We start from the raw sequence: 112,275 nt of genomic DNA, 5'->3' as shown, positions 1-112,275 counted from the left end.
CATGGGCGTGAGGCCCATCCAAGAGCACCATGGCCTCCTCTTCTCTCTTGTCAAGCAGACTGTATTAAATATATTGCTTGTAAACTTTAGAATTAATAATTTTTAAAATAATGAATAAGAAAGATATATGATATCCCAGGTACTTTTACTATTTATTAGGCATCCATGACAGGGCCATGGAACATGACCTCTGGCCTCAAGAGCTCTGGGTTAGAGATGGTAGGGATCTGAGAAACATACTACTGCTTCCAGGAAACCCTCCTACCTATTCCAGCCCTGGTTGGGTGGGGAGGAAATCCTACCTCTGGATTCCTACAGCACCTCTGGCCTGACTTGTGTGTGGAAGGCCAGACCATGCTTTGTCCAAGGCTTTGCTCTGACCGTTCCTCTGTGCTTTCCAGTTTTTCCAACCAGATGAGTGGTTTCAAGGTTTCCTAAGCCTGGGGTTGAGGGTTCCATTGGATTGAATTGAATGACATCTTTTTGTGGTTGATGGATCTCAGGAAAAAAATCACCTATTTTGGGGCAGCCTTCCCAAGCATCTGACTCTCTTTGCACATATGAGGTCAAGGGAGCCCAGAGAAGTTATTTCCTTGCCCTGAGAAGTTACTTCCTTGCCCCGAGTCACACAGCCTATCCACAGGGATTAGCTGATGAGCCATGATTGGGGCGGGAGGGAAGTGAAACAGCATTTGTCGAGGTGGCAAGCTCAGCTCCGGAGGCCCTGCCCTCTCAGGAGAGGAGGGATCCCTCAGAATCTGAGAAGTGAACTAGAGAAATGAATGGCTTCTCTGGGTGTTGGCAAGTAAGTTTGTAAAATGTGATTTTTATGTTTGCTCACTTTGTTAAAAATGGTGCTGCCCACGTGAATGGCGCTGCCAGGTGAAACTGCTAATTACCTTCCTGCTTGGGAAGGGACACTGTTATGCTAATGTGTGCTGGAGGAGGGGTCTTTGTGGGCCCAGGTAGTTTTTTAGAAGGAGGAAGGAGAAGAAGGAAGAAGCCAAGATGGAAGGGAAGGAGAGCAAAGCCAGTTTTGCAGAGTAAGAAGCCATGTTGGCAGATGGAGAACCAGAGGTGACTTAGACAGGTGGGGGGCCTTTGATTCTAGGAAAACCTGGATGTGTCAGTAGCTTTGTGAGCTCTGAATGAGTGGGTTTTGGAGCCCTGTGTGTTTTTACTCACCTGCCGTGTGCGAGGCTAGAATAAAGGAAGGGCCCATCATTTTTTGGCTCCACTGTTTCTTTACTGTCTGTCCAAATCTAATGGGAACTTGCACCTGCCTGGCCACGACGGCGGCCCTGGCCTTACAGTGGGTATTTATTTTTATTTATTATTTTTTTTATAGTGGGTATTTATAATGAGGAGTTTCCATGAAGCCTGAGTCCAGCAAGAGCCCACCAGCCAGCCTAGCATCCCCCCTACCCCCCTCATGCCTGCTCTGACAAATCTCTTCTCTTTTCACAATGGGAAGTGGGCCTGGGACTTGTTCTGCACTTCCACAAGAGAGAATCAATCTTACTACCCGGCTCAGAAGACAGAATTGAGTCATCTGGGCAGAGATCCAGGCCCAGAGAGCCCTTTAACCCCCACAAGTGAACCTAGCACCCCTCCTCCATGTCCCTCAGCCAGGACTGTCTTCCCACTGGGACTGGAAAGCTGTGAAGGAGCCCAGGCTGGCTTGGCCTTGAAATGAACCATTTATATCTGCCATTTTCACAAATGAGGAAGCCGAGCCCCCAGAGAGAGAGATGATTGCAGGAGTGGAGAGTTGCCAGCATAGATGTACCCAGGACTCATTTTGGTATCCAGGTTATAGCACCTCGCAGTAGTTAAACAACTGCAGGTACAGCCCTTCTCACAGGACCACTAACACAAGATTTCCCTATTTCACAGGGACAACCAGGCGTTCTGACAGCCCTGATTTTCTAAGCTTTCAACACTTTTGCACTGACTTAAAAGTAGTCCCCTGCCCACTGCCCTCTTGCCCTAGCAAGGTAGCTCAGTTAGTAGAGCGTCATCCCCATATGCCAAGGTTACAGGTTTGATTTCTGGTCAGGGCACATACAAGAATCAATGAATGCATAAATAAGTGGAAAACAAATCAATGTTTCTTTCTCTCCTCTCTTTCTCCCTTGCTTTCTCTCTAAAATCAATAAATTTAAAAAGAAAATTAGTCCCCTCCCCTCTAGAGCAGTGGTAGTCAACCTGGTCCCTACTGCCCACTAGTGGGCATTCCAGCTTTCATGGTGGGCAGTAGCAGTATAAATAAAAAGATAGATTTAACTATAGTAAGTTGTTTTATAAAGATTTATTCTGCCAAACTTAGCGAAAATCGACATAAAGTATTTGGTAAGTAATTATTATTCTATGCTTTAACTTGCTGTAACTCTGCTTTATAAATTTTATAAAGTAAAGTTACTTCCCTACTTTATAAATCACCATTACTGTGGAACCGGTGGGCGGTTAGAAAATTTTACTACTAACAGAGATACAAGAGTGGGCGGTAGGTATAAAAAGGTTGACTACCGCTGCTCTAGAGAAACAACCCACCTACTCAATACACAGGGACTCATTCATTCATCGTCTCACTCATCCTGTAAATCTTTATTGATCTCAAATCCTTGGGAAGATTTTATTAAAAGTTTTCTGCAGTTGGATCAACGGCCCCATTTCACTGTGGGTGGGGTCAGGATGTGAACACTGCTGCACAGGACACTGGGCTGGACCGCAGAGAGAAGGCTGCTGCCCCGGCCTGGTGCCTGGGCTCAGTCCTGGAGCTTGCTGGCGTACACCTCGGCCCTGTCCAGGGCCAGCCCCCGGTTCACGGACGTGTATGACATCTCCGAGGTCCCCAGGGACTTAGGGACAGCCTCCTGTGTGATCTGGGAGTCATGGGTGGTTTCCCCATCAGAACTGCCCATATCCCTGAACGAGAACGAGAGGATGAAGGGAAGCCAGGGTTAGGGGTACAGAGCAAGCCTCAAACCCCGTTAGCTGTCAAAGACCTTCCTACTTACTGTGTGCCGAGTTCTGGGATAAGGAAAGTGTCACCCGTTTGGAACAAGTTCCTGAGATCCCATCAACCACAAAAGGATGTCATTCAATTCAATTCAATGGAACCCTGAACCCAGGCTTGGGAAACTTTGGCTTACTTTGACCTTACTGTGAGCTTAACACTTGGAGGCCATTGCCTCATGTCCCTCAAGAGTTAAGACTGTATGTGGAGACAGACTATAGCAAAGACCAGACAGAAGGAACAACTCTAGGTGGGAGCCACAGGAGGGCTTCCTGGAAGAGGGGGCAGTTAATCTGGCCCTGGAGGAGAAGAATGGAGGCATAGCAAGACATTCCAGGCATTTGACAGGAGCACCTGGGGCACCAGTGAGAAGTGTGGTGCAGCTACAGCCAGAGCTGATAGGAGACAAGTGGAAGAACCAGGCTAAAGTCAGGTAATAGGACCTCCTGCAACAGGTAAGACTCTTACCCCAACAAACAGAGCCATGCCCTGACTGCTCCCAGGCTAATCTAATCTAATCTGTTATTCATTTTTATTAATTTAAGTATCAGAAGGCATCTTGATTTCCAAGTTCACTGCCCCTCTCCCCATCCTCGATCCACCCATGTCTTTTCCTGCCTGGCCTGTTTCTACCTGTCCACTTAATTTCACCTATTCCAAGAAGGCTTTCCACTTGCTTCCTGCCCCTCCTGGGGGCGGGGGGCATCCTCTGATCTTCAAAGCACCCTGGGACTCCCTCTCTCACTGAGCAGCACACTGTCAAATGACTTTTCCATCCATCTCTGTCTTGAGTTTGCTCCTGCTGTGCCTTCCTTCAGGAAGCCCACCCTGATGCTCCAGGAAGGATCTGCCCTGTCCTCCTCTGGAATCCCACGGCACCTGCGAGTGCTTTGATCCACCCCCTGCTCAATTACCCCAGGAATAATGGATTGTGTGCATTCCTGTCTTCCCACCAGGCAGCCCTGTTGGCTGTTCCATGGAGACCTCGTGTCCTAACCCAAAGAGACACATAATCAAAGCTGTTACTGAATTCAGAAGGCTGGGGCTCTGGTCCCACCTGCTTTAACTGGCTGTGTGACCTTGTGCCACCCTTCTCCCTCAGGCCTCAGTTTCCCCATCTGTACTGTAGTTGGCTGAATTGCAATGACAACAAACGCTAATGCTTGTTTAGTGCCTGGGCACTGCCTTGAGGACACTATGGGGATTATTTCACTTAACCTTCCCAACTCCATGGAGTGATTAGTATCTCCATTTTCCAGGAGTGAAACCTGAGGCATAGGAGAATAAGACACTTGCTGAAGGTTATACAACTGTGTCAGACCTGTGATCTGCCCACAAACCCCTCCCTACCCAACTGACCTTGACCTTGGATGCTCCAGGATTCAGCTGGACCCCCCCAACCCCACCCTACCTAGGATGGAAGGCGGCTCCCTCACCTGCTTGGCTCTCCCCTGCTTCAGAAGACCCTCCCAGTAGGCGTTCCAGTGTGTCCCCTCCCCCCAGTCCCACCCTCCAGCTGATGGGCACTCACACAAGGCTCAGGATGATGGCGCCAGCAAAGCCCAGGAGCAGGAAGAAGGGCAGGGAGCCCAGAATGGACGTGATGACGATCATGCCGCCACTCCTCCGGCCAGGCCACGTGTCAATCGCCAAGTGTGGGCTGACTGGCAGGACACAGGCCCATTACTCCCCATGCATGCACCCTCAGCCTTCTCCCAGGGATGCATGAGGTCTTCCCCTGGCCGTGGTGGCTGCAAGTCCCAGGGATAAAGCGGGGACCCAGTTCTGTGACTGTCTCCCCCCAGTCTTGAGATGCTTGTCCCCACTTTCCAATTCCCCGCTTTCTCTTGTTTGTGTCTAGTCTCTTCTGTTTTTTGCTTGTTTGTTTTGGGTTGTTTTTGTTTGTTGCAGAATTTCAAATTATGAACTGACTCCTGTCTTCTGGTGACATGGGTGGTATAAAGATTACAAACTATTAGAGGTGAGGCAAAGGGCCCTGGTCTAAGGGATCCAGGTGAGCTGGGGCTCTCCCTCTGCTCTAACCAGGGTCACACTTATGGAACTAAGTGAACTGTGTACAGGTCCTACTGTGAGCTGGCCATGTTCCAGCCACTGTCTCATGTAGATCCCATGAGACCCCAGTTCGCTCACTGCAGCTTAGGGAGACCCAGTTCCTGTTCAAGGGCACTCGAACTCTAGATTCAAGCCTATAAGTCTGTCTGGTCCTGAAGGGCATGCTCTCCCGCAGACTGACCTCAGGCTTAGTGCTTTTGTCTGGATTACCCAAAGGAGCCCTGCTGGGGAGGCAGAGCAAGGATCTTTCTTCCCACTTCTCAGATGTGCAAACTGAGGTCCTACAGGGCTCCTGCAGCCATGAGGCTCAGGGGCTGGGCTTGCACTCAGAATTCTGGGTCGCAGGGCGGTGTTGTCTCAGTGGGACCACAATTCAAGGGCAAGCCATGGGGCGTTAGGCAGGGAGCAAGAATAGGCAGGAGCTGCTCTGATCACAGATAGGCCTGTTTATCTCCTTCACCAGCTGTGCGACCACTGGCCACCTTTCAGAGCTGCTAAGTGGCTCATAAAGTTACTTTGGGGTGGCAGAAAGCTCCACAGGAAAATGCCTTGTTCCATACTGGGCCCATCTTGGGGACCAAACAGTCTCATCTTGGGGTCCAAGATATTGCAGGAGGGGAGTTATAATATTAGGGTCATGTGCCAGTAAAATTACCCTCAGAAATCTCTATTTGCCCGTAAGCTTCAGCAGACACGATTCCATGTGTAGAAACCTCAGATCTGTGTTGAGAACACAGATGGAAGCTTCAGGAGGGACAGCGCGAGGTCATAGGCAAAGGCCTGGGCCTCAGAGCCCCCGGCCCACTCCACGGTTCAGGCTCCGAGGCTAAGTGAGCCCCTGGACATGCTAGTGCTGTTTGTTGCTATGAGGGTCCAACAAAGGGGTTGGTTGGGCTTTAAATGCAGGACAAACCGCATGTGCCATAGAAGTGAATGATGCTGAGGGCCAGGAAAGTGGCTGACCAGGAAAGTGGCTGACCAACTCCAGTGACACAACCCCCTATGTCCCCCTTCCTCTGTCACAGCACCTGGCCCTCAAGGAAGGAAGGGGGTGAAGTGGGGGAAGGATGATGTTTCTGATTAAATTCATTTAAAATGCATATTCCTCATAACCCAATGGCCTGGCTATGTGTGGGGACAGCCTGAGTCTGCTTCCCCAAATTCCCTTCAGGACCACCCCCAGCCCATTGCAGCCCACCGCAGCCCACCGCCACCACTCACGTTGGTTGGTCCAGATGGGGTCTGACCACAGGGTGTGGGCCTGTACCAAGCCTGTGGACATATTGACAAGGACGTACTTGAACCTGGAAGGAGAAGGAATGAGGATGACGTCCATCCGTCTTATGAGCTCTGGCCACAAAGAGGTGGAAAAGGGTGAGGGACAGAGTGGGGAACTCTAGATGGAAATCTAGGTGGCCACTGGTGGACTCTGGGTGACAGGGTGGCACTGGCACCTTTGCCACATATTATTGCCAAGACCCTTTCCTGAGTTCAGATGCCACCTCCTCCAGGAAGCTTTCTGTATCAATGATGCTCCTCCAGGCTCTCCCTCCAGGAGCCTCTATTTCTCTTTTATATACATGACAAGTGTAGCATATCTGCTGAGTGTTGACCCATTCATCCTCTTTCTATTTTTGCCTTCCACTATTGCCAGCCTGGTCCTTAATCCCACAAAAGGGACTTAAAAAATAATAATATCCATTTCCACCCTCACTGCTCTGGGACAGAGGCTTTTTTTTTTTTTTTTTTTTTACAGAGACAGAGAGAGAGTCAGACAGGGACAGACAGACAGAAACAGAGAGATGAGAAGCATCAATCATTAGTTTTTCGTTGCGCATCGCAACACCTTAGTTGTTCATTGATTGCCTTCTCATACGTGCCTTGACCACGGGCCTTCAGCAGACCAAATAACCCCTTGCTCGAGCCAGCAACCTTGGGTCCAAGCTGGTGAGCTTTCGCTCAAACCAGATGAGCCCGCGCTCAAGCTGGTGACCTCAGGGTCTCGAACCTGGGTCCTTGGCATCCCAGTCCGACTCTCTATCCACTGTGCCACCGCCTGGTCAGGCCAGAGGCTATGTTTTATCTGCAGAAAACCCCAATCAGGCTTTACAAACCATAAAGGAAGATCGGGAGACACAGGACAAAATACCCATTGGTGATTTTGGGTCACTTTCAAATGATGGACGTTCTGAGAACTAAGAAATTGACATGTTAAAAAAAAAAGACCCTTAACATCTCTAACCCCTCACTGCTCTAGCTTTCTCTACTTCATGCTGGGCCCCGGCTTCTTGCCAAGTGATCCCTTCCCTCTCAGGACCACAATTTCCTTCCTTGTCACATGAAGGGGGGTTCAGTAGGTGACTGCCACCTAGGTAACAGGCGAGGACCAGGTGCATAACATGTGGAGCCCAGTGCAAAATGAAAATGTAGTCCCCTTGTTAAGAAATTAAGAATTTCAATCCAAATGGGAGGTCCTTCTGAGTGTGGGGCCCTGTGCACAGCTGCACACTCCAAAAGCCCTTCATGGGACCTGAGATGGTCTTGGCACACAGTAGGCTCTTGAGACTTGCAGTCTCTCACACTTAACCAGCTCTGGGTCTTCCAGAGTCAGGACTAGGGCAGACTGCCTCACTCATGTAAGTGTGCATACCCACCTGTATGCCGTGGCCGGTGACAGGGGTGGGTTGCAGAGGCCCTGGAAGTTAGGGTCGGACAGACAGGTCCCATTGGTGCCCACCCTGATCAGGTATGCATTCAGGATCTCCGAGGCCTGGGACACATCCCCCACAGCATCCAAATTGGGCAGGTCACTGCATGGGGTCAGGTCAAAGACAGCAGCCTTGTAGGGGCCTGTCCGCCCTCCTTCCGTTTGCTGGAATGTCGACCTCAGGGGGGTATTGGTGGTGTCCTGCACAGAGGCATTCCTGGACCTGGCTGTAGGGGCAGTGCCAGGAATGAGGTTCCTGGCCACACCAGCTCAGTCACTCACTCAGTCATTCATCAAACGCCCCTGAATGTCCTCTGAGCCAGTGCTGTGCTGGACCCTGGGGTCGTAGACATGGGGCAGGCTCAGTCCCTGTCCTCAAGGGCTCCCTGTGCAGTGGAGGTGATGGCCCTGTGTGCAGCTCTTACCCCCTTGTCTCGTTACAGGCCTACAGCCCTCCCACGCCAACAGGCTGTTGTAACTCCTGGCTGAGAGCTCTGGAGTCTCTCCCCTGTGAGATGGGAAAGGAGAGTCACATGGTACAGGGGAAACAGCATGGAGGCAGGCAGACCTATGATGGGGCCCTAGGTCTCTTCCTTACAAGCTGGGAGATCTTGAACAACTCAATTCACCTCTGCAGACACTGGCCTGTAAGATGGGAGAAAAGTCCGCTGCCTGCCCACAGACTGGGGACAGGCAGATGGTCAATAAGTGTTTGCTAAAAAAAATAAAATGAGGACCCTAAGTGAGCTGCTGTAAGTGGCTGGTTGCTGCAAATATAAGAGGTTGTCCCTGAGTTTCTTCTCTCGGAAGCCCAGGACTGCTGCCTTTGACCCAGGGAGGGCTGCACCGGAGCCAGCAGGTTCCCTTGAAAACACCCATCTTGAGGCACTTGGGAAGAACTTGTCCTTGAGGACCAGAGAGTCTGGATTCGCCACTTTGCTCCAGGAGCTCCAGGGAGTCATTCTGCTTCTCTGAGCCCTGATTCTTTGCTCTGTAGTAGGCATCATAATACAGCTGACCCTTGAACAATGTGGGGGTTAGGGCACAGTTGAAAATCTGCATATACCTTTTGACTCCGCCCAAATTTAACTACTAACATCCTACTGTTAACTGGAAGCCTTATCAGTAACATAAACAGTCAATTAACACATATTTGTGTGTTATGTGAATTATATACTGTATTCTTACAATTAAGTAAGCCAGAGAAAGAAAACGTTATAAGAAAAAATACATTTATAGTATTTATTGGGAAAAAAATCCACATATAAGTGGACCCATCCAGTTGAACCTGTGTTGTCCAAGGAAACTGTAGCTACCTTGCAGGCTGGTTGTAAATATCAGCTCTCAGGTGTGCAGAACACCGGCATGAGGTAGGTGCTTGGTGACTACTAGTGCTATTATGATTTCTCCCACTAGACTGGATGTCCCTTCAGGGCGAGGAGATGACTGACTGTAGCACTCAGCCCAAGGCTGGCACTGAGCAGACACAGGTACAACTTGATTAGGGACATGGGGGTGGCTTACTTACAGGAAGGGAGCACCCCTCTACCTGCCTCCTTCCCGCCTCTCTGTGGGCCGGTCAGACCCCTTTCGGTGTAACCAGATGGAAGCAGGGCCCTCACCTGAGTCGACCAGGACGTAGAGGTAAATCTCATAGGTGCCATTGAGGGCTGCTGTGCTGTCAAACATGCAGAAAGGCTTTTCCAAGGCCACGGTGGTGAGAGTAGGATTGTTGGTGGCAAAGGTCACACTGGCCAGTTGAGGCTGGAGGTTCACAGCTGGAGGAAGCAATGAGGACAGGAGTTGACCCCACAGCTGTCCACATCCATGGGCACCCTCTGCCCTCCTCCTGGCGCATGCATGCGTGCGCCGTGAGTGCGCACATACACACACACACATACACACACACATACGTCTGCAAGCAGGCACCAGGTTGTACCCTTCCCGCTGGCCATCTCAGGAACCTGCCTGCCTTAGACAAAGAGCACCCTTGCCCTGCCCAGCCACCCTGGCCAGGAACCCAGCAGTCCAGCTGAACTGCTGCCCTCTCTCTCCCTCCGCAGATGTTCAGTTGCCAAGAACCCCATTGCCTCTCCTAAGCATCTCTCCACCCTGTCAGCCCAGCCTTGGAGTCCCACCCTCTTCACCTGAATTCTAGTAACAAGCCCTCCCTCATCCTCTGCTCTCTAACATGCAAACCTGACCATGGCTCTTTCCTGCTAGGCCCCTACCCTGGCTCCCCACTGCACTTCAGTGAAGTCCAGTCTCTCTGGAGGGGCAGTGAGGTCCTGACACCTGGGCTTTGCTTCATTGGGTCCCAAGCCTCACCTCTGTGCACACCCCCTTCACTCCAGGCTCCAGCCACTTGGATGGGACAATGGAGAGAGGGTTTCCAGGGTAGACCACGCCACTTCCCTCCTTCCTGAACCTGCCCTTGCTGCTCCTTCACCTGGAATTTCCCTACAGCTCCCCTGAGCCCAGGTGGCACCATGAATCTAGCCAGCACTTTCTCTGCTCTTCCACAGCCCCTCTTGTGTCTGCGCTCTCCAGCACCCATCACAGAGCTCTGCCAGCCATGAGCCCTGGTATCCCCACCCGGGGAAGCTTATTCATCAATGTTGGCTATTATTACTCTCTGTGCCCCCGGAGACTGCACAGGGCCTGCCACAGAATAGGCGTCCCTGCCTATTCTTGCTTTGAAGGAATGAAGTTCCCATTTCAACGCCCCTTCTCAGGCAGACTCCTCTCTGGACTCCTCCGGAGGACCAGGGCACAGGACACACCCCAGGACACAGCTTCCCGCCCTCCTTGAGCTCGGCCCCCTCCTCTCATCAACCGCTTACCCGAGCACAGCCGCAGGCAACCAAGGGCTAACAGGACCCAGAGAGAAGGCATCGCCTGGGATGAGATGCGACAGCGCGGGGCGGGCGGTCCAGGGCACGAGCGCGCACAGCGCCTCTTCCGGGCCACACACTTGCTCGCCCCTGGATCTCCGCGCGCCCCGCCCCTGCCCGCTCCGGCCAATCGGAGACCTCCCAAGGGATATTTACATAAGCCCAGCCCCAGCACCCTAGCCCACAAGGTGCCCCAGGGAGAGCAAGCATCCTGGTGGGCGCGCAAGCCATTACCAAAACGCGTACTGAGTGTAGAGACCTGGGCGGTGCTTTCACGGCATATACCATCTAGTGATACTGGGGCAAGCCACCCTTCTTTGAGCCTCAGTTTCCAGACGGTAAAATGAGTGTTCTAGTTCAATCGTCCCCAACCTTTTTTGGGCCACGGACCGGGTTAATGTCAGAAAACATTTTCACGCACCAGCCTTTAGGGTGGGACGGATAAATGTATCACCTGACCGAGACAAGCGTCAAGAGTGAGTCTTGGATGTAACAGAGGGAATCTGGTCATTTTTAAAAAATAAAACATCGTTCAGACTTAAATATAAATAAAACGGAAATAATGTAAATTATTTATTCTTTCTCTGCAGACCGGTACCAAATGGCCCATGGACTGGTACCAGTCCGCAGCCCCGGGGTTGGGGACCACTAGGAACCTATGATGGTTTATAGAGACCCTACTAAATACCAGACCCTCCCTGGCTTTTGGGTGAACTGGGTGAACCAGAGACAGTGCTGTCATGGAAGCCTTGAAGTCCTGGGCTCTGAGCTGTCCAGAGACCTGTGGTGTGACCCTTTCAGCTGCACCTGGACTAGATGGTTCCTTTCAGCATCAGAAATTGAGCACATCTCAGAGCACACCTTAAATCTTAGATTTGACTGACCAGGCAGTGGTGTGGTGGATAGAGTGTTGAACTGGGATGCAGAGGACCCAGGTTCAAAACCCCGAGGTCTCTGGCTTGAGCACGGGCTCACCAGCTTGCGTGCAGGGTCGCTGGCTTGAACGTGGGATCATAAACATGACCGCATGGTCACTGGCTTGAGCTCAAAGGTCGCTGGCTTGAGCCCAAGGTCTCTGCCTGGAACAAGGGGTCACTCACTCTGCTGTAGTCCCCCCCTTTAAGGAACATATGAGAAAGCAAACAATGAACAACTAAGGTGCTGCAACAAAGAATTGATGCTTGATGCTTCTCGTCTCTCTCCTTTCCTGTCTGTCCCTCTCTCTGTCTCTGTCTCTGTCACAAAAAACAAAAAAACCTTAGATTTTACATTTAAGAAATAAAAACCAACAAGGAGGCCCTGTTCGGTTGGCTCAGCAGTAGAGCATCAGCCCAGTGTGTGGAAGTCCCGGGTTTGATTCCAGTCAGGGCACTCAGGAGAAGCGACCATCTGCTTTTCCACCCCTCCCCATCCTCTTCTTTTTCTCTCTTTTCCCCTCCGGCAGTCATGGTTCTAATGGTTCAAGCAAGTTGGCCCTGGGCACTGAAGATGGCTCCATGGCCTCATCTCATGAGGCACTAAAATACTTGGTTGCTGAGCAACAAAGCAGCAGCCCCAGATGAGCAGAACATCACCCAGTAGGGGGCTTGCTGGGTAGATCCGTCAGGACACATGTGGGAATCTGTCTCTCTGCCTTCCTGCAACTTGCTTAATAAAAAATAGGGGGGGGGGAGCCAACAAGGATGGGGGAAGGTACAAAAATCAGAGCTATAAGCAATAAGACAAGCGAGTCCCTTTACAGTGGAGCCAGAGCTGCCATCCCAGAGGAACTAACTGCCTTGCACATCTTAGGGCTTGCATCTTAGAATATTAAAATAGGGCAAAACAACCTTTGTACTGGGCCTAAGCGGACTTCTTTTCCACTGAAGAACCATTTACAAAGATAACAAGAAAGCAGTTATGACTAAGCCCTGGACTTATAGCTACCAGACTGAAAATTTAGAACACTGTTTAGAATGAACATCACTATGTTATGTTATCTGCACCGAGAGCAGTGCTCTCTTCTATTGGTGTAACTGTTCCCCTTCCCTTTCTCAAAAAGACCCCTTGCCTTTGTCTCCTAATAGGAACATGATTTGGGCTTCTGCCTGAATTAATGACTCCTGAATCTCTATTTTGATTGATCTCAGTAGATGCCTGTTGCATCTCAGTTTGAAAGGCCCTTTTATTTTTAGGTTAACTGAACCCAACAGAAACTAATGAATTTGTGTACGACATTGAGGACAATCACGCGCAGAAAAGGAAAACTGTGTTTGACAAACCTTGGACCAAGCTTGCCAAACTGCCCGGGATGCTTTAAAAATGTCAGTGTTGCCTGACTAGTGGTGTCGCAGTGGATGAAACATCAGCCTAGAATGCTGAGGCTGCCAGTTTCAATCCCTGTGTTTGCTCAGTCAAGGCACATACAGGAAGCAACTACTATGAGTTCAAGTCTCCTGCTTCCCCCCTAAAAATCAATAAATAAAACCTAAAAAATAATGAATAAACAGATAAGTAAGTAAATAAATAAATGTCAGTGTTGTCCAGGCCAGGTAGTTCAGTTGTTTAGAATGTCATTCCCATATACAAAGGTTTTGGGTTCAATCCCTGGACAGAGCACATAGAAGAATCAACCAATGAATGCATAAATAAAGTGGCGATGTCTTTCTCTCTCTCTCTTCTATTCTTTCTCTAATATAAAAAAATAGATAAAAAGAAATAAAAAAAAAAAGATAAAGAGCCTGACCTGTGGTGGTGCAGTGGATAAAATGTCAATCTGGACCGCTGAGCTTGCTGATTTGAAATCCTAGGCTTGCCCGGTGATATGAGAAACAGTCAATGAACAACTAAAGTGAAGCAACTATGAGTTGATGCTCCTCACTCTCTGTGCTTTTTCTCCCTCTCACTCTGAAAATCACAAATAAAAATTTTAAAAGAGAGAGAGAAAGAAAGATGCCCTGGCTGGGTAGCTCAGTTGGTTGGAGCATCATTTCTGTATGCAGAGGTTGCAGGTTCAATCCCTAGTCAGGGCATATACAGGAACAGATTGATGTTTCTTCCTGTCTGTGTGTCTATCTCTCTTCCTCTCTCCCTAAAAACCAAATAATATCTAAAAATAAGTTTGAAAGAAAGAAAGAAAGGAAGGAAGGAAGAAAGAAAATGTCAATGTCATGAAAGACAAAGGCAAAAACAAAAGAAAACAAAGGCTGAAAATCCTTGTAGACTGAAGGGGACTGGGAGACAAAGCTAACCGCACCTCATTGACCCTTAAATAATTCTCAGATAAAAACAAACAACCTGTCATGAACACTATTACAGTTAGTACAGCAATGAGAGAAATTTGAATAATGGAATGTGCATTGGATAACAATATTGATTAGATGTTAAGTTTAAATTTCCCAAGTGTTACCACTGTATTGTGGTTATGAAAGAGATGCATGCTGGCATCTTGTGGGTGAAGTGTCATGGTATCTGACACACACGCAGACGCATGCACATACATGGAGTCAGGGATAACGCAGATGTGGCACAATGCTAACAATGGGTGAATGTGAGCATTCACTGTGCTGTTCGGTAAATGTTTCTATAGATTTGAAATTGTTTAAAGTAAAAATGTTGGGAGAAAGAGAGTTCTGTGCTCAGCCAAAAACACCCGTTCCTCTGTCTGGGCCTCAGTTTCCCTTCTGTAAAGTAGGAGGTGCCTAGAGTGGAAAATCAGATCTTTCTCTCCAGGGGGACAGAAAATGCCCTGGAAGTAAGAAATTCTTGAGCAAAGCATGGTGTGGGGCGGTTCCTCCAAGAATTTTTATGGACTGATATTTCCTGTCCAACCATACATAGTGGGTAAACCTGAAGTTTATCGGCCGCTGGCAGAACTGATCTTGCAGGCTGAGCCCCGAATCACCATGAGAGGGAGAAGGCCACCGGAAGCTGGCATCTTCTCCAAAACTCAGCAGTTCGTATGAAAAAACAAACAAAACGTCCTCTGCTCTCTTGTCTTGCCCAAATATGGAAAGAACATTTAAAGGGGACAATTAAAATAATAATCTGCTAAGGCCCAAAAATGTTCTGCAAAAAATAAATAAATAAAAAGGTCTTGGATTCAGAAACAAGTCCCGCCTTCACAGATGCTGGCTTTAGTTTAGAGAGTATCCTGAAGGGGTGACAGTGCAGGAAAAACGCATACAGTAGCAGATTTGTTTGGGAGACACTCATGCTGATCTGCAGGGATGGGGACGGGTGAAAAGAGGCCTTGACACCTGCCAGTGTCCCCCCTACTGTGGTCCAATTTCCTATGTGAACATTCCAACATTTTTGAAAAAATAAATTTTTCCCCCGTTTTGATCAAGTTAATTTCAGGGCACTGAACTTCAGTGTGACTTCGGTCTGCTTCTGTATCAGGTCGTCTTTCTGAACCCTGGCCCAGATGTGCTTGTGTCGGGAGGCCACAAAGCAGGAAGTTTTGTGCTATGAAAGGTTATGCAAACCCCAACCCTGCCCAGGCCTCCTGTGAATGTGAAACCTGGGAAATTTATAGGTTGGAAATTCTTGGCCCAGAAATGTTTCTTCAAGGGTCAGAGAGGCCTGAGCCAGTTTCCACAACTCTTTTATTCAGAAGTCAGGGAAGTCATGGGTACCTGCTCACCACCCCCATCCCCTAGCAAGCACTTGCTCTTAGTGTCTGCCACATCCCCGTCTGAGAGGCCCTAGCAACCAAGCTTTTCTGTCCACTGAGATTCAGTCACTTTAAAATAAAACAAAACGCAAGTGACCAAACCCAAGCTTCTGGCCCTCAGGAGCTCACTCACCTACCTCCAGTTCCAAGGGGCTCTCACAGGCTCCCCCTTTTTCCCAAGCTCCAGCCAGCTGCCCTGCGCAACATCATACCCTGGTGTTCCTGAACGGCGCTGGGTCTGGTTCTTTCTGGGGCAGTCTCTGCTCCTTTGCAAAGCCTTAGCTTCTTTTTCAGTAAAGTAAGGGTTTGGGGGATGCCCCATTGCAGAATGGAGGCATGAAGCATGGTCATGGGGTGAATGTGTTTCTTGGCTGGGATGCTGGGCAGTGTCGGGGTTAGAGATGTCTCTCCCATATCCTCTAGGCCAGTGGTCCCCAACCTTTTTTGGGCCACGGACCGGGTTAATGTCAGAAAATATTTTCACAGACCGGCCTTTAGGGTGGGATGGATAAATGTATCACGTGACTGAGACAAGCTTCAAGAGTGAGTCTTAGACGGATGTAACAGAGGGAATCTGGTCATTTTTTTAAAAATAAAACATCGTTCAGACTTAAATATAAATAAAACGGAAATAATGTAAGTTATTTATTCTTTCTCTGCGGACCAGTACCAAATGGCCCACGGACCGGTACCGGTCCGCAGCCTGGGGGTTGGGGACCACTGCTCTAGGCCACCTCCCTCTGCCTGGCCTTACCTCGCTTGTCCTGTCTTCTCCTGTGGGCACAGTCCTCCCTCCCAGTCTCCTCTAGGGTAGACTCCAACCATAAATGTCAACAGATGACTCAAATCCATCTCTTCCTTATTGGGTGTGCTACTGCTGCCGGGCGCAGTGTCTCCCTGTCTGTCCCTTTCCAGCTGTATCAGTCAGCTCGAGCTGCTGTAACAAACACCACCGACTGGGGCTGGAACAATGAAAACTGGTTTCTGCCCAGTCCTGGAGGAGAAAGGCGCCCACCAGAGTGCTGCCAGGGTTGGTTTCTCTGAGGCCTCTCTCCTTGGCTTGTAGACAGCTGTCCTCTCCCTGTGTCCTCACACGGTCATCCCTCTATGTGTGTCTGTGTCCTAATTGCCTCTTCTTATAAGGACATCAAGTCAGATTGGATTAAGGTGACGTATGTGACTTCATTTTTACCTTCATCACCTCTTTAAAGACCCATCCCCAAATACAGTCACATTCTGAGGTCCTGGGAGTGAGGATTTCAACATATAGGTTTTGGTGGGGGGAAGACATGATTCTGCCATCACACACGTACTTGGCTCTCTCCACAGCTTCTGCCTGGAGTGTCAGGGACTATGCTAAGCCTCTAACATATATCATTAGCTCACTTATCACACCCAGTCTGGGAGGCAGGTATGATTATTACCTCCATGTCAAAGATGAGGAAACTGAGGCTTTAACAGGTCAAATAATTGCCGGCTAGGATGTAGGCTCTGTCCCGGCAGGGACAGTCTCTAACCCCAGCACCCAGCACAGTGCTGGACACTGTTATGCTGGATGAATAGACGTGTCCAGTGCCCTCCAGGCCAGAAGTAGGAAGGTGGGTTTTAACCCAGGTCACAGGACTCCAGCGTCCACGCCCTAACCATTTCTTGGTCTCTTTGTCCTTTGGTTGCCCTCCCGGGGCATCTCCACCCAAAAGCCAGAGTGCAATTTCTTTTTTTTATTTTATTTTTTATTTTTCTGAAGCTGGAAACAGGGAGGCAGTCAGACTCCCGCATGCGCCTAACCGGGATCCACCCAGCACGCCCACCAGGGGGCGATGCTCTGCTCTGTTGCAACCAGAGCCATTCTAGCGCCTGAGGCAGAGCCATGGAGCCATCCCCAGCGCCTGGGCCATCTTTGCTCCAATGGAGCCTTGGCTGCGGGAGGGGAAGAGAGAGACAGAGAGGAAGGAGAGGGGGAGGGGTGGGGAAGCAGATGGGCGCTTCTCCTGTGTGCCCTGGCCGGGAATCGAACCCGGGACTTCCGCACGCCAGGCCGATGCTCTACCACTGAGCCAACCGGCCAGGGCCCAGAGTGCAATTTCTAAAGTACAAATCTGGTTGTCACCTCCCTCGTGTAAAACCTTTCAGGGGGCCCTGACTGTGTTCAGAATGAAGCCCATGCTTCTCAGCCCCACGTCCAAAGGCACTGCAGGTTTGGTCAGCTCCTGCCAACTTCTCCGCCTCTCCTACCTTCCCTCACCCCGGCACTGGTCCCATTGAACGCCGGCATGTCCCAAGTTCACCACTCTCTTGATCTTCAGGGCTCCAAGAACAAGGACTTCCACCATGCTCACTTTGATAACAACAAGGAATGCTTTCTCAAGCCCCCCCCCCCACTGCTGCCATGAAGTCCTTTGTGCACATGCTGTGCCACTGTCTGTGGCATCCCTGCTCCATGCTTCTCCTCCAAAGCCCACCCCAAATCCCTCCTCCTCCAGGAAGTCTTCCTTCCGTGCCTTGCCAGCACAGGACCTGTGTGGCTATGATGACATCATGCCAGTGGTGTGTCTTGCCTGGGCTGTAACTGGATCCTTTTTATGACAAGGACTTCCATGCCCTGCTCAGGGAAGGTGCTCATCAGTGTTTCAGGAGTGAGTTTTTAAATTACTGTAAGTAGGAGAGAGAATGCTCTTCGAAGGTGCCAAGTTCATCCTGGTTTACACCAGATGGTCTTCAGGAAGAAGCTAGAGATAGCGTGGGGCAGGCTGGCATCCATAGGGGCAGGAGGAATGTTCTCATTGTGGGTATATTTTGAAGGCTGAGCCCCTAGGACTTTGCTGATGGGCTGGATGTGGGGTGTGGGTGTGGGATGTGGGTACGGGGAGAGTCAGGGTGATCCTATTACCCTGAACTGAGATGGAGAAGGCTGCAGAAGAACAGGATTGGAGGGCCAAGAAAGTGAGAACGTTAGCCCTCCTAGCTCCCTCTTTACAGTGGGGGCTCTTTAGCCTGGCCACCTAGCGGCTCAGAGCAGCAGTCAGACTCCGTGTGCTCCCATTCACAGTGGCATCCAAGGGGACTGGCCCGTCCCTGGGCTTCTGTGAGTCTATAGAGCAAGAGGCAGTGTCTCCCACCCCAGTGACACTTGAGCAATGGCAGCAGGTATGGGGACCGATTTACAACCTGACTTTATCGAATGTCCCCTAGTGCTGCCAGCTGTCCAGTCCCAGGGCTGGGCACAGACCTGCAGGGTCCTGGAGAAGCAGTTGGAGCTCCAAGTCAAGGCCAAAGGGCAGAGGAGGGCCAGGCGGTCAGGCCCTACCCCGGTGCCTCTTTGGTTGAGTGGCGGCAAACAGGTTTGTCCATCTCTGGAATGAAGCCCAGATTAGATATTAATGTCCCCTTATCTGTGTGATCAAGGAGCTGTTGGGCACAGGATGGGAGAGGGGCTTTTCCTGCCCAGCCCCGAAAAGCCTGTGTTAGCTCAGAATTGCTCCCCTCCACCACACGTGCCACAGGTGGCCCAGCTGCCCCCAGTGCTGGGTCAGAGTCGGAGATGAGAGCAGCCCCCAAGCACCTCTATTTATTATGTCCCTTCATTCCTGCAGCAGCCTAGAAAGCCACTTGGCCTCACTCCCACTTTATCGAGGAGACAACGGGGGTTATGAACTACAGTGACTTTCTCCATCGACTGCCAGAGCTGGAGCCCATGCCTGGCTGCTGGTTCTGGGCATTCTGTGCTCCACTGACTGTGTGTCTCAGGGATTCTGGGCAGGGCTGGGGCGGTGGGCACTGAAAACAGAGTGGATGGGTGGGACACCGCCAGGCCATGGGTAGCGGCTGGACATTTGGAGCCTGGACTCCAGGCTTCAGTGGAAAAACACAAGTGTTGGTGAGGATGCAGAGAAAAGGGAACCCTCCTGCACTGCTGATGGGAATGCAGACTGGTGCAGCCACTGTGGAAAACAGTATAGAGGTTCCTCAAAAAATTAAAAACAGAACTGCCTTATGATCCAGTGATTCTACTTCTGGGAATATATCTGACGAAAATGAAAACAATTTGAAAAGACATCTGCAACCCCATGTTCACTGCAGCGTTATTTACAATAGCAAAGACACATAAACAAACTAAATGTCCATTGACAGTGAATGAATAAGAAGACATGACACATATATACAATGAACTATCACTCAGCAATAAAAATAATGAAATCTTACCTGGCTTGTGGTGGTGCAATGGGTGGCGCATCAACCTGGGACACTGAAGACCCAGGTTTGAGAACTCAAGGTTGCCAGCTTGAACATGGGGTCGCCAGCTTGAGTGCAGGCTCACCAGCGTGAGCATGGGGTAGCCAGCATGAGTGTGGGGTCATGATCCCAAGGTTGCTGGCTTGAGTAAGGAGTCACTGGCTCAGCTGGAGCCCCCAGGACAAGGCACATATGAGAAGCAATCAATGAACAACTAAAGTGATGCAACTATGAGGTGATGCTTCTCATCTCTCTCCCTTCCAGTCTGTCTGTCTCTCTCTCACGTGTGCACTAAAACAAACAAACAAATGAACAAACAAACAAAAACACTTACTATTTGCAACAACAGGAATGGAATGAGAGGATATTATCTAAGTGAAATAAGTCAGACAGAGAAATACAAATATCATATGATCTCACTTGTATGTGAAACCTAAAACAAAATTTAAACACACACACACACACACACACACGAACCTAGCTAATAGATACAGAGAACAGATTGGAGGTTGGGGATGAGGGATGAGTGAAATGGGTGAAGGAGGTCAACATGTACAAATTCTGGTTATAGAATAAATTAGTGATGGGGCTGCAGTGTGCAGCATGGTGACAGCAGTTAATGAGGCTGTTCTGCACACATGGAAGTAGCTAGGAGGATGGATCCTGAAAACTCTCACCACGAGAAAAGAAACATGTCATTGTGTATGGTGACAATGTTAACTAGACTTATTGCAGAAATCACTAGATGCAATACATGTATTTATGCAATATGTGTATTTTTGCATCAATGTGTTGTGTGCCTGAAACTAATATCATGTTGTGTCAATTACATCTCAATAATAAAAATAATAAATAAATGACCAACCTAATGTATATCACAAGGACTCTATGGTGAGGACAAATGAGTTTTGTTTGTTGTTATTTTTTTACAGAGACAGAGAGAGTCAGAGACAGGGACAGACAGGAGCGGAGAGGTGAGAAGCATCAATCATTAGTTTTTCGTTGTGCGTTGCAACACCTTAATTGTTCATTGATTGCTTTCTCATACGTGCCTTGACTGCGGGCCTTCAGCAGACCAAGTAACCAGCGACCTTGGGTCTAAGCTGGTGAGCTTTTGCTCAAACCAGATGAACCCTCGCTCCAGCTGGCGACTTTGGGGTCTGGAACCTGGGTCTTCCGCATCCCAGTCCGACGCTCTATCCACTGCGCCACCTCCTGGTCAGGTGACAAGTGAGTTCTTAAATGAATACATGAATCCTGGGCATTTGCTGGTTTAGCAGAATCTCACTCCATACCGATAACCCCACTGTGGGATTTCGAACACCTAAGGGTGGGGAAGGGTCTTCTGGGAAGAAGCTGGTCTTTCCCTGCTCCTGAAATCAATCCATATGGTTGCAACTCTAATTTCATTAGACCTATACTGTCCAATACTATGGCCTTTAGACACATGGCTACTTAAAGTTCATTCAAATGAAATACAACTAAGACTTCAGCTCCTGCAGTGCACCGCCACATTTCAGGTGCTTGGTAGCCACATGTGGCTGGCTGCTGCCATCCTGGATGGTGCAGGTCTAGAACGTTCCTGTCTCTATAGAAGGTTCTAGACTAGAGATCAAGGTGACTATCTGTGGGGGACCACTTGGGGATCCTACTTGCTGGTTAGAACTGGGGCTGGGATAAGAGGTGGCACAAACTGGAACAGACTACGAGAATGGCTGCTTGTGGGATAGAACTTCTCATTCATTCCTCCCTTCAAATGACTATGCATCTGACACGTGTGTGTGGCCACTGCTTACCACTGTGTGGGAGAAAACATTATGGGAGAAAACATACCTTCCCATCAGGATGCCTTAGATTAGGAAAAGGAGAGACACTGCCCAATAACCACATAAAACCCCGCTAAATGAAACCACAACAGGATAAGAGGTTCTGGGAGTGCAGAGCTGGGCTTGGACTCCTGCCATGCCGGCAAGACAGGGGCCCCAGGGATGCGGTGGCCCAGCAGGGGTTCCCAAGCCAGCGTCTTCCTACCCCTGGCCAGCAGGGCTGAAACTTTTACCCCAGGCTTTGTGCCTATGGCAAAAAGAGAATCTACTAGAAGCAGGAGACCCAGCTCCTGCCTGGCCTCCAGAGGAGCCTGACGCACTCAGCAAAGCAGCAGGGAAGCTCGCTCTCCACCCACCGTCCAAGCTCCAGCAAGGCCCCAATGGCCAACCCCTGGGGAAAAAGGCAGCTGAGGAAGCCCAGAAACACCAAACTTCAGAGCCACAGGCGCTTCAGAGAAAGGACCACACAGGGCATCTTGGCAGGACAACCTGTGTGGCAGGTTCGGCTAGAGCTTTTCAGGACTGACATGTTGGGGATTATCTGAGGCTTATCTGTTTGATATCTGTGTCCCCATCTACAATGCAACCTCCCTGAGGGCACTCTTACTGTTCCAGGAACTGGTCCTGGCACACAGGTTTCTGGAGAGCGTTGGTGTGACTGACACTTGGGAAAGTAGAACCCACTGTCCTGTTTTTATAGGTGAGGACTCTTCCCTCCAGAAAGCTGAGGGGCCAGCAAGAGTGGAAACCCTGGCTTCAAGTCTGGAAGGGGTGGAGATAGCATGGGCCTCCCTCCCAGTTCCCAGCCCACGGCACCTCCTCTGTGCTAGACTGGGGTCATCTTGTTAATCTTTCTGAGAACGAGGGGAAGGGAATAGTTCTGAATTTCATTTTACAGATGAAGAAACTGAGACACAGAGAAGTTTGGTAGCTTTCCTAAGGTCACACAGCTAGCCTGAGTTGGAGCAGGGATTTGAACCCTGCCAGAAACTCTCCAGTCTGTGCCATGAGCTGCATACATAGTGCATGTGTGAGCTGGACAACAGCAGAGGACCCTGGGGAGCAGGAGGCTGAGTGTTCAAACCCAGCCTTCCCCAAATCACATTGCTGGCCAGACACACCACCTCTGCAGGGCCAGCCCAACCCCTCCCACAAAGTCCAAACTCACCAGTGAAACCGATGACTACAGGGATGGCAGGAATCCTAATTTACTGATTGTAAGAAAATACATTAATGTTGCTCACGAATTGACAATGAGTCTCACCTGCAGGCTGTACAGGCATGGTCCTGCACCTCTGGAAGAAATCTGATCCGTACTCAGAATTACAGAGACATGAGGAGGGGAGGGAAGCCAGGGAGCAGGGTTACTGAGCGTTTTTTGGCCATTCAGGCCCTAAGCAAGGGTCGAGGCAGGAGTTACACAACCAGTGACTCAGGAAAGCCGCATGGGGCTCCCAGATATCAGATTCATTCACCTGAAAAAACTTTCCAGTGGCTATTCTGGGGTCATGGGTGACCCCGGCCCATCCCAGCCCAAGACTCACTGTCCATTGTCCTCAGGGAAGGAAAACAGTGACTGACAGTTTGTGCAGGGCCCCCAGGAGGCTATGGGAGCCCAGGGAAGACACCTGGCCCAGCCTGAAGCCCAGGAAGACCTCTTGGAAGCCATGGTACCTCAATTGGGTTTTGTAGAAGGAAGAGGGGCCACGAGGGAGGTGCACGGAGTAGGTTTTTGGTGCTGTGGGGACAGCAGAGGGGTGGGCCGGCACCCTCAGAGTAGGGGCCAGGCTTGCGGATACTCGGACCCTCCCCTGTGTCCCTTCCAACTGCCCAGCGGCTCGGCGCGCTGGTGTCTGGCGCCCCCTGGCGGCGCCCAGGTGGGCTGTTCAAACAGGGCGGGTGGGGGTAGTGCTAGCAATTTGGGAACCACCCCTAGGCACTTACTCATTCTTTTTTTTTTTTCTCCTTAATTTGTAATTATTGATTTTACCAGGAAAGGAAGAATCAGAAAAAAAGAATCCCTTTCCCGGTATCCCAGTTGGTTAGAGCAGTGGTCCCCAACCTTTTTTGGGCCATGGACCGGTTTAATGTCAGAAAATATTTTCACTGACCGGCCTTTAGGGTGGGATGGATAAATGTATCACGTGACCGAGAGGAGCGTCAAGAGCAGGGGTCCCCAAACTACGGCCCCACAGGCCACATGCGGCCCCCTGAGGCCATTTATCCGGCCCCGCTGCACTTCCGGAAGGGGCACCTCTTTCATTGGTGGTCAATGAAAGGAGCACATTGACCATCTCATTAGCCAAAAGCAGGCCCATAGTTCCCATTGAAATACTGGTCAGTTTCTTGATTTAAATTTACTTGATTTTTTTTTTTTGTATTTTTCTGAAGCTGGAAACGGGGAGAGACAGTCAGACAGACACCCGCATGCGCCCGACCGGGATCCACCCGGCATGCCCACCAGGGGGCGATGCTCTGCCTCTCCGGGCGTCGCTCTGCCGCGACCAGAGCCACTCTAGCGCCTGGGGCAGAGGCCAAGGAGCCATCCCCAGCGCCTGGGCCATCTTTGCTCCAATGGAGCCTCGGCTGCGGGAGGGGAAGAGAGAGACAGAGAGGAAGGAGGGGGGGGGGGTGGAGAAGCAAATGGGCGCCTCTCCTATGTGCCCTGGCCGGGAATCGAACCTGGGTCCCCCGCACGCCAGGCCGACGCTCTACCGCTGAGCCAACCAGCCAGGGCAATTTACTTGTTTTTTATTTTAAATATTGTATTTGTTCCCGTTTTGTTTTTTTACTTTGACATATGTGCAGTGTGCATAGGGATTTGTTCATAGTTTTTTTATAGTCCGGCCCTCCAACGGTCTGAGGGACAGTGAACTGGCCCCCTGTGTAAAAAGTTTGGGGACCCCTGGTCAAGAGTGAGTCTTAGATGGATGTAACAGAGGGAATCAGGTCTTTTTTTTTTTTTTTTTTTTTTTACAGAGTCAGAGAGAGGGATAGATAGGGACAGACAGACAGGAATGGAGAGAGATGAGAAGCACCAATCATTAGTTTTTTGCTGCGACACCTTGGTTGTTCATTGATTGCTTTCTCATATGTGCCTTGACCATGGGGCTACAGCAGACCAATTATCCCCTTGCTTGGGCAACCTTGGGTCCAAGCTGGTGAGCTTTTGCTCAAACCAGATGAGCTCACGCTCAAGCTGGTGACTTCGGGGTCTCGAACCTGGGTCTTCCGCATCCCAGTCCGACGCTCTATCCACTGCGCCACCGCCTGGTCAGGCGGAATCTGGTCATTTTTTAAAAATAAAACATCGTTCAGACTTAAATATAAATAAAACGGAAATAATGTAAGTTATTTATTCTTTCTCTGCAGACCAGTACCAAATGGCCCATGGACTGGTACCAGTCCACAGCCCGGGGGTTAGGGATCACTGAGTTAGAGCATCTCCCCACATGCCAAGGTTGCTGGTTAGCTTTCACGATGAGTAGGTAGTAGTTGATGTTTCTCTCTCCCTTCCTCCCTCTCTCTAAGAAACAATAAATTTTAAAAATAAATAAATAAAAGAGAATGGACTTTTACGAAGAAAATATCTACCACATAAATCTGATATGTTTGCATTTATATCAAAGAAGTCATAAAATAGTTTTAATCTAATTCTTTATTATTAATAATAATAATAAGGAGGAAAGGGTCCCACAAAAGCAAAACTGCCCAGTGCCTAGGAAAATCATACTGGGGTCTCCTCTAGTCCCACCCGCTCTGACCCAGGCTCTCCAAGGTCAAATGGTGTGAAGACTGGGAGACTGGGGGAGAGGGGACCGCAAGACCATCAAAGGCATGGCTGCTGGAGGCTGCCCTGTGCCCAGGTGCTCAGCACCATCCTCCCGTCCCCACTGGCCCTCCTGTCTCAGAGATGAGATGGCCATGTGACCACAGAGGCAGAGACTGGAGGGATACAGCCCCAAGCCAAGGGATGCCTGGACCCATCAGAAGCTGGATGAGGCAGGAAAGACCCTCCCCTAGAGCCTCTGGAGGGAGCTCTGCCCTGCGGACACCATGATTTCTGACTTCTGGCCTCTGTAAGCATGAGAGAACACATTTTGTGTGTGTGTGTGTATTTTTCTGAAGCTGGAAACGGGGAGAGACAGTCAGACAAACTCCCGCATGCATCCGACCGGGATCCACCCGGCACGCCCACCAGGGGGCGACGCTCTTCCCACCAGGGGGCGATGCTCTGCCCCTCCGGGGCATCGCTCTGCTGCGACCAGAGCCACTCCAGCGCCTGGGGCAGAGGCCAAGGAGCCATCCCCAGCGCCCGGGCCATCTTTGCTCCAATGGAGCCTTGGCTGCGGGAGGGGAAGAGAGAGACAGAGAGGAAGGAGAGGGGGAGGGGTGGAGAAGCAGATGGGCGCTTTTCCTGTGTGCCTTGGCCAGGAATCAAACCCGGGACTCTGCACACCAGGCCGACACTCTACCGCTGAGCCAACCGGCCAGGGCCGAGAGAACACATTTTTGTTGTAAGCCCCCAAGTTTGTGGCTGTTAGTTACCACAGGCACAGGAAACTCACACACCCATCCAGTCTCATTTACAAAGCACCATGAGCAGCATGGTTGTGACTCCCAAGGGGTGAGGGTCCATGTGAGGGGTGGGCCTCAAAGCATGCCCAACGTTCTAGATAAGCCCCTTACTTGATACTCCTAGGATGTACCACTGCTCCCAAAACCTTCATCAGAAAAGGACAGCAGTGGGTGTAAACAGCTGTTAGGTTTTAAACTTTCATCAATGAGCCTTCATGAGGTAGGTGTTAGATCCATACATCACTATGCCTGAACTGAGACCAAAACATAGACATAAACACTGCCTCTTCTCAAGGATCGTGGGCACCTACCCCGCATTGCTGCATCCTAGCTGTGTGCCCTGGAGTAAGCCACTTGGTATCTCTGAATCCCAGTTTTTTTACCTGCAAAATGGGGGTGATAATGGTACAAACCTGCAGTCCACGTGAGGGGTAAGTGAATTGAGGGTACAATGGACTCAGCACTAGGTGGGTGTTTAAAAATTGCCATCTTTGTACCTCACCCCTGCCCTCAAATTGACACGGAGTGCTTAATTTTCTTTCTTTCTCTCTCTCTTTCTTTCTTTCTTTCTTTCTTTCTTTCTTTCTTTCTTTCTTTCTTTCTTTCTTTCTTCTTTCTTTCATTCAACATTGACCTCCCACACGCAGGCCCACGATGCGGCTCAGAAGACAGGGCCCTCTTCAAGCATTTGTTGGCTCAAGTCACTCTTTTTTTTTTTTTTTTTACGTTTTTCTGAAGCTGGAAACAGGGAGAGACAGTCAGACAGACTCCCGCATGCGCCGGACCGGGATCCACCCAGCACGCCCACCATGGGGCGACGCTCTGCCCACCAGGGGGCGATGCTCTGCCCATCCTGGGCGTCGCCATGTTGCGACCAGAGCCACTCTAGCGCCTGGGGCAGAGGCCACAGAGCCATCCCCAGCGCCCGGGCCATCTTTGCTCCAATGGAGCCTTGGCTGCAGGAGGGGAAGAGAGAGACAGAGAAGAAAGCGCGGCGGAGGGGTGGAGAAGCAAATGGGCGCTTCTCCTATGTGCCCTGGCCGGGAATCGAACCCGGGTCCTCCGCACGCTAGGCCGACGCTCTACCGCTGAGCCAACCGGCCAGGGCTCAAGTCACTCTTGCTTTTGGAGTCTGTGCCCACACCATCTCCAACATGAATGTATCCTTATCAAAAGTCATTGTTTAAAAAAAAACTGAAAGAATTTACAATTTATAATTTTGTTCTTGAATCACTTGGCTACCTGACTTTGCCTTTAATGACCTGGGAGAAGGTACCTGACCCTCTCCATGCCTCTGGCTTAGCTTTAAAAGAGGGCTAATGATGTCCATAAGTCACAGAAATCAATGTCAGCATTTATGAAGTCATAAAGCAGTACCCGGGCATGACCAGTGGATAGAACATTGGACTGGGACGCAGAGAACCCAGGTTCAAAACCCCAAGGTAGCCGCTGGCTTGAGCACGGGCTCATCTGGTTTGAGCAAGGCTCACCAGCTTGAACCCAAGGTCGCTGGCTCAAGCAAGGGGTTACTCGGTCTGCTGTAGCCCCCCGGGTCAAGACACATTTAAGAAAGCAATCAATGAACAACTACAGTGCCACAATGAAGAATTGATGTTTCTCATCTCTCTCCTTTCCTGACTGTCTGTCTCTATCTGTCCCTCTCTGTGTCTCTCTCTCTGTCTCTGTCAATAAATAAATAAAACAGTGCCTGGCCCATGGTAAGTCTTGCATGTATGTTGACCAACTAAGATAAAATATTGGTGACCTGTAATTTCTGATTCCTTGTCAACTCTCTGGCTCTGCCCAGCTCACCCTGCCTGATCTCCCATGGTGCTAGGGTTGAAGAGGCCCAAGGGGACATTGAGTTCTGAGACAGGATAGTAAGAAGGTAGAAAAATTCTGTGGCAAATAGAATGGGGAAGCTGAGACAGAGAGCTGAACAAACTGGCCAGCAATTCACAGCCAGATGCAGTGTTACCTCCCTAGAAAAAGTACCTAGGTCTCAATTGTATTTTGGCTCTAGGCCCAGGTACACTGACTAGCCCCCTCCTCTGATGACTGTTGAGCCCTTCCCTGGGGCTGGCTGTTGCCCTGGTGGTAGTGGAGGTCACACCTAGAAAAGCTGATGAATATTCTATTGGAGTCCTCCCCTAAACTCCCAGTCTTTAAAAAACTCTCAAAACAAAAGACCCGCCCTGCTCTCCCGCTCAAAGCACTCCCAGAGCACTCCCATGCCTTTCCCTCCCTTCTTCCTTCCCTTCCTTTTTACACCCCCCCCCCCCAGGTGTGCATCTCCAAAATCCTAAGGGTCCTCAACCAAAGGAACAGTGGGACAGCTCATCCTGGGCACACCCCTGATACTGTTTCTAAGGCCCCCTTTTCTTGGCTCATTTCTTTCCCACAATGTTTTTGTAGAGCCAAGGCAGACTTGCCTAGGCTCTCCTGTTGCTTCTTCCATTCTAGGCCCTTTCTTGTTTCACTCTCCCCAGCTTTTATAACCTTTCTCTTAACATCACCTGGACTCGGACTGGTGTTGTGAAATTATTCCTGTATGAAGTTAAGAACCCATGCATTATCGGCTGGCCCTGGGCAGACCCGAAGGGCCCAGTCATGCACAGGTGCCCAGGGCTCTGGAGCATAAAGGACCTGCCCAACTTCAAGGTGTGTTGGTCCCAGGTCTCCTGGACTTCCTGGCACCGACCCACAGCCTTACAAGTCCATGGATTGGGCCTTCTCCTTATCACCCCGTCCGTGTACACTCCTGAAACTGGAAAAGAGACACGTTAGTGCCAGATGGCACGGGCATTGGCATCTCCTCCCGGCTGCACAAGGGCTCTGGTTCTGGCTCTGGGTCTGACTTGCTGTGTGATTTTGAGCATTACACAACCCCTCTGGGTTGTTTTACCTAACACATGAAGACTACCGTATTTGTCTCCCAGAGCTCAGGATTATACTTACTCACCTTCGTGAAGCTTCTGGCATAAAGCAGTTTCTCAGGATATCTATCCCCCCAGCCCCAGCCCCCAGCCCACCGCTCACTTCTCTTTCAGAATCTCCTCCAAATCCTTTATTTTCACACCAAGGTGTCAGTGCCTAAGAATAATCAGTTGGAAGTGATCCCCTCCAGGGGAATTTTAGCTGGGATCTATTTTAAAAAGTGGAGAGCTAGAGGTGGAATTTCTGACAAAATCTGCAGATGAGAAAATATTTTAGGGTGGGGTGGTGGGAAAGGGGCTGAAGGCTGGGAGAAGGGAGGCAGTTGGACCTTTTCAGGTGGTACCCTACCTTGGTAGCAGGTGAGAAAAAAACCAGTGTTGGAGGAGCTGTGGCAGCCTAGATTAGGGGGTGGTTGGATTTCACTTTCCAGATGAAGAAAAGGCTAAGGAACAGGAATTCTGAGCAAAGGAGAACCATGAGTCATAAGAAGGCAGAAGTCAGGAGGGAAGCTGCTCACAGCACGTATGATCAGGGGTGAATGGAAGAGCCTTTGAACTTGCTCCTTGGAAAGGTGCTTGTGGACCTAAGATGGGGCTGTTTCTACCTACCCAGGGAGAATTAACTATCTTTTCTTCTTGGGGAAAAAGGAGAAAAGCTAAACAATTGGAGTCTAACTACAGACTTGCAGAACATAAGACCAGGAGGGTCCTCAGCAATCACCTAGTCCCCCACCCCCGGCCCCCACCATTATGCAACACTAAACTGAGTCCCGGAGAAGAGAAGGTTGGTAGCCAGAGGCTCTCAGCTGAACTGGCATCTTCTCTAACAAGTCCCTGGACCTTTCAGCCACTTAAAAAATTGGATCAGAGTTCTCTGGGAGACAAAGGATGTCGAGAAAGGGAAACTATGAGCAAAGGGATGGAAGTGGGAACAGGCAGGGCTTGAGAATTTTCAGAAACTAGTGGGATGCGCCAGCCTCTGAGCCCTCGTGCAGCCATTTCTATTTCCAATTCCCCCCAGCTATGATGTGGCTGTTCAGACTTGGAACTGGAGGCTTTACTCTGGCCGGGTAGCTCAATTGGTTAAAGTGTTGTTCTGATACGCCAAGGTTGTATGTTTCATTTCTGGTCAGGGCACATACAAGAATCAACCAATGAATGCATAAATGGGTGGAACAACAAATACACAATTCTTTCTCTCTCTCTTTAAAAAAGAAATCAATAAAAATAATTTTTGAAAATTCTCAAACCCTTTCTGCCAGTTCCCAGAGTCTTACAAACTCTTTCAACTTAAAAGAAGAAAGAGGAGGAGGAGGAGGAGGAGGAGGAGAAAGAAGAGGAGGAGAAGAAGGAGAAGAAGAAGAACTGGAGGCCTTAATTCTCAGGCCAGTGTCCTCACTTTACAAATGGGACACAGGCCTAGAGGAAAAAGATATACCCACGGCCAATTGTGCACCTCACTAATCGTCCCCTCACTTCACACTTCTCTAAAGAGCCTCTCATCCCCCAGTGCCAAGCTTGGTGCTGGGGACCTAGACAGAGGCACAAAATTAGAGGTGAGGCCTGAAGCAGGCAGGATCTAGACCACCCATTTCCTTCTCCAGGGCTGTTCCCATGCCCCACAGTCTTTGGCCTCTTACTGCCTCTTCCAAGAAGACTTCCTTGCTTCTCCATCAGGCTTCTCATTCATTCTTCATTCATCTCATTTATTTATGGGGCATCCACCATGGGTGCAAGGCAACCTTCTAGGCAGTGGGGCTACAGCTATACAGGAGATAGACCCCTTCCTTAGTGAGGAAGTTAGACAACAAACCACACAGCTATATAATGTGGTATTAGTGGAGATGAATGCAGTGGTAGGAAGAGAAAGAAAACAGGGTAGCTGGAGTAGGAGGGATGGTGGTGGTCAGGGAAGGCTCTTTGAGGAGTTGACACAGGGATCTAAAAATAAAATAAAATATAAAATAATAAAATAAAATACCAGCCTGACCCGTGGTGGCACAATGGACAGAGCACCCATCTAGAACGCTGAGGTCGCTGGTTTGAAACCATGGAATTGCCCTGTCAATGCACATGTGATGAGCAGCCAATGAACAGCTTGAGTGAAGCAACTGCTTCTCCTTCCTGCTCCCCTCCTTCTGTAAAATCAAGAAATAAAATCTCAAACACAAACAAGCAAACAAAAAAACCAAAGGGGAGAAGGGACAAGGGTGGGGCCTGGAAGCAGGACCTTCCTCAGTGGGTCTGAGGAATGGAGGCAAATGTGACTGCAAGGGAATTTCTTCAGAGATTTAGCTAGTTGGAACCCCAGCCCTGTCTCTCCATCTCCATCTCACCCTGTCTTTGAAAGGGGCCACTGGGCTGAGGTCTAGGGAAGGCTTCTGGCAGCTTCACCCAGGGCTTCCTCTGTGAGCAGATGCCAGCACACAGATGGATGCCAGGCGAGACCTTAGCCTTCGTCAGGAGCATATGCCCAGCTGAACTACCTACCCACCTCTCACACCCCTCAAACCCACCTGGGCACACCCCCACGGTACAACTGAGGCAACAAGCTCAGAGGCCTTCACAATGCCTGCCCTACGGCCAGGAGAAGGAGCCAGTGGGGGCGGGAAGGGCTTTGCCATCGTGCCCCCATGAGATTTCTTTATGGGGTTGGGGGTGACACATATTTCTGGGTTCTTTGGAGGAAGTTCTCAGCGAAACTAGCCTTTGCAAGTTGATGGAGAGATGGAGGGTGACAAACTCAATCTCCCCCGGGGCATCGGTAGGAGGTAGGAGGGTCCGAGGCGCGGAGACTGGGGGGGGGTTCAGGAGCAGAGGTCGGTCTCGGGAAGGGCCGTGGGGCTAGGGCCTGGGGACGGTGATCACAGGGGTGGAAGGACCAGGGAGGGTCAGGAGACGGTGGGCTGATGGTCGAGAAGGGATCAACGAGAACCATTTGAGGAAGAAGACCGTTGACATCAGAGGTCGGCAAAGGCGAGCCTTTTGGAAGTGGGCGGAGCCAGAGCAGGCCGGAGGTAGGGTGGATGTAGGGAGGGGAGGGGAAGGGTAGGAGAGGGGCGGAGGAAGTAAGGTAGGGGCGTGGCCTGGCGGGCAGGGGGCGGGGACTGGAGTGCAAGGGGGCGGGTCAGGAAAGCCCGAGGTGAGTCAAGAGTGGCCGGAAAGCGTTGTGGGGCGGGGCCTAGAGGGCAGAGTGGGGCGGGGCCTAGAGGGCGGAGTGAGGCGGGCCTAGAGGGCGGAGTGGGGCGGGGCTGGGCGTCACCGGCCCGCAGGGGCGCGGACAGAGGAGACTAGGAGGTGCGCTCACCTCACTGGGCTCGGCGGGTGGCAGCGGCAGCGGCGGCGGCGACGCGCACTACGACAGATTGGATTGTGGCTTCACTGGTGCTTGCGGCGGGCGGCGCCGGGGCGGGGCCGGGGGCGGCAGGGCAAGCCAGGGGCCCCCGCGGGTGCGGCGCGGGCAATGAGCCGGGGCCCGGCATGGCCTCTGCGCGGCCGCCGGGCCGGGCCTGCGCCTCGGTGCCCGCGCCCGCGGGGCTCCGGGTCGGGCCGCCCGCCCTCCCCGGAGCCGCTGCCGCTTCCCCCGAGCCTGCGGGCGGTGCCGAGGCGGAGGAGCGCTCGCTGCAGCACATGCTGCGCGCCATAGCGGAGGAACGCGGCCGCCTCAGCCTGCGCCGCGAGGTCTGCGGCCTCGGTGAGTGCGGCCGGTCGGGGGTGAGGCTGGGCGGCGGGGCCGGAGCGGCACTGGGGTGTGCGCGCCTCCAGCTGTTTCTGCGCGTCTCCGTTTCTATGCGTCTCTCTCAGGGTGTCTCTGTCTCTTCGTGTGTCTCTGTCTCTGCGCGTGTCTGTCTCCGGGGCTCCCTGCGTGTCGCGTTTTCCTGCATGCGCCTCCAAGCCGCCACGTCTGCGCCCCTGCGTCTCTGATTTTGGTCCCAAGGCCCCCATGCTCAGGTTCCTGTGTCTCTCTCCGTTTCCCGGTCACTCAGTGTCTCCCTCCGTTTTACTCCTTCCTTCTTGTGGCTCTGCCGGGCTCCTTCCTTCTCCAGGAAGTCCTCTCCGGGGCCTTGGGGCCTCGGGGCCGCTGCAGAGTGTGGGCGCTGGACTGGGGAGACCCTCCGCGCACCATTGCAGCACCAGGGCCCCGCCGGCGCTGGGCAGTCCTTCCTGCAGATGTGCCCTGGTCACTGTCCCCAGCTGACGAGGAGGGAGGGCCATGTCTTCGGCTTCCTGAAGCCTTTGTCTTCCTGCGCCTGACTGCACCCGCCGGTTCTCCTTGACCCCTAGCTAGGATTTGGGACCTGTTGGGCTGTGGCCCCCGGAATCCACCCGTTGGGCAGAGGGAGCAGGACCTTCCGCCCCTCTGGGTGTGATTCTGTTCTAAGGAAGTCCTAAGTCCTAGATGTGCCAGTGGTGTGGGGTGCGGGTGCCTTGTATTGTTGGAAAGAGCCGGGGACTGCAGGTGTGGGTGGGGTCTCCTGGCTGGGCTGGGTATGAGGTCATCGCTACTGATAGTTGGTGCCCAACTGGCTCCAGAGGAGCCCCCTCCTCTGTAATGTCATGGTTTACCATTTTCTCCATGAAAAGACCCCTCCCTTCATGCCAGAATGACTTCATAGCACGTTGTCTGCTGCCCCTACCCCACCCTCATCCCCATTCTGGGCTGGGGATTTCTGAAAAGGCAACAGCATTGTGGAGAAGGAAATGTCAGCCATGGAGATTCTAGCAGTTCCCCCTTCATTCACCACTGGGGATACTGAGTCCCAGAGAGCCAGCGTGTCCCCATTAAAGTTAGAGGCAGCAGGGACAGGCAGCCCCTCAACAGGCCACACCCTGCAGGATGATGAGGAAAGGAGATAGATTCCAGTGCTCCTTTGTGTGGGAGGCTAGGCCTGGCAAAAGACACTTCCCCTCAGGGAGCAGGTCCCAGCCCAGCCTGCCCTGGAGTGAAGCTCTCCTCTTGTGTCGGTGAGAGCAGGGGTGAGGGTGGGGGTAGTTACACAGTGGTGATGCACAGGAACATAGGTTCCTCTGGTTTCTTAAAAGTGTCACGACTGAGTTTTGAGCAGTAGTGGAAGGATCATGAATTCATTCAGCAGACATTCATTGAGCACCTACTGTGTGCCAGCCTACATGCCAGCTTGGCAGGTATGCTTGTCACCTGGCTCAGAATATCAGAAATGGAAGAGGTCTGAGGGACCATCCAAGCCCTTCAGTCCTTAGCTCAGCTGCTCCGGGCGGCCCCTCCCCACTCCTCTGTCTACATGCTCCTACTATCCTGACTTCTGAGCATCTTTCCCAGTTTAGTCCCTGCCCCAAGGAGCCTGCAGGGCCATCCCCTAAGAGCAGTAATGATTTGTTCTGGCAGCTGGCATTTATTGAGCCCTTACTATGTGCCAGGTGCCTTATGTGTGCTGTCAATTTGTGTGTGTGTGTGTGTGACAGAGACAGAGAGGGACAGATAGGGACAGAAAGACAGGAAGGGAGAGAGATGAGAAGCATCAATTCTTTGTTGCGGCACCCTAGTTATTCATTGATTGCTTTCTTAAATGTGCATGGGGCTACAGCAGACCGAGTAACCTCCTGCTCAAGCCAGCGACCTTGGGCTCAAGCTGGTGAGTCTTGCTCAAACCAGATGAGCCGGCGCTCAAGCTGGCGACCTTGGGGTTTCGAACCTGGGTCCTCCATGTCCCAGTCCGGTGCTCTATCCACTGCGCCACCATCTGGTCAGGCTGTGTGCTGTCAATTTGATACTGGAATATTATCTCCATTTCACCAATGAAGTGTCCAAGGTTCAGAGAGGCAAGAGACTTGCCCAGGGACAACCAGTGAGGCTATGGCACAGCTGGAATTGACTCTCAGTCAGTCTGACCGCAGAGCCTGTCCCATCCCTCTCCTTCCCCCCTCTCCCTTCCCCAACCTCCTTGGAATGTGCCCAGCCAGGCCTTGCTGCACTTACTACACTGCATCTGGGGAGAACTGTGCCCTGTTAGTAGGCTGAGGGCAGAGCCTGCTGGTCAGGCTATTACTGTTTCTTCTCCTGGCCTCCAGTTCTCCCTCACTCATAGGTCTCCCCATCTTACTCCTCACCCTGCCCCACACCCCCCAGAACTCAATCCCTGCCTGCTCTGATGTTCTGCACTTTTATGCCTGCTGTTTTCTCTGTCTGGAAGGCCATCCCCTACTCACCTGCTCTGCAAACACCTATAGGTTTCCCCTCAAGCCTCAGCTCCAATGCTGCCCCTAGGAACCCTTCTTCCACTCCCCTACTCACCTGCCTGTGCCCTGTGTACTGGACAATCAAGATGATTGTGACATTGTAATGATCTGTGTGGCTGTCTCCTCAGTTAGCAAGGGACCCCTTCAGGGCACTGCCCAGTCTGAATCTCCTCCGTACCCAGCATAGGCACATTCAGAGCAAGGGCCCAGTAAACATTTAGCAAACAAATGAGAGAATTAATTTCTGGACTGGGAAATGAAGGGTGTAGATGGCCACAGAGAATGGAATTGTAACCTCCTAGAAGGGCTCGTTTTGCCCATCTCATTTTTTCAGATGAGAATGGGATGTTCAGAAAGGGGCAAGCTTCACAGTGACTTCATGCCCAGAGTAGAGTAAGGACCCAAGGTTGGCCCTAGCACCCAGACATGAACCTGCAATGCCGACTCCAAAACACGTTTACATCCAGTGGTTTAGGAAGCCCTCTCATCTCCTCTTTACAGCTGTGACAACCTGTTACATTTAGGAATTGAAATCTTGTAAATTTTTGTTGTTGTTTAACTAAAGCTTAGGTTTTTCATAACTGTGCCATGTTCTCTGATGTTGTTTTAAATGTGTAAGGGAGGCCATGGTAGAGAGGCTTAATCCTGGACAAACTGTTGTCATTCCTGAGTCAGTGTGTGTCTATGCGTTGGGAGAAAGTGACTGCCCCCTCCCCCGGGGTGGGAATAGTCAGTTGGCTGCACCTACTACACTGCATCTGGGGAGAACTGTGCCCAGATGCAGTTGGCTGTCATGATGAAAGGCACCTTGTAGATCCAAACCTGACTTGAATCTTGTCTACTGTGGCCTCTGCAGTAGGAGCATTTTTGAGCATTTGCTCTGTGCCAGTGTGTATGTGTGGGTGGGTGGGGGATTAGCCCTCATCGCTGCCTGGTGGGAGGGCAGTTGAGCCTGGGAGAGAAGCAGGTGCACAGGTGACTTAGCTAGAGTAAAAACCCTGCTGGAAGCAGCCAGGGCCATGGCCACCCCTGGCAGGATCTTGGTGTTTTGTCCACAGGAAACTGCTTGTGATTCCAGGTGGCAGATGAGCCCAGCTGGCTGGCTAAGGTACCTTCTGTGGGCTTCTAGAATCTGAGCTGGGAAAGCCTGAGGGGGTCCAACTCTCCAGATGTGTGATGCAGAGACTTGGACCAAAGGTGGATATAACCTAACACTTCTTCTGGGGTTTGGGCCTTCTCATGGGCCCTGGACATCACCCAAAGCATTCTGTGTGTGACTGGCTCCCTTTTAACAGGGGCAGCACAACACTGATGTTTGGTCAGGCCACATGGACATGACCTGGCCCCAGGACCTGGTGTGAGTTGTGGAGAGATGCTGTGAGGGGAGGGGCCTGCATCATGCTGGTTGTCTTGGGGCCCTGCCTAGGGTGAGCATTTCTGGGGTGTCACCTCCTGTTAGGTAGCGTAGGGAATTCTCTGTCATGCTGTGGGCAAAAGGTATGTTTTATGTTCACTATTTCCTTTTATTCTCAAAATAATACTATTATACTCTTCTCTTTGTCCTGATGAGGAAATGCAGGTGTAGAGATGAAGTAACATGCCTCCATGGTTTATAAGTGCTAGAATCTGTCTGAGCCCAAGTCCTTTGGGGCACAGAGGAGGGAGCCACTGAGGTTGATAGGGGTTGGGGTGGGTAGGGTTGTGCAATGCGTGACCTTTGAGAGGGGCCGAGTCAGGACAGCATGTCCTGGATTGAGGAGGAGAGGCTAATGCGGCTTGCAGGGTGGTTTGGGACCCTGAATGCCCACCTGAGAATTCACACTTCCTTGGCTGGACCTTCAGGAGCTGGAAGGTGGCAGAATAGGGGGCTGTGGGATTCCAGCTGAGGCCTATCAGATTTGAATGTTCATTTTGTAGAGAGTTCATGGAATGAGCCAGAAGGAATGAAGGGGGGAAACTGCCTTTCCATTAACCTCTCCTCTGTGCTGAACACCTACCTGTGCCGGGCACCTGCTCCTACTCCGTGAATTGGGGAAAGGATTGCACACCCTCAGCCTGGACCTTGTTTTGCTAGGTGCAGCATGGCAGGGTATAAGTGGTGAGAGCAGGGATTTTAGCGGGATATGTGGCTGGAGGGGAAGACTGTGGGGCCCAAACATGCCACCCTTCAGACACAATGAGGTCTATAGGGTCATGAGATTGTATGAGAAGTGATAGGCTCAGCATCAGGCAGCATGAGGAGGAAATGAGACGCGGCAGGTACAGGGTTGGACTCTGTATGCTGTTGTTATAAGGGATAAAAAACATGGGGCCCCATGCCCGCATATGGAGTTAGGTTGGGTTTGCACTCTGGAGCTCAGACAGGTCTGCAGACGGCTCTAGGGACAGTTTCCCTGGACTCCCTGGGGCCCCGGACCCTCCAACCCTAAGGCAGGCAGAACTGGTTCTGGGCCAGTAGCATGGGAAGGAAGTGGGATTGTTTGGATGAGTAGCTGTGCCTCTTTCGGTTCCTGGGCCTATTTTTAAGGCCTGTGGGTTCCGGCCTCTATCTGCCAGTGTGGTTCTCTCCGGAGGCGTCCTTTCAAAGAAACCTGAGGATGTTGTACCTCACACCTCAAAGAAACTGAGGGTCACAGTTGCAGGAACATCTCTGCGAGGCGAAAGGGTAAGCAGTGGGATTGGCAGCACCCCCGCCCCACTCCCCCAGGCTGGCGGGGAGGCCTGCTCTGTGGTCTCCGATGCGATGCGTCATGCTCCCCGGCTTACAGCGCCTGCCTCCTTGTGCCTGTGTGCCGCCCTCACTGAGTGGGGTGGCTTTTCGGTTCCAGCTAAGCCATGAGCTACTTGTTGAAAAATGGCCTCAAAATCCCCAAACAAATTTTTTCCAATTAAAAATGTTACATGCACATAATAGAAACTGGAAAATGTAAGAAATGGAAAAAAAATTACTTGTTCCAATCACCCAGAAATAGACTGTTAACTTTGCAAAATGTTGCTTTCCAGTTTTCTTTAAAAAGCTTTTTAAAGAATACTTGATGTTCTATACATAGTTTTTTAATCATGCTTTTTTACTTAAAATCTCTAAAACATTTTCCATGTCCAAACTCTTAACATTATTTAAATGACTACAAGGTAGTTGAGTGGACATGCCGTAATTTCCTGAATTGACCTCACCCATGGGAAACTTAGCTTGGATGCAATTTTTTACTATTATAAGTAGCTTGCAACAAACCTCTTAATTTGTGCAAAGGTTTCTGCATTTGGACGATTTCTTCAGCAACCTGGGAGGCCATTTCTTAGAGGCTGCTGTCTGACCCAGTGGCAGTGCTGGGACCATAGGTGGGCATGGCAGGTGGTGGACAGATGTGTGTCTCACTCAGGAAGAACTATTTAAGCATTGGGTACAGAACAGGAAGACAGGCGAGCCTCAGACGGTGACAGTAAGCAGGGCCTTTTTGTTCCACAGCTTGGGACAGGGAGGCCTGAAGCTGACTGAGCACAGGCTGGGCCAGCTCCCTACCTGAACCTACATTCCCACCCTCGGCCAGCAGCTGCTGCTGCCCCTTGCAGTCCTTGTCGCCCCTTTCACTTTTCACTCTGGGGATGCCTGGCCTACCTGGGCCTCAGAGACAACAGATACTGGGCTCTGGGTCCAATGTGCCAGGCTGCCTGTGATGAGGCCCCCTGGGGGCAGTGGAAGCCTGGTCCTGGCTCTTCCTACTCCGTGCTTATGTGGCTGGGGAGCAAGTACTGGGTGTCTTTAGGCATTCTGGGAGCAGACCTGATTCTGAGAAGCTTCTGCCTGATTCTGAGAAGCTTCTCCGGAAGCTTGCCTCTCCCAGAGTCTGGGGTGACCCAGCAGTTTGCTCCCAATCTCTTGGCTTTGGCTGAGGCAGCAGAATGTCCTAGGTCAGACTGTCCTGGGGGAGCTGGGGTGGACAGGAAGGATCAAGAATTCAGCCAGCCTAACCTGTTGCTGTATGTATTGTCAGGAATGTGAGGCTCAGGGAAGACCCTGACAGAGACAGATCCCAAGAGCCAGAATGCTGATCGGGCCCTCCCACCTGCAGCCCACCTGTACAGACGGATAAGGAGATGGAGGCTCTTTCGTGGCAGAGCTGGGTTCCCATATTTTCTGTGTGCAGGACCAGGGCAGGATGTGTGGGAGGGAGAGGAGCTCTCAACATCCCTGCCAGGGCCCAGCTGACTGCAGAGGGGAGCTGGGATGTGGCTGGTGGGCCTGTAGGTGAGGGATCAGAGCTCCCAAGCATGGAGGCTGCCCAGCTCAGGGAGGACCCATTGCATCCTTGGCCAGGCAAGGGAAGCATCAGCTCAGTTTGGGAGGGACCCCCGCTTCATTTTTTAGAAAGGGACTCTGGTGTCTGACAGCATATAAGACAAACACCTAGCCAGCTTCAGTTTTTAAAGAATATATATTTTTGAATAAGCATTGATTACTTGAGAAATGTCTGCTGGCAAAGTGAGAAGGGGATTTAATTTTTTTTTCTTTTTGAGAGGCAGGAAGAAAGAAAAGGTGAGAAGCATCAACTTGTAGTTACGTTCACTTTAATTGTGCATTGATTGCTTCTTGTACGTGCCTTGCCCTGGGACTTAGCCGGTGTCCCCTTGCCTTTTCATGCTAGTGACCTTTGGGATCGTGTGTGAATGATACCCCGCTCAAGCCAGCGACCCTGTGCTCAGAGCCATCGACCTAAGAGTTTCGAACCTGAGGCCTCAGTGTTCCCCGTTGAGGCTTTATTCATGCACCACCACCGGTCAATTTTAATTTTTTTTTTTTCTTTTACAGGGACAGAGAGAGAGAGTCAGAGAGAGGGATAGACAGGGACAGACAGACAGGAACGGAGAGAGATGAGAAGCATCAATCATCAGTTTTTCGTTGTGCGTTGTGACACCTTAGTTGTTCATTGATTGCTTTCTCATATGTGCCTTGACTGTGGGCCTTCAGCAGACCGAGTAACCCCTTGTTCGAGCCAGCGACCTTGGGTCCAAGCTGGTGAGCTTTTGCTCAAACCAGATGAGCCCACGCTCAAGCTGGCGACCTCGGGGTCTCGAACTTGGGTCCTTCCGCATCCCAGTCTGATGCTCTATCCACTGCGCCACCGCCTGGTCAGGTTCAATTTTAATTTTAAATGTTTTTGTCTTGTAGATGGAGGTGCTGTTGCTGTTTATCTTTAATGTAAACATCCTTTGCTTTGGATGTTCACTGAGCCTTGAAAAACACTATATTTAGGACATTTCTTATGGCAGAAAAAATGAGGAATGCAGCATCCAGACTACCCTTTATGAAAAGTCTGTGTATTACCTAGATAATTAGGAGAAGATGACTTTTACAAAGCGTTGCATTGCCACTTGTGTGCTTCACTTCAGGGACAACGGAAATGAAACAGGAAGAAGCAGAACCAGGAAGAACCTCAGCCCCCTCCCCAAAGATGGAAATAACAGCAGTGTCATCCTGCCGCCCAGAGCTACTGTGTTACATTGGGAGCTGTAGGTTTCACATCCACCAACCCCCAGCTCTGTCTGCAGGTCCACCCTACCGATCCGCAGTTGGATTGTGATGGCTGGTGCCACCTCAGGTGGTCCACAGACTGCCACCTGTTAGGATGGTGGCCCAGGATTACAGATTCTCCTGACCCGGGGAGGAGGGCACCTGCTCTGCCACCTCCAACAGGCTCATTAGCTGTTGCTCAGCCCCTGGGATCCTCCCTCTTGCAGCAAAGCCCAAAGAGCCAGCCTGTGCAAGCTGCGTGCTGCCACGGGTACAGGGTGAAGTCATCCTCAGCCAGGGGCTCTGTGACCAACACCTTCCCTGAAGTCCAGCAGGGCTGCTTCTCTCCCATGGAGGGCTGGAGCCAGAGCAGCCTGCACCTCCTGTTTATTGTGTGCCTGGAATTGTGTCCTTCTTGTGGCCACCCTGGGCTGTATCCCCGGTGGCAGGTGAAGACTCAGAAAGGTTGAGGCTTTTTAGTTCAGGGTTCCAGAGCAGGTGTGGGACCCAGGTGTTTTGCACGTGTGGCTCTGGCCTGTCTATTCTCACACTCCCCTGTTCATTTCTCCCAGGAGAGTCATTCTGTGTAGCCTCCCCTGCCCCATGCTTTCACAGTGAAGGTCTTAGAAGAAGCAAGAATAAAAGGGAACATGTCAGGAGGCTGCTGGGACTGGGCATTTCTGAGGACCACGTAGCAGAGGGCAGGAACTGAGCAAGGGAACCGAGGTCCCCAGTTCCCTCATCTGGGAAAAATGAGAGAACAGCCTCTGGGGGTGGGGTGGGTGGGCTATGTTTGAGTTTGTCTAGTTTCCAGAGGGAGGAAGCTACGTGACCTTGGAGACAGAACAGCTGAAGCACTGGTTGTCCATCAGTATCTGACCAGCTGCCCTGGAATCCTTGTTTCGTGCAGCATGTTTTCAGCTTTGCATCTGGGTATCAGAGGTGCTTAGTAAACATCAGCCTGAACCCAGAGAGCCTGCGGGAGCTAGGTGCCTGGGCACAGCAATGAGCAAGACAGGCCCTTTTGCCGGGCTCACAGTTGGGAGGTTGTTGGTCCAGTGGGGTCCAAGCCTGGCTCAAGGAGTGAGGTGTGAGAAAATGAGTGGACGGATGCACTCATGTGGCCCAAGTCCCTCTGACCAGGTTTCAGTGTCTCATGACGCAGTGAGCTGGCTGGAGCAGCTGGTCTGTGGACATCCTTGCAGCGCTGGCCTAGGCTTCTAGGATCCTGCAGCATGCTTCATGCCATGTAGCATGTTGGGGTGGAGGTGGGAGGAGGTGGGATGTTGGTGACCCCAGGCAGTTGGGAGGGTAGAGGAGGTGGAAGTTGAGGTGGTTGGGCCACAGCTCCTATCTGGGATGGGACACCTGTATGGGTGTCCAAGGAAACCTGAGAGATTACTCAGGAGAGTAGCAGTTTGTCTTGAGGCCTTTGTATGTGTCCGAGCAAAGCAGTGAGTCAGGAGCTTGAATAGGGCCACAGCAACGAGGAGCTTATAAGAGAGGGAACTGGATGGCGGAGCTGCTGTTTGTCCTGATAACTGCTCAGGCAGGATCGAAGCCGTCGGAATAGTTGGTGGGGAGCCGGGTGTCATATCCTGTGATGAGGGAAGCAGGGCTACAGGGGTTACAGGCAATGCAGTTTTTGGAGATTCTGGGGGATTGCTTTGGGAACTGTGGGCCTAGGTCTGCTCTGGCAGAAGCCCTACCCTAAGAAACCTTGAGGTCATGGTCAGTATTTCTTCCTCACTGAACCCCAGGACCTTATGCAGTGCCTGGCACAGAGCAGGCTCTCAGAGTGGGTGTGGGTGCTGACTGAACCCAACCTGTATTCCAGTCCCAACTCCCATTCTCATCTTGCTGAATCACCTAGATGAAGGGCCTCAGTTTCCTTAACTGTGAAATGGGTTATTAAGGAGATCCCAGATGTGACCTGAGGATTGTGAAATCACTTTGAGAGTTTTACAATGTTGTACGTATGTAATAAAGGATGCTGAATAAAGTTATTGCTGGTGGTGGCTTTGGGATGAGTTTCAAAACGGCTTTGTTATTTCCTGAGCAAGCTGAAAACTGGAGGTTTGTCAGTCATGTGTTCAACATCCGCTGACTCCCTGTTGTGGGCCCTGCCCTGTGCTTGAGTCCACAGTCACCTGCCAGCAAGGTGCTTTGTCATGGTAGGGGAGGACACTCAGGTTTAGGAGCCAGTGTGACAAGGCTACGTGTAACACGGTTCAGAGCATGGCTTTGAGTCAGATCTGGGCTGTAGTCTGGCTGTGTTGTGTACTAGCAGTGTGACATCAGATGAGTGACTCAAGCCTTGAGCCTCAGTTTCCTTATCAGTTAAATGATGATAGTAATTTTATCTCATGGGATCTTGGTGAAGATCAAAGAAGGTCAAGTAGCTTAGGTGGGTGCCCAGAGCTGGAAGCAATCAGGTCCTTGGTTACAGGTAGTACAGAGGTCAGGGGAGTCCTGGTGTGGGGGCAAGTCAGTGGGGGATGGATTCCAGGGAGGTGACACTGGAGCTGCTCTCACAGACATGTTGGTCAGGGGAGAAGGCCACGGACTGGGGTAAGGGTTCACACTGCAGACTTCAGGAGGCTGTCTAGAGAGGCTGGCTCATCTGGCGAAGGACCTTTATTTTACCCCCCCCCTTTTAATTTATTGACTGATTTTAGAGAGAGAGAGAGAGAAATATCAATCTGTTTCTGTTGAACTGGCAATCTCTGCATATTGGGACCATGCTCTAACCTAAGTTATCCAGCAGGGCTGGAGCCAGGATTTTAACCGCAGAAGGCAGGAAACTGGTTGGGGGTGTTGGGCTTGTCCTGGTCTGTCCACCTTGCATCATTAAAACCCCACGCTTCCCTTAGGCAAGCAAGAGGAGTGGCCAGACCTGTGGGATTGCTCACATGGGGACCCGTCTGACTAGTACTTCTCCATCCAAGTGCCTCATCAGGACAGCCCTGGGCCTCCCTGGGCCGCTTCTTTGTCTTTTGTGCCCCGAGGAAGGGTCACTGAGAGGCACGGGTTGCTGAAAGGCCTATTGAGTGGCCACAGAGGCTTATTCACTGGGTCCTGGATGCCCGGGTGGGGAAGCAGCCAAGGGCTGCCTTGGACGCTCCCCAAAGACGGCACTTGACTTCCCCCCACCTTTGAGGGGCAGCCTAGCAGAGGCTGCTGCTGAGCAAGGCGACCTCTCAGGAGGCCCCTCGTCAGGCCCTTGTTCCAGAGGCCTGGGCATTGGGTATCTGCTTTCTGTGGGTCATGGCTCCACCCATCCATTCTCCTCCCTCCAGAGAGACTTTCCTCTTAGCCCCCTGCTTGCCAAACCTTTCAGGGGTTCCCAGCCCTCTGAGGTTACACACAAAACCTCCAACCCAGTGCAGAGGTCTGTGAGGTCGGGTTGTCCCCAGCTCTAGCTCCCCCTCAGATCCTGGGCCTTTTTCCTATCCTTGCCTCACTGGACATTCCCCTACCGTGAGGCTTGGAGTGCTGTGCCCCCCTTTGCCCATTTAACTCATAGTTATGAGCCCTCCCAGGGGAGCCACCCTGACACCCCTGACCAAGCTCAGCATCCGTTGTGCAGACTCAGGGTACTCACCTGCCTTCCTGGCCCTTACCAAGGCGACTGTCCGGCTCATCAGCTACTTGCACTCGGGAAATGTTTGCCAGGGTTGAATGAGGTGTGTGCGAGTGAGTTCAAGGACCAGCCCCAGCCAGCTGTGTGACCCAGGGCGACTGTTGTCCTCTTTGGTAAACGAACCTGCTTTACAGAATGGTGATCAAGAAAGTGTTTAGCCCAGTGCTTGGCACACAACACAGGAAACCCTTGATGTTACTTAAAAGCATAAGGTATGCTCTGACCTGTGGTGGTGCGTTGGATAAAGCATCAACCTGGAATGCTGAGGTTGCCGGTTCAAAGCCCCGGGTTTGCCCGGTCTAGGCACATACAGGAGGTAACTTTGAGTTGATGCTTCCTGCTTCTCATTCTCCCACCTTTCTCTCTCTCTCTCCTCTCTCTAAAATCAATAAATAGAATCTTTTTAAAAAGCATAATGTATGTATAAATTCACTACAAAATATTTGAAAATCAGGGAAAAGTTGTAATTCTACCACTCTGAACATGAACCACTGTGGGCATTTCAGATTCCTTCCTAAGCATTCTTTCTTCCTAAGCATTCTTTTAAAAAAGCAATTTCCTCCATTCGAGTATTTATGTATAATTTTATGTCCTTTTTCTTTTAACTTTCTGTTGTAAGCATTTTCCCAAGTAACTGCAGTGTTATTAAAAATACTTTTGTTACTTTTTGGATAAGTAAACCATGGTCAGGGCACCACATTCCAATGGGATGAGAAGATTCATAGAGAAAAAGCTAAGTGCCCTTTCTGTCCCACAGCCTCTCTGCAGAGGCTGTGAGGACGTACTGACGCCTGCTAACGCCAGGTGCCTGTCTGGTATCCGTGCCTTTGAAGGGCTTCGTGTGCATCCACTCATGAAAACTCTATAGCCCCGAGAGGTAGAGCCCACGGTCACCACCGGTTTGCAAGACAGTTCACGATCACCAAGAGCTTTGGGACTTGTTCGTTGTGCAGCCAGCCCTGCTGGGCCGGGGTGGACCTGAGCAGCTCAGCTTAGTGTGCTCTGCAGCCCCCACCCCACAGGCATCCCGTCATTCTTAACAATTCGCTTTAGTCTGGAGAAATCTCTACTGTTCTCCTCACTGTTCCCCGACTCCGTTTATCCTGGTCATCTCTGCCCGTTGGTGCAGAGAAGCCACTTCCATTCTTGCAAATGACTTCACAGTAATGCATCCTGTGAATGGTTTCTCATCTTTTCAGCTCCTTCCTGACTGACAGAACCATTCCTGTGCTTTGCAGACATGCTGTAATAATTACATAATTTTACACGTGTGGGAGTGAGATTGCAGAAAAACCTCCAAGTGGAATGGCTGGATCAAAGGTATAAGCATTGTGGGTTGTATTGCCTGGTGTCCCCCCATGGGGATTTTTTTTTTTTTTTTTTTACAGAGACAGAAAGAGAGTCAGAGAGAGGGATAGACAGGGACAGACAGACAGGAACGAAGAGATGAGAAGCATCAATCATTAGTTTTTCTTTTTTTTTTTTTTTAACGGGGACAGAGATAGAGCCAAAGAGAGGAATAGACAGAGACAGACAGACAGGAACGAAGAGAGATGAGAAGCATCAATCATCAGCCCTTCATTGTGACACCTTAGTTGTTCATTGATTGCCCTCTCACATGTGCCTTGACTGGGGGCCCCCAGTAGACCGAGCAACTCCTTGCTGGAGCCAACGACCTTGGGTCCAAGCTGATGAGCTTTTTGCTCAAGCCAGATGAGCCCATGCTCAAGCTGGCGACCTTGGGGCCTCGAACCTGGGTCCTTCCACATCCCAATCCGACGCTCTATCCACTGTGCCACCGCCCAGTCAGGCCATTAGTTTTTCGTTGCACATTGCACAGGCCCCCCATGGGGATTTTTTTTTTCAAACTTTTTTTTTCTTTTTTTTTTTTAACAGAGAGAGAGAGAGAGAGAGTCAGAGAGAGGGATAGACAGGGACAGACAGACAGGAACGGAGAACGGAGAGATGAGAGGCATCAATCATTAGTTTTTCGTTGTGCACTGCAACACCTTAGTTGTTCATTGATTGCTTTCTCATATGTGCCTTGACCGCGGGCCTTTAGCAGACCGAGTGACTCCTTGCTTGAGCCAGCGACCTTGGGCTTAAGGTGGTGAGCTTTTGCTCAAATCAGATGAGCCCTCGCTCAAGCTGGTAACCTCGGTGTCTCGAACCTGGGTCTTCCGTATTCCAGTCCGACGCTCTATCCACTGCACCACTGCCCAGTCAGGCCTCCCATGGGGATTTTATCAATTCACCTTCCGGTGTCAGATGTGAAGTCCACATATATGCACAACCTTTTCAACCTGGAGAGTTGTCAGGTGTTTTGATAGGTGAAAAATAGGATTTCCTGTTTTTGTTTTTGTTTCATGTCTCTGATTTTGTGAAATTAAGTGTATTTTCCTATTTTAAAAGCCATTTATATCACCCTTTGCTTTCGTTCAGTTCGGTTTTCTTAGGCATTGTGTGAAACTTATAACTTGTTAAGGTGATCAGCCCTCCTGTAAGAGTTACAATATTTTTCCAGTGTGTTGTTTCTTCCCTCTGTTTATGGCTTTTTCCTGTTTCGCTATAGAAGTTTTTTCATGTGATTTATTATTCCTTTGTTTTATAGCTTTAGTGTTTTATTTAGAAAGGCTTTTCTTGCTGAGAGAATAAAAAATATTCTATGATTTTAGTTATAACATTTAAAAGTTTTTACCTTTTTGGCATTTATTTTGGCCTGAGCAGAGGCTCAACCTTCTCTTTTTCCTTAGCTAGCTAGTTGTCCCAAGGCCAATTGGCAAAGAATCATCAAATCATCTTACTGATTTGATTTGAAGTACCATCTTCATATGAACTAAATTACCATGTGCTTTAGTTCTGTCTCTCTACTTTCTCTTCTGTCCCATTGATCTGCCTAATGATGGACCAGTACTACCTTACTTTCCCTAATCACTTAATTCATTTATTTCATTTATTCATTCAGTTAGCCAATTAATGTCTATTGTTTCCTGTAGGTCAAACACTATTGTAGAAATTAAGTATACAGCAGTGAACAAAACGATCAAAAAGGAAATATAGACCTTCACAGAATTCATGGAGCTTACATTCTCTCTGTTAAAATTACTCAGTACTCGCCCTGGCCATGTGGCTCAGTTGGTAAGAGCATTGTCCTGATATGCCAAGGTTGTGGGTTCGATCCCTGGTCAGGGCACTTTGTAAGAATAAACCAATGAGCCTGACCAGGCAGTGGTGCAGTGGATAGAGCATCAGACTGGGATTCAGAGAACCCAGGTTTGAAACCCCGAGGTTGCTGGCTTGAGCATGGGTTCATCCAGCTTGAGCAAGGGGTTGCTGGCTCAAGCCCAAAGGTTGCTGGCTTGAAGCCCAAGGTTGCTGGCTTGAGCCCAGTGTTGCTGGCTTGAGCAAGGGGTCACTCGCTCTGCTGTATAGCCCTGGTCAAGGCACGTATGAGAAAGCAATCACTGAACAAGTAAGGAGCTGCAATGAAGAATGGATGCTTCTTATCTCTCTCCTTTTCTGTCTGTCTGTCCCTATCTGTTCCTCTCTGACTCTCTCTCTGTCTCTATCAAAAAAAAGAAAAAAAAAATCAGCCAATAAATGCATAAATGGATGGAACAACAAATCAGTGTTTCTCTCTCTTTTCCCCCTCTCTTCCTTTTCCTTCCCCTCTAAAATCAATAAAGTTAAAAAAAATTTAAGAGTAAATAGAAACACATAAATTAATTAAAAAAAATAGTTCAGTTCTGCCTGACCAGGTGATGGTGCCGTGGATAGAGGTTTGAAACCCTGAGGTCACTGGCTTGAACATGGGCTAACCAACTTGAGTGCAGAGTTGCTGGCTTGAGCATGGGATCATAGACAGGACCCCATGGTCACTAGCTTGAGCCCAAAGGTCACTGGTTTAAGCAAGGGGTCACTGGTTTGGCTGGAGCCCCACCCCAGTCAAGGCACATATGAAAAAGCAATCTGACCCTGGCCAGTTGGCTCAGTGGTAGAGAATTGGCCCGGCGTGTGGAAGTCCTGGGTTTGATTCCCGGCCAGGGCACACAGGAGAAACGCCCATCTGCTTCTCCACCCTTCCCCCTCTTTCTCTCTATCTCTCTCTTCCCCTCCCACAGCCAAGGCTCCATTGGAGCAAAGTTGGCCCAGGTGCTGAGGATGACTCCATGGTGCCTCAGGTGCTAGAATGGCTTCAGTTGCAATGGAGCAATGCTCCAGATAGGCAGAGCATCACCCCCTAGTGCAGGGATCGGGAACCTTTTTGGCTGAGAGAGCCATGAATGCCACATATTTTAAAATTAATTCTGTGAGAGCCATACAATGACCCGTGTACATTATGCATTATCCAATAAAAATTTGTTGTTGTCCCGGAGGACAGCTGTGATTGGCTCCAGCCACCTGCAACCATGAACATGAGCGGTAGGAAATGAATGGATTGTAATACATGAGAATGTTTTATATTTTTAACATATTTTTATTAAAAATTTGTCTGCGAGCCAGATGCAGCCATCAAAAGAGCTACATCTGGCTTGTGAGCCATAGGTTCCCGACCCCTGCCCTAGTGGGCTTGCTGGGTGGATCCTGGTCAGGCACATGTCTCTATGCCTCCCTGCTTTTCTCACTTCAGAAAAAATACATACATACATACATACATACATACATAAATAAATAGAAAAATAATCAACGAACAACTAAGATACTGCAACTATGAATTGATACTTCTCATCTCTCTTCCTGTCTGTCCCTGTTTGTACCCTCTCGTGCCCCCCCATCTTCACACACACAAAAAAAACCCCCAAAAAACCCAACCTCAATCTAGAAGGGCAGGTGTTGGCAGACTGTAGCCCTAGTCCAAGCCCCACCTGCTGTCTGTGTTTGTAAATAAGCCTTTACTGTAGTGCAGTCATGCCCAATTCTTCAGTACCACTATGGCTGGTTTTGTAGTTGAGACAGGATCATATGGTATGTGGAGCCTAAAGTATTTTCCATTTGGTACTTTGCAGAAAAGTTTTGCTGGCTCCTGTGCCAGGAAAAGGCAGAAAGCAAACAATAAACAGTGAAGTGTATTATACCACGGTATAGACTGACCAGTACTGTGGAGAAAAGTAAAGCAGGGCTGGGACAGGGGGTGTTGGGGTGGAGTTTTCAGTTTTCAGTAGCATAGTTTGGGAATGCTTTCCCTGAGACTGAGCCTGAGGGAGGTAAGGAAGTAAGCCTCCTGGAGGATTTTGAGCAGGGAAGTGACAAGAACTGATTTCATCGAGGGGTCCAGTAGGAAGCTGGGACAGTAAAATAGGCAGGACAGGGCAGCAGCTTGGCTCAGGTGCAAGAGTCATTTGTGAAAAGTGGTTGGATTCTAGGGATTTTGTTTTGTTTTTTTTGGGGGGAGATAGAATGAATTAAATGGTACAGAAGTAGAGAGTTCTGCAGGAAAAAAAAAAGAGCAGGGGTAGAAATGGACAAATTTGCCCAAGAAAATGAGGACTAACAAGTTTCTGTTAGAATTTCTGTTAGAATCAGCTCTGATGAGATGGCAGTTAGAAGGTGACATGGGGTCAAGGAAGGCCTTTTTTTTTTAAGGTTGGGTTAGTCTTGGGTATTGCATTTTTTAGGATTCTGTTGGTTACAAGTGAAGAAATTGGTCAATAGTAGCATAGACAAAACAAGAGTTATTGAATGGTTGGAACCTCAAACCTCCAGAAGAATAGCAACACCCAGTACTAAGGACAGAGTGTCCCGCCTTCTCTTCACAGCTTCCTTCACTACTTCCCTCTGGCTTTTCTCTCTGCAGGTAGACCTCCTCCACAGGCAGAACAGAACATCAACAGTCCTTGGGTCTTTTTATTTTTTGTATTTTTCTGAAGTTGGAAACAGGGAGGCAGTCAGACAGACTCCCGCATGCGCCCGACCGGGATCCACCCGGCATCCACCAGGGGGGTGATGCTCTGCCCATCTGGGGCATTGCTCTGTTGCAACCAGAGTCATTCTAGCGTCTGAGGCAGAGGCCATAGAGCCATCCTCAGCGCCCGGGTCAACTTTGCTCCAATGGAGCCTTGGCTGAGGGAGGGGAAGAGAGAGACAGAGAAGAAGGAGAGGGAGAGGGGTGGAAAAGCAGATGGACACTTCTCCTGTGTGCCCTGGCCGGGAATCGAACCCGGTACTCCTGCACACCAGGCCGATGCTCTACCACTGAGCCAACTGGCCAGGGCCCACAGCCCTTGGGTCTTATGTCTGCAACACTGAAGAATAATGGACAGTGTGATTTGATGGTGACGTGAGAATTTAGGTTCCGAGTCTGTTTTAATACCTGATAGGATCCGTGTCCCCACATCACTCTTGTTCTGTTTTCCTGGCTGTTCCATATTCCTTCTCTTGTCATTTTCCTTTGGGTCATGTTACATGGATGCATCAAAATAGGTAGAATTGCTCTATGATTTGAATGTTCTTAGCTAAGAACCTGGTAAACTTTTTTAATTGTTCCAGTCTTTTTTTCTTTTTAATTTTAAAAACAATACAATCCCCCCTCCCCATTATAGCTTCTAACTGGGAGTGTTGGTTTTTATCAGCTGTGCTGGTTTCCCATATTTACTGATTTTGTACTTAGATACCTTATGGTTTCTATTTTGAAGTTTGAATAATTTTTTAATACTTTTTTCTTTTTTGCATTTTCCAGGTCAGGTATATCATCTGTAAGTAATTTCAATTTTGTCTTATATTCATTGTTTCTATTATTCTTAATATCTTCCCTGTATAATTACAATGTCTAGTACCTTTATTTATTTATTTATTTATTTATTTATTTATTTTTTATTTGAAGCTGGAAACGGGGAGAGACAGTCAGACAGACTCCCGCATGCGCCCGACCAGGATCCACCCGGCACGCCCACCAGGGGCGATGCTCTGCCCACCCGGGGGCGATGCTCTGCCCCTCCGGGGCGTCGCTTCACCGCGACCAGAGCCACTCTAGCGCCTGGGGCAGAGGCCAAGGAGCCATCCCCAGCGCCCGGGCCATCTTTGCTCCAATGGAGCCTTGGCTGCAGGAGGGGAAGAGAGAGACAGAGAGGAAGGGGGGGGGGGGTGGAGAAGCAAATGGGCACTTCTCCTATGTGCCCTGGCCGGGAATCGAACCTGGGTCCCCCGCACGCCAGGCCGACGCTCTACTGCTGAGCCAACCGGCCAGGGCCTCTAGTACCTTTATTTTATTTTTTGTTTTTCAATTAGAGTTGACAGTCAATATTATATTAGTTCAATGTCTAGTACCTTTAGGACAATGTTAATAATAGCAGATTGTGGTAATACTTTTTCTAGTTGATCTATACGCACACACTTACATACACATGTGTGTGTGTATACATATATATATACTTTATGGATTTATCCATTTATTTGCATTTCATGGAGGATTATTTTTTAGGTTAAGAGTGGGAATTGAATTTGATTGCATGTTCTCCTAGCATCTTTAGTGATGACCATGTTTTATTTCTCACTTGAACTATAAATATATAGTGAATATATGCATAGATTTCATAATAGAATACTATTCTTGTATTCCTAAATTAAATACTGCTTGATCATGGCATGTCCTTTCAATGGGCTGATGGATTCTTTTTAATATTGTATTTAAGGTTTTTAAGTTCATATCCAGGAGTGAGATTAGCCTGTAATTTTTTGTGAGTGTATGTGTGTGAGAGAGAGACAGAGAGAAAGAAATGCATACTGTTTTGGAATCAATGTTATGCCTCCTTGTTAAAAGGAATTTGCAAGTTTCTTAGCTTTAACAATTGGTAACACTGGAGCTCTGTTTCTTGAAGAGCTGGTAGAACTGCCCTCTCTGAAACATTTCAGCCCACTCCTCCAATGTACTTTTCCGGGAGTAGCTTTGGACAATTTTTTCTATTGTAATACATGACCATCATTTTTAATGGCTGTCAACTTTTTAAATTAAAGTGTTACTGTGGCTTGCTTAACCAATGTGGTTTAATAGTCTAGAAAAAGATGGAGGTGGGTTTCAAGGAATGCCTTCTAAAATCCAATTCAGGATTTTACTCCAAAGGTCTGGTTAATGGAATAGGATTCGAAGTTATTAATAGCAACAGTAGCAGTCTTCATTCAATGAGTGTTACAAATGCCAGGTGCTATACTGAACACCATGTAGGATTTTATTTGGTCTCCATAGCAACCGCAGAAAGGAGCTGCTATTCAATTTTATTGATAAGGAAACAAAGTCTGTCAGGTTCAGTGACTTTAACCCAAGTAGGCAATGATCAAGAATGTGAATCAAGTCTACTTTTAAATTCTAGCCTAACAAAGGCTTCCCTTAACTGTGTATTGTGATTGCATTAATGTGGGAAACCTTGTTAGATATAAAAGTTCCCTTCTTTTCCAGTATACATTTAAAGAATCACCTCCGTAGAAAGTAATTTAATTATATTAAATTGCCACTTGCTGGGAACTGGAGCCCACACTGCATACTCATCCGGACATCCTTCCTGGTATCACAGTATGTCAGAGCTCAGAAGGCCACTGTCACCGCCCCCCCATCAGGGTGTAGGGTCAGGGCAAGGGCAGGGCTGTTCCTGGGGCTTGGACATGTAGCGGGAAGATTTGGAAGAAGCCTGAGTTGATTTTCTGGCTTCCCACCAGGTGATCTGAAGGTCCCCTCAGTTTCCTCATATATAAAGTGGCCAGAAAACTCCTGCCCTACATATGTCTGTGTGTGGGGCCTTGGAAAGAACCAGGGGGGGCGGGGAGAGGGGCTGGGTTTGAGTCCCAAATGCCAGTGAGCCACTGGATTCCAAGGCGGCTTTACTTATTTGCCTTATCTTTAAACTGAAGGCTGAAGTTTTAAATTTAACTGAGGTTATTTCCAGGTTATCCCCACCTTACCAAGTTGCCCTGAGAATCTGAAGAGGTCACAACTGGAAGGGCTTTGTAAACTGTGGAGTGCAGAACAAACGAGGTTCAGTGACTTACCTAAGTAGGCAATGATCAAGAATGTGAATCAAGTCTACTCTTAAACTCTAGCTCACTGCTCTGCATGCCTTAGCCAGTGCAGGCAGACCACATCTTACTGCATCTTGCTCACTGGACTTCATAGGTACTGCATTTTTTTACAAATTGAAGGCAAGACCTTCCCACTAGTAAGTGTTGATGACTCGCTTTACTGCAGTGCGTGCTTTATTGCGGTTATCTGCAACCAAACCGTAATCTCTGAGGTCTGCCTGTACTGTTGAGCTGTTAACACTGTTGACACCCATTCAGTGTCATTCAGGAGTTTATAGAACCTGAGGCAGCATAGTCCCAGAGCCTTGGACGGGGCGAGGGAGGTGCAGGTTCTAGTCCTCATGTAACTGTGCCATCTCTTCATCCCTGATACTGCCCCTTTACAAAAGTTCTTCCAGTTCTGAAGTTTGAAGGTGGTGCCACTCACTGGGGCGGCAGCTGGATCCCAGTTTACCTGGTGCCATCCGTCCTCATTATTCCTGTGTTTGCAAACTTGTTCATTTGCCAAAATTTACCCCTAAGACCAAATCAGTACTTAGGGTACTTTTGAGGTTCATTGCAGACATACAGAATGGTGAAACATTTTAGTCCCCTGATATAGATATGTGTCCCAGCTAAGGTGGAATGGGGGGGGGGGATCTTCCTTTTGTTTCAGTTCCTGCTGTAAACAAGGGTTCTTCCCACTGTCTACTTAATGCGGTGTGTTTTGCACCAAATTGCTTCATATTGGTGACATGCTGATTGAATCGGCATAGTGCTTGAAGTGCTGCCTAATTGCAAGCCAGGGAGGCTGTGATGGGAGCTAGGGAGAAAGTCCGTGTTAGTGAACTTTGTCCAGGCACGAGTTATATAGTGCTGTGGCCTAGAGTTCATTGTTAATGAATCAACCATATATTAAACAAGGGGTCTTTAAACAGAAACACACATACAACCAGGTTATGTGTTGATTGGCAGACAAAAATATTGTGACCATAGGCTTGAAGGAACCTAGCCGTTTATTTCTCCTAGGAGCTGGCGTTCTGATATTGGCTAATTGTGTGTCCGTGGCTACTTTATAGAAGATAAGTACCAGGAATGAGAGGAGATTATAATCCTGGCTGCTGCCTAGGACCCCAGCCCAGCCAGTAAAGCCGGCCTGCGGTATGGAGCTGTCCTTGGTGCTGCCCAAGTGAGTGGCTCACCGTCAGGGAACTGACAGCATGTCTCCTATAAGTGCTTCCACTGGATTCCAGGCCCAGGAAAACCCTGCTGCCTAGGAGGCCAGATGGCAGGAAGACAAGGCAGAGCAAGTCTAGAGGTTAGAGAGCTCTCTGCTGGAGTGGCAACTCATACAGGCCTCCAGGAGGGGTTCACCTGTGGGAGAAAGCGCTGATTTCTCAGTTCACATGGGGGTCATTATCCCTCATGTGTTTATTCACACACAGTTACTGTGCCACGTGACATTGTGATATTGGAAGGTTTGGGATCCAGGGACCTCATCCGAACAGGCCACCCTGCAGACAAGGATGTGAGAAGGAGCAGTGCAGGGTCCCGTGAACCACTGTGCTGTGCGGGCATTGATAATGTAGAAACATCTTTGTGCAGAAGGCTTCATTTTTGTAGTCTTTATTTCTCCTCTCTAAGGCAGAGTCATGGAAACAGGAATATACTCATTTGATTTCCACAAAGAATATAATGATTTGGGTCCTCTAGCATATACTAGAGCAGGGGTCCCCAAACTTTTTACACAGGGGGCCAGTTCACTGTCCCTCAGACCATTGGAGGGCCGGACTATAAAAAAACAACTATGAACAAATCCCTATGCACACAAAAAACGGGAACAAATACAATATTTAAAATAAAGAACAAGTAAATTTAAATCAACAAACTGACCAGTATTTAAATGGGAACTATGCTCCTCTCACTGACCACCAATGAAAGAGGTGCCCCTTCCAGAAGTGTGGCAGGGGCCGGATAAATGGCCTCAGGGGGCCGCATGTGGCCCGCGGGCCGTAGTTTGGGGACCCCTGTACTAGAGTTTCCAGCTAAATACATCACGGATAGCTTCAGCTATTATAACATTTTTATCAACTGTACTGGAGTATAATTTATGTAAAATAAGTTGTATTCAGGTAAAGCGAACATTTTGATAGCTCTATGAACCTGTGCACTCACCACCACAATCAAGAAACAGAACATTTGAGGGTAACCTCCAATCTGTTTTGTATTTTTTTTTTTGTATTTTTTTTTTCCCTGAAGCTGGAAACAGGGAGAGACAGACAGACTCCCGTATGCGCCCAACAGGGATCCACCCGGCACGCCCACCAGGGGCGATGCTCTGCCCACCAGGGGGCGATGCTCTGCCCCTCCAGGGCATCGCTCTGCTGCGACCAGAGCCACTCTAGCGCCTGGGGCAGAGGCCAAGGAGCCATCCCCAGCGCCCGGGCTATCTTTGCTCCAATGGAGCCCTGGTTGCGGGAGGGGAAGAGAGAGACAGAGAAGAAGGGGGAGGGTGGAGAAGCAAATGGGCGCTTCTCCTGTGTGCCCTGGCCGGGAATTGAACCCGGGTCCCCCGCACGCCAGGCCGACGCTCCACCGCTGAGCCAACCGGCCAGGGCCCAATCTGTTTTGATTACTGTAGTTTGCCTTTTCTGAAACATCATGTGACTCTGATCATGTAGTATGTAGCCTTTTGTCCCTGGCTTCTCTCACTCAGCATGATGATTTTGAGATTTATCTATTGTATAGTGTGGCACAGTGGTTTGCTTTATAGCCAGTAATCATCCATTGAGTGGCTATGCCATGTTCCGTTTGTCCATTCTCTTGGTTTCAAATTCAGGGCTATTATGAATAAAGCTTCCAGGAATGTTTGTATAGACACATGCTTCATTTTTCGTAGGTAAGTACCTAGCAGTGGCCGAATTGTTGGTAGATATATGTTTAATTTATAAGAATCAGCCAGTTTTCCTAAGTGGTATTTTTAAAATATCCAGTTTGCCCTCTTAAAATGTCAACTTTTTTTTTTAATATGAAATTTTAATTACTAGGAAAATCAATATTTTTCCACATTTTGTTACGCGGTTGTGTTTCCCTTTGGTCAGTGACCTGTTTTGGTATTTTAGCAATTTTCTAGCAGGGTCTTGTGCACTTTTGTTCATAATTTGCTATGATGTGAACTTTTTATATGTTAGTCTGCACTCATTTATTGGGATTTCTCTTCCTGGGCTTTTATGTTCCTTTGATTTCTTGGGCACAAAGGGCATTTTGAATGTTTAGGAGGGCAGCTCTTGACCTTTGTGACCTCTCTTCTTGCTTTTAAACTTTGAGTGCCCTGGGTGTGGAGGTGGTTCCATCGTTTGTTCCATCCATGCTTCTTGGTGTGGCAGAGCGGCCCCTTCTGGCAGCTGTCGTCGTGAATGTCTGTACCCACTTTGCGGGAAGGATTGCGCCTTCTGTTAGAGCACGTGTGTGCCCGCGTGTTTCCCTGACACAGTTTGAGTTTCTTCCTGCTGAGTTTGTCATTTGGGACTAACACATCACATTAATGACCGTACTTGCACAGTATTCCACAGCCTGCAGCAAAGTTTTAAGTCTGTTGTTCCTTTTGGAGCTCATTGGCATGGGCCTTCTAATGCAGGTGCTAGGCATGCAGGGGCAGCAGGGGATTTGGACGGCTGGTGGACAGTCCCTCTTTCTGGGTGTCCTCCTTTCCTCTCTAGTTGCAGCTTCTCAGCCCACAATGACAGTTGGGATAACCCATTTCTCCAGCCAGCATTTATTGAGCGCCTGCTGTGTACCTGGCACTGTTGTAGGTGCCAAGATCTGATAGCAAGCAAGACAACTCCCTATCCTGGGTGGTTTCACACAGTGGAGGACAGACAGGAACACAGAAGGAAACACACCAGGTGGTAATGATAAGGTTATGATGGCAGTCAAACAAGGTGTTATGACAGGAAGGATGAGGGTCAGGAAGGCTCTCTGAAGAAGTGACACTAAAACTGAGACTGAGTGACAGGAGGAGCTGCCAGGGTGAGGCTCCAGGGCAGAGACTGGAGGGGGGAGGGGAACAGGGTTGGTGCCCTGTGGCTGGCATGTGCTCACACGGTCAGCCTCCAGGGGAGGCCAGAGTGGCTGGGGAGGAACGAGGAGTGGGTGCTGTGTAAGAATTCTTTAGATTCTGTTCTGAATTCAGTGGGAACGTTCTTAGGGGACAGGAAAAGATCTTTGAAGGTCCTACAGCTGGGTGTGGAGGATAAACATCAGGCAGGAGTGGAAGTGACGGCTGGAGTGTCCCAGCGGAGGCGGCACCGGCTCGGGTCGGTGCTCACAGTCAGGGTGCGGGGGACTTTGGTGTGTGTGGCAGCCAGGGCTTTCTTTTTCTTTATTTTTTTAATTAAAAAATTTTTTTTAAATATTTTATTTATTCATTTTTAGAGAGGAGAGAGAGAGAGACAGAGAGGGAGAGAGAGGAGAGAGAGAGGAGGGGGAGGAGCTGGAAGCATCAACTCCCATATGTGCCTTGACCAGGCAAGCCCAGGGTTTTGAACCAGCGACCTCAGCATTTCCAGGTCGACGCTTTATCCACTGCGCCACCACAGGTCAGGCTAAAAAAATTTTTTTGTTGATTGATTTTAGTGATAGAGGCAGGAAGAGAGAGAGAGAGAGATAGGAACATTCATCTGTTCCTGTATGTGCCTTAACCAGGGATGGAACCAACAACCTCTGTGCTTTGAAATTACTCTCTAACAACCAAGCTATCCAGCCAGGGCTTTTTGATGACCACGTGGCTGCTGGGAGTTTTGGCAAGGAGCATATGTGTGATGAGACCAGCATTGGACCTCTCATCATCCCACTGAGATGAGTGTGGCCCATGGACCAACAACCATCAGGCTCTGGGCCCCAGGATTCCTGTGTGAACTGAACCTTCGCTTTAGGAGTAAATACTGGTGGGCAATCTGGTTCAGACTCTTGGGGCCTGCCGACTTTACTCATTAATGGTGGTGGGGGTGGGGGGAATTGTGAAGTGGTTTTTCTCAGCACTATAAGGCAGGGAAGTGGTACCCCCTGCGTGGACCCCACTGTGACAGGCCCTTGCTGGGTATGTGGGACACTAGAGAGCAAGTTGAGCATACATTTGTCAACTCTAGCACTGCATTCCTGAAACCAGACTCCTCATCCTCCCCTACCCAAGAACCCCTTCAGTTTCTTGCCCTGGGGTACGCCAGCCCCGCTGAATAGTTTGTATCAGTTGTCTGGTTCCATCAGTTGAACAGGTTGTGAGCATAGCTCATTGCCTTTTCCAAGATTCCAAGTGCAGGGTGTGACAGGTCTAAGGACCTACCAGCTTCTATCTCTGTGAACTTGGGCATATTCATTAACCTTGAGAGTCATTTCTTCTATGAAATGGGGCAGTAACAATAGGGGGCTAGTGAGATTTAATGAGAGGACCTCCATTGGGATAAAGGAAGTGGAACAACAGATCAATGTTTCTCTCTCCTTCCCTCTGTCTCTCTCAAATTAATCAATAAAAATAAAACTAAGGCCTGACCTGTGGTGGCGCAGCAGCTAAAACATCAACCTGGAACACTGAGGTTACTGGTTCTAAACCCTGGCTTTGCCTGGTCAGGGCACATATGGGAATTGATCTTCCTGCCCCTCTCCTTGCCCTTCTCTCTCTCTCTCTATCTCTTTCCCCCCCACCTCTCTAAAATATTCTGAATAAATAAAATTTTAAATAAAAATTAAATTAAAAAAGAGATCTCCTAAGGAAGGGCAGTGCTTAGACCTGAGGAATGATGTAGATGCTGAACTTTGTCCTCTCTGTGGCCAGTGGTGGGATTTTGAGTCACCAATCCCTGCTCATCATGGCCAAAGTTGCTTCCAGGCCTCTGTGGGACTAGGAAGCAGTCTTTGAGTGTTTAGTATATAAGGCCTTCTGCTGGGCTCTGGGTTCAGAGAGAGCTAAAAGTTAAAATTATGGGGTCAGTTCAACTTTTATCCAGGAATAAACATAGCACCTTTGCTTAATTTTGCTGGGGATCTGTAAAGGCGTGAACTGGGCGTTGCCTATTGTAAAAGTGTGGCAGGAATTTTCAAAGTGAAGATGCCTGCTCTGTTCCATCTGGCCCCTGGGAGTCTGGGAGATGGCTGTGGTTCCTGCAGGCTCCCTGCCTTTGCCCTCTGAGGCTGACACGCTGCATTTAGGTTAATCAGGCTGACCTAGCTGTGGCTGAGAAGACCCCTTCTGTTTCCTCCCTCAGGAGCCAGCCAAGATGTGGGAGTGGTTGGGGTCCAGGATACCCAGCAGCCTAGCAGAGGGCAGAGGTCAGGGGCTGGTTTGGAGCCTGGGTTCTTTGGCAGTGGTATGGGAAAAATTAATTAAGGCTGGGGTTTTCTGAATGGACTCAGTCTTCCAGAACCTAATGGCTGACCTCCAGGAAGAAGGGGCTTGAGCCAGTCCTAGTTGGGCCACTGAACTGCCTGTGAGGGCAAGAGTGGGTCTTGGCAGCTCCTGGCCCTTGGTTCCTGTCTCTAAGTGTAGGGATTAGGTCAGGTCCTTCCTGCACCGAAGTATGAGCACTAGGTCACAATGGTAAAGTATCTTCTGAGACAGAGAGGAAAACCAGCAACAATTGAATATTTTAGGACAATAAGGAATAGCTCTGAAGTGTGTTTTGAAATATCCTTGGATCTGTCTGGAAAGGAAGGAAACCCAGCTTTGCTGATCCCCATCTGTGCCAGGCAAGGGCTCTTCGTGCCCATGGTCACTGTCTGTCCACATTCACCACAAGGGACCTGGGGATCAGAGAGGCCAAGCTGCTTGCCTACTGTCACAGAGCAAGTGGCAGAGCTAGAATAGAAACCTGGTCTTTCCTACTAGAGCCTGGAGGCTTTTTCTCCTTGTGCAGGAAGCATTATGATAAAGATTTGTTTATCATAAAGACATACTATTTGTCAAAAAGCAGAGTCCCCGTGAAGACCAAGCAAGAATAAACCTGGCATGCAGAAAGGCCCTGTTGTGCAGGGGTGAGGGGGTTGTGCATGCCTTTCCTGCTTTCGGCCTGTGGCTGAGATTGGTTGGTAAAGGGGTGGCTGTTCCTTTAAGTTGGATTCTCCATGGGGATTGCTGCAGCCTGAGGTGGGGGCAGGGAATGCTGGCAGAGGGTGGTGCTTGTCTGATGACGATTGCCCCTCCACAGCTCATCCTGCTGCAGCCCAGACAGCCCGGTGACGTTCCTTCTCATTAGGTCTTTCCACTGGAGCTGCTGATTCATCCTCATGCTGGAGTCCACTCAGCCATGGGGCTGGAAGTTGGGGCTTTGGGCCACCACTGGATGGAGAGTTGGGCCCCCTGGAAGGTGTCCCTGAGCCTCTCTGGCTGCCCCATGGTGGGGGTGGTGAGGGAGAAAGGGGCTCTGGACAGCACAGAACCCCGGCAGATTTCTGTCCAGAAATGCAGGTTGGAGGTGGGGTGGGGATGGAGGGGGACAGGGCTTGGCCAAGGTCACACGGTGAGGGCCCGGTTGACACATCCTTTCTCACTGCTCTCTGGCCTCTCTCTGCAGGGTGCTTTAAGGATGACCGCATTGTCTTCTGGACCTGGATGTTCTCCACCTACTTCATGGAGAAGTGGGCGCCACGGCAGGATGACATGCTCTTCTATGTGCGCCGGAAACTGGCGTTCTCAGGCAGCGAGAGCAGTGTTGATGGGAGGAAGGTGAGTGAACCCCTGTGGCCCCAGCCAAACATCTCTATGAATCTGCTCTTGGCGAGTGAGGTGGCCTCCTTGCAGTCCTTGTGCATGTCAAAATGGGGGGAAATGAGGTTCATCAAGCACCTACTGTGTGGCAGGAACCGTGTGGAGACAGTCACACGTGCTTGCTGATGGTGGGATGTGCTGAGCGTGGTGTACATCATTATTAACCTTCACCGTGACCCTAAAAGGCAGCAATATTATCATTATTGTCCCTTTGAGGAAACTGAGGTTCAGAGGCTGGATGATTTGATGAGAATCTCATAATTAGTAAATAAATGGTAGAGCAAGCCTTGACTCCAGTGTACAGGGTCCTCCTTGGCCATGGACAGGATGACCTGGCTTTGTGAGGATGAGGATGATGATGATGGTGATGTCGACCACTCCGTGGCCCAGACCATAGACATGCACAGTCCTGAGTTCGCCACTTCTTGATCTCACTGTGTCCTCCCAGCAACTCAACAGGCAGATGTTATCATCCCCGTCTTACAGATGAGGAAACCGAGAACTCAGAGATGGCCTGACTCGCCTGAGGTTTTTTACCTACTAAATTTAAGTGTGTAGAGGAGTTAATGAAACAAACTTTTCATATTTCCTCCTGTTTTTCAGAAGCTTCAGTAGTTTGTAAAATGTTCAAGCAAATATGCCAAACTGGGAAATGCATGGTTTTCCTTTAAACACAAATGATGGGAGGCTGTGGAGGCAGCCCTGGAATTCCCGGCCTGCCCAGGTCCGGGTCCAGTGGCCTGACCCTTGCAGGGGCTGTGGCTTGTTAACTGTGGTTTGTATGTCGAGCCACCTGGAGCCCTGGTCGTGTGTTTGCTCTTTGAGCCCGACACATGCAGAATAGGCTTTCTGCAAATGGACAGATGTGGTGTCTGCTGCACAGGAGGTATGGTGACTTCCCTGCCATGCCAGGGCCCTGCAATACAGCTAGTCTGGTTGAGCTTCATGACCTGTAGTAAGATCCAAGGGTTAGCCTGGATCCCCTGGCCTTCAGCTGGTGTGTGTGTAAGCAGCTGGCAGTGTTACTGTGCTGTCACTGGGACCCAGAAGTGTATCAGAGTGTGGTAAATATAGTGACCAAAAGGAAGGGGTGTGGTCAGCAGAGCCACTTGGGTGAAATGAGTGTTCATGGAAGGGAAAGGTGTTCCCCACTAGGGGTCAATGGCCCTAATGGAGGGCCTGACAGTGCGTAAAATCCCCATGCGTTCATGTATTGCTGGTGGTTCTGTGCAGTTGCAGTGTAGAAGGGGAGGAACACAGGAAACGAGGGAGACAGGGACCAGATCACAGGGGCACTGAAGTCATGTCCAAGAGTTTGCGTGATACCCCCAACGCCCAGGGGAAAACCACTGAACCTGATACACTGAGAAAGGGGACATGGTCAGAGTTTCATTCAGCCAGCTCTCAGGCAGTGGGTGGAGGGCTGGGGAGGGTTAGAGCCAAGCCGGAGATGGGGGCGCTGTCCAGTAGGGGGAAGGAGCAGGGTGCAGACAGGTGATCAAATGGTTCCGGGGACATGGGCTTAACCCCAGTCCTTAAGAGACTAAACTGGGGCAGGGAGAGACTTGGCCTGACAGCCCGGTCTCTGACTCGGGCCCAAGTGAGTATGGAGCCCTCACGGGAGGGGAGACAGCAGCAGGGGCATTGAGTGTTGGGCGGGTTGAGTTGGTTGGAGGTGCATGTGGTGATGCCTTCCAGGCAGTGGATCACTTATCTGAAACTCAGCCGAGAGGTCAGGGACAGAGAGAGGTTTGGGATTATTGGTACACGGAAGGTCCCTGGGGCCCTAGGAGCCTGTGGGAAGATGAGGGAGATGTGGAGGGGTGACAGAGAGGCCTAGGGCAGAGCCTTGAGCTAGCCTGATGCTGGAGGGAGCAGCAGGAGACCATGAGTGACAGGCCAGAGAGGTGGGGGGGGGGTATCACCCCTCTGATCTGTTTGCATCTACTGGAGTTCAAATTGTAGACAGGGTCTTTTTGCAAAATCTTGGTCTTTTCCCAAAGGCAGTCTGCTGCAGCCGGAGGCTTTAAGAAGGTGCCTTGGAGACACTGTCAGCTGTCCCTAGAATTTCAGTGCGAGGAGAGGCCCAGCTCTGGTCCAGGAGGTTTTTCTTCTTTCTTTTTAATTAAAAAAATTTTTTTTTCCAAGATTTTTTTAATTGATTTTTGTGAGAGGAGAGAGAGAAAAAAGGGGTGTGGATCAGGAAGCATCAACTCGTAGTAGTTGCTTCTCGAATGTGCCTTGACCCAGGTAAGGCTAGGGTTTCGAACCAGCAGCCTCAGCATTCCAGGTCAGCTCTTCATTCCCCACACCACCCCAGGTCAGGCAAGGTTTTCTTAGCCTGACTCAGCCTAGCCTTCTCCAGGAGGGCAGGCAGGAGAAGGGAGAGGCCTGGTGGGCAGGGGAAGGAGTGGGTGGGTGTGGCTCTTACCTGGGGGGAGAGAGGTTCCCTGGGTGGAGGGCTGAGGAGTGTGGAACAGAAGGGTGCAGGGCCCTGTGTAAACTCTCCTGAAGATTGGAAGGCTTTGAGGTCAGTGATGGGAGCCTGAGTCCATGGGAAGCATGTGTCATTCCAGCTGTTGATGTGCTAGAATGTTCCATTGACCAACCACAGTGAGCTGTGTACAGAAATGACTCATACCTGGCCCTGTCCTTGGGGAACCCCCAGTCTGCAGGGACAGGCAGAGTAGCCAGTGATACAGAGCATCTGTGCTGCAATGGTGGGAAGAATGGGGAGCAGGTGGGGGAGCCCACAAAGAGGAGGAAGCGACATCCTGCTGGAGTGTTGTAAGACAGAGAGAAGGACAGCAGCGGGCTGAGGACATTCTGTGTGGAGGAACAGGGGAAGAGAAGCGAGAGGGGTGTGCCAGGCACACGGGACAGCGCTTGTCAGAGTGGACCCTGCAGTGTCTCGAGTGTCTCGCCATGGTGTTTGGAGGACAAGGGGCTGACAGCAATCCGAGGAGGCCCATGGGTCTAGGGGGTGCACGGTGGGTGGGAAAGTGGTGTGGGGAACCCAGATGGCAGCTTCCCAGGTAGCTTCCTGCCCCCACCATTCAAAAGAACAAAAAGAAAGGAAACCCCTTTGGGAGGCGCGATGTGGGCCCTTTTTGGCACCTGCGCACTGCGGGTCTTCTGCAGCTCCTGCGCACTGCGGGCCCTCTGCGGCAAGCCCAGACTGCTTCCCGCCCCCTTCCCATCCTGCAGCCAGCAGAGCTGGTACTCAGTCGCCATAGCAACCTGCAGGCTTCCTGCGCTAGCTAGTGGGGGAGGTGGGGGAGTGAGCGGATGGGCTGCTTGTTGGTGGGTCTGGGGAGTGGGAGTGTGGGTTGAACAGGATGCTGGGTCCCCCCCCCCCCCAGGCACGTCTGCAGGGCCCCAGGGACAATCGCAGAGGCTCATTCTTGATTAACTCTGGGTCTCATAGCTAGAAACTGAGGGCAAGGTTGTAGTCTACTGCTGGTGCAGTGGTCCGAGAAAAAGCGCCAGATGTCATGGTGGGCCCGACTCATTTCTGCCCCGTGCCTTGTAGCCGGCTGAGACTGAGCCCGAGGTGGAGGTGGAGGTGTACCGGCGGGACTCCAAAAAGCTGCCAGGCCTAGGAGACCCTGACATTGACTGGGAGGAGAGCGTCTGTCTGAACCTCATCCTGCAGAAGGTATGGGGGGGGGGGCAGGGCAGGGCTCCAGGAGCAGGGCAGTTGGTAAGCACTGAGGGAGAGCAGAGTCCTCCATGCATGGTCTTGTGCTTTCTTACAGCTGGACTACATGGTGACCTGTGCCGTGTGCACGCGCTCAGACGCAGGCGATATTCACATCCATAGGAAGAAGTCCCAGGTGAGCCTCAGGCGGAGAGCCCCGCCTCCCAGCTGCCAGCTGGGCCCGGAAGTGGCAGCCCCCAGCTGCCCAGTGGTGTTTTTTTTTTAAGACTTTAGTTTGTTTGTTTTTTAATTTTTATTTATTCATTTTAGAGAGGAGAGGGAGAGACAGAGAGAGAGAGAGAGAGAGAGAGAGAGAGAGAAGGGGGAGGAGCAGGAAGCATCAACTCCCATATGTGCCTTGACCAGGCAAGCCCAGGGTTTCGACCCGGCGACCTCAGTGTTCCAGGTCTCTATGCTTTATCCCACTACGCCACCACAGGTCAGGCCCAGTGTTTGTTTTGAAGAGCCAAGTCCCCTTTCTCACTTTCCTGCCTGGGAAGTCTGAGTCTGACTCCAGAAACCTGTCAGCTCCTAGGTTCTAAGTCCAGTGCACAGAGCACAGAACCAGATCATCCTTCCAGACATGTTCCTTCGGCTTTGGCCTGCCTCTGAGCAGTGTAACCATGGCTACCCATGCCTTGGATAACACGTTCCACCTAGTTGAGTGACTCTGGGCCTGGGTGCAGGGTGGGGCCTCACTCTGTCTGTCCTTAAATCTCTTTTCTTTCAGCAAGTGTTTGCGTCCCCCAGTAAACACCCCATGGACAGCAAAGGGGAGGAGTCCAAGATCAGCTACCCCAACATCTTCTTCATGATCGACAGCTTCGAGGAGGTGAGCCCCTCTCGTATCCCCTCTTCAGGCCCACCCCCCTTGCAGGAAGGCAGGGGTGACTGGGAACAGGGGCGGATCTGAACTACTACCACCATGGCCTCCACTCTTCCTGATGTGGGATGTGGGGCAAGTGAGCCCCCTCGCTCGGAGCCTCAGTTCTTCCACCTATAAAATCGTGATCACTTGTCCTACTTACTCTCCGAGTTGTAGATCAAAGGGGTGGCGTTGTCAACGCCTACAAAAGTGCTGCCCCAGCCTTGGCCAGATAGCTTGGTTGGTTAGAACGTCCCGATACACAAATTCTGTGGGTTCAATCCCCAGTCAGGGCACAGACAGGAACAGATCGATGTTTCTGTCTCTCTCCCTTCCTCACTCTCTAAAATCAATTAAAAGAATAAAAAGTGCTGCCCCAGCAGGAGGGGTCATTAGCCATTAAACTCTATACATAAGCTCCTCCTTGCCTATGTTGTACCCACTCTGCCCAGGCTTGGGATGCTAAGGTGTCAGAAGGGTGGGGCTTTGGAATTTATCCAGCTACACTTTTGTTTTAAGGTTGGGAAAACTGGGTCCCAAAGCAAAGGGTGACTCACCTGGGAAACGTGCTGGGAAGAACCGGCTACACCTGCAGCTGCACCTGTGCTGGGGTCAGGCCAGGCCAGGCCCTGGAGACCTCCAGAGGAAGGGGGCGTGGCTTCCAGAGTCTCCTGGATTTGATGGTGTCTTGAAGCCCCGTAGGCTCAGGGGCTAAGTGCTCCTCCAGGCTCACACTGCTCATTCATCCGTCAAGCTGAAGTTTGAATCTGGGTCTGTTAGAGCGGGGCAGGAGGGTCTGGAGCCCACTGCCAGAGTGAGGGAGACCCTGGAGTGTGGGCTGCACAGTCCTTGTAAACTGCCTGACTCCTTAGCCTGGAAGTGTGATGAGGGACAGTCCTAGGGGAGTACATCCCCCAGAGTCACAGTCACGAACGCCCCCAATGCAATGCCCTTGCCCTGCATTTAGGCTGTCCTTTTTCCAGTGCTGGGCTCAGCGGAGGGTAGGAGATCTGGGTAGCCACAGGTATCTCGACAGCTGTGGCTCAGTGTTCTCATTTACAAAATGGGTTTTATGAGCCATTCTCCTGGGCAATGCTGGTGAGTGAGGGAGTGTATGGAGCTGGGCCAGGCAGGTGGTGGGCAGTGAACAGTTGATGTTCCCCTTTTTACCTTGTGCCCACCCCAGGTGTTCAGTGACATGACTGTGGGGGAAGGAGAGATGGTCTGTGTGGAGCTGGTGGCCAGTGACAAAACCAACATGTTCCAGGGAGTCATCTTTCAGGGTTCCATTCGCTACGAGGCACTCAAGAAAGTGTATGACAACAGGGTGAGTGCTGGGTAGGCCTAGGGAGACACCCCATCCCTTCTGTAACTGCCCCTTAGAGCACCTGCAGCCCTGGGGTCCCGCTAAGGTGATTTAGGGCACACTTTATGTGACATTCTTCACGGTCACTCCAAGTGAGAGCACTCCTCAGGTCAGCCCCTGTCTGGCTGGCCTGAAGGGAGAGGAACCAGGTGGATGGCCCTTCTCCTGAGCTGGGTACCATCCTGAGGCTCGCCTTCCTCAAAACTTGGGAAGGGGCAACAGGGAGGTAGGCTCAGGCTCTTGGAGCTAGAGTTGTGTTCCCAGCCTGGCCCTGGGCCTGCTGTGGGTGTGGCTCATTAGGCAACGAGGGGAGTGTCAGCTGGGGACCCCAAGTGTTCAGCACTGCCCTGAGCTGGGGTGCAGTCTCACCCTGAGGAGACTAATCCTTAAGGAATAACCATGCTTGCTGCTCATGTCCCCAAGGGAAATCCTCCCCACCAACCTGGCTCAGGCCATCTCCCACCTGCCCACAGGTAAGCGTGGCCGCCCGCATGGCACAGAAGATGTCATTTGGCTTCTACAAGTACAACAACATGGAGTTTGTGCGCATGAAGGGGCCACAGGGCAAGGGCCATGCGGAGATGGCAGTCAGCCGTGTGTCCACTGGTGACACGTCCCCCTGTGGGACTGAAGAGGACTCCAGCCCTGCTTCTCCCATGCATGAGCGGGTAAGGGCTGCGCCGCTTGGGTAGGGGCCTCCTGTTCCTTGAATCTGCTTCCCATCATCGCCCTGATCCTTACAGCCCCGAGTGAGGTAGGTGTCATTATCCCCAACTCTCTGCTGAGAACACCGAGGTTCAGAGAGGGCAAGTCACTTGCCCAGGGTCACACAGCAGGTTAGTGCCTGGGCCAGAGCTCTTTCTGCTTCCCTGGAGCTGTCACTGCAGCCAGGCAGAGTTTACTAGGTCCTGGCGCCTGCCTCATTGGACCTGCTGGGCAAGTGTGGGCAGGTGAAAGGCCTTTGCATTGAGTGAGGTGGGGCAAAGATGAGCTGGCCTCCCCTCCTGTTCTGTGAGGTTCAGTCAAAGAGCACAGAGGCCCGGGGCTGTCTGGCTCTACTTTTTCCTGGCCCACTGTTTACAAGGTGTGTACTGCTGGGAGCCCACCTGCAATCTTGTGGGTAGGAGTCAGCTTTCCTCCCCAGACCTAGGAACCCAACGTTGCCAGACTTGCTTATGCTGCTGCAGGTCCCACGACTCTGGTGTGATAGCACTGAGCCTTGCAGCCCTATTCTTTCTAGGCTCCCATTCTTCCTAGGGGTACAACCCCAGGTCAGCAGCAGCTTTATTCCCAGAGCCTGCAGTGGGGCCCAGGGCTTAGGCAGGAGAAAGTCTTCAGCCCACTAGTCTGCTTTGCACCACTTGGGTCTTCTAGAGGAGGCTGCTCAGAGCCACGGGGTCTTGGACCAGGACAGGTAAGTTAGCATATTAGGGTGGAACAGCAGCCTTGCTTATTAGCCTCTCCAGGAAAGGGGATGAGGGTGAGATACCATGGGCTGGAATTTGGGTGCTGCTGCTGCGTGACCTTTGGACAAGTCTCTTTTCTTCTCTGAGCCTCAGTTTGCTCATCCTGAGATGGGGTGAAAGCACCTGCTCCTTTCTGTGCTGGGAGCTCAGGGGAGCCGCTGCACCTCAGGCACCTGCACGGGGTTGGCCCTCGGGGGTACTCAGGGAGCAGCCCCTGTAGTGATGGTTTGCCGGCGATCTATGTGGGAAACGACTCTTAAGAATGTAAATAATGCCTTGCCACTGATGGCTGCTGAGGGAGAGTGTATTTGCCATGTTTCTAATTCTGTCAAATAGCATTAACCAGGTGGCTGGCGGGGGGTCTTCTTTATCTTCTTTATACCTTTTTATGTTGTGTATCTTCTGCAATGAATGTGTCTATAAGCAGAACTAAATAAATGGTATTTAAAAAAAAAAGACGGATGAGAATCCCAGGCCAGGGCCTCTCTCTCACTCATTGCAATAGAAGTTGTCTATGTTTCTGAGCTCATTTCTGAGATAAGGAGCCTGATTTTTCTCCTTGGTCCTAATTGCCCACTGAGACCCTGACAAAAGGTGTTATGTGAAATCCTTGTGAAGGTGAGGCCTAGGCTCTGGGCTGGACAGACCTGGGTGCCAATTCCAGCCAGTTGTTTGCTGAATGATTACAGATATGTTAGTGTTTTTCAACTGCTGCTCCATAGACTGGTGCCAGCCTGCCAGAAATTTCGTGCCAGTATGCAAAAGAGTTAACCACCCTGACGTATGAAGATTATAGAGTCAGTCTGTGGACCATTGGTTGAAAAACAGTGATTTACTAGACCTGCCTGAGCCTTGATTTTCCCATCTTGATAATGGGAGTGAATGTATCACCCTCTTAGGAAGGCTGTGGGGGGTGAAGGAGGCCATACCTGTGAAAGGCCCTGACCGATAGTAGCAGGGTGGCCATGGGATCAAGAGGAGGGACTTCCCAGGGCCACACAGCTGTCAGTGGCAGGACTTGACTTCCTGGGGACTGCTCAGCACCCCCCCCCACCTCTGTGCTCACTGTTGCTTACCCTCCTTTTCCATGGGGGTGTAATTTGTAATCAGCGCATGACAAATGCAGATTCTGTGTGTATTGTGGTTTCTGGTGTTTGTTTTTTATCTTTTAAAAACCTTCCCTGACTTGTGGGAGGACCATCTGGAGCCAGCAGCCGCCGGGACTTTGGTGGACGTCGGAGCCATGACGAGGAGGCTGATGGGGCTCCCGAAGTCTCAGTCCCAGCTCATCTTGTTCCTCAGATTCTTGTTTGCATGGGGAGGAGGGAGGAGATGGGCCAAGTTCCCTCTGCCTGGAACGCCCTTCCCCCCCTTCTTCACCTGGCGAACTCCTACTCGTCCTTCAAGACCCAGCTCCAGCGGCATCTCCTCCAGGAAGCCTTTTCTGATTTCTCAGGCTTTTGCCTCTGTGCTTCCCTGTATCCTGTGCTTCTCTTTTTCTGTCTCAGCAGCCAACATGCAGTCTGTGGTTGTCACTTTCTGGGTCTGTTGCCCCAGCAGACTGTGAGCTCCTTGAGGGCAGGGACCAATGTCGTGTACCTATCTGTGTTTAGTGTTGTGCCTGCCTGGCCCCAAGAGAGTGTGGAGAATGTTTGGTGAACTGGACAGTGTGGTTAGAAGAGAGAAGAGGGGACAGAAGCATGTCTATGAAAGAATGCTGGGTGAGGGGCATGGGGCATACTAGCCAAGAAAAGAAATCAGGGTGCAGAGCCCAGCCTTAGGGGACAGAAGACCCAAGTTCCAATCCCAGTTTTGGCATCATTCTGCTGGGTGGCCTTGGACAAGTCAGAGTTGGTGTCCACCGTAGTTCCTCGTTGGTCCGATGGGGTTGATACTGGGTCCTGTCTCATGGGAGGTTCTGTGGATCCTGTCCTGTGGTAGGTGCCTAAGCAGCCTTAGCAGCCAGGTTGTACTGGGACAACCCCGTCAGTGTCCGAGGTCTGCAAGAGGTTGTTCTGCTGGCCCCTGCTCTGAAATCATCCCCTAATGCCCACTTAGCACTCAGGAGGTGGGACAGTCACCACAGCCAAGTCCCCTCTCCTTCAGCCCAGTGCTGCCTTCTGGTGCTGTGTCCATTTTAGTTTGAGGGCAGGAGATGAGTGGGCTTGGGGACCCCGGGTGGTCAGTGTGTTGCTCTGGTGACTACGGCTCTTTGTCCTCAGGTGACCTCCTTCAGTACACCCCCCACCCCAGAGCGAAACAACCGGCCCACCTTCTTTTCCCCGTCCCTCAAGAGGAAGGTGCCACGGAACCGGATTGCCGAGATGAAGAAATCTCATTCAGCCAATGACAGCGAGGAGTTCTTCCGGGAGGACGATGGTGGAGGTGACTGGCCCCTTTGTGCTCTGAGGGCCTGCCTGCGGCCTTTCAGTCTCCTCCTGGCATTTACTCCTTCAGTCACACCTAGAGAGCTGTGCCCTGGGTACCTGTCCAGGGTGGGGGCGGCGCTGTGGACAGATCCCAATCTTGAGGAGCCCCCTCCTAGTGGTCTCTGTTCGGATGTGAGGAAACAATTTCAGGGGCACATGCACTGGCTAAGGTCGATTGTCTGACTTTTCCACACAGCAGGCCATAGGTAGAGGAAGACTCTGTTTCATTCATGTCTCTTGTGACTTCAGATCTGCTGGCTTCACTCCTCAGTACTGTCTTTGGCCAGTTTGCCATCCCTCTAGAGCAGGGGTCCCCAAACTGCGGCACCCTGAGGCCATTTATTCGGCCCCCGCCGCACTTCTGGAAGGGGCACCTCTTTCATTGGTGGTCAGTGTGGAGTACTGTATGTGCTGGTGCCACAAAGCGCGGCATCGCTCACGTACAGTACTACTTCCGGTGATGCAGGACGCATGCGTCATGGTTCCGGAAGCACGTCATATTACTTGTTACAGCTAACAGTGACAAATATGGAATCGGACATTGACCATCTCATTAGCCAAAAGCAGGCCCATAGTTCCCATTGAAATACTGGTCAGTTTGTTGGTTTAAATTTACTTGTTCTTTATTTTAAATACTGTATTTGTTCCCGTTTTGTTTTTTTACTTTAAGATATGTGCAGTGTGCATAGGGATTTGTTCATAGTTTTTTTTGTTGGTTTTTTTTTGTTGTTGTTGGGTTTTTTTTCATACTTTTTTTTTTTAATTGAGACAGAGAGAGTCAGAGAGAGGGATAGACAGGGACAGACAGATAGGAATGGAGAGAGATGAGAAGCATCAATCATTAGTTTTTTGTTGCGCATTGCGACACCTTAGTTGTTCATTGATTGCTTTCTCATATGTGCCTTGACCGTGGGCCTTCAGCAGACCGAGTGACCTCTTGCTCAAGCCAGCGACCTTGGGTCCAAGCTGGTGAGCTTTTGCTCAAACCAGATGAGCCCGCGCTCAAACTGGCAACCTCGCGGTCTCGTACCTGGGTCCTCGGCATCCCAGTCCGACGCTCTATCCACTGTGCCACCGCCTGGTCAGGCCATAGTTTTTTTTATAGTCCAGCCCTCCAACGGTCTGAGGGACAGTGAACTGGGCCCCTGTGTAAAAAGTTTGGGGACCCCTGCTCTAGAGCTTTCAGTGGGGGATCTCAGACACAGGGTGTTCCCAGCCCCGACTCCTTGTTCTGTGCAGTCTCCTGAGGGCTATGGTGCTCAGTGCTTCAGCTTCCTGGAGCCCAGGCCTGTCTGTGATCTGACCCTCAGCTTGCAGTCTCTCCCAGCAAGCCTGCGCCTTTGCGTGGGGTCGGCCCCGCCTCAGTAATCTGCAGCAGAGGGGTAGTCATTTTGTTTGTCGTAGGAGCTATGGAAAGCCAGGGGAGGGTTTTAAGCAAGGGCTTGACAAGATCAGATTATATTCAGATATTCAAATCTGGATAATATGGAAAATGGACTATAGGAGGGCGGAGCTTGCTGACAGGAGCTGTTGGGAGTTCCAGTCAACTCTGCGCTGTTGAGGCCCTGAGTAGGTCATGTGCCATTGTCCTCAGAGCTCCATGTGTGTTTGCTGGACAGATGACAAAATGACAGGATTCACTGCTGGCCCGCACAGCCCAGGACAGAGCTGTGGCTCTGGCACTGAGTGGGATGCAGAAGCCGAGGGCCCTACCGAACCCTGGCTAGGGCTAGAGACTCCAGCACTGGCCTTCCCACCCTTGTGTGAGCTTAGAAAGTGCCCTCCTTGTCTCAGCTCATTTCTGTATCTGTAGGAAAGTGCTGACAACCATCCTGTCTGCCTCCCTGGATGACCCATAAGACTGAGTGGCACTGATGAGTCATGCCAGCCTAGTCCAGTGTCCTGCAGGCTGGTGGTGCCTAGTTCCAGTGACAGAGCCATGGGGAAGCAGAGAAGTGACAGTGTGCTGATGTGCCAGACCCCACAGAGGGGACTCCAGTATGGAGAAGGGGGTTGGGGAGAGCTCAGCGGAGGTGGGTGCTAGCCCTGAAGGACAGGGCAGAGAGGTTGGAGAGGGCACGTGCTGCAGGTCAGGGTAATCAGATGCCCAGCAGAGGGCGCGGATGGTCTGGGAAGGAGTCACCTGGAGTGGGAGGTGTTCCCTCTCCTCCCTAATCGAGCCTCCTCCCCTGTAGCTGATCTGCACAATGCCACCAACCTGCGGTCTCGGTCCTTGTCTGGCACGGGGCGGTCCCTGGTTGGGTCCTGGCTGAAGCTGAACAGAGCAGATGGAAATTTCCTTCTCTATGCACACTTAACCTACGTCACTTTGCCGCTGCATCGGATCTTAACAGGTGATGTTGTTTGATGTGGGAAACTAATATCATTTCTTAGCAGCCAGTTTGATTCCAGGGCCCTGGGTACCTGAGGTCAGTTCTTGGGGGCTGTCCAACCCTGTCTCATCATTTCAAGTCAGATCTCCCAGTTCACACTTCATGTGGGACCTGTGGGAAAGCTAAGCCTCTAAAGGCATCCCTTTGTGTAGTGTCCTGGAGGAGCCTTGGGTGTGTGTTCCCAGGGGGAGGTGAGGCTCTGGGGCCTCTCCTTAATGGGCCAGTCTCCCAGGCAGGCCCGACTATGCAGCTGTGCCAGGCTGTGGCCCTGTCTGCACCATGGGGAAGATCGCAGCGCTGCAGTCTAGGACTTTAAAAGAGGAAGTGCATATGAATTACTTAGTGTGGGCTTGCTTCCTGAATGCAGCTGCTGTTAGCCTAGCACTTGGGTGTTCCTTTCCTTGTCTCATCCGTTCCCCCCCCCCCCACTCAGACATCCTAGAAGTTCGGCAGAAACCCATCCTGATGACCTAACCGTGTGCGGAGCCCGCACGAGCCCCTGGCCCTGCCAGGCCCTGCCCAGCCCTGGGAGTGCTGCCAAGTGCCTACCTGTCCACCGCCACCGGGGTCTTCTGTGACAACCCAGCGCCGGAGCCGGAGCCAGGCAGGGCCACTCTACCCCTGGGGCCTGGGCCAACTCCACGAACACCAGCCCAAACTGAAGTGCCTCTTTCTCCTTCCTGCTGGCTCTGCTCCTGCCCTGCGCCCAGCCACCCATCACCCCCAGCCCGTCTCTGGAGAGCCCTCTGGTCCAGAGAGGACCGCAGATGCCATGAGGTCATAAGAGAGAGCAAAGGAGCAGCCAGCGTCCAGTGTGTCCAGACCTGCCGACCCGATGTGCACACCCCGACAGACAGCAGATGGAGACCGCCCAGCTTCAGCGTTCTGTGTGCCTGCTGCCAACACTTCTTAAGAAAAATGGTTTCAGATTTTGCAATGCTGTGCCAATGAACTTCAGCATCTGCGTTGGTCCTGACACGTTCGTCCTCCCTAGCTTGGTCCTAAAGGGGTTACCCTGGGGAGATGGGGAACATGGCTGTTTGATGGCGTTACTCTGGGCTGGGAACACGGCACCCCACATTCGGTTCCAGAAAGGCCTCAGGCTGAGCAGACAGGCCCTGATCCTGCCAGAATGGCCTTTGCTTCCATCCAAAGAGCACCGCCAACATACACACCTCCAACCTGGAGATACACCTCCAACCTGGAGACATCCTGCTCTGGGCCTCGGGTGGCGCAACCCCAGAATGTGGACTCTGAGGGCAGATGGGAGGGCTGGGGAGCCAGATGGAAGAAGGGTGGGATCTATGCCAAAGAGGGATGGTGTGGGGTGGGGCTGGCATGCTCCCAGGAAGGTTCTGGTAGAACATCCTCTGAGGGCCGGGAGGGGATAGGGTGTTTCATCTTTGGTTTTCTAGAGCTTACTTTCTTTGCCTGAGTGTGCTGGTCCCATTTCTCAAACCAGCTCACTAAGGCAAAGGGAAATTGGCTTCCATGCGGCCGGTCTGGTCCTGGTGTGTGAGTGTCCCCCACGGCCTTGTGCCAGCTGGGATTTCCACCTGTGATGACCTGTGTGCTCCTCTCAGAGCCACAAGCCTTTTCAAGAGCAGGAGTGTCCCCCGGCTCAATGGGGATGAACTGTCCACCAGGTCTGTTGCTATGTTACTCTGTTTGAAGTCCCCGGGATTATCCTAGGGGTTCCTGCTGTGTTGAGAAGTCCTCTTCGGGGTGGAGAAAAGGAATTGGAGGGGCTTGTTCTCCGTCTGTTTTTATTCTGTGCTCCAAGGGTTTGCACTGGACTCCAGAACAGGGGACTACTTCGGGGCTTTCACTAGATTTTGTATGCTGTTATTAAAAGCGAGCTATTGCATTTCATTCTGCCTCAGTTTGCCCACCTGTAAAATGGGGCTGATACCATCTACCTCACTGAAGTCTCCAGGGTTCCAGTACATGACTGGGTCAGGGTGTGATCACCAGCCATTCTGCACTGCTGAGGTCAGGTGTCAGACTATCTGGATGCTTGCCTCCCCCCCTCCCCAGCACTCGTCCCAGAGTTCGTGTGATAGGGTTGGGTTTGAACATTCCCGCATTCTCTGACAGCGCCCAGCTCATGCTCAGCATTGCCTCCCCCTGCACAATTTCGCATTCCAAAGCAGGGTCCCAGCACAGCCGAGTCAGGGGTCACCTTGGAGCCGTGAGCCCATGTGACCCGGTGCTACAGATGCCATCAAAGTGTTCAGGAAGCCCAACAGAGCCCCCAAGCTCATGTCCAACGTGGTTCTCCAGGAATGTTTTCTCCCTGGTCACCTGGGGTGTAAAGACTGTGGAACTCAGTTCCTGGGAGAATTGCAGTCCTGAGGTAGCTTCCACAGAAGGATGAGGTAGTTCAACCCGTGCAAGAGAGAGTAGGCACCCTTCTCTGTTCTCAGAGGTCAGGCGCTCAGGAGGTGCCCCTACTGGAGCCAGAAATCAGCCCAGCTCCGAGGCTTGTCCGCCACTCCCAGTGGGGCCTGGACGGGTCGTGCTCTTCTGTCCTGTCTGCCTTCCAAAGTGTTGGAGAGCCAATGGCAGTAATGTGAAAATGCTTTGCAGAACTCAGACACGTGTGCCAGGGGTGGGGTTTTAGAGCTCACACCTCATTTGTAAACCACACGAACAGATGCACACTGTGGTCTGGCTGTTTTGTATCCAACACATAGGTAGCACCTGGCGTGAGCAGGCACTGGTTTAAACATTTAGGTACCATCATGACCCCGCCCTATTAATAAGGAAACAGCCAGAGAGGTTCAGTGAACTGCCCAGGATTGAGCAGTAAGCTGTGCAGGCAGGCGTCCACCCAGGTGTCCGGTGCCAGTGGACACTGAGCCCTGACACTGCTCCCCAGGACAGATGGGCCATTGTTTTGGTGGGATTAACTGTTTTGTCTTTAAATCCTCCAGAAGGTACTTCTGATACTGAATTTAAAACATGCTCCAAGGTGCTTGGTAACTAGGGAGTAAACTTACTGTGATGTTTATTTTTTTAGAGTGACAAATGGCACCAGTAACAAAGTAAGAGTAACAAGTGACATTTTGACCTGTAAGGCCATCTTTAATTTTTTCTAGGAATATGCCACTCCCTTGTGTTATGCAGGGATGGCAAAAAATGCATACGTTTCTTAAATGGGAATTGGAATTAAAAGTAGTTTTTCTTGGAAGAAACCTAGGTGTCAATTTTGAGGACATTAATAAGAAGGTTATCTTTTTGTTTTGTTTTGTTTTGTCTAAAGAAATGCGTTGGTCCTAGAGTCTGGTAGGTAACAACCTCCAGCGTTGCAGCAGTGTCTTGCTGGGCCTTGCCGTTGCCTATGAGAACAGCTGAGGTTCCTTATTTCAAAAGAAGGCTGTTATTTAAAACACCTATGTCAGAGAAGTATTCAGACAACAAAAAGAAGCAGAACTATTCTATAGCCCCGTCCACTTGAGTTTTCCAATGCGTCAGGTTTGTGCTAACATTCAGACTTTTTAAAGGACTGAACAAATCATCAGAAATCATTTTGGTTTCTATCTATGTGGAAAATAAGGATACTAACAAAACAAAGGTGTATTCCTAATGTCATTTTTCTCTCCCTCAAAGATCTATCTAGAATTAAGCCAGGATCTATTTTTATTGTTTTAATCACAAAGACTAGTTAGTAGACTTTTGAAGAATGAAATAAAATCTTTTTTTCCATTAAAAGACATTCCATAGGGCAGTCCTTAGGCAGTTGTTATAACGACTGACTTCTGAAAAATATATTTGACAGTGTCATAATGTGGTGATTTTAATCACAGGCCAGAATTCTTTAAAAGCTTACATATTACAAATATGCTAGCTTTTCAATGAGATTATTAGGGGATATGGGGAGATCTCTCTCTCTCTCTCTCTCTCTCTATATATATATATATATATATATATATATCTATATCTATATATATATATATATCCTGTTCAGTTTTCCAATACAGCCAGAATTTAGTTTTATATTCAGTTTCAAAAATGAGTATCTTTCGACTTCTGTTCAGGCTTCCTCTCATCTTGGTACCAGGAAACAAAATTACTTCTTTTTTTACAAAGCACCCTAGTAAGCCACAAACTCTGAGATACAAAAACGCAAGTGCTGGCTGACACCTGGCCATAGAACTTGAATGGAAGAAGCCTTTCAAGGTGTTGGCAGCCACCCTTCCAGGAAGCACTGCTCTCCGGGCCAGGTAGCCAAAGTTCTATCCTGTCCCTCTCGGGAGGTGACTTGTGGGGAGTTGGGTGAAGGGTGCATGCTGGGACTTCCTTTTCCCTTTTCCTATATGGACTTGGTACTGACCTGATCCTCAGCGGAAAAACGTTCTCCTGCCGTCTCTGAGCCCTGGAGAACTTGAAACACCACATGCAGAAGCCAAATCACTGAACACCGAGTGGCCTGGGGTTGGGGGCAGAGTTCCACAGCAGGTGGAGCTTCAGAAGTGGAGGCAGCCGCAGACACATAGAAGGAATATGAGTTTACAGTTTTCTATTCATCCCACGGCCCGCAGGTGCCCTTACCGTGGCATTCCTGGCCTTTGGCTCAGTGAATCTAAAACAGCAGCTACACTTCACCTCTGCTGAGTGCTGGACATGCGGTCTTGCCTTCGGAGTCCCCACTTTGCAGAAGGTGTGTGAGTTAGGGCTTCAGTACTCATGATGCCCTGTGCTCTCCAAACAGATTCTCTGTATGAGAATGCTGAAACCTGTTGAGATTTTTTTCACTACTTTGAGGCATAACTAAAGTGATTTCTACAAAATCTATTTTAGCAAAAGCACCACAGTGGCACACATTGAATACATGCGGGTCAAACTCTAGAGTGCTCTTTCCATCCAATGTATCAGCAGTTTCCAGATTAACCCTCCTCCATATCCAGTGGAAACAATTTCTAAAGCTGTGTTTGTGGCTGGCTCTTCACTGTTGCTTATGAGTTTGCATTTCTATTGAAATTTGATTTGCATGTTCAATATTAACATTTATTCCCCCCCCCCCCCCGTGTCTTCCTCTTGCATGTATCTGTACCTTGTTATTTCTTTTTCTCTCGTAGGGAATTTCAAATGAAATACAGATATTACAGCCATGGGATGATACCTTAGTGATTGAAACTTATTTTGCTCCCAAAGATTTCTTAAACTTTTTTTGAAGCGCTCATACAAGCTATGCTTTTGAACTGTTATTGGAGAGTGACAGAAGCCACCCGGTCTGTGCCCGGTCTCACTGTCCTCAAGTCAGCAAGGGGATTGGACCTGTGGCTGCAGTTCGATCAAATGATGCATTTGCAAAATTAAATACAAGAGATGCATTTCAGGCTAGCTCTCAGCCACCACCACCCCCTTCCTGTCAAGTAAGAAAGCCTTTCACTGGGCTGTATAGTCTCCCAAACTGTCCCTTGAGAGCCTCTTAAAGAGCCCTCCAAAGCGGAAAGGAACTAGAGTAATAGGTCTGAGGTTTGAATGTTGGCAGGCTCCCAGCAGGCCACCTGGTCTTGTGGGAGCTCGATGCTGGACCATGGACTCTGTCGCCTTGCTCTGCAATTAGTCACGCTGGTGTCAAGTATGTCCCCACATTCCGGCCAGCTCCTAGAGCCTGTGACTGCAAGGTCATCAGAGAGGGAAGCTGCCCGTGAGTCACTTCTCATGCAATGGACTTTTCCTGTCCATGGTCAAATGAACTCCATATTACCAGATGGGTATAAGTAAAGCCTAAGACACTGCAGAAAGTTATAGACTAGAAAAAGGGGGGTTCTGAGAGGAACCTGCCATAAGGAACATCACACCAAGTTGGCACCTCTTGGGAACGGATTGCATTAGAAACATCTGAGCCAGAGGTTCCTGAACCAGCATCACCAGGGCAGACTACACAAGACGGTGGTTATGAAGGAGTCAGTTAAAAAGATGATGCCTTTGCCACCAGATCAAACACCCTTCTTGTCAAATAATTCGGTCTTAAAGCGGTCACCTGACAACTGTTCAACTGGGGGGGGGGGCAGACTTTCCTCTGGAAGCTACCTACGAGGACCTCATTCCTACTTATTGTCTACTCTTGATCTGTTTCAGTTTTTTACTTTGAACTTAGATTGTCTTTTAGGAACTACTGTCATGCCCTAGCTTAGAAAAAAAAACGTTGCCAGAAGGGAAAACCTTTGGGATTTTATTCCAGGAGGAGGAGGATGTGGACCAATACACATGCCACACCACTTATTGTATATACGCGTTGAGTGTGTAAACATGCTGTGCTTTTATGCTTCGTTGTTAAAATGGGAGGAAGGCGGAAACGCATATGTGAGAAAGGAAATTATTTGTTTGGGTGGGGGGATGGCCCAAGATGTCTTTTCTTGCTTACAGCCTCACGTTGAATTCCCTCCTGACTTGGCCTCCACATGAGCCAACAGGTTGAATGAGATTTCCCTGTATGTGGATTAAGGGTCTTTCATCTTGGAATCTTGACTTTAATAAAACCACTAGATCATTCAGTTTGAAATAAGCCTGGTTGTTAGTGAGTTTTCATGATTATGTTTTAAGTAAATAATTTTTTCAAAAGATTTTAGGCAATTCCAGTCCGTGGGCACCTACCTACCTTCAAGCGGCATCCCCCAGCAAACCTGTGTAGACCTAGGCCTCCCCAAAATGCATCTAAGCCCCGGGGGCTGTTGTCTAAATCTGGCTGGGTCTTCTCAGCTGTGAAGTAGAATCACCACCTACCTTCCCGGGTGCAGCCAGGTTCACATGAGACATGTATGTATGTACAGGGCTGGCGAGGTTCTGTACATCTGACAGTCACCGCTGTTTCTCCCTGCACTGAAATGTGCCCAAAGGGTGTCCTAGGTTATCTTTAAACGTTAAAGTTATAAGGGAGCCCAGATGTAACCCAGTAGTTCTCAAATTTGTGTATCAGAACCACTTGTTAAAACCCAGGAAATATCCTGGGACTAGATAGTGGTGATGGTTGCACAACTGTGAATATACTAAAAATGACTGAATTGTAGACTACAAGTGAATTGGATAGCATGTGGATTATATCTTAAAAAACAAAACAACATACCAGCTCCCTCCCAGTTCTGACTCAGCGGGTCTTTTAAGTCCCCTGGGGCTGCAGCACCCTGGACCACACTTGAGAAACCCAGGATCTAGCCCAGCCACTCTGCTGAGCCACTGAAACAGTACCTCTATTAGATGTAACCAGTTCAAGGGAACACAATTTCTTTTATTTATTATTTATTAATTTTACAGAGGGGAGGAGAAAGAGAGAGAGAGAGAGAGAGAGAGAGAGAGATGGGGAGGAGCAGGAAGCATCAACTCCCATATGTGCCTTTACCACACAGTGCAGGGTTTCAAACCGGCGACCTCAGCGTTCCACGTTGACGCTTTATCCACTATGCCACCACAGGTCAGGCAAGGGAACGCAATTTGATGGTTAAGTTAGTCTTTGCAATATCTTCTTTACCAGAGCACATCTCTTATAAGCCAGTTAAGTGCTGAACAACTCAGAAGACTTAAAAAAAAAAATGAGGCTGACTCCACATACTAAATATAGTTCTGTTAATGCCTTAATAATGATTTTCTAAATCACTGAAAATTTTAAGTTAAATAAATTCAAAACATTTTTTTTATCATTTTGATCCTCTTATTTCTAAAATGTCCCTAAGAGGGCTCAGATTTCTGACTGAGATGGATCTGGACACAGATCTCAACTCGATTGGCCTCTCTGTAAGAAACATAACCTGCCCAAAGTCATTTCTTTGGAAAACCCAGCACAGAGGAAGGACTGCTATGAGGACTAAACCAGGTCCTACACACAAATGTCTTAAACAGTGCTACCAACAGCAGACAGTGAAGGTGCTATTATTCCCATTCTTACTTGCAACACGAGTTGAACAAGATCTTGATCTGCAAGGGGCCTGGTTTACTGCACATGGGTAAACGGCCCTTCCTCCCCTCCAAGCAGAGCGTCCAGCACCACCTCTGCAGGCAGCCCCCTCGCCTGCCTGTGGGGCTTGTATTAACGCCAGGTGCATCACTGAGGAACATAAAGGTGTCAAACACTGTGATTTTGTTTACTTCCCATTTATTCACATTTCACGGATTGTTACACTTCCTCAATGGGATCATTCAAAAACAAATACAAACTGAGATTACATGGTCTGATAATTCAAGTATTTAAACAATTTCCTATTTCAAACAGAAAGCAAACAGTTGATCCATTTGATTGCTAGGAGGTTTTCCATCTCCTTTACAATTGTGTCTGCAAACGGGAGAGTCCTAGTGCTTCCCACGAAGGCCCCCCGGCCAAATTCACACAAGTGGCCTTGTGCTCACAGTGCAGGACTGGAAGGTGAGTTTGCCGGCACCTCTGTCACCTGCTGGTACTGTAGGACAATCCAATTTCTACTTCAAAGTCTCACTCTCAGAATGAGAATGGATAGTAGGGATTCAGGAGTGAGCCATTCAGGTCACAACACCTTTAAGTGCATGGCACTTGCCCTTGGACTGTCCTGGAAGATAACTTTGTCAAACGCCCAAAAACAAATACTTTCGCTTTCAAAAGAAAGCAGAAAGGTTTCTCTGAGAACTGGTCTGAACTAACAGTAAGGTGCGATATTAGGTAGGTAGTTTTGGCATGCAGCATATCAAAAATAGGATTTAGAATTGAAGCTGTAAAACAATCATCCTTTCACAGAAAATCTGTCCCTAAACAGTCAAGACTTATCCTTCCATGGGAAACAGTACAATCTAAACTTCCTTTAAAAGCTGGACACACGTGTTCAGTCTGGAACTCTAACAAGGAAGACGACAGCACAACAGTCAGGTGTTGTGCCTGCCTACTGGGATGCTCAAAGGGATGAGATGGACACACGCCGGTTTGAAAAAAGGCCACCAGGATGCTCAATATTTGTCAAGATGCAACAACACCTTAGAACGAAAGACGCACACCTCACATTAGGTCATGTGCATATTTCTAGGTTTGTAAACCAAAAATGAAAATTTCAGCTCACAGTTAAATGTACTAAAGACTTATTTCTAACATTTGGTTAAAAATAAATCTAACCCCATGGGGTAGAGTATAGGTATCAAATACACTGGGGAAGGTAAGCCCTCCAGGCAAAGGGGCCCCTTCTCCAAGCAACACACAAGGATGGGTTTTCGGTAAAATTCACATATTGCCAGGTTCTTTTGTATTAGCACATAATTAAAGTGGAGGCCAACAAGTTCCTAAAGCATAGGAATTTTAAGAAAATATCACATTTTGAGTTATGGTATACACATCACATTTTTCCCTGCAATTTTCACTTTAACAGTGAGTCTTAGCAGCAATGACTTGCTGGGAATGTTAGGAAAGAAAGCCACAAGTATCCATCCACTAATTTACAAAGACAAAAACTACTTCTGTAGGGTTGAAGGTGGCCCAGTCTGACCTTCCCGTGCCCCTAGTTGGATATCCCACCGTCTGTGCAAAGGCTGACTGAACAATGCACCAGTAACACCAGCATTCCTATAGACGCCTGCTGAGAGCTGCTCTTTCGCTGGGATGTCCTCCTTGTTCTAACAGCTGGACAAATACAAGGTGCACGTGGCAAGGCTGGGATTACTGTAACAGCATGGACCACTTGTTTATACTAAATCATCAGTAACAAAAGTACACGAATAATCTCAACTCTAAAGAGTAAATGCAAAAACCACTGCTCCTTCTCCCTAGGTCTCATGATCAACTGGGTGTGACAACACCCCAACACAGTACAAGCACACCTTTCTCTGCATGTATTCATTCAAAGACACCCTGGCCCAAACCCTCCCACTGCAGCTAAAAACAGAGCAGTACAAGAATCTCGGTAAATGCCGGGCCCAGCTATGTTACCTTGAGTATTTAAGAGTTAACATACTTGAGCATAAGTTTCCCCACACCCTTTACATCTAAAAATTGTTTCCCCCTGCAAAAGCAACAATACTATCCACAACTATTTTGACTCCTCTTTTCTAAGTCAGAAGACATGTTCTGAAGATCTGAACAGACAAGTGTGAGCCCTCAGCACTGAACCTGAGCCTTGGGCAGGACCATCTGGCGCCAGCATCAAATGGTTCAAGGAAATGGACGTGGCAACGTGAAAACTGCATCCACTTGGCCCCATCTTCAGAGCACACTAGTGTCAAGTGCCTGGCAGCTGTGGAGAAGACATGGCACACTTGGGCCAACCATGCTCCCTTCTCAGTGGACATCCTGAAGAAACTGACACTTTAGAGAAGGGAATGGCAACTCAAGACGCCAAGTGTAGGACATGCTGTGTGCCAGGTGAAGGCAACACCACATGCGGCTTCCTCTCCCACTGCCTCACTGTGTGCTCCTGGTAATTCCCGCGTGGAACACAAGCTCCTGTGACATCAGCAGGAGGTACACTTCAGGTCCGGAGGGCTCACCGTGGAACAGATAACGAAGCAAGTTCACATCCTTTTGAAGTATCATTTTTCTTTTTTACAGGGTTTACTGTCCATGGTTTACAAGCTGAAGTTACCAAATTTGTGCTTTTAAACCTCATTCCTGGCAGTCCCCCTCTATCCCATTTGTCACGATGGGTCACAGACTTAACAGCACCCCATGAATAAAACTACAAAACCAAACAAGCTGCTCGTGTCCCTGTAAAAGGAAAAAGCAGTCCTAATCTTCCACGGTAGCCTCCAGGGTGGAGGGTGGCCCACGCCTGTGGATGGCTCGCGCTGATGGCGATACAGTCACTGGGGAGGGACACCGCCCTCACAGACCAGCCAAGCCCCCCCCCAGGCGGGGGGAGGCCGTGAGTGAGCTTCTAGTCACCTGTGCCCAAACCCATGGTCGGAAAAGCCTTTGGGAGATATAGTCGATACCCTGATTTCAGTCCATTAAGAAATCACTTGCGGTTAGTTTAATAAATGAGCATTAAAAATATTTCCTGAAATTTCTTTCAAATGTATTTTACACATTAGACAATTCTTAGGAAGGGAGAGTACAGTTTTTTGACACTTAACATTAAAGGTTTTATTGGCCACATTAATCTTCCTCACAAAAGTTTTAAGTTCTCTAAAAGTCCTTAGGTCAGACCAGGAGGAGACGCTGACCAGGCCGGGCGGCGGGAGCAGCCCAGCAGCCACTCTCGGTCCATGCTCAGGCTCAGGCTCAGGCGTCCCTTTTCTCCAGGAGAATCTTGTGCAGCTCATCTGCGTCCTCGCCCGTCTTCACCCGAATCAGCATGGGGACGGGTGCAGTGGCGTTCTTCTCATCCACGGGCGGGTTGGGCACACAGACGACCAGCACATTGTTCTTTCCAGTTCGTGTACACGGCATGTTGGGAGGGATCAGGACATTCAGCAGTATGTTGCCTGCATTTAAAGAAATAAATAAAACCATACAAACTCTAGCTCCATGAAACCACAGCTTTCCAACACTCAAGAGCATGCACTGGAGCTACTTAAACACCGTGGATCGGAAACTGGGACAGGCAGGAGCATCAGAAACACAGGCGTGGCTGACAGAGGCCAGCAGTGTCCTGAGAGGACTGAGGCCACAGGCAGGGCTGGGACCCAATGGGACCGTGTTGGAGCCACCCTGCATGCCACCTGCCCTGGCCTCGGACCACACAGCACCCACATGGCACTCAGCTCACAGCTGTCTGCCACCCCATCCACCCTTGCACTGAAGGGTGCACACAGTGGCAGAGCCCGGAGGCTTCCCTACATCCATCAGTCAGAGAGATCAGCAAGAAAATGCGTCCTGGGGGCCGGCTCAGCTCAGGGTGAGCATGGCAGTGGCATCAGCACATGAGTTATGCTTACAGGAAAGAAGAAGGCCTTGGGAAGCTTTGTTCTGCAGCCAACCTGGCACCCACATCCTCTCTGGCCTGATCACTCCTCCAGAAACGCCCCTCCATTCTGTGGACTGTTGGGGGGTGCTGAGAGATGTGTTACTGATTATTCGCTTTATAAAAAGGATTCCCTTAGGCCCTGGCCAGTTTGCTCAGTGGTAGAACATCGGCCTGGCATGCAGGAGTCCCGGGTTTGATTCCCGGCCAGGGCACACAGGAGAAGCGCCCATCTGCTTCTCCACCCCTCCACCCCTCCCCCTCTCCTTCCTCTCTGTCTCTCTCTTCCCCTCCCGCAGCCGAGGCTCCGTTGGAGCAAAGTTGGCTGGGGCGCTGAGGATGGCTCCATGGCCTCTGCCTCAGGCACTAGAATGGCTCTGGTGGCAACAGAGCAACGCCCCAGATGGGCAGAGTATCGCCCCCTGGTGGGCATGCCGGGTGGATCCTGGTCAGGCGCATGCGGGAGTCTGTCTGACTGCCTCCCTGTTTCCAACTTCAGAAAGATACAAAAAAAAAAAAAAAAAAGATTCCCTAACATCAGCGGTTCTCAACCTGTGGGTCACGACCCGGCGGGGTCGCCTAAAGCCATCGGAAAATACATAATGCATATCAGGTATTTACATTCCGAATCATAACTGTAGCAAAATTATAGTTATGAAGTAGCCACCAAAATTATTTTTTGGTTTGGGGTCACCGCAACATGAGGAACTCTATTGCGGGGTCACGACATTAGAAAGGTTGAGAACCACTGCCTTACATGGTTAATTTCCCTTGTGTGCTTCCTCTTAAGCGACCCACTTTATCTTAGCCTTTCCATCACATTTCTAACACAAAGCAACATGAAAACCATTTTGGTTACTTGTTGGCCATAGCGTTTAACAGTCTACATCTTCTTATATACTATTGCCCCAATATGGAAATAAATGGAGAAATAATTGAAGATTATAGGATGAACATGAACGATCTGTTCCAAAATGACATCAATATACTTTAAAAATCTCAAAGACTAGCCTGACCAGGCTGTGAGTCGGACTGGGATGCGGAAGGACCCAGGTTTGAGACCCCAAGGTCACCAGCTTGAGCGCAGGCTCATCTGGCTTGAGCAAAAAGCTCACCAGCTTGGACCCAAGGTCGCTGGCTCAAGCAAGGGGTTCCTCGGGCCTGACCAGGCGGTGGCACAGTGGATAGTGTCGGACTGGGATGCGGAAGGACCCAGGTTCGAGACTCCGAGGTCGCCAGCTTGAGCACGGGCTCATCTGGCTTGAGCAAAAAGCTCACCAGCTTGGACCCAAGGTCGCTGGCTCAAGCAAGGGGTTACTCGGTCTGCTGAAGGCCCATGGTCAAGGCACATATGAGAAAGCAATCAATGAACAACTAAGGTGTTGCAACGCGCAACGAAAAACTAATGATTGATGCTTCTCATCTCTCCGTTCCTGTCTGTCTGTCCCTGTCTATCCCTCTCTCTGACTCTCTGTCTCTGGAAAAAAAAAGGGGGGGGGAGGTTCCTCGGTCTGCTGAAGGCCCACGGTCAAGGCACATATGAGAAAGCAATCAATGAACAACTAAGCTGTCGCAATGAAAAAAACTGATGATTGATGCTTCTCATCTCTCTCTGTTCCTGTCTGTCTGTCCCTATCTGTCCCTCACTCTGACTCTTTCTCTGTCTTTGTAAATAAAAAAATTAAAAAAAAATCTCAAAGACGAAAGACAACAAGGCGAAGGGCTTGTGCACTCTGTAATGATTACGACAGCTGAGCCACCGGGAAGAGGTACCCACCTAAATTAGTGTCTGCTCGCACTAAAAGTTGTGTCTTCTGATTTGCTGTTGGCTTTAAATGCAGCGTACCTACACCCTTCTCTTTAAATTCACTGTCTTTTTTGTAAAACAGTTTACACCTATGGAGAAAAAAAGTACAGTCAGGCACACACTGACAAATCGAGTCAGCTTCCTAACCACCACCTCCCACTTACGTGGAACACCTCTGCTAATTGAGAGCAGAGGAAGCTTCGGGTCGATCACCAACCCTGGGTCCAGGCATAAACCTGAGTTGGGAAATCGGGTCAGATATTCTGGAACCCTCCCCTTTTTTATCAAGTTATTAGACGGGCTCTGTGTAACTTTGAATCACACTTTCTGTAACTACCTTTTCTCAAGTCAGTCAAAATCCCAGCAAACACCCCATCCCTCCCTGGCCTGGTCTTGAAGGACAAGAACAAACACATGACAAACACTTTGCCCGCCAGCCCTCCCTTCTTTCCTGTTTCTTATTTCTGAATTCTCTTCAGGATTCCAGCAACTTCCGAGCTCCCTAAGTAACAACAACGCAGTCAGGTCTCCCAGCCCCATGTCACACACTCCTTAGGAGAGGAATAACTAACCACAGCCACCGCCTGCTCCTGTTTATTCTGATCAGGAAAAAATAGTAAGTCAGGGCCACCTCTTATGTCACCTGTGTAATTAAACTTTAAAAACAGACAAAAGGAATTGTTAGCCTCTTTTTAAAAAAATATTTTACTTACTGAATTTACAGAGAGGAAGGGGGTAACAAGTACACTGCTTACAAAAATTAGGAGCTATTTTATCGCTTCATATTCATTTTGAAATATCCCCTAATTTTTGTGAGTAGTACAGTTGCTTTGCTCTAGCTGTTCACTGGTGGCTTGTCCTATGTGCCTTGTCTGGGCAAGCCCAGGGTTTTGAACCAGTGACCTCAGCATTCCAGGTCAATGCTCTATCCACTGCGCCACCACAGGTCAGGCTATTGGCGTCTTTTTAAAAGTTCTCAAAAGTAATTAACACTATAGCTTAACTGCTAGTGGTGCAGTAGTCAGAGCATCAGCCTGGCGTGTGGATGCCCCAGGTTCGATTCCCAGTCAGGGCACACATGAGAAGTGACCATCTGCTTCTCTCCCCCTTCCTCTCCCCCTCCTCTATCTCTCCTCCTCTCGCAGCCAGTGGCTGAATTGGTTTGAATGTTTGTCCCAGCCACTGAGGACAGCTTGGTTGATTCAAGCATTGGCCCCAGCATTGCCAGGTGGATCCCAGTGGGGTGCATGCAGGGGTCAGTCTATCTCCCCCTCCTCTCACTTAAAAAAGTAAATAACTAAAAAAAGAAAACAAAAAACAAAAATAGGTCAAATACATGGTAACAGAAGGGGATCTGACTTGGGGTGGTGAACATGATACAATCTACAGATGGAAACTGAACCCGAAGTCAGTGACTAGTGACTCCCTTACGGGGGTGGGGGGGGGTTGGGGGACAGAGGGAAAGAGGGAGGAAAAAAGGAAAGGGAGGGAGGAGGTGCGATGGGGCACCAAGGCCAGAGGAAAGCCCCGCTCTAATGCACTTTAATAGCAGGAAGGAGCGGGATCAGCAGAAAAGAGAAGGCTACACCCAGCAGGAAATTTCTAGCATCTGTTTGTTTCTAAATAAACAGGCCAAGAATTCCTCCCTGTTACAGTTCGAGAGTAGGCACACCCTGAGCCCGGTCGGGAGGCTCAGTGAATTCTGTGGGGCGTCACCTCACTTCCGGTCAGAGGCCTCTGTCTGCGTCTCTAACACATCACCACACGAATCTTCTACTGTTACTCACTTTTTGGAATAAAAGGCATCTTCTTCTTTCACCTCAGTGATGACCACTTTGGGCGGCTCGTCATTTTCCTCTTCATCTCCACCTTTTATAAAAATAACACTGACTCAGTGTTGGTCAAATAAGTTTGTAAATATGATATATATGTTCGCTCGATTATAGTTTGCATTGGGTGTGGGGGACATGCTGAAAGCAGGCAAAGTCATTATAGCCTAAGGCTTAGTTTTAACACTTTCCCGCCCTTTTAATACTAAGATCTTTTCAAAGCTAAGCTTTTCCTCACACCCTTGACTGTTGCATGATGTGGGGTGGTGCACTCTCTTGAGGAATCCCATTTATGCCTCAGATAAGTGACTTTGTATCAGAGACTTCCTTGTTTGTATATTGGATTAAAGGTTTTCATTTCTACACTATAAAATGGGGCAGAGGAGCCCATGCTGAAGGAGAGCAGAGAAAGGCCACATGGAGGAGAGGAGAAGCAGCCAAGATGGAGGAGTGCTGAAGGAAAAGCCAGTTTGTGCAGAGTTTGTGCAGAGAGAAGAGATGAGGAACAGAGCTGAATGAGGCTGGTGAGGTACAAACCTTTGATTCTAGGAAACTCAGATGAGTCAGTGGCTTTGGGAGCCCTGAATGGAAAGGGAAGTGTTTTCCCACTGTGTATATTTCTTGCCCAACGGTTGCAAGCTAGGATTAAAGCTAATGGCCCACCAGTTAGTTCTTGGCTCCGTTGTTTCATTACCGTCTGCATGGGCCAGGCGGCTGTGATGGTGGCCGTGGCTACTGGCTTTACACTCAGTAAGATTCAAATTTAAATCAAGAGCATGATAAGGGATGTTTGTTATCTATCCCCCACTTCAACCTAAAAATTCCATGTAAGCTAATACTAAATTGTGTTTGTGTGTGTAGAGGGAGAGGGTGCACCCACTGGATTTTAATTACTTTGTGAGAAATGAGAACAATTTTCAATGGGAACATATACCTCTCTCCTAAAACAAATGTTCAGCTGTAAAAAGCCCTGGAATGAGAACCTCCCTGCCATGACTCGGTGTCTATGTGAGCTTCTACAGAAAACACAGTCAGCATGGAACAGACAAGAGTGCTGCGCAGGCCTGACTCCCACCCAGTCTACGCCTGCTCCTTCCTGTGGCTTCTGGCTAACAGCTTCTGCTTAGTCTTGCAGATGGACATGCTGATCACTAGAGGAATTCGGCTTGTGGCTTGAGTTCTTCTACACTAACACACCCCTTACCAGAAAGTGCCTCTCCCAGGAGATAAGGGAAGTATGTATTGTGTGTCAAAGATCTGCAGAAACCTCATGACCAGACCCACATCAACTATGGTCAACAGACTAAAAACAATCTTCTTCAGACCCCTGCTGGTGACCACCGTCTGGAGTCGGTCACCTCCTGCCCCTCCCATTTTCTCTACCCTCTTCACATAAAAGAAGCCTGAACTTTGGAATTTCTTAAGATAGATTTGAGGACTGGGTCTCCCATCTTCTCAGTTGGCATCTTCCCAATCAACCTTTCCTTATTCCATACTCGGACATTCGAAGCTTTGGGGACATGGACTGGTAACAATCACTTATGTGTGCTCAAAAGACTACTGGACAATTAAAATCTCAGAAAGGCTTCTAACACCTAATCCCCAAAGGTTCCTGTGACCACACCCGCATCATGCCAAGAACAGTCAACATCAATCAGACAGGGACTAAACAGAATATTTTATAGGGCAAGTTGTCAGAGTCTAAGAAACTTTAGCTATATCTGAATCACCGGCCTCTCGAATTCTGGTACTGGTACTGGTACCGCCACCCCACCCCCACCGAGCCAGAATAGTACTTCCCTTCATTCCAGTGCCCCAACCACGGGGGAGAGCTAAGACACAGCATTAGACACAATACCCATTGCTTAAAGAGAAAGGCCATTCAATAAAATCCCCTAAATCAAAAAGCAACTCTTAAGAGAAACAATTCTGGTGTTCCAACAACTCAGGTCACAAGATTTCAATTTTAAGGCGCTCTGCTCTGTAAGGCCATGGTTCTGAAACTGGTATGCCACAGAATATCCTCAGGAGCTTTATTGTTAGAAAAGATCTTGGGACTCCCCAGTTAGGTTCTTGAGGATGGGCATTTGAGATTTAAACAAGCTCTGCAAGTCTTCCCGATGCATAAAATGTGACAAGCACAAGATGAGCAGTCCAGGCTGTACTAAAAGGCTTCTCACAGAGATGGAGGCTCAACTCAAATTCCACATCCCGCTATAAGCTGCCCAGTGCCGGGGCAGACTCTCCATTCACCCTATTTGGATCTGCAGTCTGGGCTGCTCCCTGGAGGGCCCTGGCCTGAGGATACACTTGGTGGAAGGACAGGGACCGGTGGTGTGGCTCCTCCTGGTAGAACAGAATACTCAGGCACACTGGCACTGCGTTGCCTCCCTCAGGGATCAGGGTGTTAACACGGCCCAGAGGGACTTGAACTGCTTACAAATATCTTCATAGTCACTATCTGTTCAGCATGTGACGGAGAGAGATGAGAAGTGTCCACTTTTCAGAGAGTGGAGGGGCTGGGACTAAGACTCAGACTCTGTGCCTGGCTTGGGCACTAACTCTACAAACAGCAGAAAGTTCTGGAAAGGTGATGCAATCCACACATGTCTTGGGGAAACACTGTTAATTTGTTCCCCATGGCTATAAAAAGTCTACCTTTTAAAGTTTCTAGTACTGCTTTGCTATGTGACTATTTATAACCAAATTTCCTAAATACAAACAATTTAGTGGATATTCATGATAAAACTTTCAAATAACATAACTTTCAAAATATGTTAATTAATTTAATTCTTTTTTATATGCAAAGCCAAATGTTCAATACTTTTCAAAGTCACTGCACTAAATAATTTCATACTAACTTATTTTTATATTCTTAATCCTTATGGTAACCCTACAGAGTAGGGAAGCTGAAACTCACAGCGGCTGGGCCCTCTGCACAGGGCCACTCGCTGGAGGCAGCGCTTCTCCATGGATAGAAACTGCCCGGCAAGCACGCATTTACCTTTGCCATCAGCGACGCCACCTGCCGGGCTCTCCAGTGTTTTCCCGGAGAACGGGGAAGATGCTGCTTTACTTTGGGCAGGATCTTTGCCAAATACATTGGAGTTTCCAGGAGGAAATGAAAACCCAGCCAGGGGGCCAGAGCTCAGCGAGGCCAAAACAGAACCATCAACTTTCTTGCCGAAGTTAAAGGAGGCACTTGTTGCTCCTAGCAATGGGTCCGCTTTTTTTTCAGGCACAGATTCGGTCTTCTTTTCGGAGGTACCTTCGGTTTTGTCTCCATGAAACAAAAATGGGGACTCCTGCTGTAACTTTGTCGAACCAAACAGGGCAGAAGACTGTGTGTCGAGGGACATTTTGCTGGATTCCCTCTCTGGGTCACTGCTGCCACCATCACCGAGCTGCTGCTCAATGCCCGCCAGGTAGTTCTCATAGTCCCTGAAGACAGGCGTGAGGTCGCACAGCGGATTGGCGTCCACGTGCTGCGCAATCCAGTCCCGCACACAGCAGTTGAGGGCGGCCAGCTGCCTGTGGTAGGCGCTCCCACGGGGTGCCGGGCTTGGACCGCCAGAGGAGGAGAAGGGCTGCAGACCGTCACCATTGGTTTTGGGATTTAAAATCTTAGTATCAACCAAGGAGGTGGGGCCATTTGCAGCAACAGATCCTATAGGAAATTCAAGTTTTAAGATTTACTTAGAAATTAATTTGTCTTAATCATCTAGATTTTTATATCACTCTTCTTATTTGCTTTTACTGCCCCCATTTTTATGACAGTTCAAGAAGTATGCACACATCTAATATTTAGGATCTAGTTATCACAAAAAAAATCAAATCAAACTTAATATAAGATCAGTATTATATGCTTGCATTGGTTATTTTAAAATAATCTTTTCCTTCAAAAAGATGCCTATTTCACCCAGAACTGACAAAATATTGCTAGTATAAAACTTAATCTATAAGGTTGTATGAATGAGCATACTATATTAATGCAGTTAAAATCTTAAACAGAAGTGCTTATTTTAATTACACTAAGCATTCTGCCTCATGAAAATGAAACAGTATACACTTTTAGAATAACAAGCTAAGCACAATCCAGCCAGTCAGGATCATTTCCAAGAACCAAGATGTTAACCCATGATCCCATTCTCTGCTGCTAATCCCTAGGGTCCTAATTCCTTCAAAACAAGTCCAGGCAGTCAGCACATCTTGGGCAACATAAACCAGCTGGAGGATCCCAGAGTTTCTAAAAGTGTGTCATGCACAAAGTCTGGTACACAATTATCGAAGGAGGGGTAGGAAAGGCAGGCCTTCACAGGGGTCCACTGAGAGCTTCCTCTCATCCTTTGACCCACAGGTCAATTCTCAGGGTCATTCTCATTTCACAGTTGAAGATTTGGAGGCTCAATGGTTAAAGGAACTTTATCAAGGTCTACTGATCATAGAGCTGACCCAGAACCCAACGTAAGTACAAGAAAAACATCTTTGGGCAGATTTCAGTGGAGGGAGGGACCTACTCACCGAAGGCCACCTTGGTCTCAGCTGCGGCCCTCGCACTGGAAAAGGGAGTGGCACTGGTCACGCTGCTTCCATTAGACAAGCCTTCCAAAGGCTTCCCTCCAACACAGGTACCAAATCCAGAAAACCCTGCTCCTCCAGATGGTGCCACCAGACCTTTAAAACCTTTAAAGGCCCCTCCACTGTCAGACTGAAAGGCGAAGGAAAGGTATACATTAGATGGCCAGTCAGCAGCAACATCGTCTTGGCTGACAGCACCTGGAATCCCTACGCTGCCCGCTCGCAGGCTGGGACAGGAGAGATATTACTCACAACCACAGCACTGCAAACCAAGGCCACCTTCCTGAGAGAGCTGAGGACAATCCTAATTTACAGTCAAATTTATTAAAATATACTTAAGGTATAAAAGGGAATAAAAACCACCTAATACAATAATTGATGTATCCACCACCCATAATTAAAACGAAAAACACATTCTCAACACAAACCCCAAATGAAATATTTTTCATGTATTGTTCAAAGACAATTTGCCTAAGGAAGTTCTAGAAACATCAAATAAAGTTAACTGAAAGTATTTCACCCACTTAATCTATCATTTCCTATGGAAGTCTGTAGCTGTCAGCCTATAGAAGCTTTGGAAGTTGATTTCAGTCTCAAATCTAGATGTTCCAGAGCTGGGAAAACTCCACGCTGTTTTCTCCCGCAGGGCTGCCCGCAGGCGCTCAGCCTTCTCTCTAATACAAGGTGCTCTGGAAATAAGTGGCATTCCTTACGAAAGCCTGCCACTGCTGCTCTCTGTCCGAGAACTTTTGGAGAAAGGTGCCTTAGTTTAGTGCTTTGCTAATGTCAGGACAATTCATGGAAGATCTTTGCATTCAAGGTAGTGTTTATACCAGGGGTCCCCAAACTTTTTACATAGGGGGCCAGTTCACTGTCCTTCAGACCGTTGGAGGGCTGGACTATAAAAAAAACTATGAACAAATCCCTATGCACACTGCACATCTTATTTTAAAGTAAAAAAAAAAAAACAAGAACAAATACAGTATTTAAAATAAAGAACAAGTAAATTTAAACTAACAAACTGACCAATATTTCAATGGGAACTATGGGACTGCTTTTGGCTAATGAGATGGTCAATGTCCGGTTCAATATTTGTCACTGCTAGCCATAACAAGTGATATGATGTGCTTCCGGAGCCATGACACGTGCATCCCGCGTCACCAGAAGTAGTACTGTACGTGAGCGATGCTGCGCTTTGCGCATCCTCCTCTCACTGACCACCAATGAAAGAGGTGCCCCGGTGCCCCTGTGCCCCTTCCGGAAGTGCGGCGGGGGCCGGACAAATGGCCTCAGGGGGCTGCAGGCGGCCCGCAGGCCATAGTTTGAGGACCCCTGGTTATACCTTGGGGGTGATCCAACTAAACACGTCTTAAGAATGAGATTAGAGGCCCTGGCTGGTTGGCTCAGTGGTAGTGTCGGCCTGGCGTGCAGGAGTACCGGGTTTGATTCCCGGCCAGGGCACAAAGGAGAGGCGCCCATCTGCTTCTCCATCCCTCCCCCTCTCCTTCCTCTCTGTCTCTTTCTTCCCCTCCCACAGCCAAGGCTCCATTGGAGCAAAGTTGGCCTGGGCGCTGAGGATGGCTCCATGGCCTCTGCCTCAGGCGCTAGAATGGCTCTAGATGCTACAGGGCAATGCCCAGATGGGCAGAGCATTACCCCCTGGTGGGCATGCCGGGTGGATCCCGGTTAGGCGCATGCAGGAGTCTGTCTGCCTTCCCGTTTCCAACTTCAGAAAAATACAAAAAAAAAAAAAAAAAAAAGAATGAGATTAGACAAGAAAAGAACTTGGAATTAAAAAAAAATTGTGCAGAAGGTGCAGGTGTGTGGGTTTGTTCCACAGCTGCCACTGGAGTGTTCGGACCAGCATCTCCTGCCCAACCGGAGATGCCAGGCCACCGAGACCACACTCATGGGTCTGTAGTGTGGAGTGACTGCTGAATCCTGACCACATGACTTAAAGTCATGAGTTACAGACAACTCGTCCTTCATCTTTTTGAACACAGGAATGATGTATATCCAATATTATCGACAGGTGAAATGCTTCCAGTATAAAGGACTTTCCGACCCACACCTGGATGCCAGGAAGCAGAGGAGACCAAAACTGTCTCATGTCTTTCCTCCCCCTCCTACCCGACACACATTCCTTAATTTCCCCTCACTGTCACTCAACTCTGGTTTGTCTGTATCTTATTTCTGCAGCTGGGCAAGCTTCCTGTAAGGCGCAGAGCTCCCATTTACCATGTTTGCTGTGCTCTACACCCAGGCCCTCACAGGAGTCAGCACTTTAACGAGCATATATCTATCTGACTGCCCCCCGAGGCAGAAAGCTGTAGGAAACACTCACTTCACATCCAACATTTCTACGCTTTGCTTTCTTTATGGCTCTATTCTTCAAGACTTCCTCACTGGCCACTGAGAATGTTCCCACCTGCAGGAGTATACAAAGTAAACAGCGGTAAGATAAGGCCAAAAAGGAGATAAAATGCTGAATGAAAAAGCCAGACCAGGCAAACGTATCTAACTAACATCTGTTAGCTTTAAAGTACTGTTAATAATACTTGTAATACAAATTATAGAGGGCCCAGTAAAATAAAATTTATGTCCATTATCTATCTTGTGTGAATTCCAATGCTAGTTAGGCAAATTATGTCTTCTAAAACCTACAAATCCAAGACTTGAACCACAGAGAGAAGAGCATGTGCACAAGTTTGACAAGATTAAGCCCATCAACACTTGGATACAAAACTACTCAACAGTCTTCAGATATTTCAAATAGAGTCAAAGGTACTAATCAAGCTTGGGCTGGAAGGTGCCCTAAAGATCATTAAGAGTTAGGAGTGAAGCCAGTTCTGAAACCCAGATGCTCAAATCTAGTATCTTACTACTACTGTTTTCAAAAATAAAATTTGTATTTATGAAACACATACACATTATTTTTAAAAAGAGCTCTACTCATCTGCCCATTATCCAAGAGGCTGCTGAGGAGCTGGGCCTACGTGACCCTGGGGACTTCCCTGAGTGCGCTCCAGCACCGTGTCACGACTACGAGTGTGCTGAGGACCTCTGGATTTGGCTCCGTCCTTTTACCCTATATGACTGGCATAAAATATTTTTTGTAAAAGTTCTATAGTTGTTTCAGAAAAATGTTAAAGAGATCTCTATAGCCACAGAAGGGATCATTTAGTTACATTTTCCCAAATTAAATGTAATGTCCTTCTACACTCATTCATTACAATCTATCCAAATGGGAGTTCTTTCATTCCTAAAATGTTTTAATGTCAAAGCAAATGTTTATATGTAGTCTAAATCTTACAAGGCCCAGAATGTAGCTGCATGTAAGACCTGAGAAAAATTTATTTCTTGAAGTCTTGGTAAAGAGCACTGCATCCGTTAGAAATATTAAAAACCCTGTTTAAATATTAACATACTTGTGATTCTGACTTCCCTAACCACATTAGTCCACTTATTAGTAAAGGAAAAAACATTAGTACCAGCAAATAGACTCAGAAAGAAGAGCAGATTCATGGTTTATTATTTTTTTACCTGACATTATTCTATTCACTTGAAAGGCTAGCTGTGAACCAGCTGGGAGTGCCAAACGGGTGCTGTGGCACCAGGAATGCAGCTGCGTTCTACTCTTTGTAAGAGGAGAATTAAAACATTCCCTCGTGAAAGACCATTCTTATTTTGTTAGGAAAGACACTAGGTCAGTGGTTCTCAACGTGTGCGCCAGGGTGCACTGGTGCACCCTAGAAGATTCCCAGGTGCGCCCTATGGTAATTCCAGAGAAATAGGTGCCTGTTGAGGACCAAAAAACCAACAGGGTTTTTGAAGTTTAGATTTTGGGGGGACAGAGGTGTGGGGAATTGGCTGTAAGCTGACAGTCTGCCCAACTCCCCACCTCACTTGCCTGATTAGGTTGCAAAAGGCTGTTAAGCTGTGGTGCTGGATTGTTTACACTAGCCCCCCCCATGTTCCCCAGAAAGACTGGAGGCAACTTTCTTCTATCCTTTGGTGTAAAGTTAAGATGATATGTATGGTGGGGGTTTTCTGCACTCAACACAATTAAGAGTAAAAAGAGAGAAATTCTTCAATGTATTGACGAGGAAATGAGAGTTTGCCTTTCAAATATATGCCCAAACATTGAAGAAATCGCTAGGACACATCAGGCTCATGTTTCTCATAAACACAAGAATGAAAAACTTAACACATTGGCGCCGGGACCTGCTGAATTTACTAAATCTTACTAAGAATGTATCTATATATATATAAAAAGATAACTTTTATGTCATTTTTAAACCCCTCTTTTTTATAAATTCTAAAAAGCATAACTCAAAAAGTGTAACATAAAAATGTTTTTTGTCAGAATAAATTTAATTTTGCTTAATTACCATAAAAGCACACTTAGATTTTTTTAATATTTGACTTAATTATTATAACATATTTCTCAGAAATTTGTATATAGTGTGCCTACAATTATTTGTAGGATTTTAAAAAATTATTTATTTATTTTAGAGAGGGGGGAGAGAGGGAGAGGGAGAGAGAGAGAGAGAGAGAGAGAGAGAGAGAGAGAAAGAGAGAGAAGGGGGAGGAGCAGGAAGCATCAACTCCCATATGTGCCTTGACCGGGCAAACCTAGGGTTTCAAACAGGCAACCTCAGTGCTTCTAGGTCGATGCTTTATCCACTGCGCCACCACAAGTCAGGCTATTTGTAGGATTTTAAATGTGCCCCAACTTCAAAAAGTTTTAGAACCACTGCCCTAGGTCAATCAATCTATGGTCTATTCCTCTCGATGCCATTGTTGGACAGGGGGAGGGGGATCTCAGATTTCTAAGAACATGAAATAGAGCTGGTTCCTGGAAACATCAGACTAAGCGAGGCTACCCAATCTCCTGAAATCTAACATCGCGGGAAAAGGCAGGCTGAGATAGCAGTGGTGTACCCCTTTCCAAGCCTGAGTGCTGGCACTGTGCAAGTCATGACTTGATCATGTCCTCACCCTTCAGTCTGGACTAAAACCATGCATGGGTTTAGGCTGCTCCAAGTCTACGAAATTCAGGAGGAAGGCACTCCTACAAAGGAGCAGCGTATTTAGGGAACAGGCGCTGGTGGAAAGGCTCTCCCAAATGTTAATAAAGGCCTATACTAAGCACAGGTCCTAAGAAACCACACTGTTTCCCAGTCACTATGGCCTTAGCAGAGCCCTTCCACTTTACCAGCCTTCACGAGGAGCCCCAAGTTTACATTTGGAAGCGGTAGGAGATCATTCTCACTTTACCTCTTCTGCTTCATCTTCTTGATCCCAATTCCTGTCTGTCAACTCCTTCTCAGCAATTCTTTTGGCCATCTTTTTGAACCTAAGAGAGAAAAGAAATAAAAATTTTGCTTTTCTAGACCAAGAGATCACTCTTACAAAGAATTTTAAAAATCCACTCTAGCATGAAATGAAATAAAAACATTCCTGATACCAGTGGGAACTGTTTTAATGAGAACTTTGCAAAGAGCACGCAGGGAGGCAGGGTAGGTCTCTAAGGAATTCTGGCACTCTCTGAACAACACTAAACCAACTCTATTTGGAAAAAATAAATATGCAACCTCAATTGATTTCTTAAAATCCAAAAAATTTTTTAAAATTTTTATTTATTGATTTTAGCAAGAGGAAGGTGGAGAGACAAAAACATCAATATGTTCCTGGATGTGCCCTGACCAGGATCAGACCAGCAACCTCTGTGCTTCCACACGAAGCTCTAACCAACAGAGATAACCGGCCAGGGCTAAAATCTGAAATCTTAAGTACTATACTGTCTATACCAGGGGTAGTCAACCTTTTTATACCTACCGCCCACTTTTGTATCTCTGTTAGTAGTAAAATTTTCTAACCCCCCACGGGTTCCACAGTAATGGTGATTTATAAAGTAGGGAAGTAACTCTACTTTATAAAATTTATAAAGCAGTTACAGCAAGTTAAAGCATATAATAATAATTACTTACCAAGTACTTTATGTCGGATTTTTGCTAAGTTTGGCAGAATAAATCTTTATAAAACAACTTACTATAGTTAAATCTATCTTTTTATTTATATTTTGGTTGCTCCGCTACCGCCCACCATTAAAGCTGGAACGCCCACTAGTGGGCTGTAGGGACCAGGTTGACTACCACTGGTCTATACAATCAAGGAGTGGTTAACTAACTTATTTTATGCAAATTACACTTAGAGTCTTGCTACAGAAAAAAACGTTTTTAATATTTAATTCTCTTCAAGACGATCCAGTGAAGAAGTTCATTCTTAGGTAGGAATTTTAGTAAGACACTGGTCACACCTTCACAGCACAAGTCCCCTTCTACAAGCAGTTGATATACATTTCCCAAGACTGAACATTTAATTATCCCAAATTATATATTGCTAAGATAGGACATCATTTAAAAGCTCAAAATGTAACATTCTAAGAGAATTTACAACCCTTTCAAAAATAATCCATGAGCTCAACTCCTCTAACACCATCAAGTTACATGGCAGGGTAGGAGCGGGGGACAGAAAGTATTACAGGGACACAAGTACCTATCCAAAGAGGGTGATTATTATATCTGTACCTTGAAACTGGCAGTTTGTTTTTTTATTCTACACCATACCCTTTACCAAAAACAAAAATGATCAATGGTGAGTTCCACTGTGAGTGGCATAACTCACCAGCTAAATGAGCCAAGAAGACCTCTATCTCCTCTGCCGCCTGCCTTGCCCAGGACTTGACCATTAGTCCAGAGCTCCCAAAGCCAGCTACACCCTTTCTGATCATCTTTCTCTACTCTAGCTTGCCTTCAACACCAGAACTCCAGAGTAAGTTCTTGGTACTTCATGGTCATTAAGATACAAACTTACTTATCACCTGCTGCTTTTCAGTCTCTATAAAATATTCATATGCTGACATTCCAAAGTCCTCTAAAATCTGACACCCTCTAATCACACAGGGTCTTTTCTGCTTTGAATAACCTCCTAGTAATCTTTGAATCCTTTTTTAATGTCTCCCCACAAACATTTGGTCAGGTTTTGCTACTAATTTTTGTAATCCAAACAAAACAATGTACTTTTGTACATAATGCCTTACTGAACTTGAACTGTCCAGGGGCCAGGTCTCTGCATACATTTTGGCCATTTTGTGGTTCAGTAACTAACATTTCCACCAGAGGGCAGAAGAGGTGAGAAGTTGTAACAGTCATTGTCAGTATTAAAACGAACTATTAACCCATTTATGCTGGAGGCTGAAATTTTTGATTTTGTGCATGAATTCACGTTACCTAGAAAAATTCAAGGAACAAGAATTTGAAGAGAAAAATTTTTTATTATATTCCATTGTTGAGTTACGTACGTGGCATTCCAAAAATGGAACACTAGGCAAAACCACTGCTACGCTGTACATAATGGAGGAAACCATGTCTTTTATCTCAGGAGGTGGCAACCACTACTATTCAGTGTGATAGTCAACGGAACACTTCACGTGTAAGGCAATATCACATTTTTCACATCGAAAAGTGGTGTTCTTATGACATTTGGCACACCATGTCTGCTTTTCCTGCTTGATTGACTATCACATGATTCATGCCATCGTAACGTGAGTCAACATTAGTCTTCTAAGAATGTCTTCCTCTTTGGCCAGGTCCTGGAGGGTGACCGTGGGTCTTCAGATAATGGCATAACACACATCGACGAAACTCCAGAAAATCCACTGGCTTCTCATCATATGTCTGATGCAGATGCATCATATGTCTGAAGCATTCTGTAAGACCAATTCGAGACAGAACAAGAGAGGGCTTGAATACCACTTATTTCCACGGATTGATGCCTGATACTTATTGATGTTTTCATTAGCTGTCTATGCTTCCTGTGAAATGGTTATTCACACTTTGATCGTATTTGGCTGCTGAACTTGGCTCTTCTTTTTCAGTTTCTGAGGGTAATGACAGACAAGACACGAGGTATCGAGACCATCAAAAAGTGAGGCAACACTGACAACATGGTGATCATTCCATCTGCAGACCGTACTGCCTTGGCCATTGATTAATCGAACATGTCTCTTTCTGTTTCCTTTAGAGCTACACCTGAGTCCAATGGAGCTGTGTCAGTGCAATCTTTTCTCACTGTATCTGCTGCCTGATGTCCCATTGAACTGAGTTTATCAAGAAGTGCAGTACTGGTGAAAAAGTTATTGAATACAAAATGGTACTGTCCAGGGTACACCTCTGTCAGTGCCTCGATAAACTGATGCTCCAACACCGCATTCTTCATGCATTGTATTTGAGCTTTTACCCTGATATGCTGAAACCAGCTATTGTAGCCATGATGCGTTGCAGCACACCAAAACTTATAGCTAAACCGAATGGGCTTTCCTCTAATAAACTGTTTGCACCCGTGACGACCAAAATAAGAAACAAGGGATTAAAGCTGAAATATGTTTTATTTGGAACAAATTTCATACATCTCTCATTAAGTTTGTTTATAAGAGATCGCAGCTTGGAAAACTTGTCCCTTGGGTCCAAATGTGCATTGTCAGCAATGTGCAAATTAGGAAATATAGTTTCAAAGCGCTCATGTCTCATGAGCAGCACTAATGAGTACATTATGCACATCTTTCTTTGTTCCTAGAACATACGCCTTCTAGGATCCGAGATGTAACCACTAAGAAAAATGATTCCCAGAAAACATCTGAATTTGGAGCTAGTCAAGCCAAGATTCACACCCTTACTTGCAGCGTATAAACCGGAGTAGGTAACAATGAGTTCAACGACCTCGTCATCAAGAAAAAGTTCAAGAATTTCTGTAGGAGCTCTCATTTCAGTGAAGAAACCATTTGGTGGTTCTGTAACTCGACCTGCTACAGGTTGTGCAGTTAGGTCAGCTTTTTTCCATTTGTAAACAACTTTTGTCACTTTCTTTCTCTTTGACGGAGGAGGTTGCTGTGCAGTAGACGTAGATAGAACTTCATTGTCAAGAGAGTCATCTTCAGGTGAATGTGAGGGGTCATCAGAGTCAGACTCGGCGTCACAACCATCTTGAGTAAGGTACGCAGGTGTGCGCAGTAAAGAGTCTGGCAGATTGTGTATTGTTCCACCGTCGTCTTCTCCTGAGTCCTCATCAGAAACAGGCACTGCAGCGTTTTTAGGTGGCTACATTACTATAGTGCTTGCTTCTATGCTGTCATCTGTGGCTAACAGGTCAGTTATTTCAAGTAAACTTGCAGTTCGAGGCATCTTGAGACTTGTAAAACGATTTCAACTGAAAAAAGGGAAAAAGATATGATTAGTCTTAGTGGTAGTGGTCTTGCCTGGTGCTCTGAAAATGGAACATGCAAAACAGCAAACACATAACTGATACAACAGAAAAAGCTTCGGTATTTTAATTTTACAAGCACAATAGCATAACCAGTAGAGAAGTAACAGAAAAAAAATTACTAGTATAAGATGTAGTGCAGTAAAATTATATTTACCTGTCTTTGGATGGTTCTTCCAAAATTTTCCGAAAATTCACATCACTTTTTGACAAGCTCCTGGCACGCCAGTATCTGCAGCAGTGACTAACTTTGTGCACCACGTGATAACATGTACCCTCAGGAGGCAGACATGTGTGAAAAATCAGACCTCAGCGATGACCTTGAGCAGTAGGATATAAATAACTCCCATGTCCCTACTGTTCCAATAATGGAACACGAGGCATAAATGGGTTAACTATTAAAAACATTAAATGGAAAATGGGGAGGGGGGTTAAGTGCAAGTGCAAAAACTGTAATAAAAGTCAAACTTTAACCTCTAACTCACATCCACAATGGAAGAGATAACTAGCATAGCAAAACAATCTGTACTATGTAGCTGTACCCATACTCTTACCATGGCCATCAAGTCAGTATCTAACCACAGGCGCAGGGACCTTTGTTCTGTGTGCTGGTTGTACTCCAAACACCCCAAACCTGCCCACCTGTGATAAGTGTCCTAGCTGTTGCTAGGACAGAAATCTGGGACACTATATATTTTAAAAGTACTATAGTAACATCCTGGCATCCCAGTTTTCCCATTTTCTTGCAGGAAGACTTTGGGCAAGTTATTTAATTTTTGTGCCTCAGTTTCTTCATCTGCAGAACTAGCTAAATGGGGTAAGCGGAGAACTTAGTTTGGAATACTCCCTGGAACAGAGGAAGAGCTTACTATATATTGCCAAAGAAACAAGTTCTGTTAGAAACAAAGGCTCTAATGTACTACACATAATACTTTTCCTCCAAAACTTAAAAGTTCTACTGTGGAAAATGAGAATTCTTTTGCATGATGAGCCAAGCTTTAAAAATATATTTTCACAAATCCATATTTCATTTCAAAGCATGACCTTTCAGACAATAACTTTTCTTTTTGTGCGCGATGGGGAGGGGGAGCAATCCTTGTCAAGTCTTAGATTAAGGCCTGGCACCTAGAATCTTACATGCCAACTATTATTATAAGGAATTTAAAAAGCGTTCCGGCGGTGAAAAGGCACCAAGGTATGAACTGATTCCTGGGAAGCGTTGCGGTAGGAAATGGAAACTTTCGGTAACTGAAGGATATGCGGTTTCTGCCATCTGGTGCTGCCCGGCCCGAGGGGTTGAACTGTGCCGCCCGCATCAGTTTACCCAACGATGAACACAGATCTGACCATACTTGAAAGTGCGGTGCCCGAAGGAAAAAGAGAACAAGGGTCGAACCCCGGACACCGAACCGCTAGAGGAAAACGAACCTGCTTCATTTTTAAAGGATCAGGACAATAGGGTGACCCCGCGTCGCAGTAAGAAAACGAAGCCAAACCAACGAGGTAGTAAAAGAAGCGAGAAGAAGACAGGTGAGACGGCGAAGGGGGAAGAAGTACCGAGAGGAACCGGTAGGAAGGAAACCAGAAGACCTGGCAAGGGCACATCCTGCCCGCTCCGGCCTCCACCGGAAGCCCAGCACCGGGACGAGCCTTAGGCAAGTCGGCCCTAGTCCGGCTTCACAAACAGCCCGCGACTGCGTGGCTGCTGTCATCCTGCCCCGCCCTTCCGGACTTCCCTCACCGCCCCGAGCCCCCTCCCCAGGCCTGGCCCCTACAATAAGGCCCCTCCTTTCCAGGGTCCCTGTCCAGGCCCAGGTCCTGCACGCCGATCGGGCTCCTCCTCCTCCCAAGGCCCGGGCTCCACATGCCGACTCCTCCCTCCAGGCCCAGGTCCCATGGGGCTCCTCCTCCGCGGGCCCTCACCCAACGCGGCCGTGCCGGTACTGAGCTCCGACGCGCTCCTCCCCTTCCACGCTGCCCGCCGCCTCTCACCTACCGGCCGCTGCCGCAGCACTCGCTGGATTGTGGGCGCGGCGGCAAGCAGGTGCGAGATCGCAGCCCCGGCCCTCGGGTCGCGACGGCTGCTGGCCGCCGGATGAGCGCACCTCACCGCTTCCGGTGCGCGGGGATCCTAAGGATTCGGCGATCGGCAAGCCCCGAGTCTCAGACACTATGTCCCCTGGGGGCCTGGTCTCTCTGTGACCGGCAGTGAGGGGGACAACCGTCCGCTTAGCCGGAGACCGCGGGGACAACAGTACCGAACACACTCCAGGCCGCCATTTTGTACCTCGAATCTACAACCCCTCAAAACCAATTGAAAAAGGAGGAAAGAAACGCTCGCGCCCAGCCACTGCGCAAGCGCGGCGAGCCTCGGTCAGTAGCCCCTCCTTCAGCGGGCAGTGGCGTCACGGGACGCATGCGTCCAGCGGCTTGGAAAAAAAAAAGCCGGCCGGAAGCGCCCCCTGTCCCACGCATGCGCGGGCCGGCCTCAGCTCGGGAAGCCGGTTCTCCAGGCTGGAGTTAACACACGTTGGTCACGTGTGGGCTGCGGTAGGCGTTGGAAGCTGTCACAGTAGAGCCCAAGCTCTACCTCCATCAGGTGTCGTGATTTGACTTCCCCATGCAGTAGGACACTCCTGCTTATCAGCAGGGTGGCAGCCTCTTTGAGACTACTCTTGAGGCGGCTATGAGGATGCTACTGATCAGGGCCAACACTAACTGCCACCGAGGAAAAACACAACTGACACACAAGTTAGTTGCAAGTCACACAGGCAATTTATTACTCACAGATCCTTTTGGCATGCCTGGGTACAGCTAAAGGGGGCCCTCGCATGCTCCTCTCAGCTGTCTTTGGTCAGAGCTCAGAGCAGGGTGGAGACAGCCCACGGTCACCTTGGAGTCTGGCGGCTACCTCAGCAGGGGGCCCCTCACCTTTAGTACCTTTTCTTGGCCAAGGTTTTCTAACAGGTGTCAATCCAGAGCAGGGGTAGTCAGCCTTTTTATACCTACCGCCCACTTTTGTATCTGTTAGTAGTAAAATTTTCTAACTGCCCACCAGTTCCACAGTAATGGTGATTTATAAAGTAGGGAAGTAACTTTACTTTATAAAATTTATAAAGCAGAGTTACAGCAAGTTAAAGCATATAATAATAATTACTTACCAAGTACTTTATGTCGGATGTTCGCTAAGTTTGGCAGAATAAATCTTTTTTTGTTTTGTTATAATTTTATTTTTTTAATGGGGTGACATCAATAACTCAGGATACATATATTCAAAGATAACATGTCCAGGTTATCTTGTCGTTCAATTATGTTGCATACCCATCACCCAAAGTCAGATTGACCTCTGTCACCTTCTATCTAGTTTTCTTTGTGCACCTCCCCCTCCCCCTTTCCCTTTCCCTCTCCCTCTACCCCCTCCCCCCGTAACCACCACACTCTTATCAATGTCTCTTAGTCTCACTTTTATGTCCCACCTACGTATGGAATAATGCAGTTCCTGTTTTTTTCTGATTTACTTATTTCACTTCGTATAATGTTATCAAGATCCCACCATTTTGCTGTAAATGATCCGATGTCATCATTTCTTATGGCTGAGTAGTATTCCATAGTGTATATGTGCCACATCTTCTTTATCCAGTCATCTATTGATGGGCTTTTTGGTTATTTCCATGTCCTGGCCACTGTGAACAATGCTGCAATGAACATGGGGCTGCATGTGTCTTTGCGTATCAATGTTTCTGAGTTTTTGGGGTATATACCCAGTAGAGGGATTGCTGGGTCATGAGGCAGTTCTATTTTCAGTTTTTTGAGGAACCACCATACTTTCTTCCATAATGGTTGTACTACTTTACATTCCCACCAACAGTGTAAGAGGGTTCCTTTTTCTCCACAGCCTCTCCAACATTTGCTATTACCTGTCTTGTTAATAATAGCTAATCTAACAGGTGTGAGGTGGTATCTCATTGCAGTTTTGATTTGCATTTCTCTAATAACTAACGAAGATGAGCATCTTTTCATATATCTGTTGGCCATTTGTATTTCTTCCTGGGAGAAGTGTCTGTTCATGTCCTCTTCCCATTTTTTTATTGGATTGTTTGTTTGTTTGTTGTTGAGTTTTATGAGTTCTTTGTATATTTTGGATATTAGGCCCTTATCTGAGCTGCTGTTTGAAAATATCATTTCCCATTTAGTTGGCTGTCTGTTTATTTTGTTATCAGTTTCTCTTGCTGAGCAAAAACTTAGTCTGATGTAGTCCCATTCATTAATTTTTGCCTTCACTTCTCTTGCCTGTGGAGTCAAATTCATAAAATGTTCTTTAAAACCCAGGTCTATGAGTTTAATACCTATGTCTTCTGCTATGTACTTAATTGTTTCAGGTCTTATGTTTAGATCTTTGATCCATTTTGAGTTAATTTTAGTACAAACTGTAGTCCAGTTTCATTCTTTTGCATGTGGCTTTCTTTTCTCCATTGTGTGTTGTTGGCCCCTTTATCAAAAATTATTTGACTATATATATGTGGTTTTATTTCTGTGTTTTCTATTCTGTTCCATTGGTCTGAGTGTCTATTTTTCTGCCAATACCATGCTGTTTTGATTGTCGTGGCCCTATAATATAGTTTGAAGTCAGGTATTGTAATGCCCCCAGCTTCATTCTTTTTCTTTAGGATTGCTTTGGCTATTCGGGATTTTTTATAGTTCCATATAAACCTGATGATTTTTTGTTCCATTTCTTTAAAAAATGTCATTGTAATTTTGATGGGAATTGCATTAAATTTGTATATTGCTTTGGGTAATATGGCCATCTTGATTATATTTATTCTTCCTAACCAAGAACAAGGAATATTCTTCCATCTCATTATATCTTTTTCGATTTCCCTTAACAATGGTTTATAGTTTTCATTATATAAGTCCTTTACATTCTTTGTTATGTTTATTCCTAGGTATTTTATTTTTTTTGTTGCAATCGTGAAGGGGTTTATTCTTTTGAGTTCATTCTCAAATGTTTCATTGTTGGCATATAGAAAGGCTATTGACTTCTGTATGTTAATTTTGTATCCTGCGACCTTACTGTATTGGCTTATTGTTTCTAGTAGTCTTTTTGTGGATTCTTTGGGGTTTTCAATGTATAGGATCATATCATCTGCAAAAAGTGATACCTTTACTTCTTCTTTTCCGATATTGATGCCTTTTATTTCTTTGTCTTGTCTGATTGCTCTGGCTAGAACCTCTAGTACCACATTAAATAAGAGTGGAGAGAGTGGACAACCCTGTCTTGTTCCTGATTTAAGGGGGAAAGCCTTCAGTTTTGTGCCATTTAATATGATGTTAGCTGATGGTTTATCATATATGGCCTTTATCATGTTGAGATATTTTCCTTCTATACCCATTTTGTTGAGAGTCTTAAACATAAAATTGTGTTGTATTTTATCGAAAGCCTTTTCTGCGTCTATTGATAAGATCATGTGGTTTTTGTTCTTTGTTTTGTTGATATGGTGTATTATGTTAACCGTTTTACGTATGTTGAACCATCCTTGAGATTCTGGGATGAATCCCACTTGATCATGATGTATTATTTTTTTAGTATGTTGTTGTATTCGATTTGCTAGTATTTTGTTTAGTATTTTAGCATCTGTATTCATTAGAGATATTGGTCTGTAGTTTTCTTTTTTTGTGCCATCCTTGCCTGGTTTTGGTATGAGGGTTATGTTGGCCTCATAAAATGTGTTTGGTAGTATTGCTTCTTCTTCAAATTTTTGGAAGACTTTCAGTAGAATAGGAATCAAGTCTTCTTTGAATGTTTGATAAAATTCGCTGGTATAGCTGTCTGGGCCTGGACTTTTATTTTTGGGGAGGTTTTTAATGGTTTTTTCTATTTCTTCTCTACTAATAGGTCTGTTTAGGCTTTCTGCTTCTTCTTGACTCAGTCTAGGAAGGTTGTATTGTTCTAAGAATTTATCCATTTCTTCTAGGTTGTTGAATTTAGTGGCATAAAGTTTTTCATAGTATTCTACAATAATTCTTTGTATATCTATGGTGTCCGTGGTGATTTCTCCTCTTTCATTTTGGATTTTGTTTATATGAGTTCTTTCTCTTTTTTCCTTGGTAAGTCTTGCCAAGGGTTTGTCAATTTTGTTGATCTTTTCAAAGAACCAGCTCCTTGTTCTATTAATTTTTTCTATAGTTTTTCTGTTCTATATTTCATTTATTTCTGCTCTGATTTTTATTATCTCCTTTCTTCGGCTGGTTTTGGGTTGTCTTTGTTCTTCTTTTTCTAGTTCCTTAAGGTGTAAAGTTAAGTGGTTCACTTGGGCTCTCTCTTGTTTGTTCATATATGCCTGAAGTGATATGAACTTCCCTCTTATCACTGCTTTTGCTGCATCCCATAGATTCTGATATGTAGTATTGTCATTTTCATTTGTCTGTATATATCTTTTGGTCTCTGCACTTATTTCTTCTTTGACCCATTCATTTTTTTAAAAGTATGTTGTTTAGTTTCCACATATTTGTGGGATTTTTTCCCTCTTTTTTGCCATTGAATTCTAGTTTCAAGGCTTTATGATCAGAAAATATGCTTGGTACAACTTCGATTTTTCTGAATTTGCTGATGTTGTTTTTGTGGCCCAGCATATGGTCAATTCTTGAGAATGATCCATGTACACTGGAGAAAAATGTATACTCAGTCACTTTGGGATGAAATGTCCTGTAGATGTCTATCATATCCAGGTGCTCTAGTGTTTTGTTTAAGGCCACTATATCTTTGTTGATTCTCTGTTTGGATGACCGATCTAGAGCCATCAGCGGTGTATTGAGGTCTCCAAGTATGATTGTATTTTTGTCAGTTTTTGTTTTAAGGTCAATAAGTAGCTGTCTTATATATTTTGGTGCTCCTTGGTTTGGTGCATATATATTAAGAATTGTTATGTCTTCTTGATTCAGTGTCCCTTTGGCCATTATGAAATGGCCATTTTTGTCTCTGAGTACTTTTGCTGTCTTGTAATCAGCATTATCAGATATGAGTATTGCTACGCCTGCTTTTTTTTGGATGTTATTTGCTTGGAGTATTGTTTTCCAGCCTTTCACTTTGAATTTGTTTTTATCCTTGTTACTTAGATGAGTTTCTTGTAGGCAGCATACAGTTGGATTTTCTTTTTTAATCCATTCTGCTACTCTGTGCCTTTTTATTGGTGAGTTTAATCCGTTTACATTTAGTGTAATTATTGACACTTGTGAGTTCCCTATTGCCATTTTATAGATTGCTTTCTGTTAGTTTTGTGTCTTGTTTGATCCTTCTCTTTCATCTTTCTATCTTTTGTTTTTATTTGGTTGTATTTCATACATCTTTCCTCTTTTGCTATCTTTTTTAAATCATGTGCTTCTGTGGTGGTTTTTTCAATGGTGGTTCCCTTTAAGTAATGAAAAGGGTTCCTACCCTGTTCATTGTAGTGCACTATTTTGTGAGTACTTTTGCACTCCATTGTCCTTTGCTACTGTTAATCTCCATCCTCTCCTCCCCCTTTCTTTTTGTTGTTGTCACAGTTTAAATTTGGTTTTATTGTGTTCTTCTTGGAGCTTTTACTTGTGGCTTTGTTTTTTTTTTTTGTTCTTTGTATCTGATTGGAGAACCCCCTTTAGTAATTCCTGGAGTGGGGGTTTTCTGATGATAAATTCCCTCATCTTTTCTGTATCTGTGAATGTTTTTATTTCTCCTTCATATTTGAAGGATAGCTTTGATGGGTATAGTATTTGTGGCTGAAAGTTCCTCTCTTTCAGGACTTTAAATATTGGGGTCCACTCTCTTCTAGCTTGTAGAGTTTCTGTTGAGAAATCGGATGATAATCTAATGGGCCTTCCTTTATATGTTGTATTCTTCTTTTCCCTGGCTGCCTTGAGAATTTTTTCTTTGACGTTGGCTTGTGCCAATTTCATTATGATGTGCCTTGGAGTAGGTTTGTTGGGGTTAAGAAAACTCGAAGTTCTGTTTGCTTCTTGAATTTGAGGCTTTAGTTCTTTCCACAGGCTTGGGAAGTTCTCATCTATTATTTGTTTGAGTATGTTCTCCATTCCATTCTCTCTCTCTTCTCCCTCTGATATACCTATTATTCTTATGTTATTCTTTTTGATGGAGTCAGATAATTCCTGTAGGGTTATCTCATTTTTTTTAAAATTTTGAGTTTCTTTTTTCTTCTCTCTGTTGTGCCTCAAGTTGCTTGTCTTCTATTTCACTAATCCTCTCTTCTATCTGGCCTGTTCTATTAGCTAAGCTTGTTACCTCGTTTTTCAGCTCGTGTATTGAGTTTTTCATCTCTGTTTGATTTGTTTTTATAGTTTCAATTTCCTTGGAAATATATTCTTTGTGTTCATTGAGTTGTTTTCTGAGCTCCCTAAATTGCCTTTCTGTGTTTTCTTGTATATCTCTGAGTATTTTTAGGATTTCTATTTTAAGTTCTCTGTCGTTTAACTCCAAGGTTTCCAATATATTAAATTTTTTCTCCATAGATTTTTCCTCATCTATCTGTGTTACGTCTCTTTCTTTTGTATCCATGATATTTGATTTTCTCTTCCTTAATGGCATCTGAGGGTGGTTTTGTTGATAGTATTAATGAGATTTAATAAAGAGTAAAAAGTTAAAAAAATAAAAATAAAAAATCGAATTTTTTAAAAAAAATAATTAAAGAAAAATGAAATAAAAAATTTAAAAAAAGGAAATTATTCCCCCCCCCCTCCTTTTTTCCTCTCCTCTCCTCTCCCTTCTTTCTTGAGAAAATCTTGTGGTGAACTGTGAGTTATATTGTACTAAATAGAACAAACAATGCCTGTACTGGAGGGCCTGAATTGGGGAGAAGTAATAAAGGGGCAAAAAAACAAAACAAAAAACAACAGGAAAAAAAAGGGGGTATGGACCCACAAAAAGCAAATAAGGAAAAAATTTGGGTCAAGAATAAAATGATTTGCTTTTAGGTGTTGGTTAACTAAGAGTTATGATGAGAGGAATAAGAGGGAAACAGGAAAATGGGGGGACAAATTAAAAAATTACTATTGTATTTAGTGGAACAAGAACTCGATAAAATGGGGAGCCAGGGATGGGAGCACTGCTAGTGAGTTAAAAAGGTGAATTTAAAAAACCCCAAAATCCACAAACATAAGTTTGAGTCCCAGATAAGATAATTTGTTCGTTATTGAGGTTTGAATGAGAGGAGACGTAAAGGAGAAAGGAAGAAACTAATATAATGGGAGAAAAGAAAGAGAGAGAGAGAGAGAGAAAAAAAAGAGGGTACCACTAAAAGAAAAAAGAAGAGAGAGAGAGAGAGTTAAGGGTTTTGGAGTGCAACCCGCATAGAGAGAAAGGAAGAGGAAAGAAGATAATGGGAGATGTAACACTTATGGGTAGTGTAGTTCAAGGAGAGGAGAGAGTAAGACCGGCAGAGAGTTAAATGACCAAATTGGAGGAGGAAAAAAAAGAAAAAAAAATCAAGAATGAAGATAAGAGAAAGAAACGAACAAATATAATAAAATGGGATAGGTTATAAAGTCTGCGGATTATTCTTGATTTTGAGAGGTTATCTTCTTGCTTTTTCTTTTCTCTCCCTCTTCCTGGTCGGTGACTCTGTACCCCAGGTTCTGCCCC

General features: G+C 48.3%; 3 protein-coding genes across 13 annotated transcripts; 1 reads left to right on the top strand and 2 right to left on the bottom strand.

Annotated features, from left to right (window-relative positions):
• Window positions 1-2,591: 2,591 nt before the first annotated feature.
• On the bottom strand, window positions 2,592-10,777 carry UPK3A (uroplakin 3A). Its single transcript, XM_066361293.1, has 6 exons — window positions 10,643-10,777; window positions 9,422-9,577; window positions 7,747-8,026; window positions 6,314-6,396; window positions 4,551-4,683; window positions 2,592-2,928 (listed from the first exon to the last, which is right to left on the bottom strand). Exons 1-6 carry the CDS (start codon window positions 10,692-10,694, stop codon window positions 2,769-2,771), a joined length of 864 nt encoding a protein of 287 aa, XP_066217390.1. The 5' UTR covers window positions 10,695-10,777; the 3' UTR covers window positions 2,592-2,768.
• Window positions 10,778-32,193: 21,416 nt separating this feature from the next.
• KIAA0930 (KIAA0930 ortholog) lies at window positions 32,194-79,005 on the top strand. The gene is made up of 10 exons (XM_066358651.1): window positions 32,194-32,614; window positions 60,839-60,990; window positions 64,565-64,690; window positions 64,791-64,868; window positions 65,463-65,564; window positions 66,784-66,924; window positions 67,437-67,631; window positions 70,652-70,814; window positions 73,054-73,212; window positions 73,685-79,005. The coding sequence occupies exons 1-10, from the start codon at window positions 32,401-32,403 to the stop codon at window positions 73,723-73,725; spliced, it is 1,371 nt and encodes a 456-aa protein (XP_066214748.1). The 5' UTR covers window positions 32,194-32,400; the 3' UTR covers window positions 73,726-79,005.
• A 2,327-nt stretch (window positions 79,006-81,332) lies between these two features.
• Window positions 81,333-105,026, bottom strand: NUP50 (nucleoporin 50). 11 transcript variants are annotated; one of them, XM_066358644.1, is made up of 9 exons: window positions 104,644-105,026; window positions 100,690-102,593; window positions 98,604-98,682; window positions 95,668-95,751; window positions 93,267-93,453; window positions 91,750-92,412; window positions 88,704-88,785; window positions 86,887-87,005; window positions 81,333-84,630 (listed from the first exon to the last, which is right to left on the bottom strand). In XM_066358644.1, exons 3-9 carry the CDS (start codon window positions 98,670-98,672, stop codon window positions 84,428-84,430), a joined length of 1,407 nt encoding a protein of 468 aa, XP_066214741.1. In that variant the 5' UTR covers window positions 98,673-98,682; window positions 100,690-102,593; window positions 104,644-105,026; the 3' UTR covers window positions 81,333-84,427. The 11 variants fall into 11 exon arrangements, with proteins under 11 accessions (XP_066214741.1, XP_066214740.1, XP_066214739.1 ...); XM_066358643.1 differs by lacking the exon at window positions 104,644-105,026 and adding an exon at window positions 102,805-102,961; XM_066358642.1 differs by lacking the exon at window positions 100,690-102,593.
• Between the last annotated feature and the right edge of the window lie 7,249 nt (window positions 105,027-112,275).

This window comes from Saccopteryx leptura, chromosome 1, assembly GCF_036850995.1.
Source record: "Saccopteryx leptura isolate mSacLep1 chromosome 1, mSacLep1_pri_phased_curated, whole genome shotgun sequence".
Lineage (NCBI taxonomy): Eukaryota > Metazoa > Chordata > Mammalia > Chiroptera > Emballonuridae > Saccopteryx > Saccopteryx leptura.
The sequence above is the reverse complement of the archived record's forward strand: the minus strand, read 5'-3'. Positions and strand labels throughout refer to the sequence as shown.

Coding starts and splice junctions, on each gene's coding strand:
- UPK3A (XM_066361293.1), bottom strand. CDS start 10,694: ATGCCTTCTCTCTGGGTCCTGTTAGCCCTTGGTTGCCTGCGGCTGTGC. Junction 8,027..9,421: donor CTACGTCCTGGTCGACTCAG/GTGAGGGCCCTG, acceptor CTGCCCCTACAG/CCAGGTCCAGGAATGCCTCT. Junction 6,397..7,746: donor TCACCGGCCACGGCATACAG/GTGGGTATGCAC, acceptor TTCTCCTTCCAG/GTTCAAGTACGTCCTTGTCA.
- KIAA0930 (XM_066358651.1), top strand. CDS start 32,401: ATGGCCTCTGCGCGGCCGCCGGGCCGGGCCTGCGCCTCGGTGCCCGCG. Junction 32,615..60,838: donor CCGCGAGGTCTGCGGCCTCG/GTGAGTGCGGCC, acceptor CTCTCTCTGCAG/GGTGCTTTAAGGATGACCGC. Junction 64,869..65,462: donor TCCATAGGAAGAAGTCCCAG/GTGAGCCTCAGG, acceptor CTTTTCTTTCAG/CAAGTGTTTGCGTCCCCCAG.
- NUP50 (XM_066358639.1), bottom strand. CDS start 104,359: ATGACAGCAGCCACGCAGTCGCGGGCTGTTTGTGAAGCCGGACTAGGG. Junction 98,683..104,237: donor GCAGGATGTGCCCTTGCCAG/GTCTTCTGGTTT, acceptor TTTCTCTCTTAG/GTTCAAAAAGATGGCCAAAA. Junction 95,752..98,603: donor AAGAAGATGAAGCAGAAGAG/GTAAAGTGAGAA, acceptor ATACTCCTGCAG/GTGGGAACATTCTCAGTGGC.